Here is a 144,179-nt window from a genome sequence, read left to right as displayed (position 1 = left end):
CACTGATGACATGTGGCACTGATGAAAGATGGCACTAATACATGGCACTGATGACAGATGGCACTAATACGTGGCACTGATGACAGATGGCACTAATACGTGGCACTGATGACAGATGGCACTAATACGTGGCACTGATGACACTGATGACAGGTGGCACTGATACGTGGCACTGATGACACTGATGACAGGTGGCACTAATACGTGGCACTGATGACACGTGACACTGATGACAGATGGCACTGATGACAGATGGCACTATGTGGCACTGATGACAGATGGCACTATGTGGCACTGATGACAGATGGCACTATGTGGCACTGATGACAGATGGCACTATGTGGCACTGATGACAGATGGCACTTATACGTGGCAGTGGGGACAGATGGCAGGGGCAGATGGCAGGGGCAGATGGCAGGGGCAGATGGCAGGGGCAGATGGCAGGGGCAGATGGCAAGGGCAGATGACAGGGCAGATGACATTGGCCGTTTACGGTGATCTGTGACTGGCTGTGTCCGAGGGACACGGCCAGCACAAAACTTCCGCGATGCGCGCTCGCGGGAGCGCGCAATGCGGAAGTAAACAGGAGGACGTCCAGGGACGCCCTCCCGGCAATTGGAGTCCGCGCTGTAGCCGTCTTTCGACTATAGCGCGGACGCCTAGTGGTTAAATACACAGGTTCTGTGGCTCATTAAGGTGGTAATTAAACTCACTTGGTGCCTTCTCTGCATTAAATTAGCCTCAGAACCTGTGTAATTCATATATGTTTGAGTTTAAAGGGATGAGGTGGCAACCCTACTTATACTCTATCACAAGAACTATTGGGAAAGAAAAGATCAGGACATAACCACAACAGCCGATACCTTCCCTACCAGTCCCTTGCTGGCTTCAGAGGTCAAAAGGAGGAGGTTTTCACAGCTCAGCCACTGAGGGGCGCAATCCTAAATTCACACAGGTGTTCACACTTGGCAGTGAGAGAGTTAGCTGGACATCTGTGTGAATTTAGGATTGCGCCCCTCAGTGGCTGAGCTGTGAAAACCACCTCCTTTTGACCTCTGAAGCCAGCAAGGGACTGGTGGGAAAGGATATCGGCTGTTGTGGTTATGTCCTGATCTTCTTTTCTTTCCTGATAGTTCTTGTGATAGAGTATAAGCCCAGCACTTTTATTGATTTAATTTTTATAGCACAAGCATATGGGACTGTGAACAGTGTCAGCAGGTGGTTCTTATATGATTTAGCGAACACACACGGTAGCTCGCAAGCCTTTCATATTTTTGCCTTAGACTGGAGAGGAGACACATTACATAAGACTATGGCTGTCTTCTGAAGCATGTTCCCAGGCTTCAACATGTTTTATAGCATGCCCATAGTCTCTGACCATCTTCTTATGTATGTCTTCAGTCTGACCGCTTTCTATAGTATTGCATTCACTGAATATTCTGAGCAGCATTTTGGTGATGTCAGAGGCGACACCTGAGGCCTCTTATATCTTATAACCTTCATGTTAAGGCTCCATTCACATTTGGCCTTTTGAGATCTCGGGCAGAATCGATGTGATTCTGTCAGCGATCTTAGATCGCTCCACAAACGCAAGATGCAGGTTCGGGTTGCATTCATTTTTAGTCCCGGTTCACACTTATGCAAATCTGATGCCTTCCAGAATGCATAGATTTGCATGTCAAGTGAAAAAACATTGCTTCCTATGAAGGCTGTTCACATGAATAGTGTGATTCTGGTGTGGTTCAAAAAAGGGTCCTGTTCAAGTTTAGTGCGGAGCGGTGCGATTTTAAGCTCTATTGCTTGGGTGAGTCACAACTGAAAAGCACAAATCACACAGCAAAATCACACTGCACTAGCATTCCAAATCGCATGTAAAATACGTCACACCAGATCAGTGTGAACCCAGGCTCAATGGCACCTAAAACGCTATGTGTTTTTGCCTTGATTATCACGCCAAACCACAAGACACAAAGCTTGTCGCCCTAAAAAGCGCCTGCTCTTTTTTGGGTGACAAGCTCTGCATGTGCCGTGCAAGTCATCACGTAATAGCAGTAAAACTGCACAGCATTTTAGGTGCCATTGAAAATGACTGAAACCCGAGCCTGCGTTTTGCAATTGCGGTGCGTTTTGAGATCCCAAAATGCCAAATGTGAATGGAGCCTAAACTTCATTTAGGTGGATGTAAGGTCAGAACTTTTTGCAATATTGGGTGGAGTATGGCATGGTTGAGACCCCTGTCATATTTTTTTTTTTTTGTTTTGCTGTCTGTGTCACATTTTGGAGATTTACCTTTACTTTACTTTACCTGTCCTAGAAACACAGCAGGAAGGAGGAGGAAATCTCATCAATGAGTTAATCCCCATACACACTGTCAGATTTTCTGCTGATTTTTTTTCCTTCAGATTTACCAAAACCATATGATTAGAGGTCAAGCCTTAGGAGTTTCAATTTGTATGCAATAAAGCAGGCCCTTGTACTACATGGTTTTGGTAAATCTGAAGACAAAAATCAGCAGAAAATCTGATAGTGTGTATGGGGCTTTAATCTTTTGTTGTCGAAAGAACCATTTGTTCTCCTCACCACCTCTTATTGTGACAATTGAGAAATGTTTTTTTCCCCATCACTTTCTGTATTGGAGACTGTGATGAAGTAGCTGAGAGAGAACGCACACAAAGACCAATCTCACAGAACCTGAAGTGCAGGATGTTTATTGGAGTATTCTGGTACAGAGAAGTGGGTGCAGGACAGCAGTGAGGTACAGCCAGGGAGACTCTGCAGGATCATGGGAGGGAAAGGATAGAGCAACAAGTGGTGACAATCCAGGGCACAGTGCGAGACACGCAGCAATAGGGCACCACAGAGGGACAGTCTACATCAGCAATATGGTACAGCAAAATGTGAGTCAAGGGGCACAATGCAGCAATATGGAATAGCGAGGATAAGTTCTAAGTTATAGGGCAGTAGCAGTACAGCGGAGATAGTCCAGAGTCACAGTGGCAGCAATCCAGGGCATGATGAGGGATAGGCAACCATTTTGTGTAGAAAACAATAAGACCAGGGTCTCGGGAGCAGTTCAGGCACAACAAGGGACAAGCAGCAGGGACGCAGTTCACAGGACAGCCAAACACTACATCAAAAGGCGTTAAAAGACTTAGGTTGGTTTCACATATATGCGAATTGGATGCGTTTCACCACACCCAATTTGCGCATGACTTGTGAATGTGACTGGCTTTCAATGGAGCAGGTTCGCACATGCCTGGGACGGCCGTGGTGCAGTTTTAGAGAGGGTCCTGTGTGTTTTTGGGTCCAGTTCAGCTATGCATTTAGGCAAGAATTCACCCCTGAATCGCACCTGAACTGGTGAACAGAAACGCAAACAGCAGCCGCACATAGGTGAACCTGTCCTTACACTGTAGGTGTTCAACTGTTTTGGCTCCTATACATATTTGCCAGCACAGCTTTTGTTGCAGAGAGATAACATCACAAAATAATAAGTGCAGTGTTTCAGAGCTGCCCAAGACCCCTTTTTCAGGCATGCGACATCACATGCCTGATGAAGGGGTCCTGGGTAAATCTGAAACATTGCACTTGTTCTTTTGTTATTATGTGCACCATTCAAATGTTGCACATCAGACTAGGGGAGCACATAACTAACATTCATATCTGTGCGATTTCAAAGTAGTCCCTGTGCTACTTTGGTCCGACTTTGAGGCGAGTGTAGGTCCATAGACCTCAAGTTTACACAGGCATTCTCTGAAATTGCCCAACTTTCAGTGTGAAAGGGGTCTTAACCTTTTTCTGACACTTGTTGCTTTCAAGTTAAAAATCTGTATTTTTTGCTAGAAAATTACAGTAAAACCTTGGTTTGTGAGCATAATTCGTTCCAGAAACATGCTTGTAATCCAAAGCATTTGTATATCAAAGCATGTAGGAATAAGTTGCTAAATGTTGTACTTTCATTAAATGTAACCATATTGCTACACTCAGAGGCTCCTCTCTTGTTTTTTTTATACTCCGTTGTGACATGACACTACTCTTATATCAAGACATCGCTTGTATATCAAGGCAAAATTTATTAAAACATTTTGCTTGTCTTGCTAAATGCTCTCAAACCAAGGTTTTTATGTACTTGGAACCCCCCAAACCATATTTTTTTTTTTTTTTTTTTTTTTTTTTTTTTTTTTTAGCAGAATTAAATGTCTATTGTTGCAATATTTTTTTTCACACTGTATTTGTGCAGCGGTCTTTCAAACGCAATTTTAAAAAAAAAAATGCATTTTAATGAATTAAAAAAAACTAAACAGTAAAGTTAGCCCAAATTTTTTTGTATAATGTGAAAGATGTTACGCCGAGAATCGTGATCTTTAATATAAGCAAAAAAAAATCGTGAAACTCTTATAGCCAGTATTTTTTTTTGTTCCTTTTAGATTAAGTTGAGAATTAGAACCCCAGTCAGGATTTTATTACTGGTGGAAAGTCTAAATAAATTTCAGTGGTGTGGTCTGTAATGAAATGCCTGCACAATTATTAGGCAAGTCGGTATTTTGGCCAAATCATAATTTTTATGCATATTGTCAAACTCTAAGCTGTGTAAACTTGAATGCTTATTGGATTTAAAGTGTTACTAAACCCACAACAGTAAAATCAGTCTGTATATACAGCATAGCATGCTTGTTGTTCTCATTGTGGAACTTAAGGGGTTAATCCTCTGCATTGTGTAAAAAGGCTGTTTTATCCTGTATACATAGATCCTGCCTCTCCTGCACTGTCTATCTGGGGAAGGCCAGCTAACATAGGCAGAGTAGCCAACCTGCACAATTGCACATGCTCAGTTGTGTCTTTTATGCTGGAGAGAACAATTACTTGTTGATCAGAGCTAGCCAGGTCACATGATATTGACATCACACATGTGGGTGTGTATACAGGCTGCAGTGGAAATCTCCACCCTCCTGAACTCACAGCAATGGAGAAACTGTGCAGTTTATCACTGACTGTGGTATACAGATCAGCCAAAAGGGTATATAGTGGCAATATTGTAATCCTAAAAAGATTTATAAGCTCTGGGGGGAGGGGGGGGGCAGGCAGATGAACTCTTATTTCATAATACTGGGTTTAGTAACACTTTAAGCATATTAGGTGATTTGTATTTGTGTAATGAAGGAGGGTGCCGCCTAAGGAGATCAACACCCTATATCAAAGTGTGCATAATTATTAGGCAGCTTATTTTCCTCAGACAAAATGGGCCAAAAAAGAGATTTAACTGACTCTGAAAAGTCAAAAATTTTAAGTCTTTCAGAGGGATGCAGCACTCTTGAAATGCTAAGATATTGGGGCATGATCACTGAACCATCAAACGTTTAGTTGAAAATAGTCAAAAGGGTCTCAAAAAACGCATTGAGAAAAAGACACAAATAAACTGCCAAAGATTTGAGAAGAATCAAACGTGAAGCTACCAGGAAGCCATTATCCTGCAGTGCTGTCATATTCCAGAACTGCAACCTACCTGGAGTGCCCAGAAGTACAAGGTTTTTAGTGCTCAGAGACATAACCAAGGTATGGAGGGTTGAAACCTGACCACCACTGAACAAGACACATAGGTTGAAACATCAAGACTGGGCCAAGAAATATCTCATGGCAGATTTTTCAAAGGTTTTATGGACTGATGAGATGACAGTGACTCTTGATGGAACAGATGGATGGGCCTGTGGCTGGATCAGTAACGGGCACAAAGCTCCAATTCCACTCAGACACTTGCGAGGTGGAGTAATGGTATGGGCTGGTATCATTAAAGATGAGCTAGTTGGACCTTTTTGGGTTGAAGATGGACTCAAAATCAACTCCATAAAATTTTTCAAAAATCTAATAAACATATTTAACCACTTCAATACAGGGCATTTTCACCCCCTTCCTGTTCCTCTTCCGATTTGTTTCCTCTCCCGATTTGTTTCCTCTCCCTTGACAGGACGTGGATCTGTGTGTTTACACGCACAGATCCACAGTCCTGCTCTGTAACAAGGGACCGCCCGGCGGGCACGTGCATCGGCTCCTCGGTGACGCAGCGCTCGCGCGCATTCTCTACCGTCGGGAAGCCGAGGATGTCATATAACGCCCGCCCAGGATGGAAGATCCCATCTGCAGATGTCATGTGCCAATGGTTGGGTAGAGAAGTGGTTTAAAAAAAAAAATCGACTCCAAACCTACTGCCAGTTTTTTCAAAGCCGACTATTAAGTGCAATTTCATTGCGGCTTGCTGCTACTCTGTGCGACTTTATTTAACGGATGTCAATGTAAGTCGTAATGAAGTCACACAGAAATAGTGCAGGAACTGGTTTCAAAGTTGCTGCGACTTGAGTCAAACGAATATGAACGGTTCCATTACCGCAAATGGGATGCGACTTGTCATGCCACTTTGAACTGTCATTACAAGTCACACTGGTGTGAACCAGGTCTAAGAGAGAAAATGATGGGAAATACAAAATTTTGCATTTTGCATTTGGCACAAAATTAAGAGGTAAAAGTAAATCTTCCAAAAGGGACACCGGTTCCAGTGACAGCTGTCAGAGGCTCGGTTCACACCTAAACCGGCCGCGGATTGCACAGGAACGCTGTGTGTCCCTGTTCTCCATTTCAGGGCCGAATCGGGGCCGAATCTTTCCTGAATTCAGCCCTGAAATGGAGCCAAAGATGCACAGAGTTTCTGTGCAGTGCGCTCTGCAGCCGCCCTGCAGAAATGTGAATCGGCTCCATAGAGAGCCGGTCACATTCTCCTGCTATGCGAATTGGATGCGGAGAACCCCCCCCATCCAGTTTGCATAGGTGTGAACCCAGCCTCAGAGGCTTATCCTCCTAATTGTTGTTGTTGTCTCTGTAACAGGAAGTGAAGGGAATTTTTTCCAATGGGGCAGAGACCCCAGAAGAGAAGGGAGATGGTCTTGTAGAGAGTGTACCCTGTAGCTACCTGAATTTGGAGATGAGGTTTTCTATTTTAAATAGAGATGCACTGAAATTTCAGCGGCCGAAACATATCAGCTGAAAATTGTGTTTTTGGCATTTTGCCAATATAAAAATGGTGCTGTAAACGCACACAATTTTGCTGTGATTTTACTGTGCTTATGGTGTGTTTTTCATAGGTCATGTGACTCAAAAACCACATCAAAAATGTAACACAAGTGCATTATTGATGCGTTCTTGCTGTGATTTTAATGCATTTCAATGGGGAGGTGTGTGTTGTGGTTTTTTTTTTTTTTTACATCACAACGGACCAGTGTGAAGACATGCATAGAATTTTTAAAGTAATTCATTTTCCTTGAGACTTTCTTGCGCTTAAGGTGCCGATAATAGCCGACAATAAATTTTGTATTCATTTAATTTCATGATAATTAAAAAGTCGAATAATATTATGTATGTGTATATTTAAAAAAAAAAAAAAACTCCTTTTTGGTTTTGCAAATGCATCCTGAATTTTCGGTTTTGGAAACCAAATTTTCCATTGGGTGCACCTCTTATTTTAAAGAGATAATAGTAGACTGATTTGTAAAGAGAGACTAAAAACAGCGCAAAAGCCTCCCCCCCCCCCTTTTGTTTTTTTTGGGGTTTTTTGTTAAGAAATCCTCTAGCAAGTCCCCTAATTAAAAGTAAAGACGGCATGAGGAAAACCTAGTAAAATTAACGTCACTTTAAAATCAGTAGCATATAGGACACAGTACAGAGGTCCGTAGTAGGTAGTACTGGGGTCATAAGGGCAAGGTAGAGGAGGGTCAGGGGTTACATGGTGCTGAAAGGTCAGGAGGGTACAGTGGGATCGGACAGCTGGGCATGGTGCTGGGGCATTAGAAGGGCATCCGTGTCTGGAGGGCATGGTGCTGGGGCATCAGGAGGGTTGGGCATCAGGGGGGCTGCGTGTGCAGGAGGGCTTTTGGGTCATTAGGAGGGCGAGGGTGTATGGAGAGCACAGACGTGTGGTTTTTTTTTTTATTTTTTTTTTTTCCAATGCAGAGTGGCGCAGGGAAGGTGAAGTTAAAAACCTACAGTCAAGTCCATAAATATTGGGACGTCGACACAATTCTAATCTTTTTGGCTCTATACACCACCACAATGGATTTGAAACCAAACAAACAAGATGTGCTTTAACTGCAGACTTTCAGCTTTAATTTGAGGGTATTTAAATCCAATTCAGGTGAGCAGTGTAGGAATTACAACAGTTTGTATATGTGCCTCCCACGTTTTAAGGGATTAAAAGTAATGGGACAGATTGACAATCATCCATCAAACTTTCACTTTTTAATACTTGGTTGAAAATCATTTGCAGTCAATTACAGCCTGAAGTCTGGAACACATAGACATCACCAGACGCTGGGTTTCATTCCTGGTGATGCTCTACCAGGCCTCTACTGCAACTGTTTTCAGTTCCTGCTTGTTCTTGGGGCATTTTCCCTTCAGTTTTTTCTTCAGCAAGTGAAATGCATGCTCAATCGGATTCAGGTCAGGTGATTGACTTGGCCATTGCATAACATTCCACTTCTTTCCCTTAAAAAAACTCTTTGGTTGCTTTCGCAGTATGCTTCTGGTCATTGTCCATCTGCACTGTGAAGTGCCGTCCAATAGTGCTGAAGCATTTTGCTTAATATGAGCAGATAATATTGCCCGAAACACTTCAGAATTCATCCTGCTGATTTGTCGGCAGTCACATCATCAATAAATACAAGAGAACCAGTTCCATTGGCAGCCATACATGCTCACACCATGACACTACCACCACCATGCTTCACTGATGAGGTGGTGCTTTGGATCATGAGCAGTTCCTTTCCTTCTCCATACTCTTCTCTTCCCATCACTCTGGTACAAGTTGATCCTGGTCTCATCTGTCCATAGGATGTTGTTCCAGAACTGTCAAGGCTTTGTTAGATGTTGTTTGGCAAACTCTAATCTGGCCTTCCTGTTTTTGAGGCTCACCAATGGTTTACATCTTGTGAACCCTCTGTATTCAATCTGGTGATGTCTTCTCTTGATTGTTGACTATGACACACATACACCTACCTCCTGCAGAGTGTTCTAGACCTAGCCAACTGCTGTGAAGGGTGTTTTCTTCACCAGGGTAAGAATTCTTTGGTCATCCACCACAGTTGTTTTCCTTGGTCTTCTGGTGTTGCTGAGCTCACTGGTGCATTCTTTCTTTTTAAGAATGTTCCAAATAGTTGATTTGGCCACACCTAATGTTTTTGCTATCTCTCTGATGGGTTTGTTTTGTTTTTTTCAGCCTAATGATGGCTTGCTTCACTGATAGTGACAGCTCTTTGGATCTCATATTGAGAGTTGACAGCAACAGATTCCAAATGCAAATAGCACACTTGAAATGAACTCTGGACCTTTTATCTGCTCCATGTAAAAGGGGTAATGAGGGAATAAAACATACCTGGCCATGGAACAGCTGAGCAGCCAATTGTCCCATTACTTTTGGTCCCTTAAAAAGTGGGAGGCACATATACACACTGTTGTAAATCCTACACCGTTCACCTGATTTGGATGTAAATACCCTCAAATTAAAGCTGAAAGTCTGCAGTTAAAGCACATCTTGTTTGTTTCATTTCAAATCCATTGTGGTGGTGTATAGAGCCAAAAAGATTAGAATTGTGTCGATGTCCCAGTATTTATGGACCTGAGTGTACATATCCTGAAGGCAATTCGCTCTCATCCGGTATCACCCACAAGGCCCTTGGATCGAGGAGGAGGGCCAGTGGGGATGACCGCCGAAGAGCAAGAGCTCAAGCGTGCTGGGAGGAGACCCCGAGCAATTCTGGAGGCTTTCCCCGCCCTGCAGCTGCACCGCTCACGCACAGAGCTCAGGAGAAGACCGGGCTACAGTTACAATAATTGTTCCCCATTACAGTACTGCATCAGCCACTGTATGTATTGGCATCTTCATGCTGTAATTGTTTCACAAGGTTAGTAGAAGAGGTTAGTAGAATTTGTAATCTGACATAATCTAGGTTATCCCAAGCTGTGTAGAAGGTTGAAAGCGTGTATGATATAGAGCAATTTCTTTTAGTTTTCATGAAATCATGATTAAAGTGATTTGTAAAGTCTCTTTAAAAAAATAAATAAATTATAACAAACATGTTATACTAACCTGCTCTATTGCAGTAGATTTGCACAGAGCAGCCCCAGTCCTCCCTTTCTCGGGTCCCCTCAGGCCTCCTGTTGAGTGCCCACCCCCCCCCCAGCAAGCAGCTTGCTATGGGGGCACCTGAGCCGAGCTGTAGCTCCGTGTGCCCATTCAGGCATGGAGCTGCCGTTTGGCCCCGATCCCTCTTTCTCCTGATTGGCTCTTGCGGCTGTCAAAGTCGGTTAGTGAATGGTGCCGCTGCTGTGTCTCAGCCAATCAGGAGGGAGAGTCTTGGACAGCCGAGGGACTTGGAGACATCGCTGGACAGAGAGGGGGCTCAGGTAAGTATTAGGGGTGCTGGGGAGCCTGCTGCATACAGAAGTCTATTTATCTTATTGCATAGAATGCATTAGGATAAAAAACCTTCTGCCTTTACAACTCCTTTAATACAGTGCACTACTTAAATCACAGTGGGCTTGAGCTCTTTTATATAAGGTCTTCCATACAGCAACTTCTTATATCTAGGCTTTGCCAGCTGGTATTGAGTTGCATTTAGAAGAGAATTTTTTTTTTTTTTTTTGTCCTGTCAAAAAGCTTTGAACAATTGCACTGAACTGTGGTAATCCTCTCCTGCTGATGCACATTTATTTGAATAAGATGCAAGAAACATTGTACATAAGGACAATGATGCCTCAGTTCCCTTCAAAGTAGTCACCTTGGAACCTCACACTGTTCTCTCAGCATCTCTTCCACCTTTTCCTGAATCTCATCAACAGTCTGAAATCTCTTCCCTTCCAAAGGTGATTTTAGCTTTGTGAAAAGACAGAAATCGCTGGGTGCCAAATCTGTGTGTGTATAGGGGCTGAGCCACCTGGGTGATTTGATGTTTCACTGAAAACCCTGCACGAGTCGCTATGAAACTGCCAATCGCCCATAACTACGTCAGTTTTCATTGTATTGCATCTCTCAACTGTCGAAGAACATTGAGACAGTACTTTTTATTCTCTTAATTGTTTGGCCTGGAGGAGCATACTCGTGATGGACACCTTCTCAATCAAAAAACAGTTAACATGGTCTTGATCTTGCTGCGACTTTGTAGTGCCTTCTTCGGGAGTGGAGAACCAGGCGACTTCCATTGGGACCACTGAGCCTTTGTTTCTGGATCATTGCCATAGACCCACGATACATCTCCGGTTATGACCTTGAGGAAATCTGATTCATTGGTAGCGGTTTGAAGCAAGTCATGAGCAACTGCAGCATAATGCTTGTTCTGCTCTGGTAGCAGAAGACAAATTTTGCCACGACAAGTTTCATGCCAAAATCTTGCATCAGAATCTTAGACACAGTAGTTTTTGGAATCTCCATATCTGCTTCTAGTTCTCGTCAGTTACCAATCTTTGATTTCAGCCCATTTGACATTCTCGGGTGTTCTGCTTACTGCAGGCCTTCCAGAATGTGGATCACTTTCAACAGTTTCCCTACCATCTTTTAAGCATTTGTGCCACACTTTTATTTGTGCTGCACTCATTGCATCGTCCCCGAAAGCCTTCTGAATTATCCGAATAGTTTCTGCAGAGGAATGTTTAAGCTTAAAGGGGTTGTAAACCCTCAAGGTTTTTCACCTTAATGTATTGCAGTAAGGTGAAAAACCTCCTGTGATGCAGCAGCCCCTGACCCCCCCCTTTTACTTATCTGAACCCGGTGTTTCCAGCGATGGGGATAAGCGCTCCAGCCGGTGTCTTGGGTCCTGATTGGCTGAATTGAGCCATTGGCTCCCGCTGCTGTCAATCAAATCCAATGACGCGGGGGGGCGGGGCAGAGTCCTGCTGTCTGTGTCAATGGACGCAGCAGCAGGACACGGGAGCGCGCCCGTATGCGTACCCCGAGGGAGAGCAGCTCCAATGGGGCACTTAAGAAGAGGAGGAGTCAGGAGCACCGCTGAGGAACTCCAGAAGAGGAGGATTGGGGCCAAACTCTGCAGACCCAACTGCACAGACATGCCTTTTTTTTTTTTTTCTTTTTTTAACGAACCTTTACATATACTTTAAGACCCCTTTCACACTGCCAGTGTTTTTCAGGCGCTACAGCGCTAAAAATAGCACCTGAAAAAAGCGGCTCCTTTCACTCCAGTGTGAAAGCCCGATCGAACGGCGCGTTGGCCAGCAGCTTCTTTGGAGCGGTGAAGGAGCAGTGAACTCACCGCTGCTCACCATTGAAATCAATAGGGCAGCGCTACGATACTGCTGGCAAAACGCCACTCCGGCGGCGGTTTGCGGGCGGATTTAACCCCTTTTCGGCCGCTAGCGGGGGGGGTTAAAACCCCCCGCTAGCGACCAGATAGTGCCGCTAAAGCCATGGTAAAGTGGCGCTAAAAATAGCGCCGCTTTACCGCTGACGCCCCCCGCGGCTCGGTGTGAAAGGGCTCTAACGCAAAATTTGAAGCATATTTGTTGCTCCACTTGCACATTCATTTTGAACGCGGCGGCCACACAGTACACATTCTCACTTGATTGAGTCTAGCGTCCTCACTGGCTAGTACAATGAATTTGTGATTGTTCACACATGTGCATTCAAGTCTGCTTTCCTTGACTGCCAGGTTACATCTGTGTTACAAACTTTTCGTAATACAGTATTAAAAAAGGCTGGACCTTTTCTGGACATACAGTGTGTGTGCTGGAGCTGCACGATTCTGGCTAAAATGAGAATCACGATTTTTTTTTGCTTAGAAGATAATCACGATTCTCGCGGCGTAACATCATCTTTCACATTAAAACAAAAAAAAATTGGGCTAACTTTACTGTTTAGTTGAAGTGTATTTTTTACCAAAAAATTGCGTTTGAAAGACCGCTGGGCAAATACAGTGTGACATAAAATATCGCAGCAATTGACATTTTATTCTCTAGGGTCTCTACTAAAATATATATAATGTTTGGGGGTTCCAAGTAATTTTCTAGCAAAAAATATTGATTTTAACTTAAACAAGTGTCAAAAAAAGATTTAGACTTTAAGTGGTTAAACTTCCTGCATTTACTGTTAAAAACTAGGCAGGCTGCCTGGATTTTTTCTTTACACACAGAAGTTTATCCCTTTGATCTAAGAAGGAAGAGTTACAATGTTTTATGTTAAAAACTTGGCAAACTGCCCAGATGTTTTCTTTTGACAGCTGAGTCAGCAGATAAGTCTCTCCACTTAAGATGAAAGAATCTGCAAACTCTGCAGTAGAGATCGTCAGGGGGGTTGAATCGAGATCATGATTTTTTTAATGATTAATATATATATATATATATATATATATATATATATATATATATATATATATATATATATATATATATATGTATGTATGTATGTATGTGTGTGTGCTGCACGATTATTCGTGGAGAATTGTTATCGCGATTCTCCACCCGCCACGATAGCAACTCCGGATTTGTGCGATTCTGACGATCGAGCTTCAAAGCACGCGCCGCCGCACACTGATTGATGTTGTCCCTGTGTTAGAGCGGAGGGGAAGCCGTCGGAGCCAGCGTGCTGACGTCACTCAGCAGAAGAATGTGATTGGTCAGTAAGTATGTCAGAGTGACAGCCCTGCCCCCCCGGTGTTGGTAGGTAGGAGACGTTGCGTGTGATGTCAGCGGGAAACATGGCAGAAAGCAGGAGCGGGCCGTACAGCCCCCCCCCCCCCTTCCCGAGACCGGAGCCCTGACCGGCACTGCACGGATCCACCGGATGTGGGTCTCTCTGCTTGGGGTGCTCTGCCTGCTGTGCCAGGTGTGTCCCATTGGGGCCACAACACACTGGGTGGTGACAGGATGGCAAGATCCAGCAGCAGGTGAGGCGACACTTGACAGACGGGGGACACATGACAGAGGAAGAGACGGGGGACACCTGAGAGCGTGCAAGGGGGACACCTAATATAGAGGGGGGGCATCCTGGGATTGGGGGCACTTGACAGGGAGAGGGAAATCACTAGAAAGGGAGCGGGAAAAGGGGGACACCTGAGATAAGTAGGGGTACCTGAAAGGATAATAGGGCGATACTTGAGAGGGAAAATGGGGGGGTCACTTGAAAGAAAAGGGAGACACCTAAGAGGAGAGGCTCTCAATGAACTTCAAAAAAAAAAAATTGTCGCGAGAATCGTGATCTTTTTATTCTAAGTAAAAAAAATCGTGATTCTCATTTTGGGCAGAATCGTGCAGTATATATATATATATATATATATATATATATATATATATATATATATATATATATATATATATATATATATATATAATATATATATATATTATACACAGTAATGTGCAAATGTTTTAAGCAGGTGTGAAGAAATGCTGTAAAGTAAGTATGTTTTCAAAAATACTTTAGTTTATCAGTTTACAAAATGCAGGGTGAGCGAACAGAGGAAAAGCCTGAATCTAATCATCGTTAACCCAAGTATACCAGTCAGGTGCTAATAATCAATTTCATATATATGTTGAAACAGCTGTGTAGGAAGCTTAAGGCCTCATGCACGCTGGATGTTTTTTGGCGTTTTTACAGCAGCTGTTTTTGGCTGTAGACGTTTTTTTTTTCTACAGTCGTTAAACTCTTCATCATGTTATCCTATGTGTCCATGCACACATAGGCTGTTATCAGCAGTTTTGGGCAGTGGCGTTTTTGAACAGTAAAAAAAAAAAACCAAACCAGTGGGTTCTGAGAGACGTTTTTCCACTGTAAAAACGCTCTAACACTGATAAACGCTCAAAAACGTCACTCACCAGCGTTTTTTAATGTTTTTGATCCATTGAAAAAAAAAAATTTTTTTCTTAAAAAAAGAAAAAAAAAAAAAAAACCTAACGCGGAAAAACGCTATTGCAAAAACGTTGAAAAAAAGGTGAAACTCACTGCAAAGCTACTGGCGTTTTTATAGCGTTATTTTAACGGCCAGTGTGCATGATACCTAAAACTGGATGAGGAACAGACAAACTCTATTAAGGTGAGGTTATGGACGAGGTTTTATGTTACAGGTCATACACCAGGTAGTTATACTACATCAGCAAGCTCTCTCCCAGGCAAAGATTTCAAAGCAGGCTGGGGTCAAGGTTTGCTGTTTAAGCTCTTTTGAAGCACATCATGCTTAATTCCCCGCGACATTGATAGATGTCCAACGGTCCCATCAGCACAGAATTGGCAGAAACAAGTGGGGATTCAGGTATATACTCATCTTCTCTCAGGAGATGTCTGGCCGGAAGTGGTCTTCATAGAACTGTGGCCAAAAATCCATACCTTTTTTAACGTGGAAACAATGCTACGCGACAGAACTATGCATGATATCATAGGAACTGGGGTGCAGGAAAATGGCAGCAGGTGCTTTGGACTGATGAGTCAACATTTGGCTGTAGCAGAAGGCAGTTTGTTAAAGGGTTGAAGAGCGGTACAGTAATTAGTGTCTGCAGGCAACAGTGAAGCATGGTGGTGGTTCCATGCAAGTTTGGAGCAGCATTTCTAATTTCTAATTTGAGCTGGAGATTTGTTCAGGATCAGTGGTATTTTCAATGCTGAGAAATACATGCAAATACACCCCCCACCCCAAAAAAAATAAAAAATAAAAACAAACAGCCAATAAGAACTAGCATCAGCATAAAGAAGAACAAGGGATCCTGGAAGTGATGGTTTGGCCACCACAGAGCCATGATCTTGATCTTGGAGTCTGTCTAAGATTTCAGGAAGAGACAGACAGATTTGAGGCAGCCTACATCCACAGAACATCTGTGGTTAGTTCTCCAAGATATATGTAACAACCTCCCTGCCAAGTTCCTTCAAAAACTATGTGCAAAGGTACCTAGAAGAATTGATACCTGTTGTGAAAGCAAAGGGTGGTCACATCATATATTGATTTTGATTTCTCTTCTGTTCATTTACTTTCCATTTTTTTAATTTGATAAAAATAAATGAACATTTCTATTTCTGAAAGCATTCCTAATTTACAGCATTTTTTTCACACCTAAACACTTAAAACTTTTGCAGTAGTGTATATTTCTTTAGCTATAGTTATTCATTGACCTGGCATAATTAGATATTTCTGTAGTGAAGTTTGCACACAATGGGGCATACATTACTGTATTTCTCAGTAACCTGAATATGTTTGTATTTTATGGCTTGTTCCTGTAAAGATTTTATTTGTGCTCAGTGCTGTTGAATTGTGTGAAACAGTTGCTTGCACTACAGTGTAAACCTGACATACCTTGAGTACTATACAGTTGAGGCAAGCAGTTTGTAGGGTAAAAAAAAAAAAACACCATCTGGAAGCATCTTGCATACGTATACTTTGCCTGGGGATAGACTTTACGGCTGGACTTTTCTCTTTAACCACTTCAGCCACTGACCATTTGGCTGCCCAAAGACCAGAGCGTTTTTTGCGATTTGGGACTGCTTCGCTTTAACTGACAAATGCGCGGTCGTGCGACGTGGCTCCCAAACAAAATTGACTTCCTTTTTCCCCCACAAACAGAGCTTTCTTTTGGTGGTATTTGATCATCTCTTTGGTTTTTATTTTTTGCGCTATAAACAAAAAGAGCGACAATTTTGAAAAAAAAACACAATATTTTTTACTTTTTGTTATAATAAATATCCCCAAAAAATATATAAAAAAACATTTTTTTCCCCTCAGTTTAGGCCGATACGTATTCTTCTACATAAAAAAAAAAAAAAACAATTAGCGTTTGGTTTATGCAAAAGTTATAGCGTCTACAAAATAGGGGATAGTTTTATGGCATTTTTATTAATAATTTTTTTTTTTATTGGCAATTTCCGGCGATCTGCGATTTTTTTTTTTTTTTTTTTTTTTTTGGTGACTGTGACATTATGGCGGACACATTGGACACTTTTGGCGCTATTTTGGGACCATTCACATTTTTTTTTTCTATTTTACATTCTCATAATTTTTTTTTTTTTTTTTTTTTGTGCTCTGCTAGCTTTGAACTTGGAGCAAAATGGGGGGGGGGTTAAAACTACTAGCAGATTTAAATATAGTAACAAATTAAAACCGAACAAGGCTAATAAATTATAAGCAGTTACAGCAAACAGATTTTTTATTTTGGGATAAAGGTTTTACATAAAAGCTGCTCATTTTAGGCACCGCTGTCAGTGTTAGTCTGATTTATCCCTGTAACTGAGCTTCTCTGTTGGATCACAGATGAAAATAGAAGAGAGAGCCTAAAGGAAACTAATGATGATGCTGATATTCGCTGTCCCACTGAAGTGACACTCTGTAGTATTTTCCTTTGTTTCTCACTGACTTGCTACATAGGTTGTGTGGGCAAGTGGAGGAGCTGTGCCAGCACTGAAAGTGGTTTAAGCAATCTCGGAGGTGGAGAGGCCTGAGGTTATGTTTAAAGATTTAAAGCAGAGTTCCACCCAAAAATGGAACTTCCGCTTTAAGTGCAGGTGACCTCCTGACATGTGGCATGTCATTTTTTGGGGGGGGGAGGGGGGGCACAGATACCCTCTTTTTTAGAAGCATCCAGCTCCCACTTCCTCCCTGGGCACCGCGGCACCAGAAGGAAGTTCACCTCTCCCCCGTCCCAGATGATTGCCCTGCCAGTCACAGTGCACAGCGCGGCTCGTGCATGCGCAGTGCATTCCCGGCTGTGAAACCACAGCGGGGCGCCCACAGTGACAATTCCGGCGGAGAGGAGCGGGGCTTCGTTCGCCCGCATCCCTTGACCATGTGACAGGTGAGTGTCCGATTTAATAGAAGTCAGCAGCTACACTTTTTGTAGCTGCTGACTTTTATATGGGTGGAACGCCGCTTTAACGCTTCCTTTTTTTTTTTTTTTTTTTTTTTTTGTCAATTGTTCTAGCAAGTTCAAATTATAAAATTGAAAAAAAGCTTATTTATTGAAAAGGAAAAACACTGCAAATAAGCATTTACATTACGTGAATTTCTGTGCTTTTTCCTTATTGTTTTATGTTGGTGACTAGGTCTCTGTAAAGGTCACTCTGCAATAAAAAGAATAAATGCTAACCTGTCACACCGCCATACTCTGCTTTCTTGAAAAGCTTCAGCATCTGACACATTTCTGGTAGTTGAATGCCTGATGCCATCTGTGCTCCATGGCTTCTTCTGCTTTCCCTTATGTCCTTACAGGAACTTGTAAAGATGGGGGCTGGTGGGGAATACCACAACACGCAATGAAGGATCCGGTATCAAACTTTCCACTTCAAGGGAGTAAAAATCAGTAGCGGGTTTTTTTTTTTTTTTTTTCTTTTTTTTAAAGATGTGTGTTTTTTTTGTTTTTTTTGTTTGTTTTTTTTTTTTTTACCTAAAGGATGGCTCTGCTTTAAGCAACCTGTTACTTGGCCTAGTATGAGCACAGTGCAAGTTTACTTAACATTTCACCAACTTTCAGTGAATTAAAAACCAAGCTTCTTTAATGACACACTTTTATTGAAGTTAGCAAAGTTCTTATTGCCATGCTGTCCATGTAGTAATAGATGAATAACTTTATCGGAATCTAGTGGCTGTGTCTGTGTGCCAAGTGAAAACGTATTTCTTTGTCTCCTTTCATTTTGTTCTGCTTGTGGGATTGGTGGGGCCCTGAAAAGGGTAGGTTTTTAGATTGTACAATGCAAGTGTTGGTCACAGCAGAGGATATCTGTACTTATGCAGGTTTTTCGAGATGGTTTTTGTGTTTGTTTTATTTCTATAATAGCTTTGCTGATATTTTGTCATATTGTTAATTACAGCTGCAAGCAATTACATAAACTAAACTCGGAGGTCTGGAAATCTTTTTTTGATTTCTAGACTACCAGAAATCTGCCAACTGTAAGGAAACATGTACTTGAAGGAATATGTAGGATGTCATTACTGACCTTTCTTTCTTAAATTGTTAGTCGCCTGGTTGTCGTACTGATCCAAAGGCCTAAGTATGTAGCTCAGCAGTTCTGGCTCCTTTTTACCTTCTATATAAGGTGTATTAAATGAAAATTCAAGGAGGTACAGTCACGTAAATTTTCTTTCAGCTGTGGTCCAAATTTTAGATTTGTGCAATGACTCAGACATACAGTGACTACACTATCAAAAACTGAGAAATGTACAATTTCCATAGCTTTTCAACAATATTTGTTAAGATTATGACATTCTTACATCAGTTGTCCCCATCAGAGTGTCCCCTTACATCATGTATTCCCGTCAGAGTGTCCTCATAAATCCCATCCCAGTGAACAGCATACCTGATTATGTCCAGTAGCCTGGCAGACATGGGCAGGAGATGTGAGAAGTGAGGAGCTGCAGGGGGTGGGAGATGGGAGAAGCTGCAGGGGGTGGGAGATGGCAGAAGGGAGAAGCTGCAGGGGGTGGGAGATGGCAGAAGGGAGAAGCTGCAGGGGGTGGGAGATGGCAGAAGGGAGAAGCTGCAGGGGGTGGGAGATGGCAGAAGGGAGAAGCTGCAGGGGGTGGGAGATGGCAGAAGGGAGAAGCTGCAGGGGGTGGGAGATGGCAGAAGGGAGAAGCTGCAGGGGGTGGGAGATGGCAGAAGGGAGAAGCTGCAGGGGGTGGGAGATGGCAGAAGGGAGAAGCTGCAGGGGGTGGTAGCTGGCAGAAGGGAGAAGCTGCAGGGGGTGGGAGCTGGCAGAAGGAACAAGCTGCAGGGGGTGGGAGCTGGCAGAAGGAACAAGCTGCAGGGGGTGGGAGCTGGGCTGAGAAATTTGCTAGGGCACACATGTGACTTTCTGGGACACTGGCAATCCCAGCAACTAAAGATTGCTGAGCAGCAGGAATCGGGCGCTGCAGACTGGGCTGGGCTGACGGTAAGGACACAAGCATCTGTGTCCGGACCACTGTTATATATTTTGTCAGATATGTTCTAATGGATGTCCAAAATGTAGGGCTGCAACTAACGATTATTTTCATAATCGATTAGTTGGCCGATTTATTGTTTCGATTAATCGGTTAATAATCTTTAAAAAAAAAAAAAGTGTGGTGTATAATTTAGTTAATACGTAAAGTTTAAGAAAAAAAGGCAATTTATTCTTAAATATCTCTATGCAGTGGTAAATATAAATGACCAACTATATGGTTAAGGAGCAAAATCTCTAATCCACTCTGAGAATAACAGACAGAAGAGAAATACTGTATATACTATTAGAGGAGAGATGTACTGTATATACTATTAAAGGGTGAATCTGGTAAATATCATCAGACTCAGATGCAATTTTTTTATTTAAAACAAAAACAAATGTCTTCCCTCAAAAAAATTTAATTTTAAGAACATTCATTCAATTTTCTAATCGTTAGTGGGGTCAAATCGACGTTCATTTTCAACCACAGTGACGGGAACATTTGGAAATAGAGAACTTCTTGGTCAAAGGAATTTTCAGACAGTGGATGTGGTTTTCGTTCAGAAATTACATTCATTTTAAAAACAGAATGTTAAAAACAAGTGAAAATTTCAAACAACATTCTTTCATTTACCGAATGTACAAAGATTTTTCGTCTGAATATTCTCGTCTGAAAATTGATCCGTGTGGCCAGCATAAGGCTTGGTACACACCTATGCAGTTTACTTTTGATCTGTTTCTGCAGTGCTTCTGCTGTGCATTGTGATTTTTGCTAACGTGATTTTGCCGCAATTTGTGTTTTTGAATTTTTTTTAGCCGATTTGTTGCAAATCCAAATTGCTGAAAAACGCATTACATGCTTTTCTTCAGCTTCTCCATTGAAGTATATTGAACCAAAAAAGCACAGTTTTGCGTTAAAAAAGTCCCTGACCCTTTCCAAATACGCAGCGGCTGAAAAAAGCATACCGTTGCGCAAATATGGTGTGACAAAGTATTGCAACGACCGCCATTTTATTCTCTAGGGTGTTAGAACCCCCAAACATTATACAATTTCTTTTCTAACTAATTTTCTAGCAAAAAAAAAAACTGTTTTTAACTTGTAAACAACACATCTCAAAAAGAGGCTCTGGACTTAAATGGTTAATGCCTACTGTACTTGTTCACCTCCATTTACCTGCACGAAGTAAAGAGAAATCCTAGTTCTTCTAGGTATAGCGAGCAACTGTCTCTTTCTGGTTTCTTGAGCTTGGCTTGTAAGCAGCCAAGTCTGATGTTACTTTGGAGCTAGCAGAGAGTCTTTAGGCATGTGTAAGCTCTGACTGGAGTGAGAGCTTACAAAGGGCTTCTTCCATCTTCTTCCATGCAGACAGCACAGAAAGGTAAACAATAAGAGAATTTATTTAAAAAAAAGTTTACCAGGAAGCACAGCTAGGTATTTTCAGTAAAGAAAAATACAATTTAATTACTGGTAACCATTAAGAAATCTTTCTGCGATATTCTGGCACACTATACCTATGATTGTCAAATCAGGTTGGTAGCTATGAAGCATTGCATTTGGTATATTTTCACTGCAGTTTGCGCTGCTTAAAGCGGAGTTCCAACTACAAACTATTTTATTTTTTTTTAACCTTTCAAAAGCATTTAATAAGGCAATGTCCGATTTCATCTGTTGAAATAACTTTGATCACAGTGTTCTATCCGTTTTCATATTGCTTGTGGGCATGTGAAGCCCACAAGCATCCCGTATCAATCCTCTTCTGGGATACAGTGCTGCTGCTGGACCAGCATGCACCGCCCATTCTCTCCCCGATCTTGCGCATTCTGTCATAGCAGCGCCGTCAACTTCTCAGGTTGCCATCACAACAGACGGTGGCGTCAGAAGTGCCCGCCCCCTTGTGATGGCAATGAAGTCCTCGGCGCAGCCCACTGACTCCTGGGAAATGATGACACACATCTCCCAGGAGCAGTAGCGAGCGGAGGCGGCGAGGGAAGTTGCGTCAGGAGCCGAGTTGATGAAGGAGGCAGATTTCAAGGGACCACATACCAACAGGCATAAAAAGGTAAGTAAAAAAAAACATTTTTCTCCAAATGTTTTTTTTTTTTTTAAATCTATTTCATGCACATTAATGACTTATATTTTTATTTGGGGGGGGGGGGGGGGGTGGAACTCCACTTTAATTAGGGGTGGAACTCCACTTTAATTAGTCAAATAACCACTTCAGTTGGTCAAAGTATAAACAAAGTTATTGATTAGTAAAAAAAAAACATTTTATTGTAGACTTTTGGTAAAGCTAAAATGCAGTATATTTTTTTTTTTTTCTCTGGGATACAGCAGCAAACACATTAGGCACATGTAATGCTTTGTATCCTGTTATCTGAAGGCGGCTGCTTCTGGTACTCATCTCTGCAGTATCTCCTTCACAGCCACTGGATATTGCCCTGAGAAGCTATCTTCCGGCGATGTGAAGGTTAACAGCAGCGGTTTCCATGGATAAGAGTTGCGCCGCTCGCTATATGGGGGGTTCTTTTTAGCACCCACCCGGGCTGCTGGAAGGGTATCTTGTTTTACAGGCTGCCTTTATGATGACCAGGTCAAGGTCATCCTGGGCAGTCTGACAAGAATCAAAACATTCTTTATCAGTTGAACTTAAGTATAAACATTTTAACAATTTGTCAATGGAATAGACTTTGTGTGTAAGTGAAAAAAGTTTAACCACTTAAACACTAAACCTGTTTCTGACATTTGTTGGTTTCAAGTTAAAATCATTTGTTTTGCTAGAAAATTACTTAGAACCCCCAAACTCTCTCATATATATATATATATATATATATATATATATATATATATATATATATATATATATATATATATATATATATATATATATATATATATATATATATTTATTTTATTTAGTAGACACCCTAGAGCAGTGATGGCGAACCTTGGCACTCCAACTTCCAACTACACTGCAGAGTGCATGAGCATCATGGGAATTGTAGTTCCAAAACATCTGGGGTGCCAAGGTTCGCCATCACTGCCCTAGAGAATAAAATGGTGGTTGTTGTAATATTTTACGTCACACTGTATTTGCGCAGCGGTCTTTCAAATGCAATTTTTTGGGGAAAAAATTACTTTAATTAATTAAAATTAAAAAAAACCTAACCAGTAAAGTTAGCCCATTTTTTTTTTTTTTTTTTTTTTTTTTTTTTTTTTTGTGTAATGTGAAAGATTTTATGTCGCGATAATTGTGGGAGAATCGTGATCTTTTTATTCTAAGCAAAAAATATGCGATTCTCATTTTGGTCAGAATCGTGCAGCTCTACTGTGTATTGCCCCCTTTAACAATTAAGTCTTTTGTGGTATTTGTGGATGAGGCTCTTTATCTTCTCAGATGGTAAAGCTGCCCATTCCTCTTGGCAAAAAGCCTCCAGTTTCTGGAAATTCTTGGGCTGTTTTGCATGAACTGCACGTTTGAGATCTCCCCAGAGAGGCTCGATAATATAGAGGTCAGGAGACTGAGATGGCCACTCCAGAACCTTCACTTTATTCTGCTGTAGCCAATGACAGGTTGACTTGGCCTTGTGTTTTGGATTATTGTCATGTTGGAATGTCCAAGTACGTCCCATGCGCAGCTTCCTGGTTAATGAATGCAAATGTTCCACCAGTATTTTTTGATAACATACTGCATTCATCTTGCCAACAATTTTGACCAAATTTCCTGTGCTTTTGTAGCTCACACATCCCCAAAACATCAGCGATCCACCTCTGTGCCTTGTTGACTCCTCTCCAAATGTAGCGTTTTATGGTTGTGGCCAAAAAGCTCAATTTTGGTCCCATCACTCCAAATGACTTTGTGCCAGAAGGTTTGAGGCTTGTCGCTGTGCTGTTTGGTGTATTGTAAGGGGATACTTTGACATTTGCGTAGTAATGGATTTTTTTCTGGCGACTCGGCCATGCAGCCCATTTTTCTTGAAGTGCCTCCTTTATTTTGCATCTTGGAACCACATGTTTTCAGAGAGTCCTGTATTTCATCTGAAGTTATTTGTGGCTTTTTCTTTGCATCCCAAACGATTTTCCTGGCAGTTGTGGCTGAAATTTTAGTTGGTCTACCTGACCTTGGTTTGGTTTCAACAGAACCCCTCATTTTCCACTTCTTGATTAGAGTTTGAACACTGCTGATTGGCATTCTCAATTCCTTGGATAACTTTTTATATCCCTTTCCTGTTTTATACAGTTCAACTACCTTTTCCTGCAGATCCTTTAACAATTATTTTTCTTTCCTCATGACTTAGAATCTAGAAATGTCAGTGCAGCACTGGATGAAATATGCAAGGGTCTGTCAGGAGTCCAGAAACTCATTGACCTTTTATATACACACACTAATTACAAACAAACAGATCACAGGTGAGGATGGTTACCTTTTAATAGCCATTCAAACCCCTTTGTCAACTTGTGTGCATGTTATCAGGCCAAAATCACCAGGGTATGTAAACTTTTGACCAGGTTCATTTGGGTAGTTTCTATTGCCATTATGATTTAAAAAGAGTAAACAGGTGATTTGATAATAAATGGCTTCAGCCAAACACTAACCATGAATGAAAGAAGAGTTTTTGTGCTATCATTTATATTCTCTGAAAAATGGCCAAGAAATCATAAATTCTGCCAGGGTATGTAAACTTATGAGCACAACTGTATAAGGGGGTAATTCTTCCCACTGACCATCACATTAATGTATCATGAGTTACAGTAATTTATAGCAGGGGTTCCCTGAGGTTGGAAAGTTATTTCAAGGGTTCCTCTGTTTGAAAAGGTTGAGAAAAACTGAAATGCACAATTGGAATTTGCCTGTGTGGCAACGGTTACATGATAGAATAGCTACAGTATCATTTCAAGAATCTTTGGAAAGTATCTCACCTAATATGAAACTTTTGTTGCAAGGTATGCCGTTTTACTTGTAGCTCTGTGCATGATTCAGAGAAAAACAGTGAGCCAATTACACAAGCAAGAAAAACAATTTCTAGGTGAATTCTTTGTACAATGTACAGAATATTGTAAGGAAGCAACATTTTAAAGCCCTACTCCAGGAAAAAAATATGAACCCTTTCTAATCCCCTCCCTCTCACCCCATCCCGCATGGTTTTTGTTTGCTTTACCTGGTGAAATAAATTATACTTGCCTAAGTCCACCGCTCAGATCTTTTGCTGATGCCATTTTGGGGGACAGCTATCCTAGCACTAGGGTTGAGCCCAGGCTGGCCAGTTCCCGCCAGCCTCTTTTGTGCTGACGTCACTCCTCTTCTGGACCTTGGGAGGGCCCCACCACTGGACAGTCCAAAAGAAAGTGTCTGTGTGACGTAGGCAATAATGTGAACACATGAAGTACTCCTGAAAGTAAAAGAAGAGAGCAGACTCTGTACTGGAGTGTCGCATGACTAGGTAAGCAGAAAGGGCATGCCAACCATCATTTTGAGGGTCAGAAGGCGCTAATATTAGCCTGGCTTTAATTTGCAGTTGCAGAGTATGGTGCAAAGGTATTGCACAAAGTATATCCCTTTTTTAAAAGTTGAATTTTCTTTAGGTGTACTTGGCCTGGAATAATGAAAAAAGGCCCTGGGCTATTAAAAGCATGCGTATTTTCTGCCCTGTGGCTCCCAAGGTGCTCTGTGTTTTCCAGTTGGCTTGCTCTCCTTCCTCCATCCATCCAGCACTGCGATAGATGACCTCTCTGGCCAATAAGCAGGAGGAGAGTGGTTGGCACACCATCTTTCTAGTGACAAGCTGTAGACAATACCGTCATCTTGCGGTAATTTTACTGTCTCAGTTCAGATTCTTCTTAATACCTAACTTCACTAAAAATATTATTTTGAATAGGTGGGGGATGGGTCCTCTCACTTCCTGTTCTTTAGAACATCTGACACCTGGTAAGGATGGGACAGTGTGAGAGATTGTTGTAGGCAGTCTGATAGAGCACAAAGGTTATACTGAATCTTTAATCCCATCACGTTCTTACTATGCTTTTATACACACATAACAATTGCATATTAGTGACTTTTTTTAAATGTCAACCAACCTAAATACTGTCATATCTCATAAGGCCCCTTTCACACAGGCTTTCCGATCAGGACTGCCAGTCAGTTTTCCAGGCATACCTGATCGGACGCTCCATGCAGCTCTATGGATGGCGGAAGTCAGTGGTGACATGTCCGCTGACATCCGCCGCTATCCGATCCTGTCCGTGAAATCCAGACGGATGGAAACCCTATTTTCCATCCGTCTGGAGGATCCGATAGGATCGGATGAAAGTGGACAGGCGGTCCGTTTTCATCCAATCTCTATAGAGGACAGCGTGGGTTTGACAGGTCCATCTCCGCACAGTGAGCAGAGACGGACCTGACATCTGCCTGCTCTGTGGGGGATCAGCAGATCGATCCCTGCTGAGCAAAGCGGAGTCTGTACACGGACAAGCCCATGTGAAAGGGCCCTTAATGTGATAATCATATTACCATCAGAATATATGTCTACCCCATGACTTATGTTATTATTACATTAAACCAAATAAACTTCTTTTCAGGTGACATTGGAAACTACTACTATGGACAAGGACACCCTATGAAGCCTCATAGGATACGAATGACCCACAACTTACTTTTGAACTATGGACTCTACAGAAAGATGGAAATATATGTGAGTTTGTTACTACATTTATTAAGCATTTTTTGTCTTTTTATTTCAATTTTTTTCATTATTTGCTTCAAAATCCCAAAAGATGTTTTAAAAGCATCCCACCCCCGACGCATGTGCACATGTGAACTCACAAATGTGAGGCGTGCTCTCGTACATAAACCATGATTGGGAAACACATTATAGGTATTTCGCTGTGCAGATCAAGTAAGGGTTCACGCTCACTGGCTTAAAAAAACACCAGTAGTTTTGTCAGAAAAAAAAAACACTAATTCTGATTTGTTTTTGTTTTTATACTAGCGTTTAGTGTTTCATTTCTTGCAAGAAAACCGCTCACAAAAAACGCAAAACAAGTTTTTTTTCTTTTTTTTTTTTTTTTATGCCTCTGAACGCTGAGCTTAAAGGGTCCTTTAACACTGAGGCAGTTTGCAGGCGCTATTGCGCTAATAATAGCACCTGCAAACCGACCCGAAAGTGCCGCTGCTTTGCCTTCAGTGTGTAGCGCCTGCAAACCGACCCGAAAGTGCTGCTGCTTTGCCTTCAGTGTGAAAGCCCCGAGGGCTTTCACACTGTAGCGGTGCGCTAGCAGGACGGGAAAAAAAGTCCTGCTAGCAGCATCTTCGGAGCGGTGAAGGAGCAGAGTGTATACCGCTCCTTCACCAATCCTGCCCATTGAAATCAATGGGACAGCGCGGCTATACCGCCGGCAAAGCGCCTCTGCAGAGGGGCTTTGCGGTGGTATTTAACCCTTTCTCGGCCGCTAGCAGGGGGTAAAACTGCCCCGCTAGCGGCCGAATACCGACGGTACATCGCCGCTTATAATAGCGGCGCTTTACCGCTGACGCCGCCCCCGCCCCAGTGTGAAAGGGCCCAAAATGTCCTAATGTCCTTGGACACATAGGAGGTAATTTACTAAGAAGAGGGCACTGCACCAGTTCATACATTAATTGGTGCGCCGGAAAATTCATTAATCGAACGTGCGAACCGGCGCACATTGAAGCGCAAATAGCGATAATAAATACCTGCATATGTAAACTGCAACTGTCGCTAGGGTAGCTGCGGTTTTCTCATTGATAATAGCGCACGCCCAATACAGTTGGTTAGTTTCATCTCATTGGATGTGTCTTGTTAGGCAATTAGTAGGTGTTCTCAGTTAATTAACCCTTTTGATGCTAAGCTCATTCCTATCAATTCTAATATATCTTTGAAAATGTGTTTGTATCTTTCAATACATTACAAAGAACAGAGACTTATTTCTGAACCCAATAAATGATTTTTTTTACGATCTTGATCTTTAAAGGTGACCATACACTGCAATCAGTTAGATCTTAAATTAGATTTAGTGCAAGAGCCTGTTTGATTTCATATAATTTGAATTGGTTGTTCAAATGCGTCTTCCTATTACCTATTTTGCCTAAATATCGAGTTGTACAGAGATTGGCCAATCAGATTGCTTAGTGCATGACCATCTTAAGTGCCGAATTTGGAATGTAGATGTGCCATGACCCACTTGTATTTTTCAAACGCTATTTCCCATAGTTTGAAGACCTCTGTGCTAGACCATTAATATGCCTCCAGAATTGGGAGTGTGGCATCAACCCAACTTCTCTCTGCTGGTGGACACAAGAATGTGTGTGTGTGTATGTATGTATATGTGTGTGTGTGTATATATATATATATATATGTATATATGTGTGTGTGTGTGTGTATATGTGTGTGTGTGTATATGTATATATATATATATATATATATATATATATATATATATATATATATATATATATATATATATATTATACTATACACACACTCTAAAGGAAGCAATATACATTGGCTGGAAGTGAATCTGTACACAGGAAGTAGGTGTGTTTTGAGGCCAAATCCTTTAGACATACACACATGACTCACACAATCACCACCCCATGTAAAAAAAAAAAAAAAAAAAAAAAATTATCTTAATTTGCAAATAAGGATCATCTCTTCCTCAGAGAACAGTGAGCGGGGCATGGTGGTGGGAAGAAATTAACAGCAGTACAAGCAACTTCCTGGAGGGGTGTGATGTCATTCCTGTGTGCTGGCCACCTCTTCTGGGAACCAGATATGCGCCATGAGTACATACCTCCGCGCATACAGCAGTTGCGCATCTCGCATACACAGCAGTTGCGCATCTAGATGCAGGAACCCAATTTTTATGGAAATTAATAGTAAAGCAGATGCAGATTTCTAGGACTGGACTAACAAATGTTTACAGTGAAAGGCAACTGGTGTTTTCTATTAAATAAGGTCTAAATGGGCCATTGACATGCATCACAGTTGAACTTGGGAATGTGTCTTTGCAAAGTTAAGTTAAATGAATACCTTTCTTATTTTTGTTTGGGGATAGAGTGCGGAGAGCTTAGAAGTCTTGTCAGTTTTTGGGGATGTCTGCACCCCTGATAGGGTAAAGACACCTCCCCAAATTTTGCCAGTTTCACCTTCAAATGTATTCACTTCCTTTGACATAACCAAACAGGAAGTGAGGGTAAAACCCTACCAATGTCTTTCCTTGGGAACACACAGGTCAATCTAAATAGCTTTCCCATTAGGGAAATTGCACTCTAGCATTTTGCTGTGTACACCCCAAATTACTAGGAATCTTGGACTTTGGGGTTTATTTACTAAAGGCAGATCCACTTTGCACTTCAAGTGCACTTGGAAGTGCAGTTGCTGGTGATCCGAGGGGGACATGCAAGGAAAAGAAAAAAACTGCATCTTTGCTTCTACATGATTGGATGTTAAAATCACCAGTGCTTCCCCTCAGATTTACAGCTATTACACTTGTATTGCAGAGTGGATTTGCCTTTTAATAAACTGTAAAATACCTAATAATTTGGGGTGTACACAACAAAGTGCTAGAGTGCAATTTGCCTAATGAGGACACTAGTTAGATTGACCTGTGTGTCCCCAAGGAAAGACATTTTGTAGGGTTTTACCCTACCAACACTTCCTGTTTGGCTATGTGACAGGGAGTGAAGCCAATTTTCAGAAAAGGGACACAAAGCCCAACCTAAAAAAGACAAGCAGAGGTTCTAACACTCACTTGGTTTCCCTCAAATGCCCACAATTAGAATAGGATTGTCTTGAGCTAGACTTTAGCTCAATGCTCTAAGTCAGTGGTTCTAAACCCTGTCCTCAAGTACCCCCAACAGGCCATGTTTGCAGGTTTTCCTTCATCTTGCACAGGTGCTTTAAATCAGTCAATGGCTTGGTATTTTGGACAGCTATTTTAGCTAAGATAACTTCCCAAAACGTGTCCTGTCGGGGGTACTTGGGGCTGAGAACCACTGCACTAAAGTGGAAAATTGAATACTTACCTCTCTCTAATTTTGCTTTCCTGGTGACTATCCATGGCAGCATACGCACAATCCATGCATATGCTACTATGAGGGCACCAGGAAAGTAGCTTTTAGACAAATCACACCTTTTTTTGTTTTGCCATGCCAATCATCCTAGTTAAGCTGCAGCAGGGAAATCTGTTGCATAAAAATTGTTTAAGGGGGGTGTAAAATGCATTACTTGGATTGAGCATGCATCTGCAAATCAAATTATTAACAAAACACATAAAACATAAACATTTGCTACATATACTAAATAATAAAATATAATAAAATACTACAAATTTTATTGGTCAACAAAACAGGACTTTGAAAAGAGCAAGGACAGCAAAAAACACATGTATGTTAATTTGAGTCACTAACAGAATATGGTTTTGAGGTCTGACCATTTTGTAGAGGAAATTAACAGGAGTTAAAAGGACTGCGCCCACTAACGGACAGTCTCTTAAGGATTTAAACATTTATTAGTCACAACATCTTGAGGAAGATTTTGCAAAATAATGCAGGACAGACAATTCAATCAAAGTGAAACTAACAGCCTACAAACAACAAACGTTGACAAAATCAAAAATATTTCAGTGAAAAATATTTTCAAAAAAATAAACAAAATAAACAAAAGTAAAAAATACTTGCTCTAAAACACATCTGTTTTTAAAATACATAAAATACAAAGAGAAAATACATGTGTTACAAGCGCTATAAGGACACCCAAATGTACTCTATTGCCACACACACACACACACACACACATGCCTCTTTTCAGGGCAAAGTAAAGATTGCTATCTGCAAGCTTTATATAACATAGGTTTGTGTGCTAATGAGGCAATTGAAAACACGTGCACAGTCCATGAAACGCACAAAACAAGTTCACCCAATGTAGAGACATTACTTTAAAGTGGATACACCTGTTAAGGATGTCCTTAAATTACTAACCTAAAAAACACACTCTCTGAGCATGCCCAGAAAAATCCAAGTGCTGTTCACGCACGAAAAAAAAAACCCAAAGTTCCTGAGCATGCCCAGAACAACCCAAATGCAGCTAGCACAAAATAAGCCACCCCTTGTCCAAAATTAAGCACATCATCCAGCATGCTACAAAATTACAGATGGAACAAACACCCCTGGTCCAGGGGGGCAAACAGCCTAACATGGGCAAAAGTTATACAACAAATACCATTGCAGTCTATGGTAACTGACTTATTAATTTTGCTAGTCCCACTTTGCTGGCTTATATTCTAGTTATTGGCCTTAAAATGGGTATGGGGGCCAAGATCCCACCCTGAGGGACATATATCAATGTCACCAATTTGGACAACCCCAAAAACGAAACCGGGAGAAGTGCCTTTAAAAAATGCAAAATTGCTTAAAAGATAGTAACTTGGGGGGGGGGGGGGGGGGGGGTGCTTACTCTGACTGTAAATTGGTGCATCTGTAGCATGTATCCAAAATGCTGCTTCAAAGATGGGCTTTAGAGAAAAGTTACAAATCTACATTTAACCCAAAACAAAAAATAGCTTCCCCCCCCCCCCCCCCAATATATACATGGCCATGTGGGTCTGTTAAGGCTTAAAATGAGAACCCCCACGTGAAAAATACCACCCCAAACTCAACAAATATTGTGCCCCTCCCACACATTAACGATCCCCTAGCCAAAACACTCAGCAAGCCAGCCCATGAAAGGGGGCTCCGGCACCCCAAAAGTCAACCACCTTGTTTCCATATTCAGGGGGACAAGGGCCTCTTCCAAACAACCCTAGGCTGGGGTTGTTGAGGGCTGCAGACAGGGGGCTTTACAGAATGTTGGAAAGCCCCTTTAAACTAGTGGGTATAAGATGCTTTGTAGTTGGTATTGGGCTGAGCCCAACATGCCCCAAAGGCATCCAGCTATGTTGAGTGCATGTGGCCTTGTATGGTTCAGGAGGGGGTTTGGGCGATCGCTCTTCATGCCCCTTTCCTAGCTGGCCCTGTTGTATGCTCTGAAAAGATGTGGTTTGGATTGGTGAAGGCAGCTCACAGCCTTTTGAGAATGGAGTGGGGTGTGGAGTCCCCCTTTAAAAGCAAAAGCTAGCCCAAGCAAATTGTATGCATTAGAGGGGAAGGTTAAATTTCCTTTTTAGAGGAGCGAGAGTCTTTCTTTTTACATAATTTTAACCAGGTGCATGTCACATGTTGGCAATGTAACATGCTAACATGACCTGTGTGCAGATCTCCTTAAAAAACCAGTGAAAAAAAAAAAAAGTCAAGTTTAGAGGTGCACCTGTTGAACTCGTGCAATTGCATGTATGTTGCTTAATATTTACTAAGATTTTGGTGGCTTAGCAGTGAACAAACGCATGTGAACGAGCGCAAGAGCCGCTTGCGCATGTGCACTGCTTACATTGATCTGACGCAGTTCTAAACGCATTTGCAGGCTTTCTCTGAACAAGTTACTTTCTCATTCTATTTTGGGCATATTTGTTACTTGAACAGTTGTTACTAAACTTCCTCACATCACCCCATAATATTGTCACCTCCATCTTCTGTCAATATTGATTTGGAGATGCCGTGCGCCCATGTCCTTAGTGGCGCACAGATTGCATTCTCCCGTGCGCCGAGATCGCTATAGTAAATGGAGGATTTGCGCTCTGTTACCGGCGCACCATTTCGTAAATATCAAAATGGGCGTCGTGCCTTGCCGTGCGCCTCTACTGATGACGCACGGCTTTCATAAATCGCCCCTACAGTGGTTGATTTACTAAAGGCAAATATACTGTGCACTGCAAGTGTGGTTGCGCTAGATCTGAGGGGAAGCTCTGCTAATTTTCATTCATCCAATTATGTGCAAGCAATAATGCAGATTTGTTCTTTCACTTGCATGTTCCCCTCAGATCTAGAGCAACTTTTAGTAAATCAACCTCACAGGATAACATTGAGCTGCTTCTACAGGCAAAACGCTACACTCCTCTAGAAGCTAAAAAAACGGACGACAGAGGCGCATACAGAAAAAGAAAAAGCGGCAGAGAGACACAAAAGGACACGGGGGGGGGGGGGGGGGGGTGGTAACGGAGATCCTGGAGAGCCGAAATGGTATCCATCACGACACCTGCCCCAGAAGAAGTGACTACATCCATCCCGACAACAATGTCCTGAAGCTCTCTGCCAGAGTTCTCACTGCTGATGAGACACTGTTACTCTCTAAGGGATTACATTTCTGTACATGCAGACCCATGCAGACATTTTGATCTTTTTGACACCATTTTGGATGTGAATTGGTGAATTGCTTTGTCAGAAATCTTACCCTTAGAAAACATTACCATACTGTAGATAACATAGATAATTTGGGGGACAATGTCTCTGAAACTCTGGATGTTGGGTCTGATTGTTTGGAATACACTTTCAGGGAACTCTGTGCCATGTGGGATCTTGACTATCTCTCACATGAGGGATCCATGACTATAGTGTATCGGTAGCTGGGGATGATAAAGTTAAATCTGTTAAACACAAAATTAGATCAGACTTTTATCCAGTCAACTCCCACACCCCTGAAATCAGTTTCAGAAATCGATGAAGCGGGACTTGACTGCCCTAGCTGTGTCATCTTTGAGGGGATCAACGGAGTGGCGGGACAACTTAACCAGAGGCAAGAGACTGTCCTTGAAAAGTATTGAAGAGGATCAGTCTATTATCTGTAATTCGGTTAAAGTGGGCCTGGTCATGAACATTCATGATTACATCACAGAGGCTAATCGCCAACTTTCTGATACCCGTACATATACTGTGCTCAAGGGTGATCCATCCAAAACTTTCAAGATCCTCCTATAGGACAGTGGCTGGACAAACCGCATCAGCCACTGGTGGTCCATTAAAGACACCAACCATCTATTGCATTTAGTTGAGGGCTTAGATTGGGAGGCAAATGCGTCCTGGCTGACATGTGATTTTTCCAGCCTTTACTCCTCAATACCTCATCATTTAGCTATTGAAGCAGTCTCCTTCTTTCTTGAATGTATAATGGATCAATCCATTGAGGCATCGGTCATGCATTCTGGATATTTTTGAGTACCTTTTGTCACACTTTTTTTCATTTTTGATGGGGTTTTCTACCTCCCAAAGATGCAGCGCCATGATGGGAGCCAAGTTTTCACTTTCCCTCTCAAACCTATACATGAGTTGGTGGGAGCGATCCCGCATCTTTGGAACAGAGAACCCCTTCTGACCACGGATTAGGCTGTACCTGAGGTATATGGACGATTGGACGATCTGCTACTAGTCATGATAGATGGAGTCACTTGTTTTGCACGGTTTCTTGATTTTTTTTTTTTTAATTCAGACAATAGGAATTTATCATTTACAGGCCAGGCCGATCATAACAGCATTTGTTATCTGTCTGACTCAGACAGATTCCAGGGTCGCAACCTCTGGCACACCATCAAAAGGAATCCGGGTGGGTCAATTCCTAAGAGTCAGATGAATATATAGTAGCTATATAACCTTTGAACAGGAGGCATTGTCCCTATATAGACGTTTCTTGGATAGGGGCTACCCTGGATGGAGGCTTGAACGGGCTTGGAATATTGCTAGGAATAAACAGAGAAGTGATCTGCTTGCCAACACTACTAGTTCTCGTATATCTTTTAAGAAAGCCACATGGGACAACAAATTAACCATCACTGCCCCTTACAGTACAGAATTTGATTCCATAAAAAAAAAAGTTATTAAGTATTTACCGATTCTGTATGTGGATGATGCCTGTGCTGACATTTTAAAAACAGCGGTCAACATAGTTTCTAGTCTGGGCAGATATTGGTCCCCAACCTTTTTTAACAATAAACCTGTGAGATCCCTCACTTGGTTGCACTGTAAAGGTAACTATAAGTGCGGTGCTACTGAATGCCCTTGCTGTCCATATGTTCTTGCAGGCAATGCATTCCACTTTGAGGTCACTGGAAAGTAGTGTATCATAGACTCCTTTTACAATTGCAATACCAGTTATGTGGTGTACCTTATCACATGCAGTTCTTGCCACGTACAGTACATGGGGAGAACCACAAGACGTTTACAAGACAAATTTTATGAGCATGTGTACAGCATTGATGAGAACAAAACCACAAATGTTGGGAAGCACTTCAACCTTTTCCATGGAGGTAACAAGTCAAGTTTAAAAGTCCAAATTATAGACATGATCAGGGCACCCAGTAAGAGGGGGCGATTGTTTATCGGTCATTGTGTCGTAGAGAGGTATATTTGATCTTCCATCTGCAGACTTGCATACTCAAAGGTATGAACTTTGAGTGGGATGCAAGTCACTTTTATGAATATATAATTGATTGCTTGCTATGCCTTTCTCTCACCTGACTGGGGTACACATAACCTACCTAATAAATGCAGTAGACACATCTTGACTTGTTATACTTTCTGTGGACATCTACCTTTTTCATCATATCACTTTTTTTTTTTTTTCATGCATTTCCCATGCAGCTTTATGCACTCCCTATGCGTTTTCACGCATTTTGTGTATGCATCGGTCCATATTCCTACCCTTATGCATGTTTCATGGTAGCTCTGTTTCTATCCAGTTCTCAAATCAAATTAAAATAATTATATTTAATCGACATTTATTTTCATATTTTGATATGTACGCTTGTCCATTCAGGCAAGGTTTGTTTCAATACACACATAGGTTACGAACTATCATTTGTTTTTTTTGTCCGTTTTTTTCTTTTATAACCATTTTATGTTGACACATTTTGTTTGTGGTTTTCAACAATATAATTTAATTCTATGCATTCAGCATTTTATTCAATAATTTTTTGCCTTTATCATATGTGTCCTTATTTCTGTAATTCATATAGAGCAGGGCCCCCAACCTTTTTGGCACCAGGGACCGGAACTGTTGAAGAAAATGCGGCTTTTCGCGGGCAATTTATCGGGGCAATGGCTGGTGTTGTCGCTTCAATCATCCCGGCACCATCATTGATATGGTGTCAAGATGATTGAAGCGTTTTATTTCTATTATACATTGTAATATATAATGAAATAGTTCCACTCACCATAATGCAGAATGTGCCAGAGTGTCACTTGCCTCGTCGCCTGCCACCAGATGCGGATTCTCACTTTCCACGTCGCCTGCCTTCAGATGCAGCTGGTCCCTTGCCACGTCGCTTGTCACCAGATGCTTTTTGTCCCTTGCCACGTCACCTGCCACCAGATGCTTTTTGTCCCTTGCCACGTCACCTGCAACCAGATGCGGATTGTCACTTTCCATGTCACCTGCCTTCATATGCAGCTTGTCACTTGCCACGTCGCTTGTCACCAGATGCATTTTGTCCCTTGCCACCTTGCCTGCCACCAGATGCTCTTTTGTCCCTTGCCACGTCACCTGCCACCAGATGTGGATTGTCCCTTGCCACGTCACCTGCCATCAGATGCAGCTTGTCATTTGCCACGTCGCCTGCCACCACAGGAAGATTGTCACTGCAGTGGTGGCAGCACAGGTGTGCGCATTAGTTCAGAGGCAAGCCTGGAGTAGTGGGTAGTGAGGGAGAACAGCGGTAATGGGGGGGGCGAAGGTAGTGAGAGATGATCTGCCTCACCTCCAGCAGTGTATTGGTGTTCTGCTGCGCTGTGTCGGCGGAGGAGCATTGATGCGGGCGGGCAGTGAGAGATGATCTCAGCTCTCTGCTCCCCCGCCTCACCTCCAGCATTATAGCAGCCCCACTGTGAGCGTGGAAGAGCGGCGGTGCGGGCGGGCGGTGAGAGATGATCTCATCTCTCTGCTCGCTCGCCTCAGTATAGCGGCCCCACTGTGAGCACTGAACAGTGGTGATGCGGGCGGGCAGTGAAAGATGATGTCATCTCTCTGCTCACTCCTCCGCCACTCGTCAAACAGTGCAGCCTTCGAGGTCCAGCTGCAAACAGGCCACGGCCCGGCAGTGGGCCGCGGCCGGGGGGGGTTGATGACCCTTGATATAGAGTGTTTATAGGGCCAGACAGGGACGTTGGATGGGATGTTTATTTAGACATAAATTGTTTTCTTTTGGTCCCTCCCATATTCCCTTTTTTCTTCTTTTGACTGGCTATGATGTCTGTGTATGTCTGTCGTTGTTGCTCTCAAAGACTAAACTAAAGGGAAGGGAAAGGTGGAACAAGTAACACCTAGGTGTGGTCAGGTAATTGAAGTGACCAACTAATTATAATTAAATATAATAACTGTTGCTGTAACCATAACCTGCATATAAGAAAAGAGGGGCACCCGGTTCTAGATGTCCGGGTAAGGGGTTACTTTGGCAACAATGTTTTGATTTTAATTGTCAAAAATGCTAACTGTATTACCAAAAAGTATAAATCTATTTATTAATTCATTAGAATGCAATTCATCAAAATGGTTGTGACATAAAATGAGTTTAGGTCCAATGGAACCCAATTACTCCGTACATAGTGTTATGACGAACTAGACCAGACAAAAAGGAAAAACCAAACAATACAAAAAACAAAAACAAATAACACACAACCCATGACAACGTCCGGACGCTTTTAGGATCTTGCAAGGTGTGAACTGGTAATAAAGTAATAAATATATTAAATATAATTTATTAATGGGATACTAGTGTCCCAATTTAACTGAAAAGAACCATATGGCAGCGAGGAAGATCCAATAACGGTATGTGGGGGTGGGTGGAGGGAGGAGGAGTAGGGAATGCTACCTACTGATTGATGGATATAACCTAATTCTATAGCTGGGGGAATAAATAGCCTGGCTAATTAAATAAGAGCAGTAGGAATCCAAAAGGTTACAATCAGAGCCATAAGATGATGTTAGATGAGTTGAATTTATTATATGGCAAAGTTCAGTTTGGAGTGACGGTCAACATGAATGGTATAGCAGGAGTCACTTACAATGAAGTAATAGATGTAAAAAACCTTCGTTAATGAAAGTTAGAAACTTTACCGTTTGTTGCTCTGCTTCATTAGAGGATGGTCCAATGGACTTGAATCAAGGATGATGCTACAACGTAGTGTGTACTTCATGAAGAGAGGGCTGATTTTAATGGTGAGTCCGCTCCGAGTGTAGCGTCAATGGCTGGAGGGATGGCGGGAGATATAAAGAACACCGCTAGCTTCACCTCCTTCCCGTTCGGGTGCCGAGACGTCTGCCTGCTGAATAGATCTCCCGAGTTAAAGGTGCATTCCCAATGGCATGTGAATCCACAACAAGTGGGGGGGAGTACTTAATCCTCTCGAGTGTCGGATCGGGCAGATCAATCAGGCTGTCTCAGATCAACAATGGCTGTAGCTGCCTCCTCGTAGTTCCTCTCACCCGAACCACAGCGTCCATGACGAGTCTGCGTTGATGACGTCAACGCGTTTCGCTAATGCCTATAGCGTAGCTTCATCTTGTTGCTCACAGCATGTAGTAGCCAAAGTTCTGATTGACTTCATGTGATTCCATTGTTCTAACAAGGTGTACAGCTGAGCGTGATTTTGTATGTTCCGCTGACGTTGTCCTCACCTGTGTTTTACACGAGGGGGGAACCCTATTTAAGGGATGTCAGTGGAACATTTCAGGGTAATGAGTAAGTGCAGCGTCGCTGTGTGAAACGTGTCTACCTGTTTGCGTGTCCTGTGGTGTTATTCATGTTACGGATTTTATGATAAAGAGATTCATCACTACCTTGGTGTGCAGCCATCCATTCCTTTTATTCATTGTGCGCTGAAAACCGAGCGATCAGCGATGTTCGATCTCTCGGTTCTCAGTGTAGAGACAGACAGATGCAGCACCGGACTGATGCTGCATCCACCTAGGTAAGTATAAAACTGCAAAAAACTGCTTATCTTAAGTGTCATTTCATGGAAAAAAAAGCATTTTAGTATATGTGCACAAAATGTAATTGGTAGAAAAAGGGTTAGAAGCAGGTAAATCTTCCGCAGTATGCATAGCAGGCACCTCTGAGTGACTAGGTCTACAGCTTTCATTTGAAATGCTATGGTATACAAATTTCTTTGTCTCCTGTAATTGAAAGCCTTGCCCTGCCTTATTCTGCAGCTCCCTATTTATCAGAGAGGTGGAAGGGGCCCATATAACTAAGTAAGTTCTTTACAGTTCAGTCACACCGAATACGGTATTGAAATCGTGCGACTTCACTTGGGGAGAGTGGGGGTCGGTGCATCTGTAACGTTACACTCTGAATATGGGTATAACATGTTACAAAAAAGGTGAACTTATCCTTTAAGCAAAACTCTAGCCAAAACCTTTTTGAATAAATTGGTGAAGTGCTGAAATGTTTTATTTTTTTTTGTACCGGCTGTGTTCCATCAGGAAGATTTCACCTCCTTGCAGACGCCACAGGAACTGAGAGGAAATCTTCCCCTACCTTTGACATTTAATCACCCTAACAGCTGTCCCCATTTGAAGATATTCTTATTTCCCATAGAAGCTCTAAAATCTTCTCATAACTGTCTTAGAAAAACTGCTCAGTGGAGGCACAGATTGCAACAAAACCCAGATATTTTTACTCTTGTCCACTATATCCAAATCTTAAAAAATAAATAAAATAAAATGTAAAGTTTTGGTTGAAGATCAGCTTTATTCCATGCTGTGCCAATAAAAGGTAATTGCTATTTAAGCCATTATTATTAAACCCATAAGCAAACCTTTATTATAATGCAGCTTACCAATTTGTAGATGTGATGGCTGCATTTTCTTTTTCAGTTTTCCTTTCCTTTATTTTTATCTGGGTATCCAGCCAGTAAGGCCCCTTTCACACTGGGGCGGTGGGGGCGTCGGCGGTACAACAGCGCTATTTTTAGCGCTGCTGTACCGTCGTTCTTGCAGCGGTATTCGGCCGCTAGCGGTGCGGTTTTAACCCCCGCTGGCGGCCGAAAAAGGGTTAAAATCCCTCGTACAGCGCAGCTATAGCCGCGGTATTGCCGCGCTGTCCCATTGATTTCAATGGGCAGGATCGGTTTAGGAGCGGTGAATAACACCGCTCCTTCACCGCGCCAAAGAAGCGGTTTGCAGGACTTTTTTCACCGTCCTGCCAGCGCACCGCTTCAGTGTGAAAGCCCTCGGGCTTTCACACTGAACAAACAGCGGAGGCTGTTTAGGGGCGGTTTGCAGGCGGTATTTTTAGCGCAATACCGCCTGCAAACCGCCCCAGTGTGAAAGGGGTCTAAGTCTGCTGTTTTTCAACAGGTTAAGCTCCTCCTGAAAATGCAGCTTAGAGTGTTGAGATAAACCCATTTACCACTGATGGGTGCTTACAATGATCGGCGTAATTATTTGTGTAAAACCTTTTTCCCCCTCAAAAAAGAAACTGTTGCTTTAACTGCAGTGTGAGCTGGAGCTTGGCTTCAATATGTTGGTGTATCTAAATCTCCTCGTATATCTAATGCTCCCTTCCCCCCAGACTGACACTGTTGCTGTCGAAAGGTGCCCCTATGTTCTTTCATCCAGGGTGCAGGCACTCTAATACAGGAGATGTGTTACTGGCCAGATCACCAGGTGAAAACAGAGGGAAAAATCCATAAAAAATAAAAACAAATGGAGCCTACCACATCTAAGGATTGGTAACCTGCCATATATAAAATGTTTGGTTTTGATACCGCTTTACGAGGTAAATTGCTTCTTGCTCCCATCAACCTCTGTGGTTTCTTATCCCTTTCTAGATGGAAGGTAGAAGTATTTTTTTTTCTGAAGGTGCCGGATACTAATCCTTTAGCTTTTTGGTGTCTGTCTTGCAAATACAAGCTTTCCAAGACTTTGTAGGATGGGTATGCTGTTTACACAGCAATGTATTGTATCTTCTTTTATCTGTATTGGTACCATGGTACTTTTAGGACCTTCAGCCACAGATGTGTTGTACTTGAGGACAGAGGTTATTGGCAACTTGCATGCTCCACAGCTGTTGCTGTTTTCCATGTCACTTTGTATGCAGCTAGCTGCAGGGTATTACAAAGGGCAAATTGAAGGGTATGATGGCAGACAGTGTGTGTGTGTGTGTAGGATGGCAATGCTAAGGCTGTGCTGGCTGGCAGTATAGGCATGTAGATAGTATGACAGCAGGAAGTACAGTATGTGCAGGAGAGGAGTGAAGATGGTGTTCTGGCAGGCAGTATGTGCTGGAGAGAAGTGTGCAGGATCTGGTCCAGGCTAGAGGTAGAGATGTATGGTTTAACCATGTACTTGCATGAAACTTTAAGGATTGGAAAGTTGGGAAGCAGTAAGCTTTTAAAGCTGGGCTGCAGCAGCTGTCATGAAGTGTTTGCTCAGAGACCTTTTATGCCCGTCCATCTAAGTAGGGGGGGTAAGGCTGCCAGGATGGGAATCTGTCAGCGGAGAGTGAGGCAGCCATGAAAAGGTATCTGCCAGTAATGGGTGATATGAACTGGGAATGATGTCAGGTAAGGGGGGTGGAATGAGGCAGCTGGGAAGGGATGACCTATCAGCAAGGGTAGAAAGGCAGTAGGATGTCTGCCAAGAAAATGGATGAGGCTGCTTGGGATGGATGTCTATAAGTGAAGGTGGGGGGGGGGGGGGGTGGGCAACTGCCAGCTCTCCTTGCTGACTGTTAAAGCAATGCACAGGACTTTGCTCCAGATAGAACTGACAGCTGTAGAAGCAGAGCAACAAAATGGAACTTCTGGTCACTGCTCTAAGAAGCCACACTAGTAAAGAGCTTGGTGAGGAGAAGACTTTTGTGGCCGGAGGAAAGCTGTCTTTGGCATTTATTTTAGCTGGCTCTTTTACTGCTAGATTGCAAGGGCTGCCAATGAGTGTCAGAAAGACTGTTGGAACAGTGTAGGAGATGAGAAGAAACGGAGGGTGCAGGTGAGCATAATAAAATGTTTCTGGAAACCGGGACCAATGTTTCCAGCTGAGCAAATGCACGAAAGACTGGAGAACACAGGAACGTGTTTTTTTTTTTTTGTTTGTTTTTTTTTCTGTGTGTAATTGTTAAAGAATATATTTAGACCCCTTTCACACTGAGCCACCCCGGGTGTCAGCGGTAAAGCGATGCTATTTCAAGCACCGTTTTAGCGGCGGCTATTCGGCCGCTAGTGGGGCGGTTTTAACCCCTGCTAGCGGCCGAAAAGGGGTTAAATCCACCCGCAAAACACCGCTGCAGCGGCGCTTTGCCGGCGGTATAGCAGCGCTGCTCCATTGTTTTCAATGGGCGGGGCGCTTTAGGAGCGGTGAGTTCTCCAAAGAAGCTGCTGGCAGGACTTTTTCTGACGTCCTGCCAGCGCACCGCTCCAGTGTGAAAGCCCGAGGGCTTTCACACTGGAGTGAATGGAGCCGCTGTTTCAGGGCGCTTAGCAGGCACTATTTTTAACGCTATAGCGCCTCAGTGTGAAAGGGGTCTTAAAGACACTGCAAATTCACACACTGGTAGATGTTCATGCTTATCCCATCATATAACAGCAGTATTCCTTTGGCGAGACTCAGTTTTGAGATAAAAACCATAAAATTGTTGTATTTCGTAATCGTTCATTACAGAACAGAGGAGTTATGCTGCCACATTCAGGTGAATCGTTACTGGCCAAAAAAAGGCAACAATCTCTGCCCAGGCATAACCCCCCCCCCTCCCAGCTCAGCCAAACCTCCAATTTTTAGCTATTGTCCTTAGGTGATATGTTGTACATTCTGCAAGATCACTTTTGTGGGCTTTGACCCCCATAAATCCTGGCCTATTACTAACACCACTGATAAGGCAGAGGTGGGCTTTTTCTGAATTCGGTCTCTATGGCCTGTAGTGGGTGAACCCAGACCCCACATACAAGAGCAGAGATTTCTGTAGAGTTGCATTCTGCGCTGGATCCTGTGCGCAGTCATCTTAGATACAGCGTACCAGAGGAACATAGCTAGCAGGGTGTGCTACAGATTCAGAGCAGTGATTCCCCCAGAGGGGGAGTTGTGGTGTTGAAAGCCCTGAGGGGTGCACCCACCATGATGGATGAAGATTGTCCCGTTGGCCCTGCTACATGAAATGGTGAGCGTCTCTGTTCTGTGTGGAGCTGGCGGCAGTCTTTCCTCTGGGTGTCTCTGCACTTGGAATGTTTGTATGGCTGTTTGTTTGTAAAGAGTGCTCACTGCATTAGCAGTGTTCATAATGGGCAGGCCCACACTGGGCATGCATGATGATGCACCATTTTCCAGTTCCCTTGTGTAGCTTGTGTTGCAGCTCCATACAGCCAGCCAATCTGTCATCAGAATACAACATCTGCACAGCAAGTATTGGACATTTTGTCAGAGGGGTTGCTGCCACTTCAATGTTTGGCTTGTGCCATCACTTCTCCCAGCTCTGTGGCGTTTACAGGCCTACAGACCCTCAGCATGCCATGGCCTCACACACAAGCAAGGAGGTGGGGTGAAAGATGATGAGGTGGGCTCCCAAATACCTCTTATCAGGTAGGCAGAACCTCTTGCACAGTTTGCCCTGCAATGGTTTTCAGAAGGGTTGGATTAGCTCAGAGACTTTCTTGAAGCTCAGGTGGAGTCCAAAGTGGTTGGAAAGTTCTGTGATTCGGGCCTGCATGGGGTGCTGGGGAAGGTGATGGTTGGTGCCTTTGATGCACTCCCCTGTGTTCAGTTTCAGTCCAGATCTCTCCAGCTCAATATCCATTAAGTATTGGGCAAATGCCAGGCATCCTTGAATCTGCCAATGCATCTGACTCCCAAGAGCAGTTCTGGAAAGGTGGATATCCATGCAGATAATGGATTCCAGGAGCTTGTCAGGCTGGGGAGGTGTTCTGGAGAACCTCTTGGTTCAGAGAATAAGGTAGTGAGGGGAGCAGAGGTTGCAGATCAGCATCCTGGAACTTTGGGTGATTCACCTCTCTCTCTCTCCTACATTGGTCTGCCCACCCTTTGGGGTCTCCCTTTCATTGTGCAGTCAGACACTGCCACAGCTGTTGTATGCATCAACTATCTAGACGGGACAGGAATTTGTGCCTCTCAGGAAGAAGTGGACCTGATCTTGGCTTGGGTTGCAGTTTGTGTTCTGACCCTCTCTGTTGGTTGTACCCTTTCCGGGTGTGGAAAATTGACAGGTAGACATTCTTGGCTGATTGCAGGAAAAAGGTAGAGGGCATTCTGATCATTTGACCTAGTAGAATGTGATATGCAGACATCGCAGACGAGCTGTGGGCATCTGGCTTTTAGGAACCATCAAAGGACAGTTATTGGTCTTGGCCATTTTGTTTCAGAGACCTATCTTGTCTCATTCATTCATTCATTAAAAAAAAAAAAACTTGTGTGCAGGGTGCTACATGGATTGTTCTGCCTGTAGGGGCGATATGTCTTGAGGTGACTTGTAGTGGTTTTCCCTTGTCTTCTTGTTTTGGGCATATTTAGCCTTGTTGCCCTGTCCCTCCCCCTTTTCTGTACATCACAGGGTACATTACTCTCCTCTTGTATGTTCCCCATTGTTTGCTGCAAAACTGTGATGCTTAGCTAGGAGGGGTTATGCCCGGTTTGTTTTTGTCCAGTATCTGTTTACCCGAAGGTGGCAGCATAGCCCAAATAGTTATGAAAATTAACTCCTCCATGTCCTATGATGTACTCCAAGAAAAGGATTTTACAGATATATTTTAGAAGAACATGTTAAAACACTCAATTCTAAATATGTTACTTAGAGAAGTATGCAGTTGTGTGCAGTGTGCACTTCTGTGACCCTGATTCAGCGGACTAAAGTCTGCTGTCTGCTGATGTCACAGAGCCAGTCCAGGGTCTGCAGGAATGTCGGGATCTGACCAGCAGCTGTCTCAGCCTCTCAGTGTGAGAACCTGAGCCAGTCGTTCCTGCCCCTCCACAGCCCGGCATTCCAGTGAGCGCTGGAGGGGGAAGAACACAAAGCTGGTGACTGAAAGTCACCTCTGTGTGTTCAAATCGTGCCTGAGAACTGAGCGATCAGTGGTCTTAGATTGCTAAGTTCTCATTTTATGGGAGACAACTACAGCATCGGACTGATGCTGAAGCCATATAGGTGAGTATGATTAACTTTTTATTTTTAAATCCCACATTTCTCTTTCAAGAATAATAATAAAAAAAATAAATAAAACAAAAAGCCTTGTAAAGCTGGGTTACCTGTCTAGCTAAAAGCCATCTCTGTCCTCTATGTGAACAAATGCTTAGACACTGGTCATGTGATTTCAAATGATGGGTTCACATTTTAGCCAAAAACCACTGATTATCTATCTCTGCCTTAACATCAGTCTGCTACGACCCTTTCATAATGTCCTTGCCAAGATCATATGACCAGTGCCTAGCTTCTGCTCAGGGACCAGGAGCACCCTTGATTGGGGTACTGTGCAGGAGGCGCGCTGGACCTCTGTGTTGAGCAGCGATCTGAATCTCAACACCCACATGTACAAAACATTTAGGATGAAATCTGTCAAGCATTTAATTTGCTTGCAAATATAAAAGGGATCATTCACCATTACATGATTTGACTGTGCATGTGGGCATAGGTGAGACCTTCCAAACTGCTCCTGGAATATCTACATCACACATACAAAGTGGTGGTTTGTGAGATCTTACACATGAATAAGAGACTTGTAATGCTTGTGCTGGGCCTCACAATACATCCTGGCCTAGGCCAGAATTCAATGAGCCAAAGAAAAAAAAAATGTAAAAAATAAAAGGTTTTTACTTTTTTTTGTTTTTTTTTTGTTTTTGTGCAAAGAGAAAAGGGGAGGAGGCCAGAGGGAGTGCCTTTTAAAATGTTTTTATTTTGTTATGCCTTTGTCAAGTGTTTTGTTTTTTTTCTTCTATCTGTGATTTAAGGTTTGAAAAACTGTAGGACAAGAAGTGAGGGGAAAGCTCCCCTGTGGAGATCCATTAAGTAAAACAATCTGAGCGGTAACCCTCCCTTACTGTATCCAAAACGTATAATGATGGTTGGAGTTCTAAGTTAAGCTCTTTTCATAGAGGATTCTTGAGAAATAAATTGCTGATAAATTTGCTATTTTACGCCTGTAGATATAAGAAATCAAGTGAGGTAGTGCAATCATTTTATTTTATGCAGTGTGAATGTTAATGCTTTTGTTTATTTTTTCTAAAGCGCCCTCACAAGGCCACAGCAGAAGAGATGACAAAGTATCACAGTGATGAATACATTAAGTTTCTTCGATCGATCAGACCAGACAATATGTCTGAATACAGCAAACAAATGCAAAGATGTGAGTTCACATTTGTTATTATACAGAGTAAAGGCATTTTAAAGATCCACTATAGCGAAAATATTGTTGTTACTGTGCAAGGTTAATACCCTGTAGTATTGGTAGTATTTAACTTGATTACCTTTTCTTCCCACATGCTTTTAAAGTGTATGTCAAGCCAAAACATTTTTTTTACTAGTTTTGGATAGAGTGGGGGGAAATCAGAGCTACTGTTAGGATTTTGCAGCTATTTGGGGCGCCGTTAGAGAAATTTACCATGACGTCTGTTCACCAGACAGGAAGTGTGAGAAAATCTGTAATAGGGACACAGATAGAAACTAAAATCTGCCAGGGGTTTAGCCTCCTTCTACTCTTCTGTCCCTGTTACACTGTCCTGACTTTTTAAAACATTAGCGGGACAGGAAGACTACATTTCTCTAATGGAGCCCCAGATCGCAGTAAAAAAAACGACAGGGGTTCTAATTCTTCCCCATTTTATCTAAAATAAGAAAGGGGGAAAGAAAAAGTTTTTGGACTGGACATATGTATTGTTCTGCACATTTTACATGTGGACTAAGCTGTCAGCATAAGATACAGGGGTTAAAAAAAAAAAAAAAACAATTTGAATCTCTCAGGGGTGGTTCTAATGGGCCTCTTTTTTTTTTTTTTTTTTTTTTTTTTTCTTTTAACTGTTGCTGTAACTATTTAAAAAGTTTTAGCTGAAGTTTGGCTTTAAATTTTGTCTTTTACTTAGTTCATCTAAAACTACTTGTATATTAACTCTGTCCACAGGGTGACAACCCTGTTACAGGAATTGCAATAAAAACAGATATACTGGTTGAATCAACAGGTAATAAAACTATATGCAGAGGGGACTGCAGTATTATTACACAGGATTTATATAGCACCAACAGTTTGCGGAGTGCTTTCCAAAATAAAGGCAGATATTACAGTTACAGTACAATTTGGTATAAGAGGAATCGGGCTCTGCTCGATAGAGCTTACAATCTAAGAACTATAAGCAAAACTTTTTTATTTATTTTGTTTTCATTTTGGATAGAGCAAGGAAGGGCTATAACCCCTGTTAGATTTTTTTTTTTTTTTAATTTATTTTTTTTTTGCCATCTGTGTCCCATTGGAGACGTTTCCCTTCACTTCCTGTCTCATAGCCAAACAGGAAGTGAGAGGAAATCCCTACAAATTGAGGGAATTCCTTGGGGATCCCCAGGTCGTCATAACTAGTGTCCTCGGAAGATTTCCCCTCTATTACTTTGTTGGGGACAACCTAAAACTTGGGAATTTCTTTTAATTTCACTTTCAATGCTAATGGCAATTAGGACAAATGGAGAGGGTGAATCTCCCTAATGGTCACACAGACAGTAATAAAAACTGACACCCATTCTGATCTCTCTCCACTCTATCCAAAAAAAAAGTATTGCTTTTAGCTATACTTTAACACACCAAGTAACTTGTATACCCAAAGTGTGACAAACAAAACCCTGCTAATGTTACTAAGGCTGGGTACACACGGGTCGAAGACTGTCGGTTCAGCGGGAACCAGCCGACTTTCGGCCCGTGTGTACAGCTCCCTGCCTGACAGAAGCCAGCCTCAAGATGGCATCTGACAAACTGGCATCCGATCAACACTCAGCCAGTGGCTGCAAATGCTAATTGTGTTCTGGGGAGGCGGAGCAGGGAGCAGTCCCCAATAGCTCAGTGGGGGTGATCTCTGTACTAACGTAACGTGTTAGTAAGGCGATCTGTAGGGTTTTTTTTTTCATTAAGCCTGCTGGGTTGAACAAAAAAAAAAAAACTTATGACATTTACCCTGCATTAGAGTATAGGGAGGACATAGTTCTATTTTTTTCTATTAAAGCTCTGGTGTGTGCAGGTACAGGCAAATGTAGATTTTCAGCCCTGATAACATCATGTCACCCATACTCTTTACCACACACCAAGCAAGCTAGTCCTCCAGATGAGGCTTTGCTGTAAACTTCTGTGAAGCTTGGCCACCTGTTTAAGAGGGATATTGCTGCCAAAAATTCCTCCTGCGTTGCTACAAAAAGGATGCATTAGAGCGATGTTGGATGTGCTCTATAGAGGACTGCTGGTTCCCAAGAAGTTCTGAGCTGTGTTCACAGCAGGTCACCTTTGTTCATGTTCCATAATAAATAACCATCTTTTGACAAATAGGCATTCTGTCAAGTGTGAGCCCTTGGTTCTGTTATAGTGATGAATTTTCTAGTCCTGGGCAACAGCTTTCTGAGAAAGAATAGCGCAGATTACTGCCAAAAGTAAAAAAATGTAGCACGGTATCTAAATTGCATTTCATAAATAAAATGATGCATGTTTCTTTGCTTCTGTTTAGTCAATGTTGGTGAGGACTGTCCGGTGTTTGATGGCCTTTTTGAGTTCTGTCAGCTTTCCACTGGAGGCTCTGTGGGTAAGGTTTTTTGATTTCTATCAATTACTATTTTTCGAAATGTATAAGATGTGCATGTAGATTTTTGATTGGCACAAAGTGACTGTTAGAAAAACTACAGAAAAGTAGCAAACATATTTAAACTTGCATGACCATATAGTCCATAAAGTTCTTTAGTCTCTAAAAGCATCAGTCACAGATCTTGCGGCTCCTCTCATTGATCTGGGGTGATCAAGCAGAGGCAAGAGTAGAAACCAACAAAGGTGCAGGAAAATTGTTAAAACTTGAAGAATTTATTGCATACTAAAATAATATGACACTCACACAAGGTGGTTAGTAGTCTTCAGCATGACTCGCTTAGGTAAACTGATTATGGAGACTAAAAATCTTATGCAGAACGCGAAAGGAAACGCCGCTCCAGGTGAGATCAGTATGACTATAATGGTGACGAGTCCATTGCTGCCGGAAAACACAGGATAAAAGAAAAGCGGATGACCGCATTTGAGGGTAGAAGCACTCAAAGAAACTTTTTATTGCAACTCCATAAAACCACCGTATGTTCAACAAGCAGGGAAGGAGTTAACCCGTTTCACACACCATACACTTACTCATAACTCTTACTTATAATAATATAACTCTATAAATCTTATGCAAGTGTGGTATTATTTGTAATAAATTCTTAATAAGTTGTAATAAGTTTTAACACTTTTCCTGCACCGTAAGTAGTGTACTGCCCAAAGCAAATAAACCCCTCTGCTATACCACCACTACACATGGAAAGGGTGCTGGCCCTGCATGCATCATAAGATAAGATATTTGGCTCTATACACCACCACAATGGATTTGAAATGAAACGAACAAGATGTGCATTAACTGTAGACTTTCAGCTTTAATTTGAGGGTATTTACATCCAAATCAGATGAACGGTGTAGGAATTACAACAGTTTGTATATGTGCCTCCCACTTTTTAAGGGACCAAAAGTAATGGGACAGAATAACAATCATTCATCAAACTTTCACTTTTTAATACTTGGTTGCAAATCCTTTGCAGTCAATTACAGCCTGAAGTCTGGAACGCATAGACATCACTAGACGCTGGGTTACATCCCTGGTGATGCTCTGCCAGGCCTCTACTGCAACTGTCTTCAGTTCCTGCTTGTTCTTGGGGCATTTTCCCTTCAGTTTTGTCTTCAGCAAGTGAAATGCATGCTCAATTGGATTCAGGTCATGTGATTGACTTGGCCATTGCATAACATTCAACTTCTTTCCCTTAAAAAACTCTTTGGTTGCTTTCGCAGTATGCTTCGGGTCATTGTCCATCTGCACTGTGAAGCGCCGTCCAATGAGTTCTGAAGCATTTTGCTGAATATGAGCAGATAATATTGCCCAAAACACTTCAGAATTCACCCTGTTGCTTTTGTCAGCAGTCACATCATCAATAAATACAAGAGAACCAGTTCCATTGGCAGCCATACATGCCCACGCCATGACACTACCGCCACCATGCTTGACTGATAAGATGGCATGCTTTGGATCATGAGCAGTTCCTTTCCTTCTCCATACTCTTCTCTTCCCATCACTCTGGTACAAGTTGATCCTGGTCTCATCTGTCCATAGGATGTTGTTCCAGAACTGTGAAGGCTTTTTTAGATGTTGCTTGGCAAACTCTAATCTGGCCTTCCTGTTTTTGAGGCTCACCAATGGTTTACATCTTGTGGTGAACCCTCTGTATTCACTCTGGTGAAGTCTTCTCTTGATTGTTGACTTTGACACACGTACACCTACCTCCTGGAGAGTGTTCTTGATCTGGCCAACTGTTGTGAAGGGTGCTTTCTTCACCAGGGAAAGAATTCTTCGGTCATGCACCACAGTTGTTTTCCGTGGTCTTCCGGGTCTTTTGGTGTTGCTGAGCTCACCGGTGCGTTCTTTCTTTTTAAGGATGTTCCAAACAATTGATTTGGCCACACCTAATGTTTTTGCTATTTCTCTGATCTGTTTGTTTTGTTTTTTAAAGCCTAATGATGGCTTGCTTCACTGATAGTGACAGCTCTTTGCTTCTCATATTGAGAGTTGACAGCAACAGATTCCAAATGCAAATAGCACACTTGAAATGAACTCTGGACCTTTTATCTGCTCCTTGTAAATGAGATAATGAGGGAATAACACACACCTGGCCAAGGAACAGCTAAGCAGCCAATTGTCCCATTACTTTTGGTCCCTTAAAAATTTGGAGACACATATACAAACTGTTGTAATTCCTACACCGTTCACCTGATTTGGATGCAAATACCCTCAAATTAAAGCTGAAAGTCTGCAGTTAAAGCACATCTTGTTTCATTTCAAATCCATTGTGGTGCTGTATAGAGCCAAAAAGATTAGAATTGTGTTGATGTCCCAATATTTATGGACCTGACTGTACGTAAATGACAGTTCAGCAAAAAATTAGGGTAAGAAATACAGCACAGCTAACGCGTTTCACACCTCTCCTTGTGCTTAATCCTAGCTAAAATGATGAACGAAAACACAGGTGTGTGTATATATGTGTATGTATGTGTGTGTGTATGTATGTATGTATGTATATATATATATATATATATATATATATATATATATATATATATATATATATATATATATATATATATATAATATTCATATTTAAATAGCTAAAATGTATCTATGTATATATACTTGTGTTTTAGTTCATAATTTCAGCTATGATTAAGCACCAGGAGAGGTGTGAAACGCGTTATCTGTGCTGTAATTCTTACCCTCATTTTTGCTGTATGGACTGTCATTTCCATATTATTATTAATATTATTATTTAATGTACTTATATAGCGCTGTCAATTTTACGCTGTGCTTTTCATATACATTGTACATATATGAATTAGTAAAAGTGATTTAATTAGAGTGCAGCCATACAGATTTTTTCACTACTTTTCCTGCACCCTTATCTGTTTCTACTCATGCTATAGAATGATTTTGTCTTCAGTAGTTTGCACATACCATGACAAACGAAAAGCGTTTTTTGTAATTTTACTAAATGTAACACTTCTATTTTTAGCTGGTGCTGTAAAACTGAACAGACAGCAAACTGACATGGCAGTAAACTGGGCAGGAGGGCTTCATCATGCAAAAAAATCTGAAGCATCTGGGTTTTGTTATGTGAATGACATTGTACTTGCCATCCTTGAACTCCTAAAGTAAGTGTATTTTCATATGTGTCATCTGCGAAATTAAAAAAAAAAAACTCCTGATCTGTTGGCTTGTCTTTTGTCCGTATGGCAGCTAGGCAACCAGTATTTTCCTTAGGAGAAATGTCAGCCTCCAACTTTTTATCAGATCAGTGTACTGTTGCTTCTCCACCCCCAGCTCTTTAAGGCTGATGTACACAGGGCAGCTGAAAACCTTTTCTGAATGCTGGAAACTTGACAGCTGAAAACCGACGGTGAAAAATGTTCTTTTTACAGCTTTTACATACCACGTCTTTGCCAGTTTAACAGCAGGTATGAGCATTTGAGGTTAGAAGCGTTTTTTTAAAGATAACCTCAAGAGACTCTCCCAAATGAGCATGTTTTGGGAAATGCACCTGATGTTTCTGTGTGTGAGGCTCCAAAGACATAGAAAATTGCGTGAGAGGACTGGAGTTCACCGCTACTAGACTCGTCTATTGATGCAGGCAACAGCATGTGGTGAAATTTGTGTTTTTTTTTCCAACACTTTATATGTTCAAAAAGTATCGGAAGTGTTTTCCACTTTAAAAACGCTTATAAATGCTCAACTGCCTCTAAACTACTATAAACGACTGAGTGTACATGGACACATAGGATAACCTAGAGGAGAGTTCAGGGGCTGCTGAAAAAAACTTCAGTTTAGCAGCTGTAGTGTACATGAGGCCCTATGCAGCTGTGAACAGAGATTGTGATCACTTATATAAAAAAATAAAAATGCCTCTTACTCCCTTGAACAGTGGCGAAAGGCGCTGCACATCATGCACGCTGCAACAAAGAGTGTAAACCTGTGGGAACTAACGCAAAAAATCCTTTTTAGATGGTATCTGACACCCTACTGCAGTTATGGTGAACCTTGGCACCCCAGATGTTTTGCAACTACATTTCTCATGATGCTCATGCACTCTACGGTGTGGTTGAGCATCATGGGAACTGTAGTTCCAAAACATCTGGGGTGCCAAGTTTGCCATCACTGCCCTACTGAATAGCTAAATTTTCCCCACAAAGTTCTAACACCTGTTGGAGGAACTGTGGTGCTGTGGGAACATTGTACCATATACTCTGGTCTTGCCGCAAAATAGTTACCTTGTGGAAGAGGGTGTATGGTGCAATTACTCAGGTGTTGGATATTTAAATTACCCATGTCACCGGGAACTGCACTTTAGTCCCTAGACATAGAATTAGTTCCGCCAGAAACTAGAACTATAGCCGTACACATTCTTTTGAGTGCACGATTAACAATAATGCGCCATTGGAGGGGACCACCTGACTCCGCCACTTCAAGACGTAATAACTAACACTCATGCAGCGTACAAGATGCTATACGCCTCAACCCAAAATAATCATTGTAAAGTCAATAAAATATGGGGAAAATGGGTGGATTGGTACACAAAGATACGTAAGGGCTAAAGGAATCACTAACAAGCCATATTGTATTATCCAAAGAACAGTAACGATCTGATTGTGTTTTTTCTTACTTTTATTTTACATTATCCTTTTTATATTCATTGAATATTATTATACTCTTATTACTTAGACTAACATTAGACATCATTCAGTAATGGTTATGAACGAATAAATATGAGTCCATATTAATATCCAATGTAGACAAGTTTTGATGTACGATTGAAAACAGTACAACCCTCAGTGGAGGGATGGGTGATGCCGCTTTCCTCCCAGGCGCAGCTTGTTCCCGGTAGGGGTGTCTGGGCAAAGGAATGGTGTTCCTCGCTCTTTACTTAGCAAGCTATATATTTTAGATTATACTTACTACCTTAGGCTTACCTGTCTATTATATACAGCTTCTGTTATTGAAAAATCCTTAATAATGTGTTTATAAATGAGGATTTTCAAGTCTAAGTGAAGCTCTTCTTTCTCACTATATGTTCTTTATCTCTGTTATGTAAAATTTTCAATAAAAAACATTGATTAAATAAATAAATAAAAAAAGGTTAAATAGAGGTGTGTATAAATATATTTTATTATGTGTGTATGGAGATTTTTTTTTTTTTTTCTCAGTACAAAAATAAATGTAAGAAGTCTATGTATTAAATGTTTGTTGTGTTGATGTGACAAACTTACACACAATCGGAACGAAAATTGCTGCACTTCTCTATTATGTGCATTTCCTATACTGTCATTGTCCACCTAGTTGCTATTATGCTTCCCCACAAATGTATTGTGGCCACTAGATGGCGCCGTTGATTTAGGAATCGCACACAGTAGAGGAAGTACAGCAATTTTCACACTGTCGTGTCCGCACAACGAATGCTATATACATAAACCCCTAAGTGTTTATAAATCTGAAAATTCCTTAGTATATAATCATAAAAATAGGGCACAACAAGTAAAAATGTGGAAATTATTTGAATAGACTTTTACAATCCGTACTTATATTTAGTGTCTTGCAAACCACTATTACTGATGTCAAATTTATTTCTGTAGATACCACCAAAGAGTGTTATACATTGACATAGATATTCATCATGGTGATGGTGTTGAAGAGGCTTTCTATACTACAGATCGGGTCATGACCGTTTCATTCCATAAATATGGGGAATATTTCCCTGGCACTGGTGATCTCCGAGTAAGTTTTTCTTTACATTTCATGAATTAAAATAAGAATATTGTGATTTAACTTTGCTATAGTGCAATAAACATTCCTATTATATTGAATTAGGCCTGGTTACATAAGACGATATGCATGATATGTACTTTTATAATTTCAAGCCATAACAGCTCTAACATGAACTTTTAAAAGAAATTGGAAGTGCAATATGATTGAAGAACAAATTCATGCATATTACAGGTTATCACTTCAGTTTGCTTCTGAAGGCTTCTTAAACACTCTGTTTCGTTTACTTTAATAAAATCAAATATTCAATGCTAAATTCTGTCTGTCACTTTCACATGTGGATGGGGAAGAGCCATCAGCCCTGTATGTAAGCTCCAGGTTATGACCCACACAGGGCTAACTCTTCATTCGTAGCAGACTATTATGTCAGCAGGGGAGCAAAGGGAAGGTTCACTTTGATGCAGTTGCCTTCTGTTTTGTATGTTCATATTTTATTTTGTGTATCTTTTTTAAAGGCTTTTCAGAAATGTTTTTCTTACACTTTTTCAGGATATTGGTGCTGGAAAAGGCAAGTATTATGCTGTCAATTTCCCAATGAGGGATGGAATTGATGATGAATCATACGGACAAATATTTAAGCCAGTAAGTAGCTTTAGGTTCTGATTCTTCCGTATTTTAAAAACTGCAGGCAAGATGCAAAATGATGTAACATAGGAGATTTGTGTGCTTTTTAGTAATTGGATGCTTTTGGATAAAAATTGTTCCAAAAAGTTTTGGCCTGCAACAGGAAGGAAGCATGTCTAGGACTTGATACTGCTTCTGTTTCATGTTTTTGCTTCTGTTTCATAAGTGACCATTTAGTGTAATAACCTGAGTTCAGTGTAGTTTGCTTGTTTCTAATGAGCGTATGGGGTCATTAAGGCCCCTTTCACACTGGGGTGGTTTGCAGGCGCTATTGCGCTAAAAATAGCACCTGCAAACCAACCTAAAACTGCCGCTACTGTTTCTCCAGTGTGAAAGCCCGAGGGCTTTCACACTGATGCTGTGCGCTGGGAGGAGAGAAAAAAAACTCCTGCAAACAGCATCTTTGGAGCGGTGAAGGAGCGGTGTATTCTCCGCTCCTAAACCTCTCCTGCCCATTGAAATCAATGGGGCAGCGCGGCTATACCACAAGCGGGCAGTTTTAACCCTTTTTCGGCCGCCAGTGGGGGGTTGAAATCAATGGGGCAGCGCGGCTATACCGCGAGCGGGCGGTTCTAACCTTTTTTCCGCCGCCAGCAGCTAAAACGACGGTAAAGCGTCGCTAAAAATAGCGCCGTTTTACCGCCAACGCCCTCAGTGTGAAAGGGGCCAAAGAGAAAAATGTAGGTGCACCTTCAGCTTGGGGACTAATCACAGTGAAGGTAAAACATCAGGTGCACATCATTTGTGTGTTTTTTTTATATTGGCAATTCTTTTATTACCTGGCATTTATGCTTGTTGTTTGCAGTATATAATGAATATGATCCCACATAATTTACTTTTCCCACACAGATCATTTCAAAAGTAATGGAGATGTACCAGCCCAGTGCGGTGGTTTTACAGTGTGGTGCCGATTCATTGTCTGGAGATCGCCTTGGGTGTTTCAATTTAACAGTAAAAGGTAGCTAAGATTTCCAGTTGTGACCAAGTAATCATTTTCAGCATCTACAAGTTTAGATTGTCCAAACTAGACAGAGAAAGTATACTTTGCTTCATTTACGTCTTTCTCATACTGCAAGGGGGGTGGGTCCTCCAGACACTATCATCTATGTCCACATCTTTCTAAAGTGTTAAATACCCGGAATGTCTCAGTATAGGAGACAAACAAAAAGAGGGAAGAGGGAGCTATAGGTAAAGAGACATATGCAAAGACTACAATAAAAACTGTAATTTATCTTAACCACCCGTACTGTTAGAAAAGGTTATAACTCACTGAATCAATTAAAACAGTATTTATTGATGTCAGAAAAGATGAAAAAAAAAAGCAGCATATACTATGGTACCACATTAAACAAACTACACATAATAATTAAGTGTAGTTTGTTTAATGTGGTACCAATGCATATGTTGCGTTGTTTTTTTTTTTTTTTTTTTTTTTTTTTTTCTTCTTCTTCTTTTCTGACATCAATAAACACTGTTTTATTTGATTCAGCGAGTTATAACCTTTTCTAACAGTAGGGGTGGTTAAGCTAAATTACAGTTTTTATTGTAGTCTTTTTATAGGGACTGCAACATTTTGACGGACACTTGACACTTTTTTTGGGACCAGTGACATTTATACAGCGATCAGAGCTAAAAATAGCCACTGATTACTGTATGAATGTCACTAGCATGTAAGGGGTTAACACTAGGGGTGAATCAACGGGTTAACTGTATTCCCTATGTGTGTTTCTATTGGGTGGGGGGTGGGCTGTGGCTGACTAGAGGAGGAGAGAGGTCCTTGTTCCTACTTAGTAGGAACACACAATCTGTCTCCACTCCCCTGACAGAACCGGGATGTGTGTGTGTTTACACACACGCATCCCCGTTCTCGCTCTGCCATGAGCGATCGCGGGTGCCCAGCAGTCATCGCGCCTGCTACGCTGTCTTAAAGAGCCGACGTACAGCTACAACAGCTCGCGCAGCTGTGCCAACCTGCCGCAGTATAACTGCGGCAGCTGGTCGGGAAGTGGTTAAACTTTACAATAGGAACACCCAGTTTTCCAACTTATAGTATAACTGAAGTCAAAGCTTTTTTGTTTTTTGTTTTGGATAGCGTGGAGAGGAATTAAAACGCCTGTCAGGTTTTTATTGCTGTCTGTACCTCTAATTGTCCATTTTACTGTTCTCATTGAATGTGAAAATAAAAGAAAATCACAAACTTTGGAATAACCCACAAATAGGAACTAAGGGGAAATCCCTCCAATTGGGACACTAGTGCTAATGACCCTTGTGACAACCTGGAATTCACTCACTTTGGAAGGATTTCCTCTCACAGGAAGTAAAGAAAAAGCTTTCCAATAGGACACAGATAGCAAAAAAATATATATCATAATCCTCCCTTACGCTATACAAAATGGGGAGGAAAAAAGTTTTGCCTATAGTTCTACTTGAAGGGTTGAAGCTCACAGGCAAGAACAGCACAGCTAGATTTTATTTAGAATCCTTTAGAATTTCTTATTGAAAGCGGAGAAAATTATTTACATCGGAATCAAGAGGCCTCCATGAGGCTTTATATCTCCATGAGGCTTCCTTAAGCTGTTTGCTTAAGGCTTCATGTACACGGGACGTTTTTACAACCTCTCCTGAACTATTTAACTTGACAGATAGTAACCCACGTTTAAAACGTCCGCTTTGCCGCGTTTACATGCCGGGTTTAGCGGCGTTTTGCCACGTTTGCGTTTAGAAGCGTTTCTAAAAAAAGATTTTTTTTTTTTTTTTTTTAATGGCGAAAAAAAGCCTATAAATGAAACGCGGGTTACAGCGTTTAGACGCATTCGGCATCTGAAACGTCGGAAACTTCAGCGTCTGAACTCATTTTTTTGCCTTCAAAAAAAGGCCTATAAGCGCAACTGCCTAAAAACGACAGTAAACGAACCTGTGTACAAGTACACATAAGATAAGTGTAAGGCTGGCCTGTATTTGTGGGAGGAGCCGACACACGTCACTTCCGGGTCCGTGTTGTACTACGGTCGGCTGCAACTGTGGTGGCGGTGCCTCTCTCTGTGCTCACACCGGGCTCCACCGGGGAGAACCGCCTGCCCACCCACCTTTTTTACCCCTGGGTATATCCTACATCACGAGGGGGCCGCCCGCTTCTCCCGGTGTTTACGCCGGGGGGGGCGGGGCTATTGGCCGCCCACCAGCTCCTTTCTCCCTGGACAGATCCTGCAAGAGGGGGCCGCCGCCTACCAGCTCCTTTCTCCCTGGACAGATCCGGAAAAAAAGGGGGCCGCCCGCTCGCTTCTCCCGGTGTTCATGCCGGGGGTGGGGGGGGGTGATCAGCCGCCCACCGACTTTTCTCCCCATGCACATCCACCACCACGAGGGAGCCGCCCGCCTGGTGCCCCAAGGGGGGGGGTGATCACCCGCCAGCCTGCTCCTCTCTCCCCGTGCACATCTTGCTCCATGTGGGGGCCCGCTTCTCCAGGTGTTCACACGGGGGGCAGACGGTTGATCGACCGGCCGCCTGCTCCTCTCCTCATACACATCTGGTTCCACGAGGGGGCCGCTCGCCCAGTTTTCCCGGTGCTCACACGGGCGGCCGACCGCTCGCCTGCTCCTCTCTCCCCACAATTTGCATCGTTGCAGCACAGTCACAGAGGACATCAGACCTACACACAGCAGTCATGGCAACGGCCAGACGGGGGGGTGATGGATCTGATGAGGCTGGCAGTAGGAGATGTACCATGCTAGAGTATCGTTGTAGTTTTAGTCCATTCTCAAGCACAAGACCACATTCATTGTCAGCAGTGCTTGGCATACCTGGGAGGCTGTCACAGCGTTCTGCCCCAGCATTTCTCTCAGTCACATCAGTCGTCGTCAGGTTCATTCACACACAGTGGTCTTGACATTTCTGCTCATGTTTTCATACTTAGGTAGCCACAGAGGGGTGGTGTTGTTCTCATGTCTGGTTGTCTGTCATTTCTCTAGTTTATGTTCTCAGGTTGGGCTGTATTGGCATCCACACTGATATCAACCATGCTTGCACTCACTTCCATCAGTCCTGCCCGTTGTTAGGGCTAATTGATTGGTGTAGATGTTGTTTCGCCACTGGGCTCACCCTTGGTTCGGAAATTTTCTTTCAGTTGACGTCCTGTTGCACAGAGGCCCTGGTTACCACCCAGGGATTTATAGTCTCTCAGGGTGTGTGCTGAGCCACGTCCCCTTGCCGGTCCTTAAGTGGTAGGTTTGGGCAAACTTCATCATGATTCTGGATTCCACTCTCGGCTCTGATCGCTTGTCTAGGATGTTGCCTGGAGAACTGCTTAGGGACGTCAGTCCAGTCATCTTTTCCGATCCCCAGCCTGTTCCAGGTGGGGGGGGGCTTCAGTCACTTTGGGTATGACTGTATCATGCCATGGGTCTTACTTCCCCGGGATGGAGTCTGGCCTTCCTTCCTCTGTTCAGGATTCAGACTCGGTTGTTAGGTCACAGGCTGAAGCACGACCCGATCGAATCAGGTGGGACCAGTGTTCTGTGTCTAGCATGGTTTCTCCATGTTTGACGATGCTTATTGCCATAGCGCATGGGCCTTATACGCCTACTTCATCACATCCTTCAGGTATCCAGCATTTCGCACTCCTGCCTGTTGTCCTTTTGCACTCACCCTCTCACTTCCCCATACCAAGTATGGGTAGGCCAGGGGTTGGGGACATTTCACTGAGCTACTTCACTGGTGTAGGTTTCAAGTATTTCGATTTTCTCAGCCATCATTTTGCAGGGGCTCCTCGGGCCAGCCCTTGCTCCCTTTTCCCCACGTATCCTCTCATTCACAAGCAGTTCATTCTCATGTCTCGGGCATCAGGCTCAATCCAATCTTTCACGTGACATCCAGTTAGGTTCTGGGTAGCTTCGCAGGTTCTATAGGGGGTTCCTTCTCATCACCAAGTCAGGAGTCGGTGGGTTTCTCCTGTCACAGCGGATACTTACCGGATACATACTGTTGCCTTCCGGGAGCACACTACTCCACTTGATGGATTGTTACCTTCCTTTCTTCACCTAAATTTGTGTCTTTTTGCCCTCTTTTCAGGCATACTGACCAGCTAGGCCATGGCACACCTCAGGCCTTGGTTCTTAGGAGTATCGCATTTCCCACTTGAAGACTCTGACTGCAACATTGAATGAGTTCAGCGGCAGTTGAAAAAAGTGTCCAACTGCCTCTGAATGTCCGTTTAGCAGCAGCAGTGTACATGGGGCCTAATAGCCATCAAAACCTCTCAGTGCTCCTATCCCTAAACTGACTGTGCATGGACAACACCTAACCATCGTGTGTAATGGTGCCCAGGCATGACTGCATGCCACACAGGACTGCTGCAGGACTGTGGGATTAGGGGGTGGGCAATGCCTAGTCTTCTCACACTCTTTGATTGGAGTCGGGGATATTTTCGGGCCTCTGGCATTTTAGTCTACTTGCTTTGCAGTTGCCTTAGCATTTTTCTGCCTGCAACAGGTTTACTTTAACATGAAATAACAATATTTTAATATTGCTGCTTTTAATAGTTCTCTGCTGCATAGTTTATGAAGGAAAATGTATAATTAGACATGGATGAATTTCAACATTTTCTGATGCATTTTAAAAGCAAATGTGTTTGAGATGTATTTTACTTTTTAACTTTATACAGTCAATTCTTGTTAATTGTTCCGCTGAGTACAATAGGTAGACTCTTTATTCTTGAAATTACTTATATAACTCCACTAACGCATTCTACTTTCTGCAGGTCATGCTAAGTGTGTTGAAGTTGTAAAGACTTTTAACTTACCTCTACTCATGCTCGGTGGAGGTGGATATACTATTCGTAATGTTGCTCGCTGCTGGACATATGAGACTGCTGTTGCACTGGATTGTGAAATTCCAAATGGTAGGTTTAGTTAATATGTAATTGGCTTTTTTATAAGCATCAAGTTTTAAAGGCTTTTTTTATTTCATTTTATTTTTTTATGGTCAAATTTTCTTTTTATTGCTGCTGTTTTTTTTTTTTTTTTTCTATTTCGAAGATCTGAGCAATGGTTAAATAGGTTACAGAGACCATGGAGGTCTAGAGAAGGGGAATAAATAAGAAAGGAAGGGAATCGCATTCACACTGAACATGGCTTTGAAATCGATCGATTTCAAAGCTGCATTTGAGTCCGACTTTTGGGGCAATTTGAAAGACATCTGTGCAGGTTCATGCACAAATGTCTATTGAAATCACCTCCGAAGTCGCCAAAAGTAGTGCAGAAACTACTTTTGGAAATCTGTGCGGTGCCCCAAAGTCAGCTTTGAAACCGATTAAGGCACTCCTATTGCCAGCAATAGGCTCCGATTTCACATGCAATTTGACCTGTCAAATCGCGCTGATGTGAACGGGGGCTTAGGGCCAATTCACACCACATGCAGTCCTGTGCGTTTTTTTTTTTTCTGCATTAAAAACACGTGGAAAGTAGGTTATATGGTTTCCAATGGCATAGTTCACACCAGTGCAAGTTGGTTCCAGGGCTTTCCAGTTTCAGAAAAAATAGAACATGCTGATTTTTTCCTGTAATGGAACATGGTAAAACACATAAAAAATGCACTGGAATGCATAAAAAATGCACAGGACCCAGTACAATGGGGGGAAAAAAAAAGCATCTGCAATGCATCCAGAACGCGGCAAAAACGTGCTAAAAACTTGCATGCAGAAACGCATCCAGAATGGATTTGGAGTGCATTTTTGTGGTGTGTAGCAGCCCTCAAGTTATTTATTTTCGCAAACATTATCATTTTGGAAGACAGACAGTTTGGCATCACTTTTCTTGTTGTAGAGGTTCAGGAAAACATACATTATGATGTCCCCAGAGATTATTAAAATATAAAAAAGTTTTTAAAGAGTTACAGTTAAAATTGTTTCAGAGTTAAAGCTGAAATTTGGAAAAAAACTAAAAATACTAGCAGAGGGATAAGCAATATGGTATCAGCATACTTGGCATGCACGGTAATATAGATAACTGAGGTCACTACTGCACTTGTTTGGGATCCTGCTGTCATATTTATAGCAGCCTTGCAGGAGTGCAAATGTTTATGCATGCACTTTGCATATATGGGGATAAGGACATACTCTGCTGTGCATATGTGGGGATGTGTTCTCACTGCAATATGTGCATGTGTAGGAGTCTCTTAAATGTCACCCTGCATGTCTAAGCTTATCCTAATGAGCTATGTAGCCCAGGTAGTTTTCAGCCTGTAGCGGATGGGCCTGCTGGATCCCTCTTACAGCTCTGCACAGGCTATGTCCAGCACAGTGATACTGTCATGGCTACTTTTACAAGGCAATATCTGTGTTAGCAAAGGCATTACACGTTCACAAAGTGACTATTGAGGAATATAGGAATGTATTTTTTGTGTCCAGAGATCAGCCTGAAGTATTATGTTGGGTATGTTTTTGATCTTTTTACAACTCTTGTCTTCTGTATTTGTACCTCTGTTTCTGGTGTCTGGCAGAGTATTGCTGTTCAGCAAGCGGTCAAGCAGTTTATGGGCAATTTGTTTTAAGATGTGTTTTTTTTTTTTTGTTAACCTGCAGTCACATTTAAGCTGCCCATACACTTAGTTTTTTTATTTTTTTTTTTCGGCCTACTGACCGAACGTAAAAAAAACGAAGATTCCTCTATCCACACAATTCAGGGGGATGGAGGAATTGCTCCTGCTGGGACAGACGTATTCTGACAGTGGTACATGGGTGTATTTCCCTGAAGCAAATTCACAAGTAAATGCTCTTCATCCCACCTGCAGCAAATTTACATGCAGGTATGTTGAGGCATTACAGTTGGGCAAAAAAGTATTTAGTCAGCCACCAATTGTGCAAGTTCTCCCACTTAAAAAGATGAGAGAGGCCTGTAATTGTCATCATAGGTATACCTCAACTATGAGAGACAAAATGTGGAAACAAATCCCAGACAATCACATTGTCTGATTTTTGAAAGAATTTATTTGCAAATTATGGTGGAAAATAAGTATTTGGTCAATATCAAAAGTTCATCTCAATACTTTGTTATATATCCTTTGTTGGCAATGACAGAGGTCAAACGTTTTCTGTGAGTCTTCACAAGGTTGTCACACACTGTTGCTGGTATATTGGCCCATTCCTCCATACAGATCTTGTCTAGAGCAGTGATGTTTTGGGGCTGTCACTGGGCAACACAGACTTTCAACTCCCTTCAAAGGCTTTCTATGGGGTTGAGATCTGGAGACTGGCTAGGCCACTCCAGGACCTTGAAATGCTTCTTCGTTGCCCAGGTGGTGTGTTTGGGATCATTGTCATGCTGAAAGACCCAGCCACATTTCTTCTTCAATGCCCTTGCTGATGGGAGGAGGTTTGCACTCAAAATCTCACGATACATGGCCCCATTCATTCTTCCATGTACACGGATTAGTTGTCCTTTTCCCTTTGCAGAGAAACAGCCCCAAAGCATGATTTTGCCACCCCCATGCTTTACAGTAGGTATGGTGTTCTTTGGTTGCAACTCAGCATTCTCTCTCTTCCAAACACGACGAGTTTTTACCAAACAGTTCTACTTTGGTTTCATCTGACCATATGACATTCTCCCAATCCTCTTCTGGATCATCCAAATGCTCTCTAGCAAACCTCAGACGGGCCCGGACATGTACTGGCTTAAGCAGGGGAACACATCTTGCACTGCAGGATATGAGTCCCTGGCGTAGTGTGTTAACGATTGTAGCCTTTGTTACGTTGGTCCCAGCTCTCTGCAGGTCATTCACTAGGTCCCCCTGTGTGGTTTTGGGATTTTTGCTCACCGTTCTTGTGATCATTTTGACCCCACGGGGTGAGATCTTGCGTGGGGCCCCAGATCGAGGGAGATTATCAGTGGTGTTGAATGTCTTCCATTTTCTAATTATTGCTCCCACAGTTGATTTCTTTTTTTTTGATTCCATATTTTTTATTAGATTTTTAAAGAGTACATTGTACAATTAAACATTGTACGTCGTGCAACGACGTCTGTATAACAATCATAGATATGAACTTCTATCCACAAACCGGGATCTAGTAAAAACATATATATACTACTGTAAGTAATAGTCGTGTCATTTCGTTAATGCTAACAGGAATAAAAACTCTGATAGGTCTTATCTTATTCGGTCCACTTCACAAGTGTGTCACCCCATGTGGGACCTTTAGTGGCACAGGAGTGAAGCGGACCCTTCTGTGGTGGACACGAAAGTTCCAAACAATGGAAAAGGAGGAAAAAGAAAAACTGAAATTTTTCAGTTATAAAGGTATCATAACATTCTTAGGTAGTGATGGGTATTGCTCGGTCAAGAAGGAGGATCAGAACAGCCGTTTGTTTGTGCGCGGGGTGCGCAGTTTCTAGTCCAGTCGGTCCAAGGTTGCCATGCTGTGCGTATTTTAGTGGCATGCCCAGATAGTGTGGCTGTGGTGGTCTCGTAACTGTAGTGTAGTGATACCAAGTCTGTGACTTGCGTAATCGTCAGATGTGTGTCAGATTTCCAGTGTCTAGCTATATTGAGTCTGGCTGCCATGAGGATGTGGGTGATTGTGGATTGGAGGGGGTGAGGAAAGTCCTCAATAGTGAGGTTGAGGATCGCTAGGGCCGGTGTTGGAGGGGTCGTGATTTGAGTGATGGTCGAGATTACGTGGAAGGTGTCTTCCCAGTATTTGCGGAGTTTGGTGCACGACCAGAAGACATGTAATAGGTCGCATGTGGAAGATTTACATCTCCAGCAAGTATTAGGGATTTGAGGGTTAAAAGATGTTATGCGGGCGGGGGTCAGATACCATCTTAGTGTAATCTTCTGTGTGAGTTCCCATAGGGCCGCGCATTTGGTGGATTTGTAGATAGTCTTGAGGGCTTGTTGCCATTGTATGTCTGTAAACTTTTTGGCAAGGTCTTTTTCCCAGGTGTGGTGGGGTGGCATTTTGGTAAAGGTACGTTTTTGGTGTAGATTATTATAAAAATATGAGATGCCTTTGATTTTTGTGTCGGGGTCGGCGAGGTATTCCCAAGTTTTGGGGTGTATATTATAGATGGGGAATGGTATATTTTGCAGGCAGTGACGTATACGGAGGTAGGTGAAGTATTCGGATGCGGGTATGTCGTATGTGGTTTGAAGTTGAGGAAATGATTTGATATGGTTTTCTTGTAGTATGTCTTGTATGTAGTTTATACCTTTAAGGATCCAAGATGAAAGTGAGATTTCTGGCATTAGGTGGAGTAAGGATTTTATGGGGATGTGGGATTGTGGTGTGGTGGGAGAGTATTGCATTTGGGATGACGTTTTTTTCCATGCCTGTGCTGAGGCTTTCACGGTGGGAGACAGGGATTTCGGGATTGGAGCGCCTAGGGGAATGCTTAACAGCCATGTTTTTAGGTTTGGTCTTATGAGTGAAGATTGTTCAATGTGGCCCCATAGAGTGGACGGGGATGGTTTAAACCAGCAGGGTAGTTGGGCCAGAATAGCTGCTAGGTGGTAGTCTTCAAAGTCTATTGAGCTCGAGCCTCCTACCAGTCTGTGTTTGATCAGTTTTGTATGGGCACATCTGGGTCTCTTTTCTTTCCAGAGGAATTTATTAAACAATGTCTGAAGGGATCTGAAGAATGTGGTGGGTAGGGGGATAGGAATGGTTCGGAAGTAGTAGAGTATCTGGGGAAGGCAGATCATTTTAAAGGCCGCAAGGCGACCTGTCCAGGAGAGTTCGTGTTTCGCTGTTTTGTGTGGTCGCTTGAATGTTTTGGAGGAGTGGCAGAAAGTTACATGTATAGAGTTTTTTAGTCGTCCTCGGTAGTTGTATGCCTAGATATGATATGTCGGAGTCTGCCCAGGCGAATGAATATTGGGCTTGTAGGAGGTTTCTTATAGTAGCGTCCACCTTGATGTCTAGTATGAAGGATTTAGTCGTATTGATTTTGTAATATGATATCGAGCTAAACCAATTTAGCATCTTTTGTACTTCTGCCAGGGAAACAGTCGGGTTGGTGAGGATGAGGATAACATCATCCGCAAACAGGCTAATTTTGTGGTGGTGAGGGCCAATCTTTATGCCCGAGATGTCGGCGTTAGAGCGGATATGTTCTGCTAGGGGTTCCATGACCATGTTGAATATGAGGGGGGATAGGGGGCAACCTTGGCGGGTACCGTTTTGTAATTGGGAATGGTCGGGATAGCATGCCTTCCGTGTAAACCTGAGCTTCGGGGTTGGAATATAAAGCCATAATGGCACCGAGAATCTGGCCTTGAAATCCAAACTTCCGGAGGACCGACGCTAGGTAGGACCAGTGAACCCTATCGAACGCCTTCTCTGCATCCAGGGAAAGGAGCAGAGAAGGCGTTCCGGTGGACTCAGCGTGGTGAATAAGGTTAATCATCCTCCTGGTGGCATCTGAAGCTTGTCTGCCTTTTGTGAATCCTGTTTGGTCTTGGTTTATAATTGTGGGCATAATTTTGAGTAATCTTGTCGCTATAGATTTGGCGTATAGTTTGAGGTTGAGTAAGGAGATGGGACGGAAGTTTTGGGGGACATTCGACTGTTTCCCTGGTTTCGGTATCGTGATAACTAACGCTTTTAAATATTCTGGCGAAAAGGTAGAAGAGGAGGCAGCATTATTGAATAGTTCACTAAGATGTGGGATCAATTGTGAATGAAATTGTTTGTAATATTCCCCGGTTATTCCGTCGGGGCCTGGTGCTTTCCCGCTGGGGAGGGAGTCTATGGTTTTTTTAATTTCTTGGTCAGTGAATGGGGCATTTAAGGAGGTCAGTTGTTTCTCAGTCAGTTTGGGTAGATTTAGTTTGCAGAGGAAGTGATCTATTTCGTCCTGGGAGGGTTGTGGGGTATGGGGGTCCTGTTTCAGGTTGTAGAGGTCTTCATAGTATGTGCTGAAGGCATCAGCTATGTCTTGGGGGTTGCTTAAGGGGGTGTGGGTATGGGGGTGAATGAGTTGGGTTATTTTAGTTTTGGTGCGTCTACCTTTTAGTCGTTGGGAGAGTTTCTTGCCAGCTTTGTTGGAGGTGGAGTATGAAGACGCTTTGATTTTCCTGTGAAGGAATTCGTAGGAGTGGAGAAGTAGAGTTCTAAGTTCCTGCCTGAGGTTTAGTAGTTGGTTGGCCTGTGGGTCTCGGGGGTCTTTTTTGAGCCTGTCCTCTAGGGTCGCTATCTGGGTTGTCAGTTTGTCTATCTGCTGCGTCCTCTTCTTCTTATGCTGAGAACCAAGTTTAATTAACATCCCTCGTATGAATGCTTTGTGAGCGCTCCACACCACGGCAGGGTCGGGTACCGAGCCTTTGTTCAAGGAAAAGAATTCATTGATGTGTTTTGAAATTTCTGGGGCGTATGTGTCGTTTTGTATAATATAGTTGTTAGCACGCCAGAGAAACGTATTTTGTTGGAAATTGGTGTCTTGTAATGTGATAGATATGGGGGCATGGTCCGACCATGTCGTGGTGTGGATCTGAGAAGCAGAAATTTTTTGCAAAATGCATTTGTCAGAAAGGAACAGGTCTATTCTTGAATACGAGCGGTGTCTGGGTGAAAAAAAAGTAAAGTCACGTTCAGAGCCGTGGTGACATCTCCAGACATCATACAGGTCCTGGGAGGCGATGAATTTCTTTAAAGGAGAGTCACGGCGTTTAGTCGGTGAGGTGGAGTCCATCAAGACGTCTGGTACTAGATTGAAGTCTCCACAGATGATCTGGTGGCCTTTTCGGATAGTGTTGGCAGAGCGAAGAACTTTGTGGAGGAATCTCATTTGATGGGAGTTCGGGGCGTATATATTGATTAGGGTATAAGTTGCTTTGTTGATTGTGCAGATTAGGATAATAAACCGACCTTCTGGGTCTGAGATTGAATCAAGGAGTTGGAAGTCTAAAGTGTCTCGAAATGCTATCATGACCCCTCTTGATTTAGTGGGGTGTGTGGCATGGAAGATGTGTGGATATTGGTAGTTGTTGCATAAGGGTGTATTGGAATGTAGCAGGTGGGTTTCCTGGATACAAAGCACGTCGCTGTGGAGAGCCGAGGCGGCTTTCCACAGTGAGTGACGTTTGGCGGGATGGTTTAGCCCGTTGACGTTCAAGGAGAGAATGGTGATTGGCATCTTGCGGTGTGAGTTGTGCACAACACTTACAGTTAGTTGACGGTGGGTAGGTCCGGAGGTACCTGGCGTTGGGATTCAGCAGGTGGGTAGCAGAAGTACGAGACTTGAGGGTAGGTTGCAGCGGTAGTAGGCTGGTCGTGGAAGTAGGTGCAGGAGGATCCTGGGTCAAGGGATTGGTGGTATCTTCGTGGCAGACTGGACGGCTGAAACAAGATAGGACTAGAATACTGCGAATAGAGCAATGTGTTAAAATGCAGTAAAAATGATAAGAAAAGGAGATAAGGAAGAGAAAAAAAAAAGTCAGTGGTAGAACAATAACTTGTATAGTATAATACAGGTGGTGAGGCTTGTCGATATGATCCAATAGTGGGAAGTTCGGTTTAGTTGTTGGAGGTGGTGCTTCTAGTGGTAGAAGGATCTCTAGAGGGGGTGAAGAACACCGTGTAATCCTCTATTAGGGGGTACAGAGAGTCAGTGATACCGGGAGAAGAAGGCAAGAGAATCAGAATCAGTTTGCCAGCGCTCAGGGGAGCCATAATGAGTGTTAGCGGCCAAGTGTGGTAGTGGTGTATACACCCTCAGTTGAGATTGCGGTTTTGCGGGTTGCGGGACGTAGTGGGTCCCCTGTCTGAAGGAGGTGGTTTGGATAACTCGGGGATTATCCGCCAAGAGTGGAGAAGCTTTAGGCCCTTTTCTAGATCCCCAATGGCGTGCGTTTGGCCATTGTGTACAATAAGGATGGTTGCGGGGTAGCGCCATTTATATTGTAGCTTGTGGTTTTGCAGGCTTTTGGTTATCGGGTTAAGATGTCTTCTCGATTGGAGGGTGTACTTGGACAAGTCGGGAAAGAGTTGGATGCCAGTGTAGGGAGCAGGCAAGGGTGATTTAGCTCTGAGCCCCATGAGGAGTTTCTCTTTAATGTGGTAGAAGTGGACCCTCATTAGGACGTCTCTGGGGACCGAGGTTGCTAGGTGGGCAGGCTTGGCAATTCTGTGAATCCTATCTATGATTACATCACGCGGGGACGCTTCAGGAATCACAATATGCATCAGTTCTTTTGCGTATCTCGGCAAGTCCGCGGGGAGTATGGTTTCGGGGACACCCCTCAACTTTATGTTGTTCCTACGGGACCTGTCTTCTAAATCGGCCAGCTTGGCCCGCATCCATGCCTGTTCTTCTTTAACTGTGTCATAGGCATCAATGATTTCATTAACTGTGGATGTGCATGCCTGTATCCCTCTCTCAGTGTTAGTCACCCTGTTATCTAGCAAGTGAATATCAGAGGTGATTCTGTGGAACATGGATGAGAGGTCCGTCATGAGGGAGGTCTGGAGGGAGATCAGCATGTCCTTCAATGTGGTATCCATGACTGGTTGCCCTGAGGTAGGGAAGGATGCCATAGAGGAGATCAGGGCCTGGTCTATGGAGAAGGGAGTAGGAGCCTGGGCCTCAATTTGTTGGTGTTGTGACCGGTGCGGCGGCGTGTCCAGCCGCATTTTAGCTTTGGCTGGGCTGCTGGGGAGGGGGGTCACCCTCCGGGTTCTGGGATGGGTCAGGTACAGTACCTTGATCCGAGTAAACAGCCGTGGAAGCGTCCGGGAGGTCCGTGTAAGGTCCGCGCGGCGCGGCCTGGTCGGCGCCATCTTGGATTTCCCGGCCCGCCGGCTTATAGGCAAATTCGGTCAGTTTCTGGGGCCTGTGGTCGGTAAATCTCTTTCTGGATGCCTGCATCGTTGTCCCCTGAAGGTGAGGAGTGAGGATGTGTGAGGATGGCGTCGTTGCTGCGGCCGATTGCGCTGGATTGTGTCCCCTGGCTGGCGAGCTGTGAGCTTAGGCGTCCATCTTCCTCTCCGGCCGGCCACGCCCCCCCACAGTTGATTTCTTCACACCACGCTGCTTGCCTATTGCAGATTCAGTCTTCCCAGCCTGGTGCAGGTGATTGTTTGAGGTTGTGGGCAGGTGTCTTTTATACTGATAAGTTCAAACGGGTGCCATTAATACAGGTAATGAGTGGAGGACAGAGGAGCCTCTTAAAGAAGAAGATACAGGTCTGTGAGAGCCAGGAATCTTGCTCGTTTGTAGGTGACCAAATGCTTATTTTCCACCAAAATTTGCAAATAAATTCTTTCAAAAATCAGACAATGTGATTGGCTGTCTGGATTTGTTTCCACATTTTGTCTCTCATAGTTGAGGTATACCTATGATGGCAATTACAGGCCTCTCATCGTTTTAAGTGGGAGAACTTGTACAATTGTTGGCTGACTAAATACTTTTTTGCCCCACTGTATATGAAAGCTATGATGGGGCAATACAGTGGGCATGTGTCCACATAGCAGGGGTTTCCTTCCTTCCCCTGTGCCCTCTTATTTTGCAATAGTTTTACTTACTGCTGCCATGCCACCTGCAGTTTAAGCCTGGGTTCCAAATCGAATATCACAGAAAACTTGATATTCTTGACTACTTTGGTTATGCTGCCATAGTCGGATGAACACTGGCTAAAAAAAAGGCAAGAATCTCCGACCAGGCATAACCCCTCCCAGATCAGCCAAGCCCCATTTTTTAGCTAGTGACCTTAGATGATGGATGTGTCTCCAAAGATTTTTCTTCTAAGCACATAGTTATGATTTTCTAGACTGTTCCTCTACCCACATCACTGATGGGATAGAGGAGAGCTTCGCCCTGATTGGTCACTATGGTCGAATGGCTAAGAGGGGGCTGCACCTATGAACTGGTGAGTGCTAATGTTCTAGTGGAGAATTTGGACATCCCCCTGTCGGTGTTCCCTGTCTTTCTGGGGCATTTGGGCAGTTTTTCCCATGGGAATAACATATGATGGTGATGGAGCACAAAAAGGGAGGTCCGGGACGGTGCATGTGCGAGAGGATGTCATCATACATGCATGGTTCGCTGTTCTTATCAGATCCTAGGCACAGTACACATGTTCCTGAGCTCCTAGTCCTGCAGTGTCACACCACACAAGAATCCACAAGTCCTGAGGGATACCTGATTTAGTGCTCTTCTGCCTTCAGCCATAAACAGCTGCTGTTGGTACCCTTGTCTACAGGGGGTGACTTTCCACATAAGTGTTCTGGCATAGGCTGACACTCCTCTCAGCTGGGTGGCCGCTAACCTCTGGAGTTAACAGACCTTTATAACCCTCTGCAAGCCATAGCTTCGCATTGGGGGCGACAATGGAGTGGGCCCCCAAATTCCCTGTATCCACACAGGGAGGACCCCCCTGCAATGGCTCCCCAAAGAGTCGGACTGGCTCTGAATCCCTGCCCTTTTCTGCATTTTAACGCTGCAAACCTTCCCATCGTTTGTGTCAAGAGTGGAATTTTCTGCAGCCATATGGAGACTGCACAATAAGCTCTGGGGGATTTTTGCAGCTTTAAGGTAGGATGTGGCATTGTGGGGGAAACTCATCATGATGAGGAGGAAGAGAATAAAGCTGCTAAGGATCAGAAATCCTCTGTGAACAAGTCTTTCCAAGAGGTATCACAGCATTCAGGGCTGTCTCAGGCACAGAAGGTCACGATAGGCTTCCCAGTGGATGTGTGCACTAAAAGGCGAAACATTATTTTTTTTCCCCCTTTTTGTATAGAGCAAGGAAGCATTTAACCCCTGTCAGTTTTTTGTTTTGCCATCTGTGTCCATTGGGGAGATTTACCTTCACAGGAAGTGATGGGAGATTACTCCAAACTGGGGAAATACCTGGTATTCACCAGAACTGGTGTCCCCATTGGAAGATTTCCCTTCTATTATTCTCGAGAAAACGCAACATTTTTGGGGATTTTCTCTCACTTTTGATGAAAACGTGAACATAACCAATAGAGGGGCGAATCTCCCTAATGGTGACACAGAGTCAAGTCCTATTTTTTTTTTTTTTTTTCTTTTTAAGCACACCCTTGCAAGAAGTGATATATGCTTACTATGCTCACATGGAAAAGCTGACTTCACTACAAAAGCATTTTGCTCACCAGTACCTCATAAAGAAAAAGCTATGCAAGAAATGGGGTTCTCCTGCTGTTGACCTGGCTATTTCCCACTTAAATAAGACCCAGACTGTCCCAGTGAATGAGTTCCCAGTCTTTAACACCAACATACATGCTCACCTCTGCTGCAGCAATGATGTGATACAGCAGCTGTTCCATGTCTGCTCTAAGATCTAGAACTGAGCATTCACATGACTGCTGGTCCCTCAGCTCTGGGTCTGCTTGGAGCGGAGAGCAGTAACTGCCAGTCACCGCTCTCCACTGTGCTTTTCCAGTCCTCACTGGAGTGTCTAGCAGGGGAGGGGGCGAACACAGCTGGCTCTGGCTTTCAGCCGTGCACTGAGAGGCGGGGCCAGCTGCCAATCAGGCAGCTGGCTGGGTCCCTAATAATGTTGTTGGGATTCTTTCAGCCTTTAGCTGCTCTGCCACTTCAGCTGACAGCAGGCAGTAGCCTGCTATTAGTTGACGCTGGGTTACAGGAGAGCAAAAACAAGTGCACTCCTCACTCCTGTTACCCACGAGAAGTATGGCCAGAACTTTTCTTTTAAAGATGCCCCGGATAAGATGTTAGAAGCTCTATTAAGGTTTCCTCCTTTCTGATCTTGTCTTCAACAATTCAGCAACAAACCTAACTTAAGGCTTGTGTTCCAAAGCAGGGATTCCCGGGCATTTGTTGTGGTTGCCCTGGTGACTCCTTGGGATCAATTTTCCCTGATCTAAGAGCCCTTGCACACTGGGGCGGGGGGCGGCGTCGGCGGTAAAACGCTGCTATTATTAGCGGCGTTTTACCGTCGGTATGCGGCCGCTAGCGGGGCGGTTTTACCCCCCGCTAGCGGCCGAGAAAGGGTTAAATACCACCGCAAAGCGCCTCTGCAGAGGCGCATTGCCGGCGGTATAGCCGCGCCGTCCCATTGATTTCAATGGGCAGGAGCGGTAAAGGAGCGGTATACACACCGCTCCTTCACCGCTCCGAAGATGCTGCTGACAGGACTTTTTTTACCGTCCTGCCAGCGCATCGCTCCAGTGTGCAAGCCCTCGGGGCTTGCACACTGGGATGACAGCAGCGGCACTTTCGGGGCGGTTTGCAGGCGCTATTATTAGCGCAATAGCGCCTGCAAACCGCCCCAGTGTGCAAGGGCTCTAAGCATTCCTTCCAGCTTCTTCCTTGTCTGTTGTGCAGAATAAGGGCCGGTTCACACAGGGGCGACTTGTCAGGTGACCTAGTCGCCTGACAAGTCGCCTCCCGTTCTGTGCTACGGAACCGTTCTAATAGGAGCGACGCAAGTCGCTCCGACTTAGAAAAAGGTTCCTGTACTACTTTGGGGGCGACTTGCATAGACTTCTATACAGAAGTCGTCTTGCAAGTCGCCCCGGCAGTCGTGTGCAGGTCGCCTCGGGGAGGCGACCTGCAAGTCGTGCCGCGTCTAGTGTGAACCGGCACTCAAGGTGGAGGGCATTCCCATAACTTGATTGCACTGGCTTGGCAAAGAAGAACTTGGTATGCTGACATAGTAAAACTCTTGGCAAATGAGAAGTAAGCTCTACCACATCAGCCAGATTTGCTGTTGCAGGATCCAATCTTCCATCTTACTATACAGTCGCTGGCCGCCTACGGCATGTTTCATGCCAAAATCCTGGGGGATAGAGGTGTTTTCTGATCCTACGCTCCTCATAGCTAGAAATTCAACCTGGAGGAGGGTAGGTTGTACTATTGTACATGGAAAGCTTTTTTTTTTTCCTTTTTCTCTTAATCCTAAGGAGAAGGTGCTTCTCTGTTTTTGAATATTGTTTAAAACGTCCAAGATGCGTTTTAATCTACTATTTCTAGGTTGGTTCATCAACTCGATTCTCAGGCCTGTGGTATCAAGGGCAAGGTTCCTCACATCGGGAGTGTCAGCACTTCCTGGGCTATTCAGCAGCAAGTTATTCCATGTCTTCTATATGTGTTTGTTTACCAGATAGATGTTCACACCCCTGTTGATGGCAGTTTTGGCCATAAAGGTCTTACAGGAGACTTTGTCAAGGTATTCCCTCTGTTCTGTTTGGCCTTCTCGCTTTGTTGCCCACATCTCATGCACAGTGCTTTGGTAATTCCCAAGTAGTCAGGACTATCATGTCCTCTGAGTCCTGTGATGTACGATTTACTAAATGAGTATTTGTGGTTTACCTGTAAAATCCTTTTCTTGTGATGGAAGTACATCACGGGACACAAAGACCTTCCTCTCTTTTGTGTGTGTTTCTCATTGCTTCCTATATACTGGGACTTAGCTGAGTTTGAAGAGGTTATGCCTGGGTGGGGATTCTCCTCTGTTTTTGGCCAGTGTCCATTCACCTAAAGGTCATAGCAACCCAAATAGTCATGAAGCATGAAACCCTTTGTGTCCTGTGATGTATTGCAAGAACAGGATTTTACAGGTAAACCAAAAATTCTGATTTGTGGTGTAGTTATTTAGAGTGATGTTGTAAGTCTTTCAGACTGTTCAGATTCATGATGGTGCTCCTGCAGTTATGTCTTTCATTCATGCATACAAAGAATATCGCATAGTGAACAGAAAGTGCTGCTCAAAATACTACTTGATGTCAGAAAAATGTCACGTTTACACTTTACAAATTGTCTTCATTCTATTGTGTTGTGTTAATTTTGCATGTAATTTATTTTCTCAGAGCTGCCATACAATGATTACTTTGAATATTTTGGGCCAGATTTCAAGCTTCATATTAGCCCTTCCAACATGACCAATCAAAATACACCTGAGTACATGGAGAAAATAAAGTAAGGAGAGTCAATGCTCACTGTTTTATATATTACCTTTCACTTAATGTTTGCTTTTAAGCTTTTTAATGCGTGATACTATTAGACAAAAGGCAGCCTTACTTTATTTGTATTCTTTCCAAGTGGTACTTTATCTTTCTGGTTGAAAACTGTAAGACCACTTCCGTTATTATTTATTTAAAACCTAACCCCATCAAAAACAATTTATTAAATGGAGTAGGTAAGGGTAAGGTTTTTACTACTCTGTCGATGTTTAGATTTTTTTTTTTTTTTTTTTTTTACCCGTCATTTCTTGTTTGCCCATCACTGGAACAAGGGTTCTAGAAAATCTAATAAACAGGCAGCTACATGGAAAGTAAGTGAGAAATTCTGCCCAATGAGTAAATAGAATGCAAAAAAAACCTGTCTGTCTTTCTCCACTCTACTGAAAGCAAAAAAATAGGGTTTGGCTGCAATTGGATATTTAAAAGGTTGAAATGTATAGGCCTTCTAAAAATGTAGGGAGTGGGTTGCTAAGACTTGTTATAAACACAGAAGACAGCATTTGGGCTGTGATTGGTCTTGTAATTTTATTATTATTTTTTTTAAATCAAAACAATTTTTATTGCCGACAGACAAGAAAACAATACGTGCATTAGTCATATCAGTGTTTACAACATTTCAGAGTCAAATTTCCAGTAATACAGGTTGACACGCATTGAATAAATACAATCAATGAGATACATGTCTCGGATAGCAACATATAAAACAAGAGACATAAAACAACACAAAATACATGTGTTTTCCTTTCGTCTCCCCCCACCCCTGGGGCTATCTACGAAAAAGTTATAAGGTGGGTGAACCAGAAAGTCCACCTAAGTTTATACGTGGGCTTGTTAGGTTAACCCTTTCCTCAACACACATTTTTCAAATGGTTGATGCTCTAAACTCAGGTAGTCATCTAAGGTATTTCCTATAGGGCATACAATAGCAGCAGTCTATCTATAACCAGCTGCGCTGGAGCCACAGAAGTATTATTCAACCAGTTCTGCTAAATAAGATCAAACTTCCTAGCCACGTTGCGATGACGATAGCCTAGTTTCTCTCTCTGAGGAGGGTGGTGTTGACATTCTGTGTTCATTGGGCTTTGGTAGGTGCTGCATGAGACATCCATAATCTTGCAACCATCTTCCTGGCTAAATACAATAATCTTGAAACCATAAGATAAGTACCCCTAGGGTACATCTCCTCATCTTTTGCACCCAACAGGCATACCAGCGGGGTAGAGGGGATAGGGAGCTGGGCTACCTCGGAAATGGTTTGTACAACCTCAGTCCAGTATCTCGCTAGCTTAGGGCATCTCCAGGCCATATGAATTAAGTCACCTGTATGGACTGCACACTTTGGTTTTGGTACGGTAGGACCTATGGAGAATAAAGAGCTGTGAGTTTGAGAGGCAGAAACTGAGATCACTGGGAGAGATTTCAATGCCATATCCCATTGGTCATCCGTCTCCCCTATATCCGCAACCCATGAGGGCTTACTTTTAAGTAAATAGGCATTCTGGATGGTTGACATTAGTACAGGATATATGTTAGAGATCAATCCCCTGCGGGAAATGGCCTGGACGAGATCTTGTATCATTGGGGAAGAAGATAGGGACAGGGGATGTGTCACTTGTTCCTGGGCCTGTAGGGCATGCCTAAGCAAGAGATACTGATAGAACTGGCCGTGGGAGAGCATAAATTCATTGGATAATTGCTTGAAAGCTTTCAAGTTACCACCAGAATACAGTTGGTGGAGGAACTGTATGCCTTGCCTTTTCCAGGAGAATACCTGTAGTTTAATCCCACAAAGTTGGGGTTATGCCACAATGGAGTAAACGCCATCGGGCCCGATAGGGATAGCGCTTTTTTAGTTGTTTTCCACACTTTCCTAAGCATATCCGCTGAAGGCGAGTGGGGGATGCCCGGAAGGTCCAATTCCAAATGTGATATAGCCATGAACTCAGGACTAGTCCATGATACCAGCTGAGCAGCCGGGTCCATGTTGTCCTCTGTCCCCCAGCCCGCAAGCTGTTGCAGCTGGGAAGCCAGAAAATACATTTTTGAATGAGGAACCGCCAGGCCCCCACCCCCCCGATCCCTGCAATACTGGAGAGTTATCAGATTTATCCGGGCCTGTTCTCGTCTCCATGTCAGATCTTGAAATTGGGTGTCAATACGCTTAAACGACTTGTTTGAGATCCACATGGGCGAATTGTGAAAGATATATAGGAGCTGCAGAGCCCACACCATCCTTATTAAGTTTATGCGCCCCACCACTGACAATGGCAGTTTACACCAACTATTGCTTTTGATCCTCTGTCTATCCAATAGGTGAGCTAGGTTCCGTGACAGGTATTCTGTTGGGTCTGTAGATACTACTACCCCCAGGTATTTAAAGGAGTCAACTTTGGCGATCTGAGATGCCCTGTCCGGGAGGGGTGCTGTCAGTGGGTTCAGGGGCATAAGGACTGATTTGGACCAGTTAATAGTGAATCCCGATATGGCACCAAAATCTGAAATGAGCCTCGTTCTGGTGGCAACGAGTCCCCTGTATCTCTCAAGTATAATAATGCGTCATCCACGTAGAGGGATATCCTATCTTCTAAAGGGCCCCAGCGGATTCCAGTTATAGATTTACGAATGAACACAGCTAGATGCTCCACTGCCATCGCAAACAGGAGCGGGGACAGCGGACATCCCTGCCGTGTGCCTCTATGCAAAGAAAAGGAGGAGGAAAGGGCATTATTTATTTGGAGTCTAGCACAGGGAGCAGAATAAAGGACTCTAATCCAATTCATAAATTTGTTCCCTATGCCAAATCTAGACAGAATATCCAGGAGGTAGGGCCATTCAACACTATCAAATGCTTTTGCTGCGTCTAAGCATAATATGGCCCTACCCCCAGGATTATCCACAGGTATCTAAGTTTAAAAATAAGCGTCTTATATTATCTATTATAGATTGAGCGGGAATAAAGCCCGACTGATCCCGGTGGATCAGTCTGCTAATGATTTTAGATAGTCTATTCGCTAACACATGGGCAGGTAGCTTGACATCCGTGTTCAAGAGGGATATAGGACCATACGAGTCTTGGATAAGTTCATTCTTCCCTGGCTTGGGGAGCACTACTATAATGGCCTCCTGCATGGAATCGGGAAGTTTACCTGTATCAGCTGCTTTGCAAGGAGCCCGGAACAGCGGGGGGGGGGGGGGGGGGTATTCCCGTATTTAAGGTACACCTCCGCAGGGAGGCCATCAGCAACTGGTGATTTGTGTCTAGGGGCTGTGGCCAGGCCCTCACTCAGCTCCTTCAGTATCAGATAACTGGGGGAAGATGCAGTCCCGTAACAGGTCTGTCAGAGCATCTGGTGAGGAGTCTGTCATGGAGGTATACAGTGCAGTGTAAAATTGCTGAAATAAACCTAAAATATCCTCCTGGTTGTACATATTACCCCGTTTGGAGATGAAATAGGAGTAATATTGTCATCTTCCTGTTGGGCTTTTGCAACCAAAGCTGGTAGATGCCCTGTATTCTTCCCTTCTTCAAAGTAGTTCTGTTGGAGGAAATATCATCATCATCTTTTTTCAGCTGCTGACATTACCACAGTATTATCCAGAGACTGAGCCTCCACCCAACTAGCATGAGTGACTGGAGAGGGGCTGGTTACATATGCTGCAACTCGGAGCGAACTGTATCTTCCCACTCTTGTGATCTGCGCTTGATGCTTGTAATTTCCTTTTTTAGGAGCCCCCTAAGATATGCCTTCAGGGAATCCCATATTATAGCCTTGTTAGAGGAATGTTCGTTAAACTGCAGAATGTCATTTAGAGCCATTGATTTAGTATCTTGATCTGGAAACGTCAACCAAAATGGGTTGACTCGCCACAGTGGGCGGGAGGGCCTATCTGCTATATCTAAGCATACCCAGAAGGGCAAATGATCCAAGATCAATCTGGGCTCATAGGCTGAGTCTGTTACATAGGGGAGCAGGGCTTGGTTCCCCAATCCCATATCTATCCTAGATAGACCTTCATGTGAGGCTGAATGGCAGGAGTAGCATTTTACATTAGCATTTCGTGTACGCCATACATCTTTCAGCCCCAACTCACTGACCAGGGTAGCAAATGGGGTTCTGCTAGTTGCATGGGGAGCATTACCCGGACAAGCAGCCAGTCTCTGTGGGTTTAGGACATTATTAAAATCTCCCAGTGCCAGTACAGGGATCCCGGGATGTAATGCCATAAATTGCGCTTGTTTCTTGAACGGGTCTGATGAAAAGGACAGTGGGATGTACATAGCTGCCACAATACATATAAACCCTTTCAGCTTACAAAATAGGAAAATAGTGTCCCTCCCTGTCCACCTGCTGCTCAAGACAAAGGGCACATCACGGGGTATTAGCACACTGACACCCCTAGAAAATGAGGAGTGAGTAGCATGTATTTGTGTGGGAAATTTGCGGGATTGCAGCAGGTGTACAGTGTCTGGCCATAAGTGCGTCTCCTGGAGGCACACTACATGTGTTTTGTTTTTTTTTGTTGTAAAATAATGAAATATGGCTCCATGCTTATTTACATTACTCATCCCCTAATATTCAAAGAGAGGGGAATTAAACCTTTAGAAGACTCTGCAGCCATAATAAAATTTCAAGAGGTAGCAGGTGTGTGCCCAAGGCATCCACCTGGCTTTTTGGTTAATCCTCATTAGCATGTACAATACAGTGAGCAATCTCATAATAAGGTCAGTATAACATATTACCAGAACCCTTAGTATTAAGACTGAGTGGCCAGGGCACCATCCAGTGACAGTGGCGTAACTAGAACCTTCAGGGCCCCGGTGTAAGAAACCATGGAGGGCCCACCTGACCTCCAGCCAGGGCCCTTCCCACTGACTCCGGGGGCAGCAGGACCTGGATAGGAGGGGGAACAAATTCCCTCCATTTTCCTCCTGCAGCCACTTAATACCTATCAGAAGGAGAGGAGAAGCAGACTTTTAGTGGCTTCAGGAGAAAAATTGAGGGGATTTGTTCCTCTAAATGCCCCCCCCCCCCCATCCATCCAGGTGTTCAGGGGCAACATGTGCGCTGTTGCAATTGTAACCCCTGTAGTTACACCCCTGGGATGAGTAGAAGCGGTGGTGGTGGGGGAGGGATAGGATCAGTGGCATCGGTGGTGGGGGATGGGATGAGTGGCAGTGGTAAGGGAGAGATGGGATCAGTGGTGGTTGGGTGGGGATGGGATCAGTAGTAGTGGTGGTGGTGGGATGGGATGAGTGGCAGTGGTGAGGAGGGATGGGATCAGTGGCAAGGGTTGTGGCTGAGGGGGTCGGATCAGTGGTAGGGGGGGTTGAATGGGATGAGTGGCAGAGGTGGTGGGGGGAATGGGATCAGTGGCAAGGGTGATGGTTGGAGGGGGGGTGGGATGGGATGAGTGGCAGTGGTGGTGGGAGGATGGAATCCGTGGCGAGGGTGGTGGTTGGGATGGGATGAGTGGTGGGGAGGGGAATGGTATCAGTGGCAAGTATGGTGGTTGCGGGATGGGATCAGTAGCAGTAGTGGTCATGGTGGGGTGGATCAGTAGAAGCAGTGGTTGTGGTGGTGTGGGGGGAGGGGGCAATCAATGGCAGTAGTGGTGGTGTGGAAGGGGGTATCGGTGGCAGTAGTGGTGGTGTGGAAGGGGGTATCAGTGGCAGTAGTGGTGGTGTGAGGGGGTATCAGTGGCAGTGGTGGTGGTGTGAAGGGGGGGTATCAGTGGCAGTAGTGGTGGTGTGTGGGGGGGGGTGTATCAGTGGTGGTTTGGGGGGTATCAGTGGCAGTTTTGGTGGTGTGTGTGTGGGGGGGGGGGGGGGGGGATCAGTGGTTGATATTGGAGCAGTGTTGATATTGAGGGATGGGTGCCACTCACTTACAGATCACTTGGTTCCCCCTCCTTGCTCGGTCTTGCTTGGGCGAGCAGAGAGGATGGGGGGGCCTGTGATTGAAGGCGGAGCCAGAGAAGATGAGCAGAGCGGGCGGGGACTGTGCCCTTGAGTGCAGGCGGTGACAGAGAAGATGGGCGGGACTGTGAGTGAAGGCGGAGTCGGAGAAGATGGGTTGAACCGGTGGGGACAGAGAAGATGGGCGGGGACTGTGCGGGTGGGGAGAGGATGGTCAGGGACTGTCCCCATGAGTGCGGGAGCAGAGGATGGGCAGGGACTGTGCAGTGTGCCTGTGAGTGCGGGCAGGGAGGATGAGCGGAGCAGCCAGAGAGGCTGGGCGGAGCGGACCGGGACTCCACGTGAATGACTATCTCCCGAGCGGGGCGGGCCCCCCTACAGTGGTGGAACTCAAGGGCCCAGTCGCAAATGCGACTGGAGAAGGCGCATTGCAAGCCTGCCTGTAAGAAGAGAGAGACGAAAGGAAACCATGTCTGAGCAAAAATGAAGTGATTAACTCCACAAGTACTTGATGTCTAGGGTCAACAGGACCCAAGGGATTAATAAACTCTCCTCAGGAAACATGGGGCAAAGTCCTCTCAGGACTAACACATAAGGGTTCCAAAGTAGCCTGAAAGGCAAAAGTGTAATATACTTCCAGGGTTTTGCAGAGGATAATTGCACATGCTCTTTGCGGGAACAAAAAAGGTGCTGGAAAAAAGTATTGCCAAAATTTAACAGAACAGTCAAAGTCAACTCCGCCAAGCAGCAAGATATAAGCTAAACCGATTAATTTTGTCAAAGATATGTTTCTTCTCTCGCATCAATCCTGTCTCCGTGCCAGGCTGCGCTCCTCTCTGTCCAGCCATTGCATTGCAGCAGTAGGATTTTCAAAGAAGCGTGATGTTCCTTTAGCTATAACCTTCAGCTTTGCTGGATACTAGGTAATATTTCACATCAAGTGCATGTAGTTTTTTTTTTAATATCCAGGAATTTTGTCCTCTGTCTCTGAATCTCAGCTGAGAAATTGGGGAACAGGGAGATTTTGGCATTGTCCACTTTAAGAGACTCAGCTCTTCTGGCTTGTGATAGAATGGCATCCCTGTCTCTGTAGTTAAGGAGGCAAAATAGAAAGGGTCTAGGTGGGGCTCCCTGCGGTAGTGGTCGTGCATGGACCCTATATGCTCCATCCTCTGCAAACAAATTTGAAAAAGCATCACTGTCAAATGTGTCAGTCAGCCATGCCTCAATGAAGGCAACCAGATCTTTCCCTCAGCTTTTTCTGGGATGCCCACTGCGCGCACATTATTGTGGCGGAGGCGGTTCGCCATATCTTCCAAACGCGCAGCGGATGCAGATGCCATGGAGTGGACTTATTTCACATCTCTTTGCAGGGGCTGACATTCATCTTTCAATATGCTTAATCTATCCTCCACTGCAGCCGTGCGCTCCCGCAGCTTCTGCGTGTCCTGTCTCACCAGAGCTATTTCCATTTTCATGCCCTTTACTTTCCCTGTAAGATCAACTATAGAGGGGTTACTTGTAGTGACTGCTGCAAATATGTCTGAGTGTAGGCTCAGGATCTGTGCCGGCCTGATGTTTAGCCGCCTCCACATTCGAGGCCTGGGATTGTGTGTTAAGGGTACTGACATGTGTAGAGGCCTTAGATGCTACACACACACACGTGGAGTGTCATCCAAGTCTCCCCAATCCTTTGGTGGTTTGGGTTCCCCTAGATGCATCAGTGGGGTTATCTGAGGATTCCTGAGGCCCTTAGAGAATAGCCTTTGTGCAGCCTGTTTGGCCAAGCGGGGCGGGAGGCCGACATCTTATCCCGGGGTGTCCGGTTGGAAGTGCAGGCCCTGTGTCCGCTTAGCCATGGCAGATTGTGGCGATATAGGTAGCAGGCTGTAGCAGAGAGGGAGGAGAGATGGCTAATGTTATTCCTGAAACAATGCAGAGTAGGTTTAGTGGAGATATTGGCAGGATACTGCAGGATGGTCAGCGGAGACACGTCAGACACGTCCTTCTACATCCCTGCCCGGTCACGCCCCTGGTCTTGTAATTTTACAGAGACAATGTCATTGGGACATATTAGAGTATTTTCAAACAGCTGCAAAGACCTTTCCACTACACCTGCTATTTGACGTATTCGCCTATGCAGACTGGACCCCACCTGCGAGTGTGTTAGGACTGTTCTCCTATGAGAAGTTATTTGTTAAACAATGGTCTGTACATACTGTGAATTCATCAGTGACCCACCTTAATGGGAAAATGACTGGACAGGTAGAGGGCGTGCTGACCTTTCAAGGATTGTACTTGCAGACATTTGGAATCCTTTCTTGAATCCCAGTTTACTCAGGCAGGTTCCTCTTTCCAACCAACATTGGCTGTAACCCTAATCTCTCAAACCATGACACAATGAGTAAGATTCCTTAAAATGGATCTCTTTACCACCAAGGTAAAGACACCTTTTTAATGGAGCGTGTGGAACAGATATCTGGAGCCTGTCACTTGCGTCCCACTCCCTGGGTTACCCCGCCTCTTGGTCCCCTTGCTCCAGCTACTGTTTAAACTCATTCTCAGGAGCAATGCTCCATGCACCCCTCTTTCCCTCAGGGAGATCCCCTGTCCTTGGGACATGAAAAGCTCTAATGGTGTAAAGTACCTCTCCACACACATACTCTGCAGAGGGACCAGACCCCCTGACCCACTAAGGCAATGTGGACTAGCTCTGACTTCCCTACCTGGATTCCTAATTTATTTTGTGCACACCTGCTACTTCTCAGAACATTGGCACCTGTTGTTCAGCCTAGTGTTTTTCCTGGCATTGTGGAGCGCTCAGACGACCTCCTTCGGAGAAAATCATCTTTGTTGATCCTTGTAGTCAGCATCTTCTTAAAGAGGTATTAAACTCAAACATTTATTATTTTGCATCTTATCAATTCTTAGACATGGTGTCTACATTAGCTTAGTTTTTTTTAGGCTTGCTTTCTTCTATTTTCATCTGGTGATTTGGCCAGCAAGTCTGTTGCTTTTCAACAGAACAAGCTCTCCTGTAGAATGTATCAGTTACAGCAGAGATATGCAATTAGCGGAACTCCAGCTGTTGCAGAACTACAAATCCCATGAGGCATAGCAAGACTCTGACAGCCACAAGCATGACACCCAGAGGCAGAGGCATGATGGGACTTGTAGTTTTGCAACAGCTGGAGGTCCGCTAATTGCATATCGCTGAGTTACAGGGACAAGACAAACCATTTACCTCTGACAGGGGGGGTTACAATGGCCAGCTTTTATTTATGTAAAACCTTTATCCCAAAAGAAACAAAACTGTTCATATAAAGGGTTAGCTGGAGTTTGGCTTCAATTTAGTGAGTACATCTAACACTCCCCTTTCCTCTGACTGACAATGCTTCCATCTAAATGTGCCCCCTGTGCTCATCCAAAGTGGGAGCACTGTAATACAGGATGTGTGTTACTGGCCAGATCACCTGGTAAAAACCAGAGGGGATACAGCCTAAAAAACAAATGCAGCCATAACGTCTGATTGGTAAGCTGCAATATATTATAGTTTTGGTTCAATACCGTAACACCTTTAAGATCCGACTAGTTTCATCAATGGCAACTGTCACCTCAGCCTGTGTACCTTTTAAGGTATCATCATCAGACTTGGGAGTTCAAGTGCTGGTAAAGTCTTATTTTTTTTAAATTAGAAATAACAAACATGTTCTACTTACCTGCCCTGTGCAATGGATTTGCATAGAGCAGCCCAGATCCTCCTCTTCTCGGGTCCCTCTTCGGTGTTCCTCACCCCTCCCTCCTGTTGAGTGCGCCCACAGCAAGCAGCTTGCTATGGGGGCAGCCGAGCCACAGCTCCCTGTGTCTATTCAGACACGGAGCCTCAGCCCAGCCCCACCTTTTCTTTCCTCATTGGCTGACTGACTTTGATGGACAGCAGCAGGAGCCAATTGCACCACGCTGCTGTCTCAACCAATGAGGAGGGTAGTCCCGGGCAGCCAAGTCACTCCTACAACATCGCTGGATCGAGATTTGTTTAGCAAAAAATAAAAAACACACTGTTTACATACCACCAAAAGAGAACTCTATCTTTCTCAAAATTTTCATTTGAGTAGTATTGCATGAATGAGCAATTGTCATTCAAAATGTGACAGTACCGAAATCTGAAAATTGGCCTGGGCAGGAACGGGGTGAAAGTGCCCAATAGGCAAGTGATTAAAAAAAAAAATACTGAAATAAATTGAAGATCCTGTTTCAATTGCATAATTTGCTCTGATTAGTGAACATTATTTTGCGGCATTACACATTTTGAAATTGCTCTTGTTCAATTTTTTAATGTTTTGCACTTTAGGCAGCGCTTATTTGAGAATCTGCGTATGCTTCCCCATGCACCGGGTGTACAAATGCAGGCTATACCAGAAGATGCCATTCAGGAGGACAGTGGAGATGAAGAAGCAGAGGACCCAGATAAGCGTATTTCTAGTGAGTATTACTGCTAATTATAATAGAGTGAATATATTATGTATTTGAGTTTTCAGTTTTTAAAGAGGAACTTCGAAACAAAACATGGTGTTTTGTTTTTTTCCCGCAATTTTAAACTACAGCGGCTTCAAAATACAGGCATCCTGTGGTGCTCCTCAAATACGTGTTTAGTCTTAAAATCAGTGTATGTGGAGCCCACTTGGATACCAGGTCCACACCGCACATGTATCTTAGAGCTGAAGTCTCCTTTAATTTAACTTTCGAATGCCAGAGCCTCTACTGTCTACTGAAGTTCTAGTATTTGAAATTTGAATGAAAAAGAGTGGAACTCTGTGTTGACTTTAAAAAGGTCAAACCTGATTTATGACCCATGCCTGGGGTACAAAGTAATTTGTTTTAACACGGGTAGTAAACTAAAAAGTTATTTTTTTTTCTCAACCATGTCCCCCGTGTAAATAAAGTCTATCAAGCAGAAAAAAATTATATGTATAGTGTAATATAAGGGGGAGTCATTGGTAGAACACTATTAAAACACTAAATAACCAAGCTTATATGACACGTCAAATAAGGCAACCTAAATTGATATTTTATTCAAATAGATTTAAAAGCTAAAGCACAAAAAAAAAATCCTTGGCCAAGGAATAATTACTGTAACATCCTGATACCACAATGTCTCATATAATGAATATTAAAGTGGTTCTAAAGGCTCAGGGTTTTTTTATCTTCATGCATTCTATGCATGAAGATAAAAAAATCTTCTGTGTGCAACAGCCTCCCCAGCCCCCCTACCTGAGCCCCATCACGATCCAGCAATGTGCATGAGAGACTCGGCTCTCTGGGGACCTTCTCTCCTCATTGGCTCCCGCTGCCGTCAATCACAGCCAGTCAACCAGTGAGGTGAGAGAAGGGGCGGGGCTGAGCCACGGCTATGTGTGTGTGAATGGACATGCAGAGCCGTGGCTCAGGAGCGACCCTGCTCAGGTGCCTCCATTGCAAGCTGCTTGCTCTGGGGGCACTTGACAGGAGGAAGGGGCCAGGAGCGATGGAGGGGGACCTGAGAAAAGAAGCATCATGGGAGCTTTGTGCAAAACCACTGCACAGAGCAGGTAAGTATAACATGTTTGTTATTTTAAAAATAAAAAAGCCTTTAATATCACTTTAAGTATAGTATAAGCTAAATCAGCAATTCTTTATAAAGAGTAATCTTCAAGTTGACTAGGATCCTATGATCCTGCCTCAGTGTTCCAAAGAATTCTACGCAAGGGCTAAATATACTTTATATTTAGCCCTTGCATATAACTTTTTGGAACACTGCACTTAGCCAGGATCATTATAGGGTCCTAGTCTGCTTAAGGATTACTCTTCATACTCTTCTATGAGACAGTATATGTGTTGTTGAATTATTCTAGCAGAATTTCTGATTTAGCCTGTAATATTACCTAATAATCATTATATATGCAGCATTGTGGCATCAGTATGTTACTGTAATTCAGTGGCCAAGGATTTTTTTATGTGCTTTAGCTTTTAAATGTGTTTTTAAATAAAATATCATTTTGGATTGCCTTATTTTGATGTGTCATATAAAGTTATTTAGTGGGGTAGTAGTCAGTCTGGTGTTTTTATTTATAGTGTATACTTTAACACAGGTGTTTGCAGAGACCTCAAAGTTTCTGCACTTCAACACTCTTCTAAAGTTTAGTTCTACTTTTGCAGTCAAATTTGGGAAAGCCAAACTCATGTGGTGCAAACTAGTCTTTGCCTAGTAGCACCCGATTCTCTACAGCCAAAACACACTAAGTGACCAAGGAAATCAAGAAAGACATGGAAGGATTAGTTTACCTTGTGCTAGGGCAGACAACTGAATCCTAGGGAATACTCTGTTGTTTGTATTTTGACTTGGTCCTAGCCAGTGTCTGGCCCTTGAGTCCCTTTGAGCTGATTAGACATATCCCTTTGGGAGACCTCACATGTAATGTTAGTGTTTCTGAGCTGGCAGCCCTTTCTTGTAAAGAGCCCTTTGTTGTTTTGCACATGGACAAGGTGGTCTTGAGAATAAAGTACTTCTTTCTTACCCAAGGTGGTCTCTTCTTGCCACCTTAATTAGAATATTGTCCTCCCTTGCCTATCCTGCCCCAAAACACACCAATGAAGTATCTCAACACTATTTGGATGTAATGGCTGTCAAGGTCTACCTGGCAGTGACAACTTCTGTTCCGGATTGAGTCTTTTTGTCCTACCTACAGGCTTCTGCCTCTCAATCCACCATTGGCGGGTGGATTAACTTATTTCTGGGGCCTATGCCTTTAAGGGAAGGGTTCCATCAGAGCTTATTCCACCAGGTCTGTTTTCGTCTCTTGGGCTTTCCAGCATCAAGCATCTGTCCCTCAGATTTGCAAGGCCACACCCGGTCCTCTGTTCACATATTCTTCAGGTTTACCAGGTGGATGTTCATGGATCAGATGATCTGAGCTTTGGTCACAAGGCGCTTCAAGCTGTCATGTGAGTGATTATATAGGTTATTGAACCATTGTCTTATGTGGGCCTGTTGGCAGCTTTAATTTCTGTGTTGTTGCCCACCCCTCAGTTAATTGCTTTGTGACATCTGATGTCTATCAATACAAGCAGCATGCCCTGTACTGTATGATTAAGCTAATGGAAATTTTGATTGCCTGTAAACACCATATATTGTAGCACAGTACAGGATATAGCCCCCCTCCCCCAATCTCTGTCTTTTGTGGTCGCTCCTTTATTAAACAACATGTGAAAAAAGTCAGCAGTATCCAAATATAAATAAAGCCGCATATAAAATGCATAGATGCATTGCTTGCATAAAAACTGGAGTCTCACCGAGTAGACTGGATTCTATGACCGTGGACTAGTGGCACTGTCAAGTTTTTTTGGTCAGTATCCAATCACCTGAAGGTTGATTGCATATAATCCATGGTCAGTGAATACAAGTTCTGTACTGTATGCCAAGATAATGACTTTACAAATTCATTTTTTTCTAAAGTTTTCAGAAAAGTAGAATTAAAAATATAAGCAGCAATTTTAAGCATTTTCTTATGTGAAGGGAACATGTAATAAATATGAAGCGGGTCATATCCCAGTTTGGCTACGAAAGTGGAAGTACACAGCAAGTCAGGTTTACCTTAATTTTAACATCACTGGAAAGAATTTTGAACCACGCTTTTATACCCTGACACCATTGGATTTATTGAGAGGCTGAGTTGTGATGAGTGGTAATGAACAGATGATTTATCTGAATTATTCCTCACATGCCCGAATGTTGGAGGCATTAATACTCCATAATCAATGTGTTTGTTCATTCATATATTAAGCTTTTTTGACATGCATGAGATTGTTACCCAATGGAGATGTAGATGGTGCTTAGAAGTGTTCCTTATCTATTTTGGGGAAAGAAGTATTTTGCTTTAGTTTTTTTATTTGTTTTTTTTATTTTTTTGGTACTTGAAATAAAGTGATTTGTTTACGAACTGAAAGAGATAAAGTAGAGTACAGCAAACAAAATGTTTTGTCACCGTGAACTCAACAGCAGCCTAAAGCCTAGTACACACAGACGTAATGTCGGGTGACATTGGCCAGTTCAATAAACAATTACTGACATTCAGCCCATGTGTAAGGCAGCCAGTCCAACAGTAGCTGGCTTCTGTCGGATGAGCATGCTGGAAAACCAGCAGGTGTCTGGCTCCCAATCGGTGCTCTCTGCCAATGCCTGAGAGTGCTAACCAGCATGTTCTGGCGGGTGAGGGGGGGACAAAAAAAGAACAGCAGGGGAGATTGCTGTACTAACATCGGATCATTAGTAAAGCCGTTTCGACCTGAGCGATCAGTTTAGGTTTTGGTTGAACGAAAAAAAAAAATAGTATGTACTAGGCTTTAGAGAACACCTGTAGTAAAGGAAGAATGGAATCGCCTTTGCTGACCTCTCCTTCTGAAAACACTAGATACTTCTCTCGGCATAGGTTTCAGCAGCTAAAACTTTAGAATAAAGTGAATTTGTCTTGTCCACCATTTGTATACACAAATGTTGCTACCAATGTACAAGCACTTTTATTAGTGTTCATGTTGGTTCCTTTATGCCCCAGTAGGATCCTGGATCCTAGACTCAGACTGTAAAGTGCTTTGGCTTTTCATTCAAGCTGAGTTCATGTCCCTCCCCATCTCATCATTATTTGTTTGACAGTCAAACTACGGGTAGAGTTTACTGCTGATAAGGAGAATTTGCTTCATTCCAAGGCTCTGATTATAGACTGGGTGTAAGATCTTGGGTCTCGTCTCTGGTATTATTCAACTCAACTGAAATCGAGCACAGGAAATTTCAGGCACCACATAGTGACCCCCTCCTCCCTTTAGTAGCTATGTTAGTTTGTACTCTTTGATGGACATGAATGATTCATAGTATTAGGATAATTCTTCGCATCTGAAGATTGGGGGTGCCCACCTTAGGTGGGCAGGTATATTTTCCAAGAACCATGGACAAAGAGTTAATTGCCTACCTTAGGGGCTAGTCACTGGACCTGGCACGATTGTCAAACAAATGATGCTGATACAAGTAAGAATAGTACTTTCATTGTGACAAAATTGTTCATAGTAATACTTTAACAAGCTTGGGTGATCGGAAACAGCCCTATAGTTGCAAACCATCCCCAAATAGGACTTTTGATTATTAGGCAATTTATAGCCACGCTTAATAAACCTTATGCTTTGTATGCAAGTGATAAGTGGTACTTGGAACTGTCTAGTCTTTAAACACTTTATACCAGAGAATGTATGGTCTTTCCCTCGAGCATTGCGAGAAGTTACCTTTCAAACTGTTTACCTTTGAAATAAATGGAGTCAGTATGCCAGCTTCGGTTAGAATAATCAATAATGGAGTTGACATAACCATGAAAATGTTTATTGACTCTTCCTAGGGGCCGATTTGACCTTTTCTAACTACATGAAAAATGTATTAATGTGTTTTCTCGAGCCTTACTATTGGTTTTTGTTCTGTCAATTCCATATTCTAGTACGAGCGTCTGACAAGCGGATAGCCTGCGAAGAAGAGTTTTCAGACTCTGAGGATGAAGGTGAAGGCGGAAGACGTAATGTTGCTGATCATAAAAAGGGAACAAAAAAAGCAAGACTTGAAGAGGATAAAAAGGAAAATGACGACAAAAAATCGGGTTAGTACATCTGGAGTCAGATCATAATACAACTTTTTCACATCTGTGTATATTTTTCTTTCTTATGGGGCTCATTCAAATGGACTGCAGTCTCTACTATCTTCTGAAAAGCAGTTTGAAAAGTTTTGCAGAGGGGGGTTAAGCAGTGGCTTCCAGGCATTCAGGTGGTGATACTGCTGCCTCCTAAATGTTTTTTTTTTTGTTTTCTTTTTAATAATAGGGGATTTTGTATTTAAATATTGTGCCACAACAGCAATCTAAGCATTTGGTTTGTAGTTGCATTGTCTTCCTATTGACTCCAATGGGCAAGTTTTACAGGCGGTGTTAAATTTCCCACTAGGCAAAGCATCAGGGGCCGCTGCATGTGTACCAACCCGTACACATGTTGAGATTTAGGTTGGGAGGTAAAATAAAAATTGCAGATCAACTACCTGTTTTTACCACCCCATTGCTGTCCATGTGAAATGGCCGTATATCTATCACTCTCTACATTAAGACTTTCTTTACACTAAAGTATCCCTTTACCAATTTTCTCATGTGTGATGAACTAGTTTGGCTTATTGTCAAACACTTCCTTTGGCCAATAAGTTTAATCTTCATACATATATTATTGCATAGGAAGAACATATCTTTTATTCCACTGTAGTTTAGAATGTTTTGTATTAGATGCTGTGTGGTCCATAACTGTCAGTATAGAAAATGGGTGCATTGATAATACCAACCAGGCAGATTCAAGCTGTTGTTTTCTGTATTTCATGGGGGGAAAAGGATTATGTCTGGTGGCTTTGCTTTTGCCTATAAGTGGTATATCTCTAGAAAACCTTGGTCATCTGCCTTCGCTTGTATATCACAAAAGCATCTCCTCTCCGTTTATGTATATAGCATGTTTTAAACTTCCTATGTCCAGCCTTTCAGTGAAAGGCCAATTCTGTGCCCTAGTGACATCACATTGCTCTAAGAACAAGAGGAACCTTAGGCATTTGCTTCTCTTTTTCCATGTCACCCAATATAAAATTTTTGTAATACTCCCAAATTTTTTTTTAGTCCCAAGCCTTGTTTGGGCAAAGGTTCCCAGGAGAGAGGAGAATACTGTGTACTGCATCATCACTTCTGTATGACTGCTCATGGAAGACTCTACATGGGCTGCTGCAACTTTTCAAATGTGTCTTTGGTAGAAACCCACAAACCCTCCTCTTGTTGTCTTTTGCTGTTCATGGTAGCATATACAAAGAACCAGGCTGGACAACAAATATTGCAGTTTGTTTAGTTGTGGGAAATGTAACTTCTAGAAATGTTATACAAATTTGAACCATGCAGGTCTTATCAAATAAAAGATTCTTTGGACAGTCTATTATGTGGTATGGGATGTATATTAATGATCTTTTGGTGATATGTGGTGAGTTGGAACTGTTGGTGAAATACTTTAACAATATTAAGCTAAATGTAATTTCTACGTCCAATGGTTCTAGTAGGTGAATTCACTAGAGCAAGAAGAAGCTGTTCTTTTTGAAAAAGAAGCAGAGTGTGTATAGAATAGATTACAGGAGAGAGGTTACCCTTTGTGGCATATTCAGAGAGCTAAAGCCATTGCAGCTGCGATTTATTAAAGCGGAGACTTCTGTAGAAATCCAACGGATTGTGGATAAAGTTAAAATGGAACTTCACCCAAAAGGGGAAGTTGTACTTTAAGGCCTCCTCCCTTGCTCCTCTATGGCATTTGTGGGGGTTTTTTTTGGGGGGGGGGGGGCGGTAGAGTTCTCCCACCCACAACCCCCGCCCCCCGCAGTCTACTGGGACATGTCACAGGTCCCAGAACACTGCAGGATCATTCACAATGCGTGGCTCATGCATGCGCAGTGGGCATATAGCTGTGAAGGCTATAGTTAAGATGCCGGCGCCGAGGACCAAAGACTATCCTCAGGTGAACACTGCTGGAACCCGGTACAGGCAAGTGTCTGTTTATTAAAAGTCAGCAGTTACAGTTTTTGTAGCTGATGACTTTTAATTTTCAGAAAACAGATTGTAACTCCTGTTTTGGGAAAAATATACTGATTTTATTTTTATTATTTTGTTGATAAACAGCTATAGCAAATTTTGCAAGATGGCTATAGATTTTCAAGTTGCAAAGCACTGACTGTTTCATCCTTTCATGATAAGCAGTCGTCCCAGACCTGATTATCAACTATAGTTTCTTATAATTGTGGCGATGGGGTTGAAGGAGTTAATCTTTTGTATAGAGGCGGAGATCTGCATAGGAATTGCTTGAACACGAGGTATCCTGGATACATTAGGTACAAGAATACCTTCTGGACTCCATCGCTGGGATGTGGATTGACTAAACTGGAGTAATAGAATGTATCAGGTATTTTGGAAATGAGGCTTTGTATAAGATATGCGACTAAAGTAACGTATGTGTGTGTATATATACTGCTTCTGCTGCATTATATATTTGTAGGACATTTTTTGTTTGACGGTGTATTTAATTTTTGTATACAGGTGTTATCAATTAAAGCTCTTCAGCAGCATGTGAAAGACAAGACAGTAGCCGGAGCGCTGGAGTCAGTAAAAACATTTTATATAAAACAATATGCAAGCCTGCATTCAGGTATGTAAGGTGCAGTTTTAATATTAATATGGAGGAAAACTTAATGTGCAGATGTGTACAGATTCTGCAGGATGATAGTAGTTTGACATCTACTGCCATCCTGCAGAATCTGTACACATCTGCACATTGGTTTTTCCTCCATTTAAAGCTGCACCTTACATACCTGAATGTAAGTTTAGATTTTTGTTTAAAGCCGATAACTTTATTGAGAAAAAAAAAAAAGGAAGTAGCAATGATATCCAACAAGCAAGAAATTACACAGCAGTGTCAAACACAAGTCACAAATATTGTCTTGGATATCAGCAAGAACAGTACAATATCAGATGCAATACAAAAGTGCATTACCAGACACAACATTGTGCTCTAAAAGATTGGGTGCAGATGTAGCTCGCGCATTTCCAAAGGTCAAAGGACACCCAGCAAACTTAATGACTATATCTAGGTCCCCACTGTACCTATAAACTAAGGACATAAGGAACATCATAACAGTAGTTATAAAGGTAATAACAATAGGATCGGCGATGGCCGTCGTAACAGTCATTTAAACACAGGTAGCAGAAGTTTGTAGCTGGGCGAAAAGTTTTGAGACTTTGGTCCCGGGAGTACATGACTGACTTCTATTACTCAGTTAAGGAGAGATCTTTGTGGATTGCATAAATATATCTTCCCTCTTTGGAGATGGGGGGGTACCCACAATACACTAGGGTCAGGAGGTAAGTTTATAAGAAAATAGCAAATTGAAATTGGTGAAACCAAGCAGTTCTTCTGTAGTCATTTTTATGCAAGCGCAATATTTTCTTGGTGTATTAGAATACTTGTTTACCGCAGCATTGGCCTTTATATAGTGATTAATTGATCTTCAGGATAAAAGAATGGCGCACTACTGAACTAATAGAGGGATTGCCAGCTGTTTCTGCTGCATTATGAATGAATGTGCTTCAGCTCATTAGACCCAGGTTCAGCGGGGGAATATTTTTAGTACACAAAATTATGCATTGTGTGGGAAATAAAATATAGGATTAAAGAAATTGTTTTATCTTGGCAACATCCAATATTTTTTTCTACAAATGAGCTTCTTATAACAATTTAGAGATAAACAATTTAAAGCCCAAAGGAACCTTGTTTTTTTTTTCAGCCATATACATTCCATTGTAGGACATTGCATACTGTTTGTAAGCACTTGTCATTTTATTTCTCTGGTCTGATTGGAAGTTCTTTTGGGCTTAAGACCAGTAAGTATCAGTTTGTGAGGCTTATTTTGACCGAATGTAGGGAAGAAAAGGGTGATCTTCATCTTCTGAGACCTGCTGCAATTTTCCTTCCAAACTTTGGGGAGATCAGCATGTTGGGAAATCTCTGCAAATGTGAAGTGCTTTGCTGGCCATGTTTAGCCCTTTACTTTTATTTTCTTGTCATTTACAACTATTGTTCAGATAGGTAATGTTGCTTACAAATTTCAGACCATCAATCAGTCACTGTAGCCAGGCATCAATATTGGATACATTTGTGGTTTGCTCATAAATCGCTGAACACCCAGTTAGTATGCAGAGCTGTGTATTATTTCCTTCTGATGTGGCGTGATCAAAGAAATTGTAATGGATTAGATGAGCCACTTGCAGTTTCAGTGTACCAGCCATGTTTACTAATTAAACCTGATCTGGCCTAAAACATTCATAGGGGCAATAATGCTGCATTGCATGCAAATATGAGTGTTATTGTTTTGTTTAATAAATAACATTTAAAAAAATAAACTGTTGCTGGAACTGTTTATGCCATGGGAGAGCAATTTTGTCCTAATCCCTGTTATTTTAGCTAGGCAGCTAGATCTGCATGTAAATGTGGATACAATTTATTATGAGGTGTGTGAAAATTAGAATGAATTTGGTAATTGTATGTATTAACTGTATACAGGTATGTACATTTATTTATTTTTATTTTTTTCACAATTGTAGTCCTAACTCCTGTTCCCTTCTTAAGCCCCGTACCCACGGGCAGAATGTCGGGAGATATTTGCCGGTACAAAAAAATACTGGACGACATTCTGCCCACGTGTATGTCAGACTGTCGGATGTGCATGCTGGAAAACCAGCAGCTGACCAACTCTCGATCACAGCCCTCAGCCAATGGCAGAGAGCGTTGGTCGGACTGTTCTGGTGGGGGGCTGTCCCCCTGTCAGAACACAACAGCTCAGCAGGGGAGATCGCTGGACTAACCTCGCATGGTTAGTACAGCGACTCCCGACTGGAGCTGTCAGGTTTTTTTTTCGTGCAACCCGCAGGGAGTCCTCAGCATTCTTCAAGTGTCAAGTTAAAGAAATGGATGGAGCAGCAATCTCCCCTGCTGTGCCATTGTATTCTGAACGGGGAACCCAGCCCCCTCCCCTTCTTCCCACCGGTGCAAGAACACATTTATCAGCACATCATTAGACCTGCTTTCTTTCAGACAGGCTTCCATACACACTTATTAAATGTTGGCCAGTTTCTGTTGAACCAGCCAATATTTGTCCCATGTGTACCCAGCCTTAGCGCCAGGAGAGGAAAGGCCTTGAAGGGGTTGTAAACCCTTACATATACCCTGTGAAGTGCCTGGCCTCCAATGATACACAGATGAAATCCACTCCTACATAGTTTGTACCTGTTTATCTACAGCCGTCTTTCCCCTACATCCATTCAAAGTGCAGAATTTTTCACAGGATATCTCCACTCTGAAAAGCAGGGAGTGGAGAGCTGAAGTTACATTAGTGAGGAGAGCTCTGAGAGCTGATTGGAGTAAAGGTACACGCTCCCTGCACACAGCAATAGAGCTGAAACTGTTGGAGGTCCCTCCCCTGTCACCATTTTTCTCTTGGTGTCAGGAAAATTCATCAGAGGTGACTCATGCTTATAGCATAGGAACAAGTCCACAGACAGAAATTACACTTGGTGCTCTGGACTGAGACAAATACACACTATAGGGATATGCTTCGTTCATATTTCATGTCTGAGGTTTACAACCACTTTAACAATAGCTTTGGGAGAAATCTAGTCTTGAGTGCAGCCTGGGCCTGTGACTTCATAGTGACACTGATTTGAAGAGTCTAAAAAAGTGTCTACACTTCTGTTACTACTTTAGGCATTTTCAGGGAATGGCAGTCTTTAAGTATACATATACCTGGTTGAGTCTGCATAAATACACTTGGCCAATAAAGTGAAATTGCGTATGGCTCATTTTACAAACTGGTTTAATTTGATTTATCAAATATTTAAGATTTAAAGGAGTACCTAGTTCTTTATACTACTTGAGTTTTTGACCTATTTTTTTTTTATTATTTATTGGAATTTCACATGTGTAGTCAGTCTCACTTGTGAACCACCTTTAGCTTAAAATGTCAAATAAAATGAATAGTCATTTTTACACAGTCATGCCTATAACCCAGTTTTCTTACTTATCTATGTCTTGTAGCATACACAAAGTCAAGAATAACACTTGTTTTTGTTCTTAGATGTGAAAGAAGAAGATAAATCTAAAGACAATACTGTGGAGAAAATGGACACTAAAGGGTAACTTTTTTGTTTTGTTTTTTTCTTGGAAATTTCAAAGCGGTGTTCCTGAACTCTGGTCCTTGGCAATTGCTAATATGTCATGCTTTTGCAGATATTGTTACAAAATCCCCAGTGATATAATTATTGTAGTATTGCTTTCAGGTTATTACCAGTAAACAAGACAATTGCTTCTTTGAGGAGTTTGGAAAACTTGTATTTTTGGCACTCACCAAAGGTACCAGAGATGAGAAACATTGCTTTAAAGCAACCTTTCTCAACCTTTTTAACATGTAGTGACCCTTTAAATATTTTTCTTGGCATTTAGGGAACCCCTGCTGCTAATCACTATAGTCACAGTACATTTGTGGCCATTGGGAAGAATTCCCCCTTACACATAGCTAAAAAAAAAAAAAGATAACGGTTGTCAGTGCTTATTCATCTGAGAGGCAGAAGTTACTAGTTGCCCAAGGAAATCAAGCTGGGTACACACTGAGTATTTTTCTTTTTTCATTCAGCCAGTGGGCTGACCAAAAAAAAATAACTCAGAGCAATGTGAATGCAGGGATCTCCCCTGCTGCGCTATTGTATTCTAACAGCAGGGACTCCTCCTCCTGTCAGAATACACTGATCAGCGCTGCAGCCATTGGTTTCCAGCAGGATCGTTCGACCGACGCCTGTCTAATGGTCGGCTTCTGTTGACCAGACAGGGCTACACACTGATCAACATTTGGCCAGTTCCTACTGAATTGGATTAATTTCAATCTGTGTGTACCCAGCAGAAACCTCTGGCGGAACCCTGGTTGCGAAAGGCTGCTTTAGAGTCTTGTAGAAATATGTTTTATATCGATTTCTCTTTTTTTCACTCTCATTAACAGTGTCAAGTCAGATCAGCCAAGCAATCCCTGAGCTTTCAGGATGTCTTCAGGATGCTGTGTTCAGAGATGAAAGTAGAGTCTGCCTCATCCCTCACTTTTTCTTGACAAGAGACTTCTGATCTACCCCTGTAGCACTTGGCATGGACCGTATTTATTGTAAAACGGTATCGTTTTCCTGGCAGGTCTTATTGAGTTTTCTAATTGCGGAGCAACATTTCTTATCTTTGCCTTGCTTTATGTAATAGTATTTAAGATGAATGTGTTATTATGTTTCATGTCTTAAACTGATCTATTAAAATGCCTTTTTTGCCTTTATTAGCTGCTGTTTGTTATGATTTCAGAAAATGTTAACATTTAAGTCTCTTATAATTATGCCAGCCTTACCATGTTCAGTTATTTATACTGATCAAACAAAGTCTATTGAATACTGTGTATTTTGTGTAGGTTTTAGCATATGCAGAGTCTTTAAACCTAATTTTTATAAAAATACGCAATTGAAACCACCACTGCATGACAAGCAGCACAGATAACTCTCTTTGACGTCCATACCAGTGGTACTGGACAAGTGCCTACCTCACAGTTTATTGAGCTTACGTCTCATGCCCTTATGATCTTTAGTATTACTGCTGAGGCCTTCAATTTTGTTGGCATGTAACCAAGTGAAATACACATAGGATGGAAGTGCAGCTTTATCAACATGCGTGCCAGTGAATATTGTGTTTTTGTAAACTATGGTGCTTAGTTCAGAGAAAGTAATATTAAAGCCTTTTTGTTTTTTTAAATAGCAAACATGTTGTTACCTGCTCTGTGCAATGGATTTGCACAGAGCATCCTGGATTCTCCTCATCTCGGGGTCCCACACCGGCGCTCCTGGCCTCTCCTTCCTGCCAAGCAGCTTGCTGTGAGGGCACCCAAGCAGACGTGCTCCCGAGCCACAACTCTGTGTGTCCATTCCTGATTGGCTCACTGGCTGTGATTGACAGCAGTGGGAGCCAATGGTTCTCGCTGCCAAAAGCCAATCAGGAGTGCGAGTCCCTGGAGATGCAAGGCTCTCGTGGACATCGTTGGAACAAGCGGGGGCTCAGGTAAGTATTAGGGCTGGGGGGGGTCTGCTGCACACAGAAGGCTTTTTACCTTCATGCATAGAAGGCATGAAGGTAAAAAACCTTGTGCCTTTACAACCACTTTAATGATAAATATCTCCTTTTGGCTTTTTTAAAAAAAATCCTGGTATTATATTTGAACAATGGACCAACCAGTTTGTCAGCTTTTCCTCCCTCAGATGTCAATTTGCTTAGACAGGACAATTTTCTTCTGTGCTTTTAAGAGAAGCTACATTATACCTTTTGTTATTTTCTAGGACTTTTTGACACTTTTGTGCAAAAGGTAAATATGAAATTAAAGAAGAATACCCCATTTATGAATAGAATCCTTAGCAGTTGTTTTTACCACAATAACGTGCCTGTATTGCATGGTTATTTAGCAATTGCAGCTTTTTTTCAGAACCATTATCAAGCTTCCTGCGTTGCAAAACAGATTATCTGCAAGCCAAATATATCGGAGGTTATCAGCAGCGTTTGGAAATTTTCAGGTACTAGCTCGTTGGTCCCTGTTTCAACACTGGCTGACTTTGGTCTTGCCGTATGTTTGTAGTACAAGTTTTTCCTAAAGGTTTAAAAACCCCAGGCAGATGTGATTTACATTAAACTTTTAGGCATCAAAGAATGACACGATTATTAAACGTACTAAAACTAGGGATGGTAATAAAATGATTCTTTTTGAAAATTTTGATTGCACTTTGTTGTCAACTACTTGCAGATTGCCCCATGCACATATACAACAACAGGGCGGGGGCTCTGAGCTGGATCACGTACATGTACGTGATCTGGCATTTCCGGGTAGGGGGTGCACCCACGCCCGTCACCCCATCTGTGCTTTGAATTGTTACAGCACAAGTTGGTCAGCAGGTTCCAGCCAATGATTTATGGCTGGAACCTGCTAATTGGCTTGGCAAAACACAGTACAGAGCCCTGCCTTTACTAGCACAAGGCTCTAGACACAGAGCAGAAAGAAAAATCAGCCACTTCTACCAGTAAAAGCCGCACATATTACACTTGTTAGGCACACTGTTAACCCTTTCATTGCCCCTAGATGTTAACCCCTTCCCAGTTGGTGTCATTAATACACTGACAGTGTATAGTATTAGAACTGGTCACTATATTGGTATTACCGGTTCAGTGATACCAATCATTGTCAGTAATTCAGTTCCCACCCAGCATCAGATTGCCTTTCGCACTATCATAGTCCCATTATAAGTGCTGATCACTGCCATTGCTGGTATAAAAAAAAAAAAAAAAAAAATTCCAGTATCTATACCAGAAGCTATAATTTTCATGCAAATCAAATAATGTAAATTTATTAGGATTTTTGTTTTTACCAAAGACATATAGCAGAATACATTTTGGCCTAAATTCATGAATAAATGTAGTTTGTTTTAAATTATGATTGTATGTATTATAGCGGGAGGTGGAAAATATATATATTTTTTTTTTCTTCAAAATTGTGTGTCTTTTCTTTAATCGTACATCACAGGACACAGAGCCATAGTATTTATTTTATTTTTTTATTTATTTCAGGTACTTGTATAGCTCCATCAATTTACACAGCGCTTTACATATACATTGTACATTCACATCAGTCCCTACCCTCAAGGAGCTTACAATCTAAGGTCCCTAACTCACATTCATACATACTAGGGACAATTTAGACAGGATCCAATTAACCTGCCAGCATGTCTTTGGAGTGTGGGAGGAAACCGGAGTACCCGGAGGAAACCCACGCAGGCACAGGGAGAACATGCAAACTCCAGGCAGGTAGTGTCGTGGTTGGGATTTGAACCAGCGAACCTTCTTACTGCTAGGCGAAGTCCATTTTCACCTTCAGATGCTGGACACTGGCACACTGACACCCTAAACAGGAAGTTGCCTCCCTTTATAACCCCTCCCATACCGGGAGTATCTCAGTTTTTTCGCCAGTGTCTAAGGTGTTGGTCAGGAGTGAAGATGTGCTGAGCTCTACTGGAGCAATCCTTGCTGGGGCTAGCTATGCAGCCGGATCCATTCAAAGTGTCTTTTTTGGGCCAAATTGAATGGTACCCGGTACCTTGTGTCCGAAGAAACAAGGTCTTTGCTTGTAGACGCTTCTCTTTTTAGAGAGCTGGACCCCGGGATCCAGTACTTTGGTATTTTAAGCCATAAAGATTTACTGGCAGGGTGCTATTACAGGTCCAGGATTGTGGGTACCCTGAGGGTCCTTGGTTCCTGAAGGTTTGTTAACGGAACCCACCCTGAAGGGTGAAGATTGGGTCTGTTGGTTTTAATACAGAAAACCCTGCGGCAGGAAAGCTAAGTTGAGTTTTTCTAAGGAATTTTTAAATTTTCTTATGAAATGTCTCCTTTAAAAAAGTAAATGTTTTCATGCCTAAGTGTCACCACTGGGGGCTGTATGGAGCACGTACCTTCTCATGCTTTCCTCAGAGATCACGCTGTGTCACAGAAGCAGCAGGCTTTTTTCCTCCGGCTAGCAGGCAGACCTCCGGTAAGTTTGGGGGGGGGGGGTTTGCTTCCACCAGACACTCCCCACCTGGGCTGAACTCTCCCCCTCTTCAAGAGGCTGAGCATTAAGGGAGAGCTACAAAAACGATCGGCGATGGCATTTTCTTTTACCGCCCCTGCGCAGCGGCGGCTTTCAGGTCTCCTCCACGCCATCCCACCCTCACACACAAGCCGATCCCATCAGATCGGAGGCCCGTGCGGGAAAACTTTTTTGAAAGAGAGAGGAGGGGCGCGATGCAACGGAGGGGGCAGGGCTTAACACAGTTAAGTTGGCGTCCTCCAACGCTGGAGTGTTTTTTTAAAAAAAAAAACTCCATTTGTGCTGGCTGCAAAAATTGTCGGAGGGAGACGAGCAAAGAGGGGCATGAAAGAGTTTGGTGACACAGGCGTTTCCTATTTGACACATTTACTATTTGTTTCAGGCTGAGCATTAATAGCAGAGGCAGTGGCTGAATATTGCTCAAGCAGTGGATGCGATTTCTTCTGGTAGTACCTCTGCTTTGTGCATCGGGCTAAGGTCAGAAGGGGGGGGTTGAAACACCCCCAAAAAAAAGCTAAAAGGGTCTCCCTCAAGCTCTGGAAAGCCTACTCATCTCTACAAATCACATCCTCCCCTGAGAGGGGGTGGCTGGTCAGACTGAGCATCGGGGCCATGAAATGTTTGCAATTGTTTTCAACACTGCAGCCCCTGTTTGTTATTAGAAAGATATTTTTTCCTCAGCCAGGATAGGATTGAAAAAAAAAGAAAAAAGGTTAGTGGCTTTAATCGCATCCCAGTGTGGGACTAAATGTGACAGGTTCTCTTCCATTACCCAAGACCCTCAAACTGAGGAACTAGGGGCAGGAGAAGATGAATTCCCTCAGGGGACCATGGTGAGGCTGATGACTTCTCTTCTGAGGTTCAACTGCGGGAGGATCAGCTTTCACAATCTGTAAGATTGATGGTGCAATTTCTTGCTGAATAGTCCGCTCCACATTTATGTACCCTTAACTGAGTGTTTGAGTTCGCTAAAGCCTCCTCAAGCTGTGCATGCTTTTGCCTGTCCATTCATTGCTGGAAAAGTTTTTTTTTTTGTATCTGAGTGGATCACCCAGATAAGCATTTTATTCCCTCCTAAAAAGTTTTCACACTTTATCCTATGGTGGAAAAAATTCACTAAGTAGGGTATACCAGCAAATAACGCTGCTATATCCTCTGTGAATAAGAATTTGACTTGTCCGGCAGACAATGCTCAAATGCTTAGGGATCCAACGGATAAAAAGTTGGTATTTCTATTAAAAAAAAAAAAAAAATTTTCTCTGGCAGATTGAGTGTCTCAGCCTGCACTGACAGTAATTGGTTAATCATTGAGACACCAGTTTAAACAGGTGCCCGAGGTAATCCTGCTCAGCAGGCCCAGGATCTGGCAGCTTTATGTTTGCAATAGTTGCTATGAGAGATTCTATCCTTCAGGCCTCGCGCCCTTCGCTAAGCGCCATGCAAGAAGCTCTTTGCTAGCCTTCCTTTTTGCGGTGAAACAGCTATTTGGGGATGTTTTGGATAATAAATCCAAAGAAATTCTAGTGGAAAAAGTACCCCTTTTGCCATTTAAGAAAAAGAGTAAATGTATTTGTTTTAAAGCTCCTTCTCCTATGCCAGGGGCATCAGCCTCCATGCAGTCACAATGGCTTCCACCGTCAGGTTCAAAAGGTAATCCTCAGAGTTAACCCCAGGGACAAAAGAGGTCTTGGGGGAGGAAACCTACAAGATACTGAAGCCTCCTTTATGAGGAGGCGCCCCCGCTCGCTCGAATAGGGGGAATTCTGCAATTCTCAAGGATCTGGCAGGAAGAGTGTTGAGACGAATGGGGGACTTCCTCAATAGCTCCAAGGTACAAACAGGAGTTCCAAGGGTTCCCGTCTCCTCGTTTTCTCAGATCAGACGTTCCTAAGGATCCAGAGAAGAAGTCTTTCTCTCAAGCATTGGACCATCTTTTGGCAAAAAGTGATAATGGTGGTCCCCATGTAAGAGCAGAGGTTGGGGTTTGGTTCAAACCTTTTTCACGGTGCCAAATCCGAATGGACATTCTGGATCTCAAAAATCTAAATTCAATTCCTGAATTTGACCACTCTTTTTTTGCATGGAGTCAATCCAATCAGTTATCTCCATCCTACAAGGAGGAGAACTTCTGTCATCAATCGACATCAAAGATGCATACCTCCATATGCCTATTTCCTCGCTCACTAGTAATATCTACTTTTCAAGGTGGAAAATCTTCATTTTCAGTGTGTAGCTCTGCTTTTCAGTCTAGCTACTGCACCTTGAGTGTTTACAAAGGTTCTGGCCCCTCTTCTAGCCAGATTAAGGGCCCAAGGTATAATAATTATGGTTTACATAGACAATCTGTTCTTCTTCATAGACCAGTCGGTAGCCCACTTAGATCAAAGTATGGTCACCACATTTAACTACCTGGAATATCTAGGTCTGATTCTCAACCTAGAAGAAATCTTCTTTAAAACCATAAAGAAGGCTAAAATACTTGGGTCTGATCATAGATACACCCAGAAAAGGGTATTCTTGCCCCAGGCAAAGATCAGCACCATTGATACTTGAAATTTTCCTGTAAAGTCGAGAGCATAGCTGTTGAGAGATTAAAAGGGAGGGCTTCAGTTTTGGTCGGGTTTATTTTAAAGCGTGAAATATTTTCAAATTGATTTAGGGTTGCATGGAGAGAGGGGAGTGATATATGGGGATGTGTCAATGTTAATAGAATATCATCAGCGAATAGGGACAGCTTGTATTCCCGATGTCTCAGCACCACTCCCCTTATGTCTGGATGGGAGCGAATGGTTTTGGCTAAAGGTTCCAGACTGAGAATGAAAAGCAAAGGGGACAAGGGGCACCCCTGTCGGGTACCGTTACCTAAGGAGAATGGCGGAGAGACATGGGAAGCCAATTGTACCCGGGAAGTGGGCGTGGAATAAAGCACTTTCAGAGCGTGTATAAAAGGGCCTGAAAATCCATATCTAGCCAAAATAGCGAACATAAACGACCAGTTTAGGCGGTCGAATGCCTTCTGGGCATCTAAACTAAGGACTATCGCAGGTCCCTTGGTTTTAGTCAATAGGTCAATAAGATCGATAGTTCTTCTAGTGTTGTCTCCTGCGTGTCTAGTGGGAACAAAACCTACCTGGTCCTTATGTATGAGTGAGGGGAGAAGTAGGGATAGTCTGTTAGCTAAGATTTTGGTGAAAATTTTATAATCAGAGTTTAAGAGAGCAATGGGGCGATAGTTGTCTGGTAATGATAAGTCTTTGTCCGGTTTCGGGATAACTGTAATAAAAGCGTGGAGGAATTGGGAGTGTGGGACAACCCCTGACAGGGAGGTAAACAGGCTTATCATATGGGGCATTAGGACCGATAGGAAGCTTTTGAAGTATGAATAAGGAAGTCCGTCGGGCCCAGGAGATTTGTGGGTCGGAAGTTGGTTTATAACCGCAGTAACCTCTGCAGCAGATATGGGTGCATTGAGCCCCAAGCGATCCTCAGGGGAGAGTGTAGGGAGATTTAGAGACGTAATGAAGGTATCAAATTTTTCTTGAGTGAATTGGGAATCTTGGTCTGTAGCCAAGCAGTTATAGAGTTTTTGGTAGAAATCACCAAAGACCTTGGACATGCGTTGGGGGCAGGAAGTGGGTTTACCGTCGGGTTGTAATATAAAATCAGGGATTTAGGCGGCGGGTCTTGGCTTTAATTTATTGACCAACATTCTGTGGGGCTTATTAGCAAATTCATCAAATTTTTGCTTGGACCAGAGCAAGGACTTAGCAAATGTATTCAGGTCTAGAGATTTAATGCGGTTACCCAATGATACCACAGATCTAAGGCGCTCCACTGTGGGAAGGCTGAGAAGGGACTCCTCTGCTTTAGATAAAGCGTGTAAAAGTGATGATCTTTGAAGAGCTTGGTCTCGTTTAAGACGAGAACTTGAGGAGATGCATTCTCCCCTGAAGAAGGCCTTATGAGCCTCCCACAGAGTGGACGCCCCAGGAACTGAACCCTTGTTGAGTTCAAAGAATTTGGTCAGTTTTTTTCTGTTGATGGATTTGAATGTCAGGTATTTTAAGAGTCTCATTAAGACGCCAATGACACGCCCTAGATGTAGGTTTGGTTATGAGAAGGTCTAGTACTATGGGGGCATGGTCCGACCAGGTAATTGTATTTATTTCTGAGTTAACAACATATGACAGTAAGGGCGCAGAAACAAAGAAATGGTCCAGTCTCGTATATAACTTGTGGGGGGCGAATAAAATATAAATTGTTTAGCTGTAGGATGTTTCACTCTCCAAGTATCAAAAAGGTTATGAGCTCTGATAAGTTTTCTAAAAGGTGCAGCCAACTTTTGGACCTGGGGAGATGGGGTATGTGTAAAAAGAGCAAATTTATCTTTAGTCGGTGACATGCATAAATTGAAATTGCCCCCAATGACCAGGAAAGGCTGAGAGAAGGATTGAAGTTTTTCAAAAAATACCTCAAGAAATCCAATCTATCCTGTATTGGGTGCATACACGTTGGCAAGGGTAAATGAGATGTTTTCGTGATCACAGCTCAGGAGAACAAAGCGGCCCCGAGGGTCTGGATATGTCCATATGACACGTATGGTAGAATTACGTTTCAGTAATATGGCCACTCCAGCCTTCCCAGAGGGATCGAATGCTATATACGTGGTGGGGAAGTGTTTGGAGGCAAATTTAAAAGAGCCCTCCACCTTGAAATGTGTCTCCTGAACCATGATGCCCTAAACTCTTTCAACGCCAACCAACGTTTGCGGATGGAACCCAAACCTTTAACATTGCATGAAAATATACTTACAGCCATAGCTCAGGTATGTGAGTAAAGCATACATTACATTCAAAAAGTGGTAAAGATATGTGTACCATGATGTATAAAACGTATCAACTAAAACATCATATGACAATATTGTGGAATTTTAGAAATATAACTGTATTTTGAATATGGATCAAAAAAGATCCTACGTGTAAGAAAAAATCAACAGACAAGGAAAAGGGAAACAAAAATAGAACCAAAAATAATAATAAAAAAAAAGGAGATCCAGGATAAGACCAAAAAGGATCCCTAGCAAAAACAAAAAAAGGAAAAATATATACCAATTAGGTATTAGGCCTGAGGAACACGAGAGCCTCAGGAGATCACGGTCTCGATTCAAGACCATGTTAAGGGGGGGCATGGCAGCCTACAAGATCAGTCGTGCAGGCCCCCGCCTGATCCGAACAGCGTATAAAAAGGAAAACAGGGAACCGCCAACATGGAAGTTTTGTGTGAAAATGTAGGAAACAGATATACGTGCGAGGCACATCAGGGGTGGAAGCTGGACTCTGAGTCCAGAGTCTCGGAACACAGAAGTCAAAAATAAAAATAAGACTTACGTGCAAAGAGGAAATAAAAGGACATTTCAAAGATCACTCTCAGGTAGGGCCTTTGAATGGTGCAGCTCTTTGAGGAGTGGCTGGTGTCTGGGTCCAGATTTTCCCAGGCATGGATATCTGTCGAGATGGCGGAATTTGTGTCTGCAGGTCTTCATCTGGTATAGGAGGGAGACCCGGGTTCTTGATGAAAGTCTCACATTCCTGCAGGTCTCGCATGGAGTGTTGATGACCAACAGGCGGAACGGGAAACCCCAACGATATGGGACTTGGTTTTGCTGCAAGTGAGAGGTGACTGGGCATAAGGCGCGGCGTTTAGCCAGGGTGATGGGCGATAAGTCATTGAAAATTTGAAGTTTTGTGCCTTTAAATTCGACCCTTGATCTGTTTCGAGTAGCAATGGTCAAGGCCTCCTTGCTCTCATAAAAATCAAAGCAAGCGTTGATGTCCCTAGGGTTAGCACCTGGAGGAGGTTTGGGAGCCAATGATCTATGTGCTCTATCAAGGCGCCAATCTATGTCAGGAATGTGGGCTGCCAACATGACAGAGAGCAAGGAGGTAGGGCCGAATTTCTTTATCTGGTATGGATTCAGGGACTCCACGGATCCGTAAATTTTGGCAGCGTTCTCTATTTTCAAGGTCCTCCTGCTGCATCTGTAGTTGTGAGACTGTATTTTTCAATCCTGCATTTTCTTCTTCTAAGACATGGATATACTGAACCATGTCGTCAAATTTGGTTTCCAAATTATCTGTACGTTCACTCAGCTGATCTATTTCACCCCTAAGCTCATGAGCAAGCTTATTTACTACTTTGGCAATGTTATGGGTGATGCTGTGGAGCAGAGCCTGCAGCTTGATGTCTAGAACGTCCACTGTCATGGGTAGTGACATTGCAGGGGGATCGGGTGGGTGTGGGCGCTGTGGAGGGTCTTCAGAAAACAGAGAGGGGTCGACCAACGGAAAATTGTCCGTCTGATTCACGGCCGTCTCCGGAGTACTCGAGGTCGGGGACTGAGGCCTACGGAGGTATTTCTCCATAGAGTGGGCGTGCTGGAGCGTGGCCTGCGAAGCTTGTTTTGAGTATATGGTTCGCTGGTCTCCAATCTTACCCATGCACCGATCGGAGGGTAGCTGTGGGGTTACCTGGAAGGATGGCATGTCTCCCGGAGCTTGAAAAGCTGGAGCGGGAGGTTCGGATGTGCCGGCGGGGGCTGGAGCTCAGATCTCAGACGTCCTCCATCTTCGCAAGCCGCATATGCGTCTTACAGCTGTCTGTTTTGAAGGTAACTATTTAAGTAGCTGTGGAAGGGCATAGGATTCCCAGTGGTGAACACCGTTTAGTGAGTGTGAAACTGTGCTACTGATGGAGTGAGATGAAGGTAGTCGGGTGTATCTGGAGTTCCAAGATGGCCGCCGACTTCCGTGTATCGGCCAAAACCGCTGACTTTCCTAGAAACGGTCGCCGGCCGTGCAAGTTCAGCTTCATTTGGACCTAAGGGTTCCCCACTGATCGCAGCCGATGGGTCAGTGGGCAGTCACTGTCAGGGGTATTAGTTGTGTAAGGGAGAGACAGATGGTCCTTTACTCACTGTGCCCACGGGAGGAGGATGTAGCCGGATCAGTAGGCCGCAGATTGGCGACAGGCCGCGGGATGTCGGAGCTCACGTTAAGGGGTCCACAGGCAGCTCTCCCCCGCTGTATACTTATCCAGTGTCCTCTAGAGGTGTGCTACTGGTGAGCTGGGATGGCGCGTTCGTTCAATCCCCGGATCTCGTTGTGTAGGAGCGAGGGGGCCCGCAGGCCTCAAGATGGCGGCGGGCCTTGAGTCTGGAGATCAAGGAGCTGATCTGGAATGTACTCAGCCGGGCAGAGTCTGCAACAAGAAAGCAGCTGTGGTTGTAGCACACGATGTCCTGAGAAGTATGCTGGTGATTTAGATGTTCACCAGGGTGAGATAGAGGGAGGATGGCAGTGGATTTTCGCTGGTTGTGCAGAGCTCAGCACAAACACGTCTTCCTTGCTTTGTGTCCGGACACGCCCCATCACCGGGCAAAGATCAGCGCCATAAAGGAACTGATTCAGGTGGTCGAAGCAAGATGAATTCTTCTATTCAGCTTTGCATGAGGTTGTTGGGGAAAAATGGTGGCTTCATTCGAGGCCGTTCCTTATGCTCACTTTCATTCGAGACTGCTGCAAAACAGTATCCTATGGGCTTGGAACAAAGGGTTCAAGCTCTAGATTCCCAATGTGCTGATTCCAAAGCCTACGGCCACATCACCCTGAAAGCGCCCAATCTCGTTGGATCTTGGAGGCTAAGCAGGGTCAGACCTGGTTAGTGCTTGGATGAGAGACCGCCTGGAAATACCAGGTGCTGTAGGCTGGGTGCGCCGGAGCCTCAGTTTATGGTTGATAACCAAAAATCCGCAAAGGAGAAAATCCTTCCTTCAGTTACCTGGGAAATGGTAACAACATATGCCAACTTTTTTTTTTTTTTTGGGGTTGGGGAGCAGTCCTGGAAGAGGCAACGGTCCAAGAGAAGTGGCCCAGATCAGAAAGGGCCTTGCCCATTAACATTCTAGTAATTCAGGCAGAGCACTTGGTCCTGAGGGCCTGAACGTTCAATTTACGGAATTGTCCTGCCAGGATTCAATCCGACAGTGCCACAGAAATGGCCTATATTAATCACCAAGGGGGCACAAGAAGTTGTGCGGCCCAGAGAAAGGTGACTCATATCCTATCCTGGGAAGAAAACAATGTACCTTGCCTATCGGCAGTCTTCATTCTAGGAATAAAAAATTGGCAGGCGGACCTCTTGAGTTGCCAGCAGTTGTTCCCGGGAGAATGGTTCCTTCACCCCGATATCTTCCTATCAGTATGTCAAAGATGGGGGATCCCAGACGTAGATCTGTTTGCGTTAAGGTTCAACAAAGAAATCAACAACTTTGTGTCAAGAACAAAGGATCCGCTAGCATGCGGAACAGATGCCTTGCTATTCCTGTGGAATCGGTTCTCACTGATTTATGCATTCCCTCCTATTCTGCCTGCATCCATGACTTCTTTGCGGCATCAACCAGGAAGGGAAGTCGGTGATTCTTGTGGCCCCCAGCGGGGCCCAGGAAATCTTGGTATGCATAGATCGTAAAGATGGCAGTAGGGGACCCATGGACCCTACCCCCACGGCCAGACCTTCTCTTGCATGGTCCGGTATTCCATCCTACTTTACAAACGCTAAATTTAATGGTTTGGCTATTGAGACCCACACTCTGAAGAAGCATGGGCTGTCAGGTTCAGTGGTTTCTACCTTGGTTAATGCAAGGGAGCCGGCCTCCATAATTATATATTCTGGAGTCCGGGAAGCATATGTCTCTTGGTGTGAAACCAGGGGTTGCACCCCAGGAAATGGGTCAAAGGTAGAATCCTTGACTTTCTGCAGATGGGGTGAGAAATAAAGCTGGCCTAGAGTGCTTTCTAAGGACAGAGCAAAATAATATCTTGTTTATCTTGTCTTTCTAAGGACAGGTCTCGGCCTTATCGGTATTATTTCAACGACCACTTGCTTCTCGCATTCTTTGGTTTGTAACTTTTATTTAGGGGGTAACACGGCTTAATTTCCGGTTACGTCACCCTTGAACCCCTGGGACTTGAAGTTAGTTTTGTCAGCATTACAAAACAGCCTTTTTTTTTGGACCGATACGACATATTCCCTTGGTCCTATTTGACAAGGAAACAATTTTTTCTGGTAACCAGATCTGCTGCAAGAAGGGTATCAGAATTGGCTGCTCTTTCTTGTAAAGAGCCATATTATTACTGTTTTCAAGGTTAAGGTAGTATTGCGTCCTCATCCTAACTTTTTTTACCGAAGGTAGTATCAGGTTTTTATCTAAACCAGGATATTGTTCTACCTTCATTTTTTTCCAGAACCCTGTTCTATGGAAGAAAAATCACTACATTCTCTTGATGTGGTGAGAGCAGTCAAAGTCTACTTAAAGGCGACTGCTCAGATTAGGAAAATGGATGTTTTGTTCGTGTTGCCTGAAGGTCCTAAAAAAGGACAAGCAGCATCAAGATCTACTGTTTCTAAATGGATTTGACAAGTAATCGTTCAAGCTTTTGGTTTAAAGAGGTAGTTTCTACCCTCTCAAATTAAAGCGCATTCCTCTAGGGCTGTTAGGGTTTCTTGGGCAGTGCATCACCAAGCCTCCATGGCTCAAATCTTCAAGGCCGCAACTTGGTCTTCAATCCATACATTTACCAGATTTTATCAGGTGGATGTAAAAAGACATGAGGATATTGCCTTTGGGCGCAGTGTACTACAGGCAGCAGTAGAAGTCCTCTGATCTCATGGTGCCCTACTTTTGTTGCTTCTCCCTCCCCTCAGTTGGCATTGCTCTGGGACATCCCACATAGTAATTACTATGGCTTTGTGTCCTGTGATGTACGATGAAAGAAAATAGGCTTTTTATAACAGCTTAACTGTAAAATCCTTTTCTTTTGAAGTACATCATGGGAGACAGAGGTCCCTCCCCTCTTTCTAGTATACACGTGTATTGCTTTGCTACAAAACTGAGATACTCCTGGTATGGGAGGGGTTATATAGTGAGGCAACTTCCTGTTTAGGGGGTGTCCATGTCCTGAAGGTGGACTATAACCCACATAGTAATTACTATGGCTCTGTGTCCTGTGATGTACTTCAAAAGAAAAGGATTTTACAGGTAAGCTGTTATAAAAATCCTATTTTTTTGTTTATATAATAAAAATGTAAAAACCCAGCTGTGATCACATACCACCAAAAGAAAGCTCTATTCATGTGAAAATTTGACATTCAATTTAATTTGGGTACAGCGTTTTATGACTGCACAATTGCCAGTTAAAGTAGCGCAGTGCTGAATAATAAAAAATGCTCTGGTCATGAAAGGGGGTAAAACCTTCCGTGGTTAATATTAAAACCCCTTATTTTCATTTGGTAAAGCTTACAATTCTTAGGAAAAATCATCTGGGTCCTTTTAAATTATTTGGCTATCCAGCATGAACTGTATGTTGGAGATCTCCCCAAAGTGACTCCAATAATAATAAAGGTCAGGAGATTGTGATAGCCATTCCCGTTTGTTTACTTTTTTTGTGCTGCAACCACTGAAGAATTATTTGGAAAGTGCAGGTGTTACACATCTTCAGCTTCCAGTCAGATCAATGCAAATCTTCCCCCAGTATTTTCTGATAACATTCTGCACTAATCTTGCAATCCAAATTTGACAACCAATCCTGTGCTGCTATAGCTCACACACCATCAGAACATTAGAGATGCACCTCTATGCTTCATGGTTGTGATCATAAAAATTCAGTTTTGGTTTAATCTCGCCTAATGATTTTGTTCCATAGGTTTTGAGACTTCTGTAGGTACTGTTTGCTGTATTGTAAGCAGATTGTGTTTTGTTGTGGCTACCTCAAAAATAGTTAACATTTTAGGAATGTTGCCAACAGTTTGTAAACGTATGAGCCCAACTGTATATGATCATGTATGCTTATAGCATTAATGAACAAGAAAATACTATTTTGAGTCCTTTAGCTATGGTGGACCTACTTTCGGCATAACAGTTTCATGAACAAAATAGATTTTCATTCTGGTATTTGTATAAAATTTAAACAAATAAAATCACTGAAAACTAAGCCTTGCCCTTCTATACAAACATATTCTACATATTCAATAGAACAGGAGAATTGTGCAATATGCAGTAGACTACTTGCTGGAATTAACTGTGTTACCAATTACTATCACTAGATGGCAGTTGTAGTACATGCCCAACATAACTAGGGAGCTTGTTTCATGAGGATGGATGTTTTTATGCATTCAGATTCAAGGCTGGATTTAGCATAGAGAATATCCAGAGATGGAGAATCTCTACTGTACTTTGTAACAATGTAGGGGTATTAATGTTCAGTTTTAGGTCAGAAGTCGAACTTAAAGAATCCTGCGTTAGTGTTGCCACAACCTATTAAGTCCACTGGCATCTTTCTAAATCGGAGTATTACAAATTATTGTTAATAGAGAGTCCTTGTACGCTATGTTGTGCACTTCATGATACCTGTCATGGTAACCAAAAACTTTGAGGTCTTTTCTGACAACCTATTGAAAATTCTAATTGACCGTAATGCAGTTTAATACATGCATGTATCTAAAAGTCTTACTAAATCCATAATCGTGAAATCAGTCTGTATATCTCCTGTATTGATTTGTACTGTCTGCCCCCATGTTGTAAAGCGCTGCGCAAACTGTTGGCACTATATAAATCCTGTATAATAATAATAATATGCAGAATAGCATGCTTGTTATACTCGCTGTGGAACTTAAGGGGTTAATCCTATACATTGTGTAAAAAGGCTGTTTTATCCTATATGTATAGATCCTTCCCCTCCTGCATGCTATCTGGGAAGGCCAGCTAACACAGGCAGGGTAGCCGACCTGCACATGCTCAGTTGTGTCTTTTATGGAGAGAACATTCACTTGTTCTCAGAGCTAGCCAGGTCACATGATATTGACATCACACATGTGGGCATGTAAACAGGCTGTAGTAGAAATCTCCTCCTACCTGAACCCTCAGCACTGGAGAAACTGCAGTTTATCACTGACTGTGGTATACAGATCATCCAAAAAGGTATATAGTGGCAATACTTTAATGTAAAAAGAAGATTTATAAGCTGAGGGCACTCTGGGGGGGGGGGGGGGGGGACTATTTTCATATTACTGGGTTTAGTAACACTTTAAAGTCTCAAACTAGCGACCCTCCAGCTGTTGCGAAACTACAAGTCCCATCAGGCCTCTGCCTGTGGGAGTCATGCTTGTAACTGTCAGCCTTGCAATGCTTCATGAGACTTGTATTTTTGCAACAGTTGGAGGGCTGCTAGTTTGAGACCCCTGCTTTAAAGCTTTCTCCACAGTGATGTTAAACTAACATAGAAGCATTCTCTTTCCTAAAAAAGAAAAAAAAAATTTATTGCCCCTTGTCATTTTACATGTTTCTGACATCCTTGGAAACCCCAAACCATATATGAATCATATATATATATATATATATATATATATATATATATATAATATATATTTTTTTTTATGAAAAGCCTCTACTGCTGCTGTCCTAATCCCACGCTATGTTAATTCTGCACAAAAGTACTAAACTGGACTGAGACCTGATCCTTAGTTGCTAATTATGTGTTTTTTTTCCTCTCATCAGGACATAATCCCGTTAAAAGATTTTACCCAGAGTTTATCTCATCACAAATAATCTTCTTAATAGTTGATCTATCAGTCGGATACAACATGGCATAATCTCCTTAACCTTGCTTGGTCTTGCACCTTTTACTCTAAAGGGAAATTTCTAAAGCACATTTTAACACCTTCAAATGGTTGTAAAAATCAGCTTTCTAGATTATTGGTTGCCAGAAGCAATTTAGTTAAAGTGGGTGTGACATCTGAAAGTGAATTTCACTTACTTGAAAGTGCCAGATAATTGCATTTCACAGTGATGTAAATTGTTTTTGAGATTTTCAGTATGTAATGTAAGTCTATCAGAAATCAGCGATTTAAAATATCTTTTAAACAGAAGTGTAAAAGGTTCTTGCACCTTTACAGAATTAAATCATTTAAATGTTTGAGGGCTGAATGCAGTTTACTAACGTAAGAAAATTGGCATCTAGTACCTCAAACAAATTTGTCATCTGCAGTCAGGACTTCTATTCATATAAGAACAACTATTTTATTTCAGTTCATTCAAATTGGCAGTATAAAAGACTAAAAAAAATCTTCTTCACAGTATCACAGCAGCGTTTCGAGTCAATCTGGGCTCAAGGATTTCCAAGCTTGAAAAGTGTGTGGGGCAGAAGGTCTGGACATGCTGCACACCTCCACTGTACTTTGTGGTAGTTTTGTGTTGCACATCAAGAGTCCTCAAATGGTGAAACCTGTTTTACTATATGTTAATTCTTTAAAGACCTCATTCTAATGAGCATATGCGTATTGTTTGCATGGAACGCAGATTCTTGCTAGCATAACTAGCAGAAGATCTTGCATAAAATACACATCTAAAGTACTTGCATTTAGATACATAATGTGTTTAGACACCGCTAAGCACAGCGCACTTTTTCCCATGTAGAGGCAGCTGTGCATATGGGCTTATTGATTACTAAAGTGCTGTGTTTAGATGCATATAAAACTCTGCTATATGCATTGAAATTCAGCAATTTTCTGCTCATGTGAAGGACAACTTTACCTTTTAGTAAAGCCGTCCTCTTAATTCCCTCTGTATCCCTGAGTGCAGCCCACCTGGAATCATACCTACCTCCCAGAGAAAGTATAAAGAATGGGCTGGATAAATTGGGGCATTAAATGAGACGTACAGATAGGTGTATGCCTCCATCTCTATATGAATGCAAAAATGGGGGACTTTGAATGAGGCGTGTATGGTGAGACCATGGATATAAAAAAAAACATTTATTTACTAAACGGCAAAAAACATGATGTGACACTATGTATGAATATTATAAAATATAGCACCATATACATGTACAATATGATAGCAGCATGGCACAAATATAATAAATGAAATATGACCATCCTCCACGTGTAGAGGTCAAACAGGACACATGATGGAAATATGGTCAGGTAGAGATGAAATTGGTAATTATGATGAATCTAGTAAGTTTGACGCGTTTTGTGGACCAACCTCTTCATCAGGAGCAAAAGCATCAACATTCGAGTAAATTTAAAAAATAAATATATATATATATATATATATATATATATATATATATATATATATTAATTTTTTTTTTTTTCCCTAGAATTTTGATGCTTCCACTCCAGATGAAGTGGTTGGTCCACGCAACGTGTCTAGCTTACTAGATGCATCATAATTACCTATTTCATCTCTACCTGACCCTATTTCCATCATGTGTCCCGTTTGACCTCTCCACATGGGGGATGGTCATATTTCATTTATTATATTTGTGCCATGCTGTTATCATATTGTGCATGCTGCTACATTTTATAATATTTATACATATTGCTACATGTCATGTTTTTTGCGTTTTTTATATCCATGTGTATTTCCTTGGGTTCACCATACACGCCTCATTCAAAGTCCCACCCTCCCCCCATTTTTACCTCCCTGAGAAAAGTGTTATTATCCCTGGCTGGCTGCACGCAGTGAAGTGGGGGCATTTAATAATCTGTGTGTATATATATATATATATATATATATATATGTATGTGTGTGTGTGTGTGTGTATATATATGTGTGTGTGTATATATACATACAAAAGTGAGTACACCCCTTATATCTTTTCATGTGACAACACTGAATAAATTACACTTTGCTACAATATAAAGTAGTGAGTGTACAGCTTGTATAACAGTGTAAATTTGCTGTTCCCTCAAAATAACGCAACACACAGCCATTAATGTCTAAACCGCTGGCAACAAAAGTGAGTACACGCCTAAGTGAAAATGTCCAAATTGAGCCTAAAGTGTCAATATTTTGTGTGGCCACCATTATTTTCCAGCACTTCCTTAACCCTCTTGCGCATGGAGTTCACCAGAGCTTCACAGGTTGCCACTGGAGTCCTCTTCCACTCCTGAATGACGACATCACGGAGCTGGTGGATGTTAAAGACCTTGTACTCCTCCACCTTCCTTTGAGGATGCCCCACAGATGCTCAATAGGATTTAGGTCTGGAGACATGCTTGGCTAGTCCATCACCTTTACCCTCAGTTTCTTTAGAAAGGCAGTGGTCATCTCGGAGGTGTGATGGTGTTATCATGTTGGACTAATGCCTTGCAGCCCAGTCCCTGAAGTGAGGGGATCATGCTCTGCTTCAATATGTCACCGTACATGTTGGCATTCATGGTTTCCTCAATTAACTGTAGCTCCCCAGTGCCAGCAGCACTCATGCAGCCCCAGACCATGACACTCTCACCACCATGCTTTACTGTAGGCAAGACACACTTGTCTTTGTACTCCTCATCTGGTTGCCGCCACTCATGCTTGACCTCATCTGAACCAAATAAGTTTATCTTGGTCTCATCAGACCACAGGACATGGTTCCAGTAATCCTAAATGTCCTTAGTCTGCTTGTCTTCAGCAAACTGTTTGCGGGCTTTCTTGTGCATCATCTTTAAAAGGCATTCTTCTGGGCTGACAGCCATGCAGACCAATTTGATGTAGTGCGCAGCATATGGTCTGAGCACTGACAGGCTGAACCCCCACCCCTTCAACCTCGGCAGCAATACTGGCAGCACTCTTACGTCTATTTCCCATAGACAACCTCTGGATATGATGCTGAGCATGTGCACTCAATTTCTTTGGTCGACCATGGCAAGGCCTGTTCTGAGTGGAACCTGCCCTGTTAAACCGCTGTATGGTCTTGGCCACCGTGCTGCAGCTCAGTTTCAGGGTCTTGGCAATCTTCTTATAGCCCAGGACATCTTTATGTAGAGCAACAATTCTTTTTTTTCAGATCCTCAGGCGCCATGTTGAACTTCCAGTGACCAGTATGAGAGAGTGAGAACACCAAATTTAACACACCTGCTCTCCATTCACACTTGAGACCTTGTAACACTAACGAGTCACATGACACTGGGGAGGGAAAATGGATAATTGTGCCTAATTTGGACATTTTCACTTATGGGTGTACTCACTTTTGTTGCCAGCGGTTTAGACATTAATGGCTGCGTGTTGAGTTATTTTGAGGGGACAGCAAATTTACACTGTTAGGCCCCTTTCACACAATCGGACCGCCTGTCAGTTTTGAAGGCGGACCTGAACGGGCGCTCCATGTTAGTCTATGGAGCGTCGGATGTCAGCGGCGACATGTCCACTGACATCCGATCCGCTAAAAGCAGACGGATGGCCCTACGTCCAGGTCCATCGCTATCGCATCGGGTGAGATCTGATGAAAACGGACATGCTGTCCGTTTTCATCCGATCCCTCCATAGGCAGCAGCGGCGCCTGGCAAGCCCCTCCCCGCTCAGTGAGCAGAGAGGGACCTGTCATCCACCGGCTCAGCAGAGATCAACGGACAGATCTCCCGCTGAGCCGGCGGACCGAGGCGGGCTCCGTAGAAACGGAGTCCGCCTCGTGTGAAAGGGGCCTTATCCAAGCTGTACACTCACTACTTTACATTGTAGCATAGTGTCATTTCTTCAGTGTTGTCACATAAAAAGATGTAAAAATATTTACAAAAATGTGAGGGGTGTACTCACTTTTTGAGATACTGTATATACTGAAAAACCACCTCTGCCACCGTGAGTAACTAGACTAAAAGATATAAACAATAACACCTAGAAAATTCTGCTGTTGTCTACTACCTCTAACTAGAGGTCTAAATATAGAAGATATAGCAAGCGCTGTTTAGAGTTGAGCGCTGTTAACATTGCTATTTCATTTGACCAAAATTACAAAACGACCATGTGATTATGTTACCAAATATGTATAATAAAAATAGTCCATATATGAAAAGAAAAGTCAGTGTATGAAAAATTGTTGTAAACAGTCCTTATAAATTTGCATAATTGAGTTCTTCGATTCCTACACACCCAGTCACGGTATCCATCTTGCTTGTCAAACAGCGGACCTGACGTGCATTCAATCTACAGACGGGAAGTGACGCACTGGAAGTTCCACTTAACACGTTTCGTCATCAATACGCAATGTCTTCAGCAGCAGCTTCTTTATTTGTCGCTTTGTAGCAATTTTTTTATTTTTTTTTAACATTTATAAATAAATTTGAAATGGTTTCACACTGAGAGGACTCCTCTCCTCCTTCATTTTACTCCTTGCCTATCAAATCAAGTGGAGGAAGACCATGACCAATATAAGGAGGGAACAGAATCCAAGACAGAGGCTCATGGAAAGACCAGCCTAGGTCCCACAGTGACCAAAAAAGTGTTATAGACTCCTCCTGCTGTACAGTAAGGAGGTCATTGGAATCCGGTGAGTGAGGTGGATATCGCAAGAGCACGTGGTGGAAAAGTATTTTGATGGCTGTTTTGGGTGTAGGAATCTAACTCAATTTTGCACATTTATAAGGACTATTCACAACATAATTTTTCATGCAATTACTTTTCTTTTCATATATGGACTATTTTTATTATACATGTTTGGTAATATAATCACAGGGTTGTTTTGTAATTTTGGTTTCATAAAATAGCAATGTTATATAACTATTGAAAGGAGCACATACTGTATATTTTATATAGACTGGTATGGTTTTGCACATTTTAGTAAGCACTGTTTAGTTATCATCTTCTGCATTTAATAATTGGCAACTTGATATTCTTATTGAAACAAAATGAGACTTTACAAACATGTTATACTTACCTTCTCTGTTGCAGTGAATTTGCACAAAGTAACCCAGATCCTTCTCCTCTCGGGTCCCTCTCCTCTGCTCCTGCCACCCCCCCTCCTCCTGTTGAGTGCCCCCACAGCAAACAGCTTGCTATGGGGGCACCTGAGCCCAGTCACAGCTCCCTGTGTCCATTCAGACATGGAGCTGTGGCCTAGCCCTGCCCTCTCTCTCTCCTGATTGACTGACTTTGACAGCAGTGGGAGCCAATGGTGCTGCTGCTGTGTCTCAGCCAATCAGTAGAGAGAGTCTCGGATGGCAGAGACATTTGTGGACATCGCTAGACAGGGTTGGGGCTCTGGTATGTATTAGGGGGGGCGCTACACACAAGGCTTTTTATCCTAATGCATAAAATCCCATGCTGGATTGTGTGGTCCCCAGGCGACCCTGATAGGCACTGCTGGGGGCCGTTTGCATGGGGGAAATACTTACATTCTATCTATTCCACTTTGTAGAGGTTATATGGGGGACTGTCTGTGTGGGTTTATTGCTTTGCATTTGGGAACCTTTGTTTGCCAATCTATTGGATATATTCCATCTGTAGAAGGATCTGTGCAGTCATTGCCTTGATATTCATCCATTTATTACATCCAGCTGAGAGCATTTACAGTAACTGCGCCTTGATTTCAACAGGTATTTCATGCTATGGAGCGGCCACCCACAAGACATTCTATCATTGGTCTCCCCTTAGTTCAAACACGCCAGACAACTTAAAGGTGTTGTGCCATGGAATAAAGCCCCGAAGAAGTGACCGGCTTGACCGTGAAACATGTTACTGGGAGTATGTTATGGCCCCCTAACCTGAGGGAGGAGGGGAGACAGATCTCCTATCACAAGTTGGATTAGCAGCAAGGATGGGAAGTGTTATAATGGAGGATTTTAATTATCCAGACATAAACTAGGCGGAGGGAACCACGCATTCGTCTAAGGACCGCCAGTTCCTAAATGTCTTACAGGACAATTTCATGGTAGACGCACCAACTAGAAATAAAGCATTACTGGATCTACTGATTACCAACAATACAGACCTGATCACGGATGTGGAAATATGGGGCAATTAAGGAAACAGCGACACAGGTCAATTGGCTTCAGTATAAATCACACAAATAGGAAACATAAGGGGAATACAAAGACACTGAATTTCAAAAGAGCCAACTTCCCTAAACTACAAACCTTGTTAGAAGCTATTGAATTTATTCTTCTCCTCAGTCTTCACGAGGGAATCGGGGGGGGTATCCTTATGACACTTCACAGGAAGCACCTCCATGGTTAACAGAGGACTGAATTAAAATTAGACTTGGGAAACGTAACATTAATAAATCACTGGGACCAGATGGCTTTCATCCAAGGGTACTTGGGAAACTCCGTCAAGTAATTGCCAGACCATTGTTCCTAAATTTTACTGACAGTCTACTGACTGGAATGATACCAGGTGATTGGAAAAAAGCCAAAATACATCCCTGGAAATTACAGACCAGTTAGCCTAACATCAATAGTATGCAAGCTCTGGGTGGGGATGATAAGGGACTTGTATACAAAATTTTAGTAACGAGAACAGTATCCTTAGCAGTAATCAGCATGGATTCACGAAGAATGGTTCTTGCCAAACCAATCTATTAACCTTCTATGAGGAGGTGAGTTGCCATCTAGATAAAGGAAGGCCCGTAGATGTGGTATATCTGGATTTTGCAAAAGCATTTGACACAGTTCCCCTTAAACGTTTACTGTACAAAATAAGGTCCGTTGGCATGGAACATAGGGTGAGTACATGGATTGAAAACTGTCTACAAGGGCGAGTTCAGAGGGTGGTGATAAATGGGGAGTACTCTGAATGGTCAGAGGTGGGTACTGGGGTCTCCCAGGGTTCTGTGCTGGGACCAATCCTATTTATTTTGTTCATAAACGACCTGGAGGATGGGGTAAACAGTTCAGTCTCTGTATTTGCGGACAATACTAAGTTATTGGGCAATGACTTCTCCGCAGGATGTGGAAACCTTGCAAAAAGATCTGAACAAATTAATGGGGTGGGCAACCACATGGTAAATGAGGTTTAATATAGAAAAATGTAAAATAATGCATTTGGGTGGTAAAAATATGAATGCAATTTATATACTGGGGGGAGAACCTCTGGTGGAATCTAGGATGGAAAAGTACCTGGGGGTCCTAGTAGATGATAGGCTCAGCAATGGCATGCAATGCCAAGTTGCTGCTAACAAAGCAAACAGAATATTGGCATGCATTAAAAAGGGATCAACTCCAGAGATAAAACGATAATTCTTCCGCTCTACACGACTCTGGTCCGGCCTCACCTAGAGTATGCTGTCCAGTTCTGGGCACCAGTCCTCAGGAAGGATGTACTGGAAATGGAGCGAGTATAAAGAAGGGCAACAAAGTTAATAAAGGGTCTGGAGGATATTAGTTATGAGGAAAGGTTGTGAGCCCTGAACTTATTCTCTCTGGAGGAGAGATGCTTGAGAGGAGATATGATTTCAATTTATAAATACTGTACTGGTGACCCCACAATAGGGATAAAGCTTTTTCACAGAAGGGAGTGTAACAAGACACGTGGCCACTCATTAAAATTAGAAGAAAAGAGGTTTAACCTTAAACTACATAGAGGGTTCTTTACAGTAAGAGTGGCAAGGATGTGGAATTCCCTTCCACAGGCGGTGGTATCAGCGGGAAGCATCGATAATTTAAAAAAAACTATTAGATAAGCACCTGAACGACCGCAACATACAGGGATATACAATGTAATACTGACATATAATCACACACATAGGTTGGACTTGATGGTCTTTTTTCCTTGTCAAAAGAAGTTTATTGAGTATACAATGTTATAAAGATACATAAAGTAAGTTTACAAGGATCTATAAAGTAAGCTCATTGTTTTACAGTAGGGTTTATATAGGTAAATATCATGAAATTTCAAATATTAAACATTGGGTTCACGTAAACCTAAATTAAAGATATATATCATTTCCTTAGTTACTATTGTAGGTATTTAAATGATTTATACCTACTATACATATTGTTTACAAGTAGAGTGTATATAGGTCAAATAAATTCTGATAATGAGCTTTAATCGTAAGGTGGAGAAAAGGAAAGAGAAAGAAGAAAAAGGGTTGAAAGGTAGAGGTATGGTCCACAAGGTTGTCCCGCTCGTCAGTTTATTATTCTTTTTAGTTCTCTTTGAAGCCTTAGAATGGGTGTCTCTGTAAGTCATTTAATCTGTTACCATGGCAACAGGACAGAGTCATTGAAGTTTGACAGGAACTGTTGTTTTATCCAAGGATGCCAAAGTTTTTCAAATTTTGGAATTTGATTTTGATCGATGGCTACCATCTTAGCATGGGACATTGTATTATTCATTCTGTGAATTGATTCTGCTAGTACCAATGTAGGAGATTTCCATGCCTTGGCCACTGTTTGTTTTGCAGCCGTTATTAGTTGGATCATAAGTTTGAATTGAGAGAGTGTTAACCATTCCGGTTTTAGATTAAGTAAAGTTAAATATGGATCTGGTTGTATTATTTTTTTAAATATTTTAGATGCAATCACGAAGACTTCCTTCCAGAAGGTTTGGATTACTGGGCACGTCCACCATATGTGTAAATATGTGCCTATTTCTGGGCATCCTCGAAAACAAAGAGCTGAGGTATTAGGTGAATATTTTGCCACTCTAGCGGGTACAAGATACCAGCGAGTTAGGACTTTATAATTTGTCTCCAGTGCTAAGATGTTGGGTGAAGATGACTTAGATGTGAGCCATATGTTAGACCAGTCCGTGTCTTCTAAAGTTCGTCCCAGGTCCTCCTCCCACCTCTGAACGTAAGAGGGTCTATTAAGATTTGCTACTCCATATAATTGATTATAAAGTGATGAAATTGTACCTTTAGCAAATGGATCTTTTGTACAGATTGATTCAAAAATGGATAATTGGGATAATGGTGTATCCCCCTTTAGGAATGGTGTATAGAAATTTTTGATTTGGAGATATCTAAATATCTCAGAGTTTGGTAGATCATATTTTTCTCTAAGCGATGGGAATGAAAGGAATGATTTAGATGCTATGAAGTCATTTAGTGTCTGAATGCCTGATGTTGTCCAGGCTTTAAAAGAATTTGGGTAGATCCATGCCGGATAAAAGGCCGGATTTCTGATAAAAGAAAGGAGAGGATTGTGTGGAGATTGTAACTGATATTTGGTTTTTAGTTTATCCCAGAGAGATAAGAAGTGTTTAGTTATGGGATTATGAATTTTAAAGCGGTCTTTAGGATCAAGCCATAATAAATTTGATATTAATAGAGGGTCATTTTCTGAAGCCTCTATAAATACCCATAATGGGATTTCCTGTTTTGCATGGTATTTGGACAGACTGGCCAAATGTGCTGCTCTGTAGTAGTTAGTAAAATTAGGGTATCCCAGGCCTCCTTTATTTTTGGGAAGATGTAGTGTGTGTGTATAGGTATACGTGGTTTAGAAGAGCCCCATATAAACGAAGTTGCTCTTTTTTGTACTATTCTCAAAAAATAGGAAGGAATTGGAATAGGGAGGACTCTGAATAGATAAAGCAATTTGGGTAGAATAGTCATTTTGATTGCATTAATCTTCCCTATCCAGGATAAAGGAAGTTGCGACCATTGTTTTATTAGATTTGTGATCTGTCTTAATACAGGAGGAAAATTGGTTGAGAATAAGTCAGAATGAGATGCTGTTAAATGAATTCCAAGATATGGGATTGATTTTTCTGCCCATGTGAATGGGAGTGCAGCCCTAGCCGGGATCAATTCCATGTTTGTGAGTGAAATATTAAGCACTAGGCATTTCTTAGGATTAATCATAAGGCCGGATAGGGCTGCAAACCCATCAAGAGCTGGTATTAAGTTAGGACCAGAGACCTGTGGTGATGATAGGAAAAGTAATATATCGTCTGCAAATATACATAATTTGTGTGTAATACCTCCTACTTCAATGCCAGTTATAGTTTGGTTTGTTCTGATGTATTGGGCCATGGGTTCGAGTATAAGGGCAAATAATAAGGGAAATAATGGGCAACCCTGTCGGGTACCTCTTTCGATATTAAAGGCTTCAGATTTGTATCCAGCATATTTTATATAGGCTTTGGGTTTATTATATAATGCTTTGATCCATGTTAAAAAGTGGGGTCCAAAACCCCATTTTTGTAATGAATATTGCATATATTGCCAGGATACTGTGTCAAATGCCCTCTTAATATCGAGAGATAGAAAACATAAAGGGATTTTCCGTTTTTTAGCAATATGTGCCAATAACACTGCCCTGCGTATATTATCGCCTGCCTGTCTATTTGGCATGAAGCCTACTTGATCTCTATGTATTCATTTTCCTATAATGCTATTGAGGCGTTTTGCTATTATTTTTGCTAATAATTTAATATCGAGGTTTAACAGAGAGATAGGCCGATAATTCACACAGGAAGTATCATCAGAAAGGGGTTTTGGGATCATACAAACAATTGCCATTAGTGTTTCTTGCCGAAAAGAATGTCCATCTAGAAGTTTGTTAAAAGTTTCAGTGAGAATGGGAGAGAGTATTTCTGAGAATGTTTTATAGTATAAAGCCGAGTAGCCGTCTGGGCCTGGTCTTTTGTTAAGTTTTAGGTCTTTTATGGCGTTAGCAACTTCATCTATAGTTATAGGCTCATCCAAACTGCTTTTTTGATTCTGAGATAACTCAGGTAAGGTTATTTTTGAGAAGAAGGATTCAGCCTCTGTAGGATTAAATTCATTGTTTGTCTTGTATAAAGTTGCGAGATGTGAGTGAAATTTATGGACTATTTTAACTGGATTACAAGTGTAAACATTTTTTGATAATTTCAAACGTATTGGTTTGAAAGATTTGTTAGTTGAATTTAATGCCCGAGCCAAATATGTACCTGGTTTGTTTGTATTCATGTAGAAATTGTGTTTGGAGCGTTTGAGGGATTTATCAACTGACTCAGTGAGAAATAGATCGTATTCTAATCTAGATTTTTCCAGATGAGATTTTGTACTCTGAGATGGATTATCTTGAAATGATATGTAGGCTGCATTAAAATTGAGTTCTAGTTTTTTTGCTAGATTTTTGCGTTCCCGTTTAAATAGTGCCATTTGTCTTTGTATTGTACCACGCAAGACAGGCTTATAAGCTTCCCACAGTGTTATTGGGGAGATGTCTGTTGTATTATTAATTGATATGTATTCCTTTAAAGCTTGTTCAATGGCCATCTGATGTAGTGGGTGTTTGAGCATTATGTCCGGTAAGTACCACGTTGGGTCATGCGCTTTTGGTATGGCTGAGGCTATAGTAGTGTATACTGCATTATGGTCAGACCATGGAATCGGAATTATATCTGATGCAATAATTTCTGGTATCATTCCTATTGTTAGAAAAATATGATCTATTCTGGTGAAGGTTTGATGAGGGTGCGAGAAATAAGTGAATTTCTTTTTCATTGGGTTACTTTCTCTCCATGAATCTACCAGATTGTATTTGGAAAGAAGTTGAGAAAAAGGTAATCTAGAGGTTATTTTGGATGGTGTAAAAGGTGATTTATCTAGAAATGGGAGGAGGACCTGGTTCGAATCTCCACACATTATCACTGTTCCTATTTTGTGTGTATTAATCACTTGTAATATATGTGAGAGGAATGGTGTAGGTTGTTTGTTAGGAGCGTAGTAGGAAATCACCGTGATTGCTGTATCCATTATATAACCCATGAGTATCAGGTATCTACCTTCTGGGTCTTTAATTTCTGATGATAAGGTGAATGGTGTGGATCGGTGAAATGCAATTAGAGTTCCCCTTTGCTTGGTACAGGCAGAAGCCGTGTAAATTTGTTGATAAAAAGGAGAAATATATTTTGGAGTAGAATCTTTGGTGAAGTGTGTTTCTTGGAGGCATACTATGTGAGCCTTCTTGTTATGGAAAGTACGGAAGGCTTTGGTCCTTTTTTGAGGGACATTTATTCCCTGAACATTCAGGGAAAGTATATTCAGTGGTGCCATGGCAATAGATCAAATAGTTTTGACTTACTTTTTGTTATGCAGAGCTGACTGCGCAGATCAACCTGTGTGGACTGAAGAGATGAATAGATAGAAAAGAAACCAGTGAATTCTGGAGTAAAGAGTAAACAAAAAACATATGAGATTAGATGATACATTGTATAAATTATTTTTTGCAAGTAATCACAATTTACCCGTGAAAGAGAATAAATATCTCTCTCAGGGGAATAAGTGCCTTCGTCACACTCCCACATAATATGGTTGGGAGAATGAGGAGGGCTAATGGGGGTACACGGATCTTCCGCTTACAGGAGAGAAGTGCTATGTCAAAAGACATCAAAATGATGTTTCATTAATTGGAGTGCAGAATATAATTTTTGTTGAAATTATTTATTCCAGGGTGGTTGTATATGGTTAGTCTTGCCCTAGGCTAAATAATTCAGTTAAAAAGGTACTGTTAATAACTTTGGTATTGATGAAGATAGTTTGAATTATTTTGGGATTTTAACCCTTTTAGAGTAAACAATTACATATTTTATTCATATGTAACTGTTTAGATATGTTAACTCATAAAATTGAGGTTGTATTGCTTCAGATTAGAATAAACAAAATAATATATTTGTTTTAAGAAAAAAAAGAAAAAGCTTCCATTACTTCTGGATTATTGAACATATTTGTCCTAAAAAGTAATAAATCTATTGTTATTACCTGATAATATATAACTGAACAAGAATTTCCTTATTTCACTTATATATTCTAAGGCTATATGAATCTGAAGCAATAAGAAATATAACTGGAATGTAACATGATCCCACACAGTGTGTGACTATCAGAATGCAGTTACATTCAGTTATAAATACAGGTTTTTTTTATAGAGAACCATCTCTTAGTATAATAAATGAAGAGATATCAGGAATTAGGATGTCAGTCCATTGAATCTTCTTGGTCCATGGATGATGTGGCATAACGGCCTCTTTTGTGAGAATGATGATTCCCATTTTGTTCTGGAATTTTCTGGGTGCTGCCTGAAGGTGAAGATGATGCCATTCTTCTGCGTGTGGGAGAGTTGCTGCTTGTGGGTTCTGTCAGATTTAATTTTAAAAGGGTTTGTTGTAGTTCATCTGCTGATCTGCTTCTGTAAATTGTACATTGGTGGTTAAATCTGACTGAAAAGGGGAAGCCCCATTGATACATAATGTTGTGGCGTTGCAGTTCCATTAGTTGGGGTTTCATGGATCGTCTTTTAGTAATAGTAAGTTGGGATAGGTCAGCAAAAATTTGATAATTGTGTCCTTGAAAATTAAGTTCCTTTTTTTCTCTTGCAGCAATTAGTATTTGTTCTTTCGTTCTGTAATAATGAAATGTTGTGATTATATCACGTGGGGGTCCATCTTTCTTTTTGGCTGTGAGGGCTCTGTGTACTCTGTCCAGTTCTAAACGTTCAATAGGGATATCTGGCTTTAGTTCTTGTAATAGAGCAGTAATAGTAGATTGCAGGTCTGTCACAGTTTCAGGTATTCCCCTTATGCGCAAGTTTGAACGTCTGGCTCTATTTTCGTAATCTTGGAGCTTAGTTTGAAGTATTAAATTCTCTTTTTTTAATTGTTCCAATTCTGTTATATTTTCTTGGGTTGTAATTTCAATTTCATCCATTTTTATTTCTAAGGCTGCGGTGCGGTTTCCCAGCTCTCTTATTTCTTTGGTTAGGCTTTTTGTTATTTGGTCTGAGGTTTGTTTTAAAGCCTTATGAAGCATCTTTTCAAATTGTAATAATATTACTGGGGATACTGAGGAGGCTTGTGGAGAAGTTTGTGAGAGGATTTGTTCTGTATCTGACTCAAATGGAGAGTCTTGCTGTGACATTTTCTGTCTGTGAGAGCGCCCTGATGCTGTATCTTGTGAGGTGACTGGAGCTGCTTCAGCTGCAGTGAGTACCTGTGAGCTCTTTGTGAGATGATTTTTATTTCTGCCACGGTTTCCTCCCAGTACCATATTTCCTGCCCAAACTTTCACAGTTTGTTCCCTGGGGCAAAAAGGTTCAAATGGATACCTTTTGAGCCTGCAGGCTCCGCTTTGTCCTTCTCTTCTCTCCTCAGCGGTGTGGAGCTCTAACAATGCATGTCTGCTCCGCTAGGCTCCGCCTCCTGCCCCCTGATGGTCTTTTTTCAACCTCACCTACTATGTAACTATGTTGGCAATCTCCATATAAACACCTTTTGATGTTGTGTATATGTAGCTGTTTTATAAATTTGGGGGCTTTTTTGATAGCCCTTTTTTGATATATGTATATGTGTCTTTTTTCTATATTTGAATAAATACTATTTACTATTACTATTTAATACTATAATACATTTTTCTCAATATATGTGTAAGCTACATTATCAGGTAACCGCCATTTAAACGCCCAATTCCTTTATACACTTTTCCTTTACAAAGATGAAAAAACCTTCTGCCTTTACAACTGCTTTAACTAAGGCTGAAGGTTTTCCTTTTAACGTCCACAGTCAGGGCACTGGTGCACTTCACCTCCAGGAATGCCTAAGGGAGTGGTCATCCTTGCACAAGGTATAGCCTTTGTGTACTGCACAGCCTGGAAAAGGAATTGTGATAAGAGAGCAGGGCGATTGTTTTAAAGCTTTACACAATAACTGTCCTATAATCCTGGTGTGACATCGTAGTTACTTGAACTTTTGATACACAGAGCATGCCATCAGCAGCACCTCCTCCCTGGCTTAGAGCCAGTGACCTCTTTCTGTAGACTCTTGGAAGAGCGATTTATTGTTGCAACTGTATTAATCTGCATACTGTAGCTCTGAGCTCTGATTCCTTATGCAGCAGATCGTGCTGAGACAAACTAATCCAGCATTCAACTTAATCTTCATTTACTACTGGCATTTTTTTTTTTTTTTATTCTGTGTGACCTCACAGATTTCCTTTGCAGTAACTTATTTTCATAGAATGTTACAGGACTTGCCACAAGCACGTTTTCGTTTTCTCATTGTGTATCAGCTCAGTTGCTTCAATTCAGTGTTTGACTGTCTTCTGTAGTAATGTGTCAATTACCAAGGGAAGTGAAAAAAAAGTGTGATTGCTGTACATTACCAAGACAAGTTCTATATTAAAGTCCTGCTTTTTAAAAACAGAGCAGGCAGGTTCTTTATTGCAGAAGAGGCATGTAACAAAAACTACCCGCCTGCTCAGTCTCCTTTGGAATATACACTGGGCTGCACAGGCACAGCTCAGTTTATATTCCGAAACAGAGCCTGTGTACCAGAATTACTGCACTCCTGCACATACGCAGAAGTGACATCATCCCCCACCAGCCAATGGGAACAGCCACAGCTCAAAACCAGGATGAAGCTGGATAAAAGATACCAACAAGGGATGTTGCACTGTTGAAAGCAGGTAAGTATCATGGAGTTTAACTCCATTTTAGCCACTTCGAACCACCCCATAGCAGTTTTACTGCTACAGGGCGGATCGCTTCTGCACAATCACATATATACATTTGATGGTTTAACAAATGTTCTTTTTGGGGTTTTTTTTAAGTCTGACCTAACATGACAGAAAAGGTGAAGAATTTCCTCTACCATACATCAATAGAAATTATTTGTCAATGGAAAATGTGGCCAAAAATATAAAACAAAATTACATTTTTGTCTGCTACCTTTTTAAATGCACATATTATAAATTGTAATTTTTTTATGACTAAGATCATTTATTTTAAAACAATAGAGCGGTGGCTAGGGTGTCATGGAGCACCATTTTAAAATGGCTTTGTGTGAGTGTGCCCATGATCTGTGCTAACGACATAACAATCATAGGCACGATGTCAAATGGCCTATCAGAGTGGCTCTGTGCCTTGTGATTACTGTGATGGCCAACTGCAGCAATCACAATTACAAACCACACTACATTTGGGAGCCCTCCCCTTCCTTACACCACAGAGGAAAGGTAGGAAGGACAATCTTTTAAATGAAGATTTAACCACTTCCCGACCGGCTCATGTACATATATTGCGGCAGGTTGGCAGCCCTGCGCGAACCGCCGTACAGGTACGTCGGCTCCTTTAAGAGCCGTAGCAGGCGTGCCCGCTGCACAGCGGGGGACCCAATGCGCATGGCCGGCAGTCGTTATGCCCGCTGGCCACCCACAATCGCGGGCACGAGAGCCAGAACGGGGATCTGTGTGTGTAAACTCACAAATCCCGGTTCTGTCAGGGGAGGACAGACAGATCGTCTGCTTCTAAAGATTAGGAACAGCGATCGGTCTCCTCCCCCAGTGAGTCCCACACACCACCCCAGTTAGAAACACCTAGCAAGGAACACATTTAACCCTTTGATCGCCCCCTAGTTTTAACCCCTTCCTTGCCACTGACACAGTAATCGGTGCATTTTTATAGCACTGATCGCTGTATCAATGGTCCCAAAAAAAGGGTCTGATCTGTCCGCCGCAATGTCGTAGTCCTGATAAAAATTGCTGATCGCCGCCATTACTAGTAAAAAAAAAAAAAAAAAAAATGCCATAAATCTATCCCCTATTTTGTAGATGCTATAACTTTTGCGCAAACCAATAAATATATGCTTATTGCGATTTATTTATTTATTTTTTTACCAAAAATATGTAGAAGTATATATCAGCCTAAACTGATGAATACATTTGTTTTTTTGTTTTTTTTCACAATAATCTGAGGATATTTATTATAGCAAAAAGAAAAAAATATATATATTTTTTTTTTTTCAAAATTGTCGCTCTTTTTTTGTTTATAGCGCAAAAACTAAAAACTGTAGAGGTGATCAAATACCACCAAAAGAAAGCTCTATTTGTGGCAAAAAAGGACGTCAATTTTGTTTGGGTACAATGTCGCACGACCACACAATTGTCAGTTAAAGCGACGCAGTGCCGTATCGCAAAAAATGACCTGGTCATTAAGGGGGCAAATCCTTCCGGGGCTGAAGTGGTTAATCATGAAGCGTATGCAACAGCAGATTTTATTAATTTATGATTTATTTGTATGTGGATTTTCTAAGTTTACTCTTTCACCCACCTCTTCTCCTGTACATCTTAAAGTCCACTGATGTCACAGAGTCAATCCAGGCTCTGAAAAGATCCCAACCATATGGTGGGGATCCACCCAGATGGCTGAACCAGCAGCTGGCTGAGCCTCTGTGAGGCGCTAAGAGCCCAAGCCAGCCAATCCCGCCCCTCCACAGCCCAACACTCCAGGGAGCGCTGGAGGGGCAGAGCAGAGAGCTGCTGACTGACAGTCAACAGGTCTTTGCAGCCTGAAGACCCAGAGTTAGCAGGGAACAGATGCTGCATTCACCTAGGTTAGTATAATTTGTTTTTCTTGAATTCTGAAATTCTTGTTTAACCCATCCTGTAAACCCTTCATCTCCATCTACCAACTTTGTGACTCGTACAACAGGGCTCGACAAACCCCAGGCGCCAGGTCGCCATGGCGACAGAAAATTTTGTCCTGGGCTACCGCCTTAATGCTCTACACAGTCTGCAATGTAAAAATAACGTTTGGGGATTTTATGTAATCTTCAGGCCTAAAATGATTTTTTTAAACGTCTGCAAAAACGACTCTGGCTGTGAAAGGGTTAAAGGCTCACCTTTGGGAATATGTTCTACCGGTAAGCTTCGTTAGTTAAAAAAAAAAAACGGGCTCCTAACTTTTTTTTAGCTGGCTCCTAGATTCAAAGCAAATTTGTTAAGCCCTGTTGTACAATAACCTCTGTAATCCCTTTTGTGTCTCCATATATGACCAGTAAATTAATGATGCGCTGTACCTGGTGCACCATTACCGAACTCTGTTTGAACCATTTAACCACCTTAATACTAACAGTGTGTTTCTTCATTTCCAAAAAGTTAGAGCAAAAATTAGATCACCTGGGATGGCTGCTTTCCAAAAAGGGGCTATTTTATTATTATTATACAGGATTTATATAGTGCCAAAAGTTTGCGCAGCGCTTTACAATGTGAGGGCAGACAGTACAGTTACAATACAATTCAATACAAGAGGAATCCAAGAGCGCTGCTCGTTAGAACTTACAATCTGCGAGGGATGGCGAAGAGATACAAAAGGTAATAACTGTGGGGATGAGCTTGATAGAGAAAATAAAAAGTACAGTTGTTAGGTGGAGGCAGGATAGGTTTCTCTGAAGAGAAAAGTTTTCAGGGTACGCCTAAAAGTGGACAGAGTAGGAGCTAGCCAGACAGATTGGAGTAGGGAACTCCAGAGGATAGGAGAGGCTCGGGAGAGTGGAGGTGAGCTTGGGAGGAGGTAACAAGGGAACATTTTGGGGGAATTGTCAAACTACCGCAAAAAATAAAATAAAAAACGGCCTGGTAATGACAGGGGGAAAAATGAAGTGATTAACCACTTACAGACCGCCCGGCTGTTTGAAGGAGGATATCGTTGTTACGGCAGCAGCTAGCTGCCATAACCCCGGTGTCCCCGTCTTCAGCCTAGCGGTCTGCTACACGATAAAAGTGGTCTCTGCGGCGAATTCGCCGCAAGATTATCAGTGGCGGAGGAGGGGCCGCGATCCGGTGCCCTCCGCTGCTTACCTGAGCCGTCGGCAGCGGTGGAGGCAATTGCGTCCTGTTGGTAGCTGGGTATGGAGACGAGTGAGGGGAAGATGGCCCCCACCCGTCTCCATACAATTGCTGGGGGGGAAGCGACGTCAAAACGTCACTTTCGCCCACAGCTCTTAAAGAGCCATTTTTTTTATTGCACTTCAGTCTAAATATGACATCTGAGGTCTTTTTGACCCCAGATCTCATATTCAAGAGGTCCTGTCATACTTTTTTCTATTACAAGGGATGTTTACATAAAATAAATAATAATAAAATTTTTTTTTTAAATGCTCCCCATCCCAACGAGCTCGCGCGCAGAAGCGAACGCATACGTGAGTAGCGCCCGCATATGAAAACGGTGTTCAAACCACACATGTGAGGTATCACTGTGATTGTTAGAGTGAGAGCAATAATTCTAGCCCTAGACCTCCTCTGTAACTTAAAACATGCAACCTGTAGAATTTTTTAAACGTCACCTATGGAGATTTTTAAGGGTAAAAGTTTGTCGCCATTCCACGAGTGGGCGCAATTTTGAAGCGTAACATGTTGGGTATCAATTTACTCAGCGTAACATTATCTTTCACAATATAAAAAAAATTGGGCTAACTTTACTGTTGTCTTATTTTTTAACTCAAAGTGTATTTTTTCCAAAAAGACCGCTGCGCAAATACAGTGTGACAGAAAGTATTGCAACGGCCGCCATTTTATTCTCTATGGTGTTAGAAAAAAAAATGTATAATGTTTAGGGTTTCTGAGTAATTTTCTAGCAAAAAAAAAAATGTTTTTAACTTGTAAACAACAAATCTCAGAAAGAGGCTCGGTCCTTAAGTGGTTAAGAAAGGTATGCAGTCAATTTTTGTGTTCCTGTAAAGTATTTTAATGACTACGTCTTTAATAGAATGTGTCTAGAAGATGCCTTTTTAAGTATTTCATTATCTATGTGTGCCTAATGCTATCCATTATTGCTATTCTGTATCATTCCTGGTCCTGTACACTTAGTCATAGTTTACAATGGCAGCCCCCATATAAACCGCAAATATCTTCATGGTCATGTACATATCATGCAGGAACATCTGGAAACCAGCAATAATGGTTTATTGCAGCTGCATCTCGCCTTGTTCCTAGTTCCCTTTTAGTTTGAAGAGGGCATGACTTCAATTTTTTTTTTTTTTTTTTAAGCATTTGAGCACCATGTTTCCAACCAGGGAAATACAATATGCAATGCTTCTGTTTGACTGATCCATCTTTTGTTTTCCATTTTCTTTTCTTAGTTATTAATACACTGCTCTCTATATGAAACATAATAAATGGATTGTTAATTTGTGCAGGCTGGTATGTAGCGGAACAAGCATTGGGGTCACAGACAAAATGGCTGTCAAGCAAAGGAAGTGACCTTCTGAGCAAGGTTTAAATATTCTGAATTGTTTACAGTGTGTCTCTTTAGAGAGTGGGAGGAAACTATTCATACAATCTGCACCCAATTTTTCAGTACTGATTTTTTTTTTAATCTTTTATCTTTAATGGATCCTTTCAGTAGCCTCATGAAAAAATGTAGCCTCTTGCTAACCTGCAATTATAGCAGCTTTCTAGTACAATAAAAAAATAATTCATTGTGTATGTTTAGTGGTATTTGTCAAAGCGTTTGGATGTACAGTAACTGCTACAATTTAGCAGCTAATAAGTCATGTAAAGGGGAGATACCTCTTTGTTATCTGAACTACTTTATGTAGTAATTATAAAGGGGACTGCTCAATGCATGCACTTTATTTATTTTTTTAATTTAAACTTGCATTTGCTTTATTAACCGCTTCAATACCGGGTACTTTTACCCCCTTCCTGCCCAGGCTAATTTTTTTTTATGCAACACTGTACCCAAACTACATGTTTATAATTTTTTTCACACAAATCGAGCTTTCTTTTGGTGGTATTTAATCGCCACTGGGTTTTTTTTTTTTTGCTAAATGGAAAAAGACCAAACCTTTTGAGGGGAAAAAACACATTTTTCTTTATTTCTGTTATACAATAATTTTGCATATAATCTTTCTTCATAAATTTAGGCCAAAATGTATTCTGCTACATTTTTTGGAAAATAACTCAAATTAGTGTTATATATAAATATATGGTATATATCTGAAAATTGATCAATCCTGATGTACTGACACCCTTATTTCTCATCTCATTTCTTGAGGCCTGAAACACCAGGACCGTACAGATATTCCCCAAATGACCCCTTTTTGGTAGACAGTCCAAGGTATTTAGTAGGAGGCATGGCAAGTTTTTTTTGAAGTTGTAATTTTTTGTCATAATGTTTTGTAAAGAAAATAAAAAAATTCACAATTAGTTTTTTTTTGTTTGTTTTTTTTTGTTTTTACATACGAGTGCAGTACAGCGATATCATACAAGGTGTGTGGTGGCGCTCAGGGACACTGAAAAAAAATGTTTTAATTCATGTCCTTTTTAATTACATTTTTTTAATTCATTCTTTTATACACTGTGACCAGAGCAATACAGTGTTACCATAGTAACACTTTACTACAGTGGAGGAGTGATCAGGATTTTTTTTTTCACACATTTTTGATTGTTTATACCAGAAAATTTCACTGGCATAAGCAACCATTTTTACTGAATGAAACCGATTAATTCAGTGTGTTTTGTTTTGATTAGCTGCGGTTGGCCACAACTAATCACATGGTACAGATGGGCTGTGATTGGCCTGTCTGTACCATGTGATCACTGTGACCAATCACAGCTAGCAAATACATTGCACACAATGGATGGCATGAAAGGAAGCCATCCATTGTTTACAATTGTCATGTGATATGCTGTGGTTGGTCACATCGATCACATGGTACCGGCAGCAGGCCAGTACACTGATCAGTCATCGGCTGGACACAGCTGGTGACAGATCGCATGGATTTCATAAAATAGTTTCTTAATGTGTTTCTCTGAATCCTTTTAACATCCTCTGAAAACTTCAGAACCTCTCATTTTCCCCCTCTCTTCCATCACTTCTATTTGGTTGGAATAAGCAGTGCACGTTAGTTGCAGTCATGAGACTGACAGGATCCACAAGTTTAAGAGAAAGCCCAGAAAAAAAAAGGAAATCCATTCCAGCAAAGTGGTGGTAAACCTCAGACTTGAAATATGAATAAAGCACATTCTTCTATACTGTGTATTCGTCTATATCCAGAGTACTGAGTGTGAGTTCTCTCTGTTGTCTCCTTTGTTTGGGGGTGGGGGCAGGTTTTTGCTGGGAGGGGGCATTTGGGAGGGTGAAAGGATTTGTGTTGGGGGGGGGCCTGTGCTGGATGGATTTAGTGGTAGTAAGTTGATTTGGGGGCAGAGGATTTGTGGTGGGAAAGTGGAATTTGAGAAGGAAAGGATTTGTGCTAGGTGAAGGAATTGGGGGGAGACAATGCTAAGAGGGTGGATTGGGGGGGGGGGGTATTGTGCTAGGAGGGGGGAGATTTGGAAAGGAAGAACTGTGTAAGAAGGGGAATTTGAGGATGAATTTGTGCTGGGAGGGAGCATTTGGGAGGGTGAAAGGATTTGTGGGTGGTGGTTTAGTGGTAGTAAGTAGATTAAGGGGGGGAGGATTTGTGCTAGGTGAAAGAATTGGGGGGGGGGGGGGGGTTAGTGCTAAGAGGGTGGATTTGGGGCAGGGGAAGATTGTGCTAGGAGGGGGAATTTAGAGAAGGAAGAATTGTGTGAGAAGGCGAATTTGGGAGGAGATACAAGGATGAAGTTGTGGGGGCAAGTTTGTGCTAGAAGGGGGCATTTGGCAGGGTGAAGGAATTTGTGTTTGGGGAGGGGGGCTTGTGCTAGGTAGGTGGGTTTAGTGGTAGTACATAGATTGGGGGGGGGGGGGCGGGGAGAGAATTTATGGTGGGGAAGTGGAATTTGGGGAGGAAAGAATTTGTGCTAGGTGAAGAAATTAGAGGGAATGATTAGTGCTAAGATGGTGAATGTTTTTTTTTTTTTGGGGGGGGGGGGGGGGGTTGTGCTATGAGGGGGAAATTGGGGAAGGAGGATTTCTGGGTTCTGGGAGGGGGGCATTTGGGAGGGTGTAGGAGGGTGAAAGGATTTGTGTTGGGGGGGGGAGGCTTGTGCTAGGTGGATGGGTTTAGTGGTAGTAAGTTAATTGGGGGGGGGGGGGGGGTTTGTGGTGAGAACGTGGAATTTGGGGAGGAAGGTATTTGTGCTAGGTGAAGGAATTAGCAGGGAGAATTAGTGCTAAGAGGGGGAATTTGGGGAGGGAGGATCTGTGTAAGAAGGGTAATTTGGGGGGGGGGGGGGGGTGCTGGTAGGTATTTGGGAGATTGAGAGGTTTAGGTCCTGGGGGCAGAAATTGGGTGGGACAAAGGATTAGTGCTGGGCAGAGATATTGAGGAGAGAGTTTATTATGGGGGAAGGATTTGTACTGAGGGGAAGGTTTAGGGTGTGAGTGGATTTATGCTGGGGGGGGGGGATTTGGGTGAAATAGGATTAGTGCTAGAAGGGGGAGAGGGGATTTGTGCTAGGAAAGGTAATCTGGGGGATGTGAATGTACAAAATGTAAAGTTCTGTGTTATTTTTTGCAGCTATATAAACAAAAAATAAACGACTTTGTTTCAGCAATTCTTTCATCTTTTTTATACCATTGCCCTTCCATAGGCTTACATTTCAAGTCATATGAAGGGTGTTTAATGCCCACCATCAAGAAAGTGGACTAATAAATAGTGTAAAGTAGTCATCGGATGTAGTTTTTATTCAGTTCCAGTGCCTGTCTGTGGGATTCTGTTCAATGTAACCGTACAGTCTGGCAGTGTTTATGGGCCTCTTGTGGAATGCAGACACATTCCAAATACATGCACATTCAATTACAATGTCAATACTGATTGTACTGATACCACACAGCCATAATGGTTTCATTTAATAAAATGTCACTGGATTTTTCATAAAGTTCAGGGCTCACACATCGTGAAAAGCTGTATTGCCAGAAAATGTGAACACTGATGTAAGAAAGTGGCAGAGCCTTGTCCCACAACACATGTCTAAGTGCTATGCAAACAGCTCTGTGTACACTAAAAGCTGGAGATTGCTGCTACTTACATAAATCCATGCTATGCAGCCCTAGCAGGCACCAATCTCACAGACTTACAGGCCAGTCCAAGCATCTGTCACCGTAGGATTTCCTCATCAACTCAGCAGATTACGTTTTTTTGTGCAAATCCAGCATAATACTATTTTGCTACTCTTTTAGTTTCTTTTGTAATAATCCAAGTGAAGTAAAATGGCTGGGAAGAATAGAAAGTATCATATTTTATTGTTTGAGAGATCTTTAGATGCTCTATCAATTCAAAGGAGAATAGGAAGTCCAGTTCCTTTAAATCCTTTACAGTATCCAGGAATCGTTTTTAATGATACACCCTTTAGGCCTTTGTCAAGGTGGCAATGCATGTGAACTTTTTTCTTCAATGTGACTTCCAAATATGACTTTACCTTTGTTCTAATGAAATCTCTGCAGCTTCCATTTATTTATTTTTAACGCTGATAACAAACCTCTTTATTGCTGGTGGTCTATATTGATCTCACATTTGTACCTTCTACTTACTGGTGGCCTACAGACTCCTGTTTTTTTTCCCACCCTTTTAAAATAGATGGTCAATGGACAACGTTCCACAAAACACAAATTTTGGAAGAAGTTTCGTGTTATATGTCTTGTTGGAAAATGGGAAATGCAGGCCACATAATGATAAAAATGGATTTTTAAGCACTTCCCCTCCTACACCTATACCCCCTCCCCAAAGATCACAGCAATTTTCTGTTTATTTAGCAATAACTTTTTCAATACTTAAGAGAACAAAGTTATATTTTAGGCTAATGCCGCATACACACGATGTTGGATGTGACCTTGTTGGCGGAAAGTCCGACCCTGTGTATGCTCCATCAAACATTTGTTGTCAGACTTTCCGTCAACAAATGTTGGCTAGCAGGTTCTCAGATTTTTGTTGTCGAACTTTCCGATCGTATGTACACAAGTCCGTCGCACAAAAGTCCACGCATGCTCGGAATCAAGTACGAGCCGGAAGCGTTCGGTCTTGTAAAACTAGCGTTCGTAATGGAGATATCGCGTACGTCTTGAACGTCACTACGTTCATTATTGTTGACCAACATTTGTGTGACCGTGTGTATGCAAGACAAGTTGGAGCCAACAACCTTCGAACAAAAATCCACGGTTTTGTTGTTGGAAAGTCCGATCGTGTGTATGGGACATAAGGTTTAGTTTTTCATGATCATGTTTTGCAAAAAAAAATTTTTTTTTTCATTGAAATGGTATTAAGGCCTGTTCACACCTGAGCAATTTTCTGCTTGAAGCTCTAAAACGCTCAACAAGCCAAATCATATTCATTTCAGTGGCCCCTGTTCACATCTGAGCGTTCTGTCGCCTGTAGAAAAACGCCCGAAGCACAAAAAAGTACATGATCGTCTTTTTGGCAGATTACAAGCGGTTTTGGCCCCATAGACTTCAATAGAAATGCCTGACTGGAGTGTTTTACAAGCATTTTGTCGCTCGTTTTCTGCTCAAACAGCTCTCCACCCCTAATTTCCTCCCCCTAGTGCTTTCTATTGGTTAAACAAAAGCACATGAAGCTGTAAAACGCTTGTAATTACACTTCTAAAACACTTAAAAAAAAAAAAAAAAAAATTAAAAAGAACGCTTAGGTGTGAATGTAGTCTAAAGGTTTCGCTTTAAAAAAAAAAAACAAACATGTCATACTTACCTGCTTTGTGCAATGGTTTTGCACAGAGCAGCCCTAATCCTACTCCTCTTGATTCCCCAGCTGGCACTCCTGGCTCCTCCCCCTTGACCAGTGCCCTCAATAAAGAGGCACTTTCTATGAGGGCACTAGTGTGTGCTCGCTCCTGAACCCTGCTCTATGCGTCCATAAGAGACACAAAGCTGTGGCCCCCACTTTCTCCTCATTGGCTCACTGGCCGTGACTGACAGCTGTGGAAGCCAATGTCTCCTGCTGCTGTCTCAGCCAATGAGGAGAGGGAGTCCTGAGACAGTCGAGGCTCTTGTGCATACCACTGGATCGAGAGGGGGCTCTGGTGACTATTAGGGGGGCTGTGGGAGGAGCAGCAGACAGAAGGTTTTTTTTTAACTTCATGCATAGAATGCATGAAGGTGAAAAACCTTTAGCCTTTACAACCACGTTAATGTAACAAAACTAACCAACCATTTGAATTAAGTAAAAAGCATATAAATTTGACCTATTTAAAATGACACACAACTTTTATGATTCTGGTACAAAGCTTTGCAAAGTTATTTTTCTCAATTGTAAATATGGCACTAGAAATTTTAACAAAACAAATAAACAAAAGTTAAAATATAAATGGTTAATAAAATAGAAAATACCGGTAGCCACAAAAAATCAGCTGGAAAATAATAGTCAAAGAGATAAGGGGAAGTAGGGGTTGATTAGGGAAAACGTAAAGTTATTATGGAGTTAAAAAGACACATTATATTAAAAATCAATTTTTTTTTTCTACTTCAAGCAGGTTGCTTTAGCAAACAGCATCTGCAGAGGGAAGCTCATTCCTATGGTCTTCAGATGAATGAATCAGAATCGACACAAAAGTACCAATGTTACTTTGTATCTCTATTTCCTGTCTGAGCAATGTTTATAAACACTGAGCCAGACAGTTTTATTTTTTACAGCAGCAGTAATGTTCATACAGCAAGTGGTGACATAAGGTGTCACACGTAGGGACGGGAGAGGCACTCTATACTGATGTAGGCTAACGAGCTCACCGCTTGTAGAGATAAGTGGATTGTTTTTATTTGCTATGTAAGTGATGTGAGTACCTCCACTGCTATCTAATAAATACCAACTACTGTTAAAAATACTACACTATCCGGTTCCCCTTTTTTACTTCTCCTCCTGCACCTGCTGAGAGACAAAGACACACAAGGAACCTTATCTGGTCCAGGAACATAAGGGAGAGTCAGACATTACCAGTGTTTATATGCGGTTACCTCATTGCCGCAAGGTAAGAGGCCACTTCTCACCAGTGTGTGTTTTGTGCACGAAGAGGAGATATCTACTTTTCCCAGCACCTTATGATACCACTTGCACATTGGAATACTCTTTCACAGAAAGAAGATATATTCCCTATTGAATTTTACTCACAGCTTTTTTGCATTGTATACACTATTGATTTGTTTGGACTTTGGTTTTTGCAGTTGACGCAATTTTGCCTATGATGCACATTGTTTGTATTTTGCACGAGTTTTCTTGCACTTTTGCACAGGTAGATTGTTATTGCTGAATTTGCACATTTTTGCTTATTTTGCACAATTTATTCAGTTTCCAAATATATACCATACATATGTATACTTAGCTTACTGTTATTATTAATTTACCTTTGCATGTTGCACTTTGGTATTATAACCCAATATTGTGTTACATCACATTGCACGGACTATAGAAATGTTATTACAGTAGTCCTTTATTTTATATTTTGGATTTTTATGTGTATTGACACCATTTATTTATCTATTTATTTATTCCACTTACTTTTGTACTACTACCTTTAGCAGCATATTGTGGTTTATCACATTGCACCCTACTGTTCTATAGAAGTTCTATCACAGTAGTTCTATATTTCTGCATTTTAGTGTACTGATACCATTCATTTACTTACCTCTATTTGTACTGCTACCTTTAGCAGCACATTTTTTCAAATCTTCTTTGGAACAGTGCAGCACCAACCCCTATCCCTTTTATCACCGTGTGGGCTTGGCTTGTACCATATTCGGTGTTTGCAGCAGTTCCACCTCTAACTACTCTTATCCTACATGGTAGCGCAGGAAAATCATACAGTTTAACGTTCATACAGCAACTCCTGGCTTCATTTTCATAGTAGGTAAGGTTGAATAAAGGCCATAGTCCACCCAGTTCAACCTGTGTAGGTGTATGTGTGTCAGCGTCGATAATCATTTCCCATATCCCTGTATGTTGTGTTCAATAAGATGCATGCCCAAGAGTCTTTTTAAACTATCAATGCTTCCCACTGACACCACCAATTGTGGAGGAGAGTTCCACATTTTTTTAAATAACAAACACATCATACTTTCCTCCACTGTGTAGCACGTTTTGCATAGAGTGGCCCTGATCCTCGTCTTCTGGGGTCCCTCAGCGGCTCCTCCCCACACCAGATAATGCCCTAGGAGAAGCGCTCTCCTGAGGGGTTTACCTTGCGGGCGCACTCCCGAGTCCAGCAGTTGGCATCCATAGCTTCCGAATGTAGAACTCGGCCCTGCCCCGTCATTGGATTTGGGCTGCCTTTTGGAAAATGACTGTATATAAAGAATGCACAAGAATAATGTATGTTAGGACTACAGAACAGCTTACTTCTCATCTTAACAACATAGGGGGTGGTGATCTCCATTTCACAAGTGTGAACTAAACAGGACTGGTAATGCCCCGTACACACAATCGGAATTTCCGTCGGAAAAATCTTGGATGGTTTTTCCAATGGAATTCCGCTCAAGCTTGGCTTGCATACACACGGTCACACAAAAGTTTTCTGAACTTTCGACCGTCAAGAACACGGTGACATATAACACTACGACGAGCAGAGAACGTGAAGTTCAGTGCTTCCGAGCATGCGTCGGATTGTTTTCGAGCATGCGTGATTCTTTGCGCGTCCAAATTGCATACAGACAAACACATTTTCAGATAGGAACTTTTTCCGACCTAAAAATAGAGAACATGCTCTCAATCTTTTGCTGGTTGGAATTCTGCCAGTAAAAGACCGATGGAGCATACACACTGTCGCATTTTTGGACAAAAAGCTCTCATCGGAGTTTTGCTGGCGGCATTTCCGATCGTGTGTATGCGGCATAACAGTGCTTGAGATCACACTGCGGAGTACACAGGGCAGCACTGATTTTTTTTTTTTTTTTTTTGCACTTATCGAACAGATATAACAAAATGTTTTTAATAGTATATTTAACAGACCAACAGGAAGCAAATAAGCAATGTTCATTGTTAGGGTTTACATACACCTTACATTAGCCTGAGACATTTATTTGTCTATAGTTCCCACGTTTTGACAGGTTTACACTAATAGCCACAGTGTCTGTTGCAAACTGTTATACATTGTGTGAACCAAGATGGTATGGAGAGCCGTTTCATAAGTCATTAGGTATTATGACAGGACTGCATGGTTGTATAATAGCCAAAGAAAATGAGAGTATTTTTTCAAGACCAGGTGCACCCTGTGGTGCTAATACTGTTCCATCATGATGTTCCCATAATTCAGGATGATAATGCCTTCATACAGAATCCCAAACACTCTCAAGGGTAGTTTCATAAATTCCAGGGTGAAGTCAAATATTTTCCCCAGTCAGCAGAACTAAACCTCATTAAACCTTTATGGGAAATTCTGGAAACTGGATAAATCTCCACCTCCATCCCTTAAAGGGAATGAAAACCCTAACAATTAACTTCTATATGCTCCCTTTTGGTCTGTTTATTATACAGTTGGAAGAATTTTGTTATTTCCATTAGATATGTACAAAAATACCATGAGGTTGGATTACTAATGGCAAATAAACTGTTCACTTTTCAAAGGAATTTTCCCCAGAGCTTAGTGAATGAGGTGAAGCTCATGTTTTTCCTTGTTTGTGATTGGTTATTTTCTGCAATGTGAAATTTCACCACATTCACTAAGCTCTGGGGAAAGCTCTCTTGCAAAGTGAACAACCTATGTGCCTTTAGTAAATCAAGCCCTGTGTGTTGTCAGCCCACAACAGAGCCTAAAGCATAAGTTACATTTTTCATAAAAAACTGAAATGGTGAAATAACTCATGACACCCTTCCCATTGCACTTAGTTACTGTAAATGCCATCTCCCACTGCTCCCGCCAGGCAGTGTATTGGGCCAGACACTTGAAAACTTCACTACACAGCACTGGAGGCTGTGTAGCACCATCAGAATAGCTAGTAGTCATTGGTTATTGTGGCCACATGACTCGCTCACCAGTGATAATCTCTTCTGAGCCTTCTTTCGTGTAGGACAGCAAGAAGAGTTTCTCATTGGTCCACACAGTCACTTTGCCTTGCCACCAGAGACCGCTAGCTGTTGTGAGCATTATGATGACAAACACAGCTTCTAGGCTGGTTTGGTTTATTACACTGGCTGGCGGAAAATGGCATTTACAACAATTAACAGGGACCAGGGCAGGGGGAGTGTGCTGTGAGCTAGGAAGGCCATATATGATTTATTTTCTTTTATTCAACCAGCAGGTTGAACGAAAGAAAATTAATTGATTCCCCCATCCACACATTTGATGTGGATAGAGGAATGCCTCCTGTGGAGCTATTGTGTTCTGACAGCGGGAAGAGCTTCCCACCGTCAGAATACACTCATCAACCGAGAGGTTAACTTCTATATAACCAGCCTGCCCATGGATGGATTGAAATTCAGCCAGTCCCTGCTGAACTGGCCAAATTTCGATCCATCTATGGCCAGCTTTAGTTTACCTGTTCTTTTTTTATAACTTCTCCTTTAAGAGCTAAGTGCATTCCTGG

The 144,179-nt window shown here is 42.4% G+C and overlaps 1 protein-coding gene and 1 pseudogene across 1 annotated transcript; both read left to right on the top strand.

Moving 5' to 3' along the window:
- Positions 1-26,434: 26,434 nt before the first annotated feature.
- On the top strand, positions 26,435-97,868 carry HDAC2 (histone deacetylase 2). Its single transcript, XM_073627110.1, has 13 exons — positions 26,435-26,608; positions 46,020-46,137; positions 48,485-48,559; positions 51,606-51,744; positions 54,217-54,358; positions 54,896-54,988; positions 55,880-55,988; positions 60,787-60,927; positions 74,815-74,923; positions 85,236-85,366; positions 90,397-90,552; positions 96,639-96,696; positions 97,554-97,868. The coding sequence occupies exons 1-13, from the start codon at positions 26,450-26,452 to the stop codon at positions 97,582-97,584; spliced, it is 1,461 nt and encodes a 486-aa protein (XP_073483211.1). The 5' UTR covers positions 26,435-26,449; the 3' UTR covers positions 97,585-97,868.
- A 10,984-nt stretch (positions 97,869-108,852) lies between these two features.
- On the top strand, positions 108,853-108,971 carry LOC141141664 (5S ribosomal RNA; annotated as a pseudogene).
- Positions 108,972-144,179: the final 35,208 nt, after the last annotated feature.

Source organism: Aquarana catesbeiana, linkage group LG04, assembly GCF_042186555.1.
Source record: "Aquarana catesbeiana isolate 2022-GZ linkage group LG04, ASM4218655v1, whole genome shotgun sequence".
NCBI lineage: Eukaryota > Metazoa > Chordata > Amphibia > Anura > Ranidae > Aquarana > Aquarana catesbeiana.
The sequence above is the reverse complement of the archived record's forward strand: the minus strand, read 5'-3'. Positions and strand labels throughout refer to the sequence as shown.

Bases quoted from the DNA above. Each gene is read 5' to 3' on its own strand.
- HDAC2 (XM_073627110.1), top strand. From the start codon at position 26,450: ATGACTTATGTTATTATTACATTAAACCAAATAAACTTCTTTTCAGGT. The intron at 48,560-51,605 runs GTAAGGTTTTTT...TTCTATTTTTAG, and splicing joins TTCCACTGGAGGCTCTGTGG to CTGGTGCTGTAAAACTGAAC. The intron at 51,745-54,216 runs GTAAGTGTATTT...TTATTTCTGTAG, and splicing joins GCCATCCTTGAACTCCTAAA to ATACCACCAAAGAGTGTTAT.